The sequence below is a fragment of the Manihot esculenta genome, chromosome 14 (assembly GCF_001659605.2).
Source record: "Manihot esculenta cultivar AM560-2 chromosome 14, M.esculenta_v8, whole genome shotgun sequence".
NCBI lineage: Eukaryota > Viridiplantae > Streptophyta > Magnoliopsida > Malpighiales > Euphorbiaceae > Manihot > Manihot esculenta.
The window spans coordinates 8,257,627-8,397,241 of record NC_035174.2 but is presented as its reverse complement, the minus strand read 5'-3'; the positions used below and the strand labels follow the sequence as shown (position 1 = coordinate 8,397,241).

At 35.6% G+C, this 139,615-nt stretch overlaps 17 protein-coding genes across 37 annotated transcripts; 13 read left to right on the top strand and 4 right to left on the bottom strand.

Moving 5' to 3' along the window:
• The first annotated feature begins 3,187 nt into the window (after positions 1-3,187).
• On the top strand, positions 3,188-4,084 carry LOC110630784. The gene has a single exon (XM_021778365.2). It carries the CDS (start codon positions 3,328-3,330, stop codon positions 3,874-3,876), a length of 549 nt encoding a protein of 182 aa, XP_021634057.1. The 5' UTR covers positions 3,188-3,327; the 3' UTR covers positions 3,877-4,084.
• A 6,152-nt stretch (positions 4,085-10,236) lies between these two features.
• On the top strand, positions 10,237-15,174 carry LOC110600472 (ubiquitin receptor RAD23c). 2 transcript variants are annotated; one of them, XM_043950754.1, is made up of 12 exons: positions 10,237-10,471; positions 11,321-11,482; positions 11,985-12,038; positions 12,245-12,306; positions 12,414-12,635; positions 12,737-12,914; positions 13,585-13,737; positions 13,836-13,904; positions 13,994-14,041; positions 14,122-14,231; positions 14,314-14,392; positions 14,742-15,174. In XM_043950754.1, the coding sequence occupies exons 1-12, from the start codon at positions 10,406-10,408 to the stop codon at positions 14,856-14,858; spliced, it is 1,320 nt and encodes a 439-aa protein (XP_043806689.1). In that variant the 5' UTR covers positions 10,237-10,405; the 3' UTR covers positions 14,859-15,174. The 2 variants fall into 2 exon arrangements, with proteins under 2 accessions (XP_043806689.1, XP_043806690.1); XM_043950755.1 differs by lacking the exon at positions 12,414-12,635.
• Positions 15,175-54,666: 39,492 nt separating this feature from the next.
• Positions 54,667-58,461, top strand: LOC110600455 (protein NRT1/ PTR FAMILY 3.1). Of its 3 annotated transcripts, none has more exons than XM_021737312.2 (4): positions 54,667-54,826; positions 54,930-55,147; positions 55,323-55,879; positions 57,410-58,461. In XM_021737312.2, exons 1-4 carry the CDS (start codon positions 54,745-54,747, stop codon positions 58,305-58,307), a joined length of 1,755 nt encoding a protein of 584 aa, XP_021593004.1. In that variant the 5' UTR covers positions 54,667-54,744; the 3' UTR covers positions 58,308-58,461. The 3 variants fall into 3 exon arrangements, with proteins under 3 accessions (XP_021593004.1, XP_021593007.1, XP_021593005.1); XM_021737315.2 differs by having other exon boundaries at positions 54,682-54,826; positions 54,907-55,147; XM_021737313.2 differs by having other exon boundaries at positions 54,693-54,826; positions 55,050-55,147.
• A 271-nt stretch (positions 58,462-58,732) lies between these two features.
• On the top strand, positions 58,733-60,838 carry LOC110599974 (ACD11 homolog protein). The gene is made up of 4 exons (XM_021736625.2): positions 58,733-59,554; positions 59,716-59,888; positions 59,998-60,143; positions 60,553-60,838. The coding sequence occupies exons 1-4, from the start codon at positions 59,231-59,233 to the stop codon at positions 60,657-60,659; spliced, it is 750 nt and encodes a 249-aa protein (XP_021592317.1). The 5' UTR covers positions 58,733-59,230; the 3' UTR covers positions 60,660-60,838.
• A 212-nt stretch (positions 60,839-61,050) lies between these two features.
• LOC110599973 (dihydrolipoyllysine-residue acetyltransferase component 4 of pyruvate dehydrogenase complex, chloroplastic) lies at positions 61,051-65,378 on the bottom strand. Its single transcript, XM_021736624.2, has 6 exons — positions 64,265-65,378; positions 63,792-63,983; positions 63,578-63,665; positions 63,418-63,488; positions 62,117-62,200; positions 61,051-61,415 (listed from the first exon to the last, which is right to left on the bottom strand). Exons 1-6 carry the CDS (start codon positions 65,159-65,161, stop codon positions 61,311-61,313), a joined length of 1,437 nt encoding a protein of 478 aa, XP_021592316.2. The 5' UTR covers positions 65,162-65,378; the 3' UTR covers positions 61,051-61,310.
• Positions 65,379-79,749: 14,371 nt separating this feature from the next.
• Positions 79,750-84,274, top strand: LOC110600458. 3 transcript variants are annotated; one of them, XM_021737320.2, is made up of 7 exons: positions 79,754-80,245; positions 81,381-81,443; positions 81,749-81,831; positions 81,941-82,063; positions 82,162-82,989; positions 83,124-83,340; positions 83,436-84,274. In XM_021737320.2, exons 3-7 carry the CDS (start codon positions 81,829-81,831, stop codon positions 83,963-83,965), a joined length of 1,701 nt encoding a protein of 566 aa, XP_021593012.1. In that variant the 5' UTR covers positions 79,754-80,245; positions 81,381-81,443; positions 81,749-81,828; the 3' UTR covers positions 83,966-84,274. The 3 variants fall into 3 exon arrangements, with proteins under 3 accessions (XP_021593011.1, XP_021593012.1, XP_021593013.1); XM_021737319.2 differs by lacking the exon at positions 81,381-81,443 and having other exon boundaries at positions 79,750-80,245; XM_021737321.2 differs by lacking the exon at positions 81,381-81,443 and having other exon boundaries at positions 80,077-80,214.
• A 154-nt stretch (positions 84,275-84,428) lies between these two features.
• LOC110600459 lies at positions 84,429-86,751 on the top strand. 4 transcript variants are annotated; one of them, XM_043950449.1, is made up of 4 exons: positions 84,429-85,166; positions 85,309-85,429; positions 85,548-85,629; positions 86,379-86,751. In XM_043950449.1, the coding sequence occupies exons 2-4, from the start codon at positions 85,313-85,315 to the stop codon at positions 86,537-86,539; spliced, it is 360 nt and encodes a 119-aa protein (XP_043806384.1). In that variant the 5' UTR covers positions 84,429-85,166; positions 85,309-85,312; the 3' UTR covers positions 86,540-86,751. The 4 variants fall into 4 exon arrangements, with proteins under 4 accessions (XP_043806384.1, XP_021593017.1, XP_021593019.1 ...); XM_021737325.2 differs by having other exon boundaries at positions 85,309-85,456; XM_021737327.2 differs by having other exon boundaries at positions 84,429-85,204.
• Positions 86,752-86,891: 140 nt separating this feature from the next.
• Positions 86,892-88,013, top strand: LOC110600471. Its single transcript, XM_021737340.2, has 3 exons — positions 86,892-87,312; positions 87,441-87,522; positions 87,611-88,013. The coding sequence occupies exons 1-3, from the start codon at positions 87,283-87,285 to the stop codon at positions 87,793-87,795; spliced, it is 297 nt and encodes a 98-aa protein (XP_021593032.1). The 5' UTR covers positions 86,892-87,282; the 3' UTR covers positions 87,796-88,013.
• A 1,133-nt stretch (positions 88,014-89,146) lies between these two features.
• LOC110599761 (serine/threonine-protein kinase prpf4B) lies at positions 89,147-98,582 on the top strand. Of its 7 annotated transcripts, none has more exons than XR_002485607.2 (16): positions 89,147-89,712; positions 90,307-91,646; positions 91,767-91,945; positions 92,455-92,651; positions 92,778-92,846; positions 93,031-93,103; positions 93,794-93,950; positions 94,037-94,328; positions 94,411-94,525; positions 94,628-94,791; positions 95,056-95,130; positions 95,208-95,618; positions 96,024-96,088; positions 96,555-96,597; positions 96,715-96,750; positions 96,923-98,582. XR_002485607.2 is itself a non-coding variant. In XM_021736332.2 (12 exons), the coding sequence occupies exons 1-12, from the start codon at positions 89,398-89,400 to the stop codon at positions 95,394-95,396; spliced, it is 3,165 nt and encodes a 1,054-aa protein (XP_021592024.1). In that variant the 5' UTR covers positions 89,147-89,397; the 3' UTR covers positions 95,397-95,763. The 7 variants fall into 7 exon arrangements, 1 of the variants encoding a protein (XP_021592024.1); XR_002485608.2 differs by having other exon boundaries at positions 96,024-96,096; XR_002485604.2 differs by having other exon boundaries at positions 96,715-98,582.
• A 3,020-nt stretch (positions 98,583-101,602) lies between these two features.
• LOC110631369 lies at positions 101,603-104,038 on the top strand. The gene is made up of 5 exons (XM_021779176.2): positions 101,603-102,111; positions 102,195-102,298; positions 102,384-102,555; positions 102,850-102,969; positions 103,220-104,038. The coding sequence occupies exons 1-5, from the start codon at positions 101,926-101,928 to the stop codon at positions 103,892-103,894; spliced, it is 1,257 nt and encodes a 418-aa protein (XP_021634868.1). The 5' UTR covers positions 101,603-101,925; the 3' UTR covers positions 103,895-104,038.
• A 240-nt stretch (positions 104,039-104,278) lies between these two features.
• LOC110631372 (homologous-pairing protein 2 homolog) lies at positions 104,279-108,334 on the bottom strand. 2 transcript variants are annotated; one of them, XM_021779179.2, is made up of 6 exons: positions 108,219-108,334; positions 108,043-108,068; positions 107,289-107,556; positions 106,976-107,046; positions 104,804-104,992; positions 104,279-104,719 (listed from the first exon to the last, which is right to left on the bottom strand). In XM_021779179.2, the coding sequence occupies exons 1-6, from the start codon at positions 108,244-108,246 to the stop codon at positions 104,621-104,623; spliced, it is 681 nt and encodes a 226-aa protein (XP_021634871.1). In that variant the 5' UTR covers positions 108,247-108,334; the 3' UTR covers positions 104,279-104,620. The 2 variants fall into 2 exon arrangements, with proteins under 2 accessions (XP_021634871.1, XP_021634870.1); XM_021779178.2 differs by having other exon boundaries at positions 104,279-104,992.
• A 221-nt stretch (positions 108,335-108,555) lies between these two features.
• Positions 108,556-111,495, top strand: LOC110631371. Its single transcript, XM_021779177.2, has 5 exons — positions 108,556-108,924; positions 109,449-109,542; positions 110,350-110,387; positions 110,466-110,601; positions 110,953-111,495. Exons 1-5 carry the CDS (start codon positions 108,556-108,558, stop codon positions 111,366-111,368), a joined length of 1,053 nt encoding a protein of 350 aa, XP_021634869.1. The 3' UTR covers positions 111,369-111,495.
• A 39-nt stretch (positions 111,496-111,534) lies between these two features.
• LOC110631373 (30S ribosomal protein 3-1, chloroplastic) lies at positions 111,535-112,501 on the bottom strand. Its single transcript, XM_021779181.2, has 2 exons — positions 112,030-112,501; positions 111,535-111,949 (listed from the first exon to the last, which is right to left on the bottom strand). The coding sequence occupies exons 1-2, from the start codon at positions 112,312-112,314 to the stop codon at positions 111,665-111,667; spliced, it is 570 nt and encodes a 189-aa protein (XP_021634873.1). The 5' UTR covers positions 112,315-112,501; the 3' UTR covers positions 111,535-111,664.
• Positions 112,502-113,370: 869 nt separating this feature from the next.
• Positions 113,371-125,729, top strand: LOC110630871 (aluminum-activated malate transporter 9). Of its 2 annotated transcripts, XM_021778499.2 has the most exons (7): positions 113,371-114,023; positions 114,147-114,534; positions 114,643-114,780; positions 123,244-123,513; positions 123,605-123,741; positions 123,820-123,966; positions 124,824-125,729. In XM_021778499.2, the coding sequence occupies exons 2-7, from the start codon at positions 114,213-114,215 to the stop codon at positions 125,469-125,471; spliced, it is 1,662 nt and encodes a 553-aa protein (XP_021634191.1). In that variant the 5' UTR covers positions 113,371-114,023; positions 114,147-114,212; the 3' UTR covers positions 125,472-125,729. The 2 variants fall into 2 exon arrangements, with proteins under 2 accessions (XP_021634191.1, XP_043806704.1); XM_043950769.1 differs by lacking the exon at positions 113,371-114,023 and having other exon boundaries at positions 114,034-114,534.
• On the bottom strand, positions 120,287-122,527 carry LOC122721184. Its single transcript, XM_043950770.1, has 3 exons — positions 122,487-122,527; positions 121,768-121,849; positions 120,287-121,435 (listed from the first exon to the last, which is right to left on the bottom strand). The coding sequence occupies exon 3, from the start codon at positions 121,429-121,431 to the stop codon at positions 120,289-120,291; it is 1,143 nt and encodes a 380-aa protein (XP_043806705.1). The 5' UTR covers positions 121,432-121,435; positions 121,768-121,849; positions 122,487-122,527; the 3' UTR covers positions 120,287-120,288.
• Positions 125,730-128,120: 2,391 nt separating the features above from the next.
• On the top strand, positions 128,121-131,206 carry LOC110630681 (aluminum-activated malate transporter 4). Of its 4 annotated transcripts, none has more exons than XM_021778219.2 (7): positions 128,121-128,370; positions 128,672-129,048; positions 129,137-129,274; positions 129,380-129,643; positions 129,728-129,864; positions 129,964-130,110; positions 130,424-131,206. In XM_021778219.2, exons 2-7 carry the CDS (start codon positions 128,679-128,681, stop codon positions 131,039-131,041), a joined length of 1,674 nt encoding a protein of 557 aa, XP_021633911.1. In that variant the 5' UTR covers positions 128,121-128,370; positions 128,672-128,678; the 3' UTR covers positions 131,042-131,206. The 4 variants fall into 4 exon arrangements, with proteins under 4 accessions (XP_021633911.1, XP_021633910.1, XP_021633909.1 ...); XM_021778218.2 differs by having other exon boundaries at positions 128,667-129,048; XM_021778217.2 differs by having other exon boundaries at positions 128,121-128,438.
• A 1,035-nt stretch (positions 131,207-132,241) lies between these two features.
• On the top strand, positions 132,242-138,864 carry LOC110599796 (serine/threonine-protein phosphatase 2A 65 kDa regulatory subunit A beta isoform). Of its 2 annotated transcripts, none has more exons than XM_021736365.2 (13): positions 132,242-132,393; positions 133,146-133,553; positions 134,204-134,450; positions 134,769-134,881; positions 135,027-135,106; positions 135,250-135,391; positions 135,498-135,578; positions 136,188-136,292; positions 136,805-136,987; positions 137,592-137,684; positions 138,101-138,240; positions 138,325-138,391; positions 138,527-138,864. In XM_021736365.2, exons 2-13 carry the CDS (start codon positions 133,161-133,163, stop codon positions 138,644-138,646), a joined length of 1,764 nt encoding a protein of 587 aa, XP_021592057.1. In that variant the 5' UTR covers positions 132,242-132,393; positions 133,146-133,160; the 3' UTR covers positions 138,647-138,864. The 2 variants fall into 2 exon arrangements, with proteins under 2 accessions (XP_021592057.1, XP_021592056.1); XM_021736364.2 differs by having other exon boundaries at positions 138,092-138,240.
• Positions 138,865-139,615: the final 751 nt, after the last annotated feature.

The following is a 139,615-nucleotide window of genomic DNA, read 5'->3' as shown; positions in this document are numbered from 1 at the left end:
GGACATGGTGTTGTAGGCCTGACCCTAAATCGGGGTGAAAGAAATTCAGCGGTCATCACATGGATTTATGTTAAAAAAATTTTAAATTTGAGTATTTAATATATTGAATTTAAATTAATTTTTTTAGAATGGAGAACAAAAATTAAAATGGTAAAATATGAAATCTCTTATATTTACTCAAAGATACTTATTACTAGTTTAAACTGTAAAGTTAAATTTAAATTAAATTAAAATTAAAATTTATATTTTGATCTAATTTTAACTGTAATTGTTTTAATTTAAATTAATAAAATCAAAACTAAAAATGAAACCCGGACTCATTCCACTGATAAAAATAAAGTAAAATTATGAATTATGATCTGAAATCAGATAGAAATAACATGTGAACGCCTACTTCCATTATTGCTGGTTTGCATCCTAAAATCAATCGTTTAGTTTTGCGACAATATCCGTTTTTCACAATTTTTATACAACTTTAGATGGGATCCTTCCATCTTGTCTTGCCTGAATTTATTTTTATTATAAAAATATTTATATTTAAAATTTAAATATATTAATATAAAATCCTATTTCATTTTCAAGAATATATATACTCAAAATTAAATTTTTAGCTAAAATTTCTCAAATTTTTTATTAATTAGTTTTTTTGACAAAAATAATATTATAATAACTATCATCATTCTTCAACCATCTCAATAATTTTTTTTAAAATTTCCTTCCTTTTTATTATTTTCTCTCTTCAGTCGGTATAATTAGAGTTTTTTCAAAGTGTCAACCATTTTGATTGTTCTTTCCTGATATTTTTTTCTTATTTTTTTCTCATGCAATAGAATTGCATTTACAAGGTCTATAGAAAAAAATTATAGGAAATCTGTTAAAAACATGAAAAGTATAAATAAATTAAATTAAAATTAAAAAAAAACAATTAAATACGACAAACTAACTAGCAAACCAATCAGACAAAAGTTAATAACCAAATTACCAAACAGACGAAATCAAGCAACTAAATCGATAAGCCACACTGTATCAGCCCAACGCCACAATCGTTGAAAGAGACTCGCAAATGAAAAGCTTGAATCGAAAATGATAGAATAAAGAGGAGCAAACGAAACACATAAAAAAAGAACCAAAATTTCACAGTATGCACCACCACACCTCAACAGCATCATCCATAGACGCATTTGTAATAGTAATCAAAACAAAACCCAAAATGAAGATAGCACCACAGTAACGGAACAACACATAAAATTTAATATTTTTTAATTTAGTATTCTTAAAATAAGTATAATTTAAAGTTAATAAAAACTTATATTTTTTAATATATATAAAAAATAAAATAAATAAAAATTATAAATCGAAGATAGTATTAATTTTAACATTCGAATGCTTAGTGAAATAAGAAAATTCTTCAATATAATAACATATGAAGGCCAAAAGTATTTATATAATAAAAAACAATCATTTCTATTTTAATTAACTTATAAAATGAGTTAAATTAAATATTTATCGAGTCAAAAATAATTATTTTATTAATAATTTCATTTATTTATGATTTCAATAAATTTATATTTAATATAATAAATTTAAAATTAAATAATTTTTAATCAGTTGCGAATCTATAATACAAAAGTGCAAAATTTAATAAATTGAATAAAAACAAGCTTCAGCTAAAAAATTTAGGCTTAAATTTAATTTATTTAAAAAAGTCAAACTAAATTTTCATAAAATTATTATTGAATACTTCATTTAGTTTAAAACCCTAACTAAAACCAACTAACTATACGGAAAATATTGGTGTTTGATGGATTAGTTGTGTTTTTCTTCTTTTTTTTTTGGTTCTGCCATAAATATATGTAGGTATGCAGCATAGCATATGCAACAAGGACACTTCATCAAAAAAGAAAGCTATGAATTTCCTTCATTTTGAGGAGATAAGCAAGTTTTCTTTTGTCAATAAGATTGGCCATCCATCCTCCCCCAACGCCCATGCCCCAACCACCAATCAAATTAATGCCTTTCTTCTTCCCACTATGTGCATGAAAATTTCAATTTATGTCATGTCTTCTAATATAATAATGATCTTTCTAATTTTTTTTTATTAAAAAAACTATTTGAAAAATGAAAAATGAACATGCAATATTAATAATTGAGGGTGGAATATTATTTTCTTATTAAAAGATAGAAATATCTATATCAAATAAGAAACTATGCTCCACAAGAATATTATGCAAAGATAATATCCATTCATATATGACAAGATTTGGTGGAGTTATGAAAGGTTTTAAATGTGCTGTGCATTGCACAAATGTGATTATTAATTATATATTATTATCGATGTATATTTATTTTTTAGTATTATAATAATATATAAATTAATTATTATAATTTTATTTTACTTTTAAAAATATATTTAAATATTTAATAAAAATTTATATTTTTAATATAGGTATAATTTAAAAATTAAATAAAATAAATACAAATTATAAACGGAAGAAAATAGTATACATAAATATTTTATTATTATAATTTTAGTGCCTGTCACCATCTTCATCATCAGTACCATTAGTCTATACAAAGTTTCCAAAACAACAAATGTAGCTTCTTGCCTTTGTCCACCGCCTGTTACTTTTCCTTTACCCATTCTTTCTCCTAAGTTACATGGAAAAGTCCAAGTCACTACCTTAGTAAAATCCAGATTTATTCTACATAATCCAAATTTATTATATACCTTTTATTTTACTAAAATACCCTTCACAATTGCCCCTAATTATTTCCCTACAAAGGAAAGATACAGCATCCAATCACCCTTCGCCAACAAACCAAAGCAAGTTGCAAGAGCACAACTACCATTTGCAGTCCTCACGTATCCTAGCCGAGCCGAGCCGAGCTAAAGAAAGAGATGGCTAAAGATACTTGAAGAGATAGAAAAGCCAAAGGCCGTGATTGACTAGGCTTGCGGGTCCCATTCAGACCGGACTTCAAGACAGATTTCAAAACAATTAATAAAATTGTGAAAATAGAAACCCGTCCCCGAGGCCACCAAAAGAAGAAAACAAACTAATAAAGGCCAGACGTCCGTGATGGCCTAAGTATTTTTTTTGGTCCACGCGCCTGCACGTCGCATCATTGCTCACTCTCTTCCTATCTCTTTCTCGCTCTATATTTTCTCTCTCTATTGTCACTTGTATATAAGCTTCGCATAACCTTGCCACCCCACACCACAACCGCAAGTCGTATTATACCCTAGCCCGACTCACTGCAACAAAAGCAAAACCCTAACCCTAATTTATTTCTGAGTGTGTATCAAGGTTCCGCTGTTTCATCGTTATGGAAGAGCTTAGCAACAAGAAGCGAGCCAGGGAGGAGGAGGCCGAGTTAGATTTCCCGGAGGTGAAGAAAATAAGAGATGATTTGTTGGGTATACTTGATGAGTCGGATCCTGACCCGACAATCCAGGATCTGGACTCTGTCATGAAAAGTTTTCAAGAGGAGATATCTGCCTCCTCTTCCCCAGTCGTTGTAGACCTTACGTCAGATTCCGGTGATTCCCAGCCGGATCTGGGGTACCTTTTAGGAGCTTCTGATGATGAGCTTGGGTTACCTCCTTCATCAACAGCTTCTTCTGGGGAGGAGACTAAAAATGAAGTTACGGAGTTAGTCCGAGTGGACTCAGCTGAGTCATCTGGAAATGATGGATTCTGGGGGTTTGAGGATCAAATCCCGAGTTACGACTCGTTTGAATTGGGACTCGTTGAAAACTACAACACAGAGTACGCGGCGTTTGATGACTCATTGTTCGAGTATTCAAATGTATGTTTTGTTTCATCCGATTTTCCGGATTATTCTTGGCGGCTGGGATCCACGCCGGCTGAGTGAAGGCTTCTAACGGAAGAACTTCCTGCTAACGGTAATGAGACGATGCCGTTACCGTCCTTCACGCTTATTTTTGTAAAATTTTTTTTCTATAATTTTCAGAGGTAAAAAGAAATATATTTAGTGGTAGGATTGAAATGAAGATGCCGGGACTGAGCGAGAAATTGGTTCGTTTTTTGATGCTTGGATTATACAAGACACTGTTCACGGATCTGTTCTTGCTAGCTATGGTTCATATGGGAGATAATGCTAATTATACGATTTTTTCAAAAAAATTGCACCTGAAGCCAGAGAAGGCCCCAAATCTATGGTGCCACATCATGCTTTGTAATTTTTATGATATAGGAAACTAATTAATACGTAATATTACAAAATCTAAACAATAAAATTTCTTTTTAATAATCACGGGACATGGATTGACGTTTCTTTTCATTTGCGAATTTGCGATGCAGCAAGGGTGCATTAATTTTGTAGAAGTTCGTGGCCAAGTTCAAGCTTTAGCCCAACAAATGTTAAAATCTGTGTTAATGATAAGTTTCCGTTTATTTATTCGTAAAACATTTTAAATATATAAGATATTTTTTATAAAATAAATATAGTTTTTTTTTTCGTAAAAAATAAATAGAATATAAATTATATTACTCCGATTTTAGGGAAGATGACTCTATACGGCAGAGGTCAATCGTAGACATAAACATGAAATTAACTATAGAGTATTATATCTACTCAGAAAAACAAAAGCAATCGAGAATTAGGACCGTTAGATCTTAAGTATTAAAGCAAAGAGATTTTTTAGCTGGGTAGACTTGAACTGGTAGGCTAATACCAGAGCCACATCTCTCTCTCGTCAGATTGATTTTAAGGATTGAAAGTTTCAATGATTTTTTTTGAAAAAAAAAATCCGAAAAGCATAGATTGCCATTAAAACAAGGCAAGACTTGACTAAAGAGTGAAAGTGAGATGAATTGAACTCAAAAGCCCAAATAATAAAAGACCAACTCAATACAAGAATCATTAGAGATCTGTGGGTAACTTGATTCGGAAAACTGAGACCTGGTGGACTCAGTAGAGTAACATGCAATCGCTGTCTATCCCTCTGCCGGAGCTGGTCACAAGTAGACACTACTTCAATGCTATGCAATGCTGGTAATTTATTCAACATAAGGCATACATAGTAGAAAAACATACAGAAAACTGAAGACATTATTGGATCATCATCTCAATTGACAAAGCATCAACTAGGAGGAAAGTAACAAAATTAGAGACTCTCTCTCTTAGTTGTGTAGAGAGATTTCCTATGTTCTCTATTTCTTTGCTTGCAACGCGAAGGGCCTTTGTTATGCTAGAATTGCAGTTTCCCTGCCCCAACCGGCCAAGGGTAGCTCCAATTATTTCACTCCAAAGTGGGTTTTTGTGTAAATAGTTTTAGTTGTGGTTTTGTTGGCAGGATGTAGTTTTTGTGAGGGAGGCTCTATTTTCCTTGCCTTGGTTGTTGCATGATTTTTTTTTCTTATGTTTTGTAGGTGGAGGACCAATTTAAGTGTCTTCTTCAGCCGAAAGGGAGTAGCGATAAACCGTTCGCTCCTCTCTCTCACTGATTTCTTTTTTTTTTTTTTTTTTTTTAATATTAGATTCTCCTTCTTTGGCTTAAGGAGCGGAGGCTTTTGATTGCGGAAGTTTTTCTTGTCTTTTTATTGTGCCCGTTTTCATCACTCAACCTTTTTCAGTTTTGTATTCGATTTTCTTGCTTAGTGCTACCCTATGTGATTTTTCCTTATAGTTATCAGAGACTAACTAGGAATTTTTTTTCTCTACCCCTCAAATTATAGTTTGTGACTTTCTTAGGCTACTGTTAGGGAAGAGACCAATTCTTTTTCATTGGTGAAGGCAATAGAGCTTTTAAGCTAGAGGTTGATACTCCTGATATTATTGCTGGGTTTGAGTTTAGATCAAACAGGTTATTAAGTCTTAGAGTTTCTCTGGTGTATGGGCTGTCTTTTTATTTTTTGGGCTTTAAGACTCTTTGTTGTTTTATTTTTAAGACTTTGAGCTTTTGATTGTAATATATTGAGCTAATTTGACCCTTTTTAATGAACCCAAACCTAACTTTGAGAAAAAAAAATATATAAAAAAAAAGGATAAAGTACGGATCCAAAGTCATCACAGAGTGAAACAGGTAATGTCCCATGAGGGTCGACCAAGAACTATTGGTGGTTGAGGACCTTATCAAATATCTCTTACATCGGAAATTTCAACATCCCTTCAACCAATAGATACAATCAATAGTAGCTTGAAACAACTAAGAGCAGCAGAAAACTCGATCAATTTATTTGAGAGTTCACTCATAGATATGGTTTTTGTGACAAGTGTATTAGAGAAAAAGAAAGGCCTACTAATTGTGATCAGTGTGTTAAATTGAAACTTTTTTCTCTTATTTAGAAAAATCGAATTTAAGTTTTTTTTTAATCAACTAGCTTATTTAAAAATGACAAAAATTTAAAATTTAAAATATATAATTATAAGGATGCAAAATGTAAATTAATTCATTTTTCTCTCCTTAGTTAATAAAAATGAAAATATTTTTATGTTTGTTTCATAAAGGGCGAGGCTAACCTAGTTAAAATGGGTGGCTCAAGAATTGGGCAATAATCATTTTAATGTTCAAAGTGATGGGTACTTCGTATTGTGGGCTTGATGGTCATTTCAATAATCACCCTTGAGCCCAACCAACTTGTCACAACTTCCAGCTATGGGCTAATAGCAATGCACTTGGGCTAAGATCATAAAATATAACGTTTCAAAATTAGAATTACAAATATATATTATTTTATAAAAGTAATTATTAAAATTATTAAAATTAAATTATAAAAGTTTAGTACTTAAATAGCTAATAAAAATTTATACTCATTTAATTTTTAAATAATTAAATATTTAATTAAAGTATTGATCAGTGATTGACAAACTATTCACATATTTAGTAATAAATGGCTTATACACACACATATTTATTATTAAAATTAACTTATCAAAATTTAACATTATTTGCATTTGTGTTTGTGTTTGATTATTTTTTTTATTGTCATTTAAAAATAAAGTTATTGAGAATTAATTAAAATAATTAATTAATGTTTTCTAAAATAAATTCAAAATTTCATGCTAAAATGCCAATTTCAATTTGTATTCAAAATCAAATCCACATATTATTCAACTTCTCAAATATTAGTTTTTTATGGCTTTTTTATTTTATTTTATTCCAAAGGCCTAAATTTTCTAATTTATTATTAAAATTCATTTTATAGAATACTACTATCATACTTTAAATTCATTTTATAGAATACTTACGATAAAGGGAAATATAATTCATTTTATACTACTACCATACTTTAAATTTAAAAGAAACAAATTATGAAAAAATATTTTTAATTTTATAATGCTATTGTCAACAAAATTTAAACATGACTTAATATAATCGGTATTAAAAGTTTTATAATATAATAAATTATATATTGATATTATATTAAAAACTAAACATTTATTGAAAAAATATAAAATTACAAACTAAAGGGAATTTATTTGACATTGAAAAATCAATATTAATAAAAAAATGTTTAGCACATTTTAAAACTGAATTTAAAAAATAACTTATTTTCTCTATATATTCATATTATTAGTTACATTATAATTATAGTGCCTTGAATATTATTATTATAAACTTAGCATTATTCCAACAAAAAGCATTATATTTATAAATTTTTTGTTGTTTTTATTTTGGAAATGAAAGTAGGATGTGAACAATATCAATTTTTAATTTTTACCATAAAAAAAAGCTTATGCTAGCAAGGTTCATCGGATAAATATACACAGAGATGAGAGAATTAAATTTATATATAATCCAAGAAATCAGAACAACAACTCAAGTCAACTAAAAAGTAATGCACAAACTAAATCAATCAAAAATTCACTTAATCCAGCCAGCCACATAAAGTACCGCATGGAGAGAACCACCGATCATCACCTTTATCAAAAAACTGGTAATTATCGGCAACAAAATCAATCAACTCAAACAATTAAGGACAACAAATAATAAAATATTACGAAGATAATAAAGAATTATCAAAACTTTAAAAAACACCATATATACCTAAATTGAAATCTTAGGAGATAACACATATTTTATACAATTTAAAACAAAATCAAAAGGTACAGAAAGATGATATTATAAAGCCTATAGCGACATCAATCAATGGAAATACAGTTTTGTAAACGTAACAAACAGATTCAGAATATCAGAATCACAACAATAAGAAGTCTCTCAGACAGTAAAAAATGAGCTATCAATCCTTAATAATAAGTCCGATGAAGCCTTTTAACAAGAAAGCAGATATCGGACTATGACAACATACTCAGATCACAACGATAAAAATTCTCTCAAACTACAAAACAGCACGACCGATAAAAAAAAATCCACCAACGAAAGAAAAAAACAAAATGAAACCACAAAACACAAAAAAGTATTAACTCTTTAAATATCATAGCGAAAATATCTTAAAAGTCAATAAAATATATATTTATAATTAAATACGTAATATGCTATGGTAGAAAATATAAAATATTGCATATCATAATAAATTGTATGTTTAAACTACATATAATTTGTTTAAATTAATATAGAATTTTCAAAGGGTTAAATTTATTTAAAATAAAAATTTATGAACCCCTATTTTGAATAAAATTTTCAATAATACAATACATTTAATTCTATTTAACAATACTAATTGTATATTAGTTATTAGCCGTTTTAATTATGTATAACCGCTCAATTATACTTATAGATTAATATAAATAACAAGTAATTTTTTATAATCAACTTTTTATATTTTCTAAAAAATATAAATTTTGTTCGTTTGATAATGTGGCATTTTTTATTTTTACTACTTTTTAAAAATTATTTATGAAAAAAAATTAAAAATTGAAAACTATAAATATTTTTTTATTACATGTTCTATTAAATTATTATCTTTCTTTATAACTTTTATTAAATTGTCATAAAATTTTTTTAAATATCATCTCATTAATTAAATTCATATATTTAAATATATATTTATTTAATTAATTTGTAAAAATACATTTTTATTTTATTGTTATAAGAAAATTTTAATATTTAATTATTGTGATATAATTAATTTTTAATTTTAATTAAAATTTAAAAAATATTAATTAGTTATTATTTCAATTTTATAAAAATACTTACTAATTAGTCTCTCTATATTAAAGATATTTTAATTTTTTTTTTAAAAAAATTACTATTTAGTTTTTATGATATGAAAAATTCATTAATTAATTTATATATTTTAAATAATATATTAAAATATCTATGAGGTATTAAAAATATATTAATTAGTTATTTTTTTAATTTTAATTATTAAATATTTTACTATTTAGTTATTATAATAAAAAAAATTATTAATTGGTTATTTAATTTTATAAAAATATATACTAATTAATTCATTCAGATTGAGAATATTTAAATTTTTTTATAATATTTAATTGTTAAAATTAATAAAAAATTAATTAATAATTTTTAAAAATTTTAAAGATATTTTAATGTATTTTTTTAAAATTAATAGATTAATTAATAATTTTTTTATACCATATAAATTAAATAATAATTTTTTATTTTTATAATATTTAATTACTAAAATTATTAAAAAAAATTAATTGATAAACTTTTTTTTAATTTTAAAAACGTTTCAATATATTTTTTAAAATTAAAATACTAATTAATAAATTTTATTATATTATAAAAATCAAATAATAGTTTTTTATTATAATATTATGTACTATATAAACATAATTTTTTATTTATTTTTATATATAATCATTATTTTACTATTAAATATTATATTTTAAAAAAAATATTTTATTTCTTATTTTTATATAAAAATTTATACTTATTTTTATATAAATAAATTTAAAAATTTATTTTTAAAAAATAAAAAATAAAAAATAAAAAAATATTTTTTTTAAATTTTTGAGAAAATAAAAAAATTCTACAATGATAGCAAATAAACCTTAAATATTATACTAAATATCTTTTAAATTATTTTCCAACGTATCCAATTAAACCTTGCAAGGCACACTTGGATAAATTTGGGACCGAAACGAAGTTTAACAGCTACTGATCCAATCTTTATAGAAAACGGCCTCAAAGAACCTCTCTGGCATCAATGAACAAAGATATGCCACGTATGCACTCTGGCCAACATTGCAACATGGCAAATCATGGTCCGTTGGATCTGATAAAAATTGTCTACTCCCGCTGGAAAAGAAACAACAAAACCGCACCAAACTTACCACATTGACAAAAATACCCCCAGATATTCTTTCCTTGTTGGCTTGTGCTTGGTATATGAACGCCGGAGATATATATTTATTAAAACCCTTGGGGATCGAGCGATAAAAAAAGGCGATTGAAATCGAGAGAGTACGTCACAGAGATCGGATATTAGACAAGGAAGAAGAAGAAGAGAGAATGAGGATTTCCGTTAAGACTTTGAAGGGCACTACCTTCGACCTCGAAGTGAAACCTGAAGACACCGTATGCTTCTTTCATTAGTTTTTTCCGTAATCTGTTTGCACTACTGTATAATTCTTGTTCATTAGGGTTTCACACTTTCTTAATTGCTTTTCCTTGATCAATTTTTGCAATTCAATTGGGAAGGATTGGATGAATTAAGTGAATTATTGGGATCGAAATGAGATTCGTTAGTGTTTGCTATAACTACCATTACCACGTGTTTGAGTTCGTAGGGTTTTAATTAGTTAGTTTAGTTGGCTGCTTAGTAAATTGGTTTATATCTGGACCTTTAGGGAAATCAGGCCGGATTAGGGTTTTGGAGTGTTTTTGGTTTTGCCAGTTTGTGCTCGTGTAGTTGAAATTTGAATGGAAAATACGATGTATCATCTGTTCCCTGCTCTTTTTAATTCTTTCGGAGTAAAATAATTACTCGGTTAGTTTTAAATTTCCTGCCAATAAAAACGTGGAAAGTCCAATTTTATGTTACTTGGGGGATTATGTCATGTTGGGGGCAAATAATGTGCTGTTGTAGTGCTGTAACACATGTTGATTTATAGTCCTGTGTATTATCTGCACCTCAGTTGTTGCAATATATACATTCGTTGAATTATGGTGTTCATGCGTCATGATACTAAATACTTCTTTCTATCGGCACAAATTGTTTAGTGTGCAATTATTCTTTTGAGTACAGATTAGTAAAGTATTAAGGTGCAACAGTTTAGAGGTTGTTTCGATTATATAGTTGGTATAATATTTCATATTTCTTCCCTATGTTGTATATCATCGTGAATGTGTTATTTTCCTCCTTTTTCCTTGTGTTTTATTCTTTAATTTAGTTTCTTACAAGAATTGACGTATATTTTTGCACAGATTGCTGATGTCAAAAAGAGCATAGAAACTACCCAAGGTGTGGATGTTTATCCTGCTGGACAACAGATGCTTATTTATCAGGGGAAAGTCCTTAAAGATAACACTACAATTGATGAAAATAAGGTTGCCGAAAACAGTTTTGTTGTGATCATGTTAACGAAGGTAGGATCTGCTTTCAGGTATCAGGGAGTTATTTTTCTCTTTATTTTAGATTTATTTATCTTCTGGGAACTTATGTATCCATATATTTTTATATTTTGTTTGCCAGTATGCAGTATATTGTTTGATTGGGTTTAAGCAATGTTGTTGAAAATGATATAATGATACTTCACAGTGTTGTGATCTTCCAGCAGTCTTTCTTACAGCCATAGTTTGTTTTTAGTTAATTAGGTTGAAGTAGCACTGTATCTGTGACTTTCCCACTCTCTTCTATTTATGCACTACAATGCTACCTTTTAACATTTCATTACATCCTCTAGACTGTAAGAATATTTATTTCATGTATGCTAATGTGAAATGAGGTATTTTTATTTGAGTTCCTGTATTGACTTCTAAATAAGCTCCTATTCTTTTTAGTCACTATGACACAGAGACATGCATGTAATTTGGTAACTGCAGTTTACTGGTTTCTTTGGTTTTGATCTTGATGCTTTGGAAATGCCAGAATAAGAGCTCAGCTGGGGAGGGTTCAACTGCATCGACTGCTTCTACAACTAAGGTAACACTATGATAGTTGTATTTAATGCCTTTGCAACGTAGCACCAAAAGGGGATTGAAGTTTAGTGACTACTTTTGTTTTATATATTTCTTTCTTTCTGTGCACTGGTCTAGGTTTACAATTATTTATTGGATAATATGTTGCTTTCTTCTTTTTTATACATGGTCTTCTTGTTGATAACATTATGGCTTGCAACTGTTATGTAGGCACGTCAGACGAGCACCCCAGTGTCAACAGCACCTCAAGCTCCTGTACCAACCTTTGCACCGTAAGTTTTCAGGGCATTGTTCCGTGACAAATTATTTATTTCATAAGATATAATTTGCATTCTCCTCTTATCTGATCTGACTTTGTGTGTATATTTCAATTTCACAGGCCTGCCCCTGCCCCTGCCCCTGCCCCTGCCCCTGCCCCTGCCCCTGCCCCTGCCCCTGCCCCTGCCCCTGCCCCTGCCCCTGCCCCTGCCCCTGCCCCTGCCCCTGCCCCTGCCCCTGCCCCTGCCCCTGCCCCTGCCCCTGCTCCTGCCCCTTCCCCTGCTCCTGCTCTTGCTCCTGCTCCTGCTCCTGCTCCTGCTCCAGTTTTATCTGCTAATGCTGTGTACCTTCCCTTTTATATTTCTATCCATAAGATCACTACCATTTTTACTGCTGCTTCTTATGGTTTTGCTTTCTGAACTTATAAATTATTTGCTGAACCAGGTCAGAGACCGATGTTTATGGTCAAGCAGCATCAAATTTGGTTGCGGGAAGTAACTTGGAGGGAGCTATCCAACAAATTCTTGATATAGGTGGAGGGACTTGGGATAGAGATACTGTAGTTCGTGCTCTTCGTGCTGCTTACAACAATCCTGAGAGAGCTGTTGAATACTTATATTCTGTAAGTACATTCTCTTTATAGCTGTTTTCTAGTTTTTAAGTTTCTGGAAAGATTCTGGTCTGGTAATTTTTTTGGTCTGAGATACAATTATATTAGGAGGGAAATACACGTGCACACACAGCTTTGTGAACATGCAGTTTGCTCTCTATCTCTTGAGAGCCTAAGAGGTACTGAGTTAAGCTGTTGCCAGACTTAATGTCGTGCTGGATATCACATTTGGATTTTTATCTTAAACCGTGACAGATGGCTGACTCTAATGCTTTATTTGAAATGCTATTATGATCATGTTATTATTAATAGGTTATACTCATTGCTAGGGAGGGCCTGCATTGGATCTTGGATTGCTTTCTTCTGGCATAATATTTGCATTGGTTTCAATAACCAATTTTGTTTTATAAGCATCAAAATATTTGTTATTCTTTAAAAGAGTGATTGATTATGATATTAACATTAATTTTATGTGTTGCCTCTTTTATGCTTCTGCCACAACTGTTTTCTTTTTGCATGTTTTTGCATGGATGTCCAATACATAATAGTTATTTGACCACAAACATTCGTGTCCAAGATGTTGATATTATTTGTACTTATCTTGGTTTTCTTTGTTAACCTCCTGTTTTTGTGTGGTTTCTTGGGATTTGTAATTTTCATGGTTTGGTGATTGCAATGGTAGGGTATTCCTGAGCAAGCTGAAGTTCCACCTGTGACTCGTGTCCCTGTGAGTGGGCAACCTGCAAATCCTCCAGCCCAACCGCAGCAGCCAGTGCAGCCTTCACCTGTTCCATCTGCTGGACCCAATGCTAATCCTCTAGATCTTTTTCCACAGGTAGTTGATATGCGTTATTACATCATCAATTGGAAATAACCGTCTTGATCAAGCTGCTGCACCTTCCTCTTTCTTATTTTTAATCTCCTTGTTTTTAGGGCGTTCCCAACGTGGGATCAGGCGCTGCTGGTGCTGGAACTCTTGATTTTTTACGGAACAGTCAACAGGTGTCATATCCTCCTGTTTGTTTATGTTTATTTTGTGATTGATTTACTCCCAAGGATACTGAAATCTTATTTTGTGTTGTTCCTTGTAGTTCCAAGCATTGAGAGCAATGGTACAGGCTAACCCACAGATACTGCAGGTTATAAACCTTTACCCTTTCCCTCACAACCATCCCTATATTTCTCGTGGAACATCTTGTTTACAATTTCTATTTTACAGCCCATGCTTCAAGAGTTGGGGAAACAAAATCCTCATTTAGTGAGGCTTATTCAAGAGCATCAGGCTGACTTTCTTCGCCTTATCAATGAACCTGTTGAAGGTGGAGAAGGGTAAGACTCAAAGTTTGATTGTGTTGTTGAACTAAATAAGTGTGCATGTGTTTTGTGCTCATTTGTTAACAATATGCTGTAGGAACATCTTGGGGCAGCTGCAAGCAGCAATGCCACAGACGGTAACAGTTACACCTGAGGAACGTGAAGCAATAGAACGTGTAAGTTTTCCTAATCCTATTAATATCATTTCATTGGGGCTTGTAAACCATCTTTCAAAATAAATTATGTGAAGACCATATTACTTCTGAGCTGCATCTTGACCTCAATTGTTTCAGGTTGTGGTCTAGAGGGGAAATTATTTTTTCATATTGCTTTTACTTATGTTAAATTAATTGTTCACTTTGAGATTATTGCATCATAAAATGAGTCGCTGGTTGGTTATTGGCGACAATCATATTGCTACTATCATCATCGTAGATTCTTGTCCTGTCATACTTGTATCCATCATGGTGTTTATTGACGGCCATTTGTTTTTCCTTTGTTGTTTCCTTCGACATTGATGCTCAGCTTGAAGCGATGGGGTTTGATCGGGCACTTGTATTAGAGGTGTTCTTTGCCTGCAACAAGAATGAGGAGCTGGCTGCTAACTACCTTCTAGATCACATGCATGAGTTTGAGGATTGATTTTATTCGAAATAATCTGAACGCCAGGAAAAGGAAAAATCTCTCTGCTCTCTCTGTCTCTCTCTCTCTCTCCTCTCGCTCCTACCTTTTACATTCTCCTCATCTTCATTTTATGATTAAGTTTGGAGTCTGGAGTTTTATAATTGTGAAGTTCTTAGACAAGAAACAAGATGTAACATTCCTCCCTCCAGTTTCTCTCCCTTTTAGGATCTTTAAATACTTCACATACATGATTGTCACGGTAATTTGTTTTGGATGTGTATAACTTTGCTTGGACTGTTGATAAATTAATCAAATTCCCTGAGGTTTTACAGAATTATGGGGTATGAAATTGGTTTCTGGAAAATCAATCCTTTCTACCGACCTAATAAAGGAAAGGCGATTCCTTTCTAGCAATAGAATCATGCTATTCTATTCGGGAACGCAATGGGAAAATAGTTTGCTTCCCAAAGTCCTGCACCAGCGATGATTCTCGTTAACTTGTCACTTGCAATTCTGGGGATATATTCCTACGGCTTATCCCGAGTAGACTATGCTTGTGGGAGCTTTTGTGTTGCGTTCAAATTTCTTAACAAACGAGTACAGAACTCACATCAGTTAGAAAAATGAAGGGAAAAGAAAATGGGTGTATTATTTTTTGTTTTCCTCTCAAAAAGATGGGTGCACTCGGCTAGCGTCTGCCTTGCTTGCCACAAGGTTTTGATTATAAAAATTTAATTGAAATTGAATAAATTTGTTTTAATTCAATTACATTGCAATTATTTTTATAGAAAATTTTAAATTATAATTGACTGAAAAATTTAAAATGAATGAATATCTAAAGGAAGTGTTGAATGCGCCAATAGTACAATATGTATGATCAATTTATAAATAAGAACTATTGTTTTAGTAAATAAGAAAAAGTTCACATGAAAGAGAGGAGAGTGTAATGTTAATATTTAGGGTATTATAAAAGGCTATTGCTTTACATTTTCCTTTTTCAGAATGATGGACGTTTCTATTCTCTATATTTATCAATTTGCCATAGTCAGAGGAATCAATTTGCCATAGTCAAGTTCTATTCTCTATATTTATCACAAATAAAAGTGAATATTTTTATAATAAATTATTATAAGAAAATGTTTTAGTTAACTCCAAATTTATCGTTATTAACTCGTCTTCACAATTGTGCAAAGGTTCTTATTTGCAACAAGCTTTCTACATCATAAACAAACTCTTTTTAAGAGTTTTGAAGGGGATGAGACATTACACATTCAGTTACAACCATTATGGCCTTGATAAGCTCGGTAATTGCTCCAGATGGATGTTGCTATAAGTAACCTTCTTCCATAATGCCCTGCAGTTGCTTGAGGAGAGCTGCGTCCTGTGTCCTTGGCACTTGGAATTGGACCTTAAGGCTTCATTTGAAATAGATTTTTTTACAAATAAATGAATAAATTCTTACAAATAATTCATGAACTTACACTATGTATATATATGAATACATATTCAAAGACTTTGTCTCAATGGGTTCAAGATTTTTTTTTCCCCATTTGATTAGCTCTATTATTAAAGAGAAGTAATTTCAAAACAACGGAGCTAAGAAAACCTAGAGCTAGCCAAGATGCTGCCGCTTGAATAAAAACAAATCAATGTCAAGGGAATGGATGCTTACAGAGTTTTTTTTTTTTTTTTTTTTCCCCAAGATAGAATGTATTAAGATTTTATGAGGGCAAAGAAGAGATTACAAAGTGGACATGTGTCAAAGGATTACAATGAAATGAATTATCAAGCAAGCTCTTTTTACCTAAGTATGAACTTTCAAGTCTCCTCTCTTAATGACATACTTACAGAGTTTATTGTAACAGAACGACTGCAGTGCTCCATTAGAGATATCTAATATCAACCAACAGAGAGACCTTCCACAAAGCCAAATAGCTCGAGGACATTTTGACATGCATCATACTATTCTAAAAGTCCACTACTTGTAATTGAAGCATCTATATGAATGATAACAAATTAGGTTATTTTCAGGTATTCAATCTAATCAAATTTTAATAAAATAAATTTAAATATTATATAATTAAATTAGATATTTAAAATAAATTCAGGATAAATTTTATTAATTTTATAATGAGTTAAATAATAAAAATACTTTCTCTATTTCATAATTTTTGTCCATCTTTTTTTTTTAATTATTTTAAAATTATTTTTTATTTTGCTTTTTAGACTATAAATAATATATAAATTAACTATTATAATCTTATTTAATTTTATTTTATTTTCAAGAAATTTCTTAAAATTTAAATGTATTTAAAATAGATATAATTGAAAAGTTAATAAAAATATATATTTTTTAATATATATAAAAAAATATAATAAATAAAAATAAATATATTTAAAATAGATATAATTGAAAAGTTAATAAAAAATATATTTTTTAATATATATAAAAAAATATAATAAATAAAAATTATAAGACGAAAAATAATAATTAAATCTCTCACTCAATCATCTTCACATTCAATTTATTATGTATATGTATATCTTATTGCTGAAAGTATATTATTTCCTTTTTGGAGAAGACAACTTGTCCATATCATTATAGATAATAATTAAAGGATTCACAAGACCTCCATGCCTTGCAGGCACACACACATAATTGAAAGCGACGTCGCTTAGCAATCATTTCAGCAAATACTATCAAACTCTAAACTGAACCATGCATGATATTCAATGCTCATTCACAAATAATTATTAGACCACAAAAATACTTGCTTATTGATAATCTTTAAATTTGGATAAGGTCTAATTCACCCCAAAAGCTAACTCAAGAGGAGAATTGTCTATGACCCATATAAGAGGCACAGTACACCTTACTCTGATACCATGTTAAATTTGGATCAGGTCTAACTCATCCCAAAAGCTAACTCAAGGGGAGGAGTGTCTATGGCCCATATAAGAGGCACGTTACCTCTTTACACAGCCGACCTGAGATTCAACAATAATGAAAGAATGGAATCAATTTCAATTTATTAAAGCATTTTCAGAGATACTACTGGTGTCAGAATTTTAAAAAATTCATATAAATTAGAGAACCTTGAATAGATTAGATAAGTTATTCTAACATGCTTTTTAAGATTTTTAATTTTTGAAGTTTATATTCTAGAATTTCTTTTAATTTGAATATTCTACCACCGACAGATGCTGCCCACTTATTTCTTTTCTCTTCTGAATCAATTATTATGTAATTAGAAATTCATACCCACAACATCACTTACAAACAATAATTTTTTTCCTTGATCATTAGTGAGTACACGTGTTGCCATAGTTTGCGTTCCCATTCAGCTCTGATCGGAGATCAATAATGTTCTACCTTTTATTTTTTTTCTTTTCTTAATTGTTACTTATAATTAGTTGAAACGTCATTTGAAAAAACGAAAACTTTGATCATTAGTTTAATTACAGTGATATTGTCGTTTTCTGCTTAATTTCTTTCCTTCCACATTAGCGAAGATACAACACTGTCCAATCTTTGCCTTTTGCTGTCATAGCATCATCACCACTCTTCCAGGATCAGTTTTCTTGGCTTGTGCCTCATGGGATATCTGAGGATTCCATGGCAACAGTCCATTGGCACCGTGAAGGGATATTTCTCTTATGTAGTTTAAATTGGTAAAAAAAAGGGTCTAAAAATGTATAAACCATATTATAAACTGAATAATTATAACATGTGAATTTGTGAATTGGAGCAAAATCCGTTTCGGCCACCAGCATACTGCATGCTAATTGTCAGGCCAATCGATCGGAGGGCAATCCTGCTTTTGTGTATTGTGTTGTGCTTCTATCTAACCATTATTTATTGTCTGGACCATTTCTTGTCCTGTAGATTACTTGAAGAATTTGGCATATGATGTTAGGATTCATACAACTGCAAGGACCACTGTTTCTTTGTCCGCCATCAATTCTTACCACTGTAATTATTATCGTCTGGCTTGGATTGTGTTAAACATTTTTATGTGTCCATGGTTATATGAATGGTTTCTGGAAATTGGCAATTTTTATTTGGCTTTTTAGGGAGAGTATTTCTACTTATTATAATAATTGTTTTTCATATTAATTATAATTAATTAAAAAAATTATCATTAATAAAATATAAAAAAATATTAAATTGCGTACTAAAATAAAACAGTTATAGTTTAATTAAAATGACTAGTTACATATTAATTATCATGCATAACTTCAAAACCAGGCTTGGTTTCAAATGATCATTGACAAACCATTTTAACAAATTTTTTTAAAAATTATGTTCCCCCAAATTTAGAAATATAGATATAAATTTCCTTATGGAAATCAAATCCACCTAGTGGAGGTTGGATACTTAAACTCGGATGCTAAGATTCTTTCAAACTTGTAAAATCAAAGCATCACATCTAACAAGATTGCGTTCTCATTCTGACAAGATTTTGCAATAGATTTAGTTAGGGTTATTTCAGGCCTGCACTGCACCTCCTTATCAGATTATCACGTAGAAAATCACAATACGAAAAGGGTTCGCTAAAGGCTACAGGCCCTTCAATGAGACACAGTACTACGTACTACCACCACCCACGTTCTCCACAATGAAAAACGACCTCAAAAAGATCAGAACAATCAAAGAAAAAAAAAAAAATTCATGGTTGGTCATATCTCATTGCTTCATGATCAGAAGTGACAGAGAGCGGACCACCTTGTCCCTTCCAAGGCCCCAGGCTACGGCCACCAGCCCACTTGCTCCATATGAATTATCGTCTCTGTATATATATTGACTGCAAAAAGGGACACTGAGTCGCAGTCGGATTGACCTGATCTAATCATGGAAGCCTTAGAGAGATACAAGGAAACGTGGGTGCATTATCAACCATAGAATATAATTAATGGGCTTCGATGGTAGTACTTACTATAGAGGGTGACAAAATTACGAGTGCATAAGTTTGAATCCTCCATGAAAATCCGGTATCTGTAAATGGGGAAGGTTTTGGGTTCAATACTCCATAATTGGTTACATCATCTATGGCGTCAAAAGTCTGTAAAGTGGGCAAAGGGATAAGCAAAATAAGCATGCACCAGCTTTCTACATGTCGTTTTGTGTTTGATCGTATATTTGGATAGATGGTATATGGCCATATTTGCTCCGTTTGCCAGCCAACAATGTTCTGTCCCCATCATCCCCAATTGCCTATCCGCTAATTACATAATAGCTTTATTTTGTAGCCACTATTAAATTAATATTTAATATTTTAATCTTAGTGAATTATATATGAAAAATTAAGTCTTTTGATTTTTAACTGATTTATATTAAAACAGTTATCAATATCGAATTGGGTTAGTACTTGGAATATATAGAAGTAGTAATTTCTTAAGTAGAAAATTAGTTTTTTTTTTTTAAAGTTTGTAGGAAGTGGATCCATATAATCCCTCTTGAGGCTTATCTATCGTGTATTCTTCAAAAGATTTTTAAAAAATATTACTGTTTAAAACTTTAGTCTAAAAAGAGTCTTCTAGAACGAGTCTTGAGGGCTTGTTTAGCCGTAAAGAGACTCAATCAAACTTTTGGCTCTTTAATAATTTCTAAGCTAATATCAATTATGAAAATAGAATTTAAATAAAATTTTATATAATTATACTTAATTTTTATTTTAAATATGAAAATTTATAAAATTGAAATCTTGTAAATTTTTTGATTTCAAGATAGGAGACAGGGTTTTTCCTAGTTAATTACAAATTATAAAAAAATTTGAGAGTTGAGATGTACCATGCTAAGATCCCAAAGAAAATTTAAAAGATTTCTTATCATATATAACTTTCTTTCTTTTTTATAGATATTATATTTATAGAATTTTTTATTATTATTTTTGAGAAGTGATGTTGACAACATCAAGAAGCATACCCTTCCCAATCTTTTTCTTTATTTGGTTTGTGAAACGATGGAAATAGAATTTAAATAAAATAGTCCGTACTTTTAGAATACTATGTAGCACGAATTTTTTACTCTTAATTAATATAAGTTCCCATAAACTTTCACCGACCAAAAACAGAACGATGATTATAATACATTATAAAATCATTTTACAGCAATTTCTCAATGATATATTTATTTAATTAATATACTGTAACGATCCGAAAATTGAACCGCTACCGGTGCTAGAGTTCAGATCGACACATAAGATCGCCGAAACCCGTAATAAACCTACTATATATGTATACCTGATAAAATCACATATATGATCACACGATATGACAAAAACATAAACATTCATGAACCAAGACTTGACCTGTGCATATATCAAACTGAAAACATAGACCCATACTAGAACTCTCATCAAATGCTCTAGTATGGTAAACATCACATGTCTCAAGTTTAGTTCAAGCATAACTCATAACTAAAACTTTTATATAAGGATCATGTAAACATGGATTACAAGGACAAAGTTAGGGCAAAGCACAATTCTACTACCATAAAAATAACACATGTCCACATCTATACTATTACAAAGGACTATACTAGCAATTGAGCCGACTTCCCAGAGCTAACTCTAATCCTGCAAACCTGGGGTTAGAGGAAAGGGATAAGCTATAAGAGTCTAGTGAGCAAAACATAAAAACAGTTTAATAAACATATTTACATCAAGATAGATTTGTCACCAGTAACTCTCTACAAATTCAAAAAGTGCCCAGTCCACAACGGGTGCTTCTTAGGACTTCTTCTTAAATATAACATAACATAATAAATCCATAATGCCAGGGGCGTAGAATGGGTCTCGATCTGAACTTTCTCTTACATATTGCCAGGGGCATAGAATGGGTCTCGACCTGGACTTCCGTATATATTATAACATATCATACTCGAGGGCATGGGTCATCCAACATCCATCCACAACCACAGAAAATTATGCAATGCGTCATTTTAGTGAAATCTAATGCAAACAACCTAGTACATATACATGGCAATTGTGATGCATGAACATGCTTAAAAGGCTTGATTACTTAAAACAATATATTAGTTCAGTTCTACTCACCTCTGGCTGACGCTCGCCTAACACTGACGCAGTTATTTCACTGTAGACCTCTACGGTCTCCCAAGTCTGATTCTACACAGATAGACTCAAATGAGGGACCAAACATAACCTTTATAAGACCCTAAATAACTCTCCAAAAACCCCTATAACATACCAAAAATGCATATAAAGCAAACAGGGAAAGGCTGGGCAGAAGACTTTCGGCGGTAGCTTCGACGGCCAAAGGTCCCTCACAAATCCGAAAGTCAACAACTTTCGGGGGCAGGTTCAGCGGCCTAAACTCCACACAGATCTGAAAGTCAATGACTTTCGGGGGCAGGTTCAGCGGCCTAAACCCCATACAGATCCGAAGGTTGGAACCTTCAGAGGCGGGTTAGGAGGCCAAAAGGTTGCTTCCACAAGCAGGTTTGGCGGCCGAACCTGGGTTCTCTAGCAAGACAGAACCCGATTCTGCCCTATGCACACAGCCACTAAACACTCCGATCCTCACACCCAACAACTCATAATCATTCATACTCACTCAACATGTAGAAGGGACATAAAAACTAATTTAATCCCCATCATGCAACACAAGAGGAACATTCATTATCAACCTAACCCAACCCTAAAACTTTAGATTTAATCATTTCATGCATTAACTGCAACGACCTGAAAATCGGACTGCTATCGGCACTAGGATTCAGATCGACTTAAGGTTGCCGGAATCCGTAGCAAGCCTACTATACATCCTGTGTACCTGATAAAATCCCATACATGATCATACATTTTCATAAAAAAATTTTCATTTCATATACCAAGCTCAACCTGTGCATGCATCATAAACTGTATACATAAAACCCACACTAGAACCCTCATCAAATGTTCTAGTATGGTCAACATCACATGCATCAAGCTTGGTTCAGCATAACTCATCATTAAAACTTTTACATAAAAGTTATCATGTTTACACTGATTTACAAAAAATATAAACTAGGGCAGAGCAAAAATCTAATCCATTACATAGTACATGTCCACTACTATTCTGTTACATAAACTTATACCAGCCTCTAGCCGACTTTCTGAGCTATTCTTGACCCTGCAAACCTGGGGTTAGGGAAAAGGGATAAGCTACAAGAGCCTAGTGAGCAGAACATAAAACCAGTTTAATAAACATATGCTCATATGGAATGCGTCACAATACAAACAATTCACAACAAGATGGACTTGTCACCAGTAACCCTCTATATATCCAATGTGCCCAGCCCTCGATGGAGCTCCTCAGGACTTCCTCTTAAACATAACATAACATATCCATAAATGCCAGGGGCATAGAATGGGCAAGCCCTAGTCTTTCTCTTACATCGTGCCAGGGGTGTAGAATAGGCAAGCCCTGGTCTTTCCGTATCATATCATATCATAACATCTCAAGGGCTAGTGGGTCATCCAACATCCATCCACATCAACAATAAATTATGCAATGCATCATATTTGTGAATTCTAATGCAAAACAACCTACTACATATACATGGCATTCGTGATGTATGATTATGCTGAAAAGCTTAATTATTTTAAAACAATAGATTGGTTTAGTTCTACTCACCTCTAGCTGACGCTTGACTACAATTGTAGCAGCTGACTTACTGCTGGCCTCTACGGTCTCTCGGGTCCGATCCTACACAGGTGGACTCAAGTGAGGGATCAAACATAACTCTAAACAACTCCCCAAAAACCCCTTAAAACATCACAAAACATGCATACAAAACAAGCAAAGGAAGGCTGGGCAGAGGACTTTCGGCGGCAGGTTCGGTGGCCGAAGGTCCTTTACAGATCCGAAAGTCGAGGTCCTTCGGGGGCAAGTTCGGCGGCTGAAAGTTCTCCACAGATCCGAAAGTCAGGGACTTTCAGGGGCGGGTTCAGCGGCCGAAACTCCCTTACAGGTCCGAAAGTGTATACTTTCGGGGGCATGTTAGGCGGCCAAAAAGGCTGCCTCCCATGCAGGTTCGGCGGTCGAATCCTGCTTCGGCGGCCGAACCTGGATTCTCCAGAATGGCAGAACCCGATTCTGCCCTATGCATTTCAGCTCCAAAACTCTCAAATCCTCACACCTAACTTCCCACAACATGCATAAGGGGTATAAAAACTAGGCTAAACCCCAACAAACAACAACAAAACACAAGAGGGAGCATACATTCATCAGAACCCAACTCAAAGCCTATAACCTTAGATCTAGCCATACCATGCTTTTTAACTATTAACCCTTTTTAAAACTTACTTAAAACATATAAAAATGTAAGGATCTACATTTACCTCTTAGAGATCTAAGGTAGATGCGACCCAAGCTTAGAGTTGAGGAGAAACGGTCTCCCAACCTTTAAAATCTTTGATCCAAGCTTAAAACTTCAAAAATAAAAGAAAACTCATGAAAAATTGAAGGATTTGAAGGAAAAATATAAAATCATCAAAGGAAGGGTAAGAACTCACCTTTGCCCGAAAATGGATAAAGAAACTCCCCCATTTTCGGATTGGAGGCCTCTTATAGGTGGTTGGCCAAATCACCTTCGGGGGCCGAAAGAGAGCTCCCGCGGCAGCATCATGTTTGGCTGCCGAACATAAGGTTCGGCGGCTGAACCTGGGCTTGTCCCTCAAAACATTTTTCTTTCATTATAAAACTTTAACTCAAAACCAATCGATAAAATCATGAAAAACATTGTGTAAAAATATATTTTACCCTTCTAAGAGGTTCTGACATCTGAGATTCCGGATTCCAACGGGGATTCCATCGGAAAGTTGAAATTCCGACACCGGAGTCTAGCCGGGTATTACATTCTTCTCCTCTTAAGAACATTTGTCCCCGAATGTTCAAACAACACACAAGCAAACATAACATCAAGAAAGCACATAAAAAACATAAAACACTTACTTCAAAAGAGATAGGGGTATTGTTGGAGCATGGACTCTCGGGTCTCCCAGGTGCACTCTTCTATGTTTTGGTGATTCCAAAGGACTTTCACCATCGCGATTTCCTTATTCCTCAACTTTCTTATCTATGTGTCTACGATCCGAACTGGCTGCTCAACATAGGTGAGATCTCCTAGGATCTCTATATCAGGTTCATTAAGAACCTTGCTCGGATCTGACACGAACTTTCATAACATGGAAACGTGGAAAACCGGATGGATTCTCTCCATAGAAGCAGGCAAATCTAGCTTGTAAGATACATTCCCAACCATTTGCAAAATTTCGAAGGGTCCGATGTACCTTGGAGCTAGTTTACCCTTTTTCCCAAAGCGAATCACCCCTTTCATAGGAGACACCTTGAGCAACACCATATCTCCCTCCTGGAAAACAACATGCTTCCTACGGACGTCTGCATAGCTCTTTTGCCTACTCACTGCCGTTCTGATTCTTTCTCTGATAATAGGCACTACCCTGCTGGTGATCTCAACTAACTCTGGCCCTGCCAAGGCCCTTTCTCCCACTTCTTCCCAGCAGACAGGTGACCTGCACTTCCTCCCATATAAAGCTTCATAAAGAGCCATCCCTATGCTAGCATGATAACTGTTATTGTAGGCAAACTCCACCAGTGGTAGATGTTGCCTCCAAGAACCGCCAAATCTAGCACACACATTTTCAACATGTCTTCTATCATTTGGATGGTCCTCTCTGACTGTCCGTCAGTCTATGGATGGAAAGCAGTGCTAAAGTCCAACCTTGTGCCTGTAACGACCCAAAAATCAGACCGCTACCGGCGCTAGGATCTAGATCGACTTAAGGCCGCCGGGACCCGTAGTAAGCCTAACATACATCCTGTATACCTGTTTAATCCCATACATGATCAACATATACATAAAAATTTTAAACTTTCTCATTCATTTACCAAACTTAACCTGTGCATGCACAACTCATAACCATAAATATCAAACCCCACACTGGAGCCCTCAACAAATGCTCCAATGGGGTAACATATCATACATAAAGCCTGGTTTACATAAACATTGATAAAACATTTTATAGATCATGTACAAAGGGATTAACCAACATACTAGGGTCAAGCACAATTCTAAACCTCATTAAACATCATTACATTATCTTACATTACTGTACTATACTTTACATTACATCATTTTCATGTCCACATCTAGCTATTACATAAAACAAGACTTCTTATTCTTGCTGACCTCCTGATTCTATCCCGAACCTGCAACCTGAGGAATTAAGGGAATGGGGTGAGCTACTAGAGCCCAATGAGCAGAATAATAAAACATTATATTTAACATTCATACTTTCATGAAATGCATCACATCACAAACAAATCACATCAAGGATGAACTTGTCACCTATAGCCCTCTAATTAATCCGATCATGCCAGGGGTGTAGTGCAGGCCACACCTGGTCTTTCTCTTACACATAACATATCATACATATCCATTCATGCTGGGGGCATAGTGCAGGCCACACCCGGACTTTCTCTTACATTGTGCCAGGGGCGTAGTGCAGGCCACACCTGGACTTCCATATCACATCACATCATATCTCATCATAGTGAGTGCTAAAGGATCATCCAACATTCATCCACATCAATAACATAATATGCAATGCAACATATTCGTGAATTCTAATGCAAACAACCTAATATATCATATGGCATTCGTGATGCATGAACATGCTCAATTTTATTTATTTGCTTTGGAAATAAAGGTCCATTCTACTCACCTCAGGCTAGCTCTGACAAGACACTAAAGCAGCTATCTCACTGCTGGGGTCCTCGGTTCCTCGGGTCCTAACCTACACAGGTGGACTCAAATGAGGGGCCAAACATACATGAATATGACTCTAAAATACTCCCAAAAAACCCCCCTAAAACACCTTAAAACACTCATAGAAAACATGCAAAGGAAGGCTGAACAGGGCACTTTCGGCGGCAGGTTCGGCGGCCGAAAGTCCCTCCAGAGCCGAAACTCAGCCACTTTCGGCGGCACCTTCGGCGGCCGAAAGTCCCTTCCAGAGACGAAAATCATGCATGTTCGGCGGCCGAATCTCCTCTCCAGAGCCGAAAGTCCACTTTTGGGGGTAGGGTTCGGCAGCCAAAGGCTGGCCTCCACAGGCAGGTTCGGCGGCCGAAAGTCCTTCGGCTGCCGAACCTGAGTTCTTCCAAAGGGCAGAACTCAGCCTCCACATGCACATTTTGTCTCCCAAACCATTCAAACATGCATTTACCTATTCTACAACATGCATACACAAGCAAATCAGCATTTAGGGGTCTCAAACTATCCTAAACCCCAACACAAACACAAAAGGCAACTCAAACAACATACATTACTCATAAACTCAACATTAACCCTAACATGAAATCAACTAACTTACACATGCATTTCTACCCCAAAAACTTTCATAAAACTAGTTTAAAACATGAAATGAGCTAAGGATCTACTCTTACCTCTTGGAGATCGAGAGGGGAGGCGATCTAGACTTGGAGATGGGAGAAATCTAGCTCCTTGGGTCTCCAAGCTCCAAAACTTGATCTTAGCTCTAAAACTCTTCAAAACCAAGTTAGAACTCGTTAAAACTTGAAAGGTTGAGGGAAAATCATCAAAATCAACCATGGGAGATCATGGACTCACCGTTGGCCGAAAATAGGGGAGAAAGCTCGCCCATTTCGGCCATTTCGGCCATGGAGCCCTCTTATAGGGGCTGGCCAGACCACCTTCGGAAGCCTAAAGTGCCTCCAAAACTCATGCATGTTCGGCGGCCGAACATGAGCCACATTCGGAAGCCTAACGTGCCCCCCCTAAACTATCCCACGTTCGGCGGCCGAACTTGAGGTTCGGCGGCCGAACCTGGAAATGCCTCCATGGTCTTTTTCATTTAAAACCCAATTTCTTTCTTACTTAAAACTATAAAATACATTAAAACATTTTATGAAAACATGATTTTACCCTTCTAGAGGTTTCCGACAATCGAGATTCCACCGGACGGTAGGAATTCTGATACCAGAGTCTAGCCGGGTATTACAGTGCCCATTGCGTTCTGCAGACTCCGTCAAAACCTGGAGGTAAACTGGGTTCTCCTATCTGACACTATTGAAACTGGAACCCCATACAGCCTGATAATCTCTTCAACATATACTTGTGCCAGTTTTTCCACAGAGTAGCCACTCCTGACAAGGAGAAAGTGAGCAGACTTGGTCAATCTGTCCACTATTACCCATATAGAGTCTAATCTGTTGGACGTTGCTGGTAATCCCACCACGAAATCCATAGCTACGTTTTTCCATTTCCACTCTGGAATCGGTAGTGGGTTGAGCATCCCAGCTGGCTTCTGATGTTCCAGCTTCACCCTCTAACAGATCTCATAAGCTGACATAAACTGCGCCACTTCCCTCTTCATAGCTGGCCACCAATAAACTCTCTTCAGGTCCTGGTACATTTTGGTGGCCCCATGGTGAACATTGTACCTTGCATTATGAGCTTCTCTCATAATATCTCCCTTCAAACTAACGTCATCTGGTACACATAATCTATTTTCGTAACGGAGGATCCCTTTGTTGTCAAATCTAAACTCCTCATTCTTGCCTGATTGAACAGTCCTGGCAATTTTCACCAACTCGAGGTCCTCATGCTGTTTCTGAGCCATTTGCTCCAGAAACACGGATGTTGTAACACCCGGCGAAGATCTGGCATCGAAATTCCAACTTTCCGGCGGAATCTCCGTTGAAATCCGGAATCTCGAGGTCGGAATCTTTTAGAAGGGTGAAAATAAAGGTTTTCTAAAATGTTCTTTATATGTTTTTGAGGTTTTAAGAAAGAAAGAATTGAGTTTTGAAAGAAAAGAGTTTGAGGGAAAAACTCAGGTTCAGCCGCCGAACCTCATGTTCGGCCGCCGAACATGGTGGGGTTTCGGAAGCTCTTTTGGCCCCCGAAGGTGGTCTAGCCAGCCCCCTATAAAAGGCCCCCTGTCCGAAAATAGGCGAGTTTTCTCTCTCCATTTCTGGGCAAGGTAAGTCTCCGCCACCCCTTGATGATCTTATTTTTGAAGTTTTTAAGCTTAAATCGAATTTTTGAAGCTTTGGAGACCATTTGACTCATCTCCACGTTGGGGTTGCTGTCACTCCTAGATCTCCAAGAGGTAAGCCTTGATCCTTGCCTCTCTCATGTTTTTAATTAAGTTTTGTGAAGGTTTAAAGGGTTATAATGTGTAACGACCCGGAAACCGGACCGCTACCGGCGCTAGGATCCAGATCGACTTAAGGTCGCCGGGACCCGTAGCAAGCCTAACATATATCCTGTATACCTGTTAAATCTCATACATGATCATACATATACATAAAAACTTTAAACTTTTTCTTTCATCACCAAGCTTAATCTGTGCATGCACATAACCATAAACATAAAACCCCACACTGAAGCCCTCATCAAATGCTCCAATGGGTAACATGTCATACATTAAGCTTGGTTTAGCATAAAAACATCATTAAAACATTTCATTAAAAAGATCATGTACCCAAAAGGGATTAACCATACACTAGGGCCAAGCACAATTCTATTCTCAATACAATTCTTTACATTACATAACATTACAGCATTTTACAATACATGTCCACTACTAACTATTACATACACTGTGTGATAGAGCATATTTTAGTCCATTTTATCATTATGTTCTTGATGTTTATTTACATCTTTTCTGCTTAATTTTGTGGTTTTAATTATGTTTTGCAGATATTAGGTGTAAAGAGACAATCTGGAGAAAATGCTCTTAAAACTGCCAAAAAGTGCCAAATAAGGAAAGTTTCCAAATAAGGAAAGTTTTCAGAAAAGGAAAGTTTTCAAATGAGGAAAGTGCAGAAGCAAAAGCAAACAAGGAAAGCTCAGTCAGAAGATTATTTGAAATTCAAATCGCAGATCTTTCTTTCCTTGTTCAAAAATGTGCACACACTGTGCAGTCATATCTTCCTATTTAGGCAGCAAGATCTTAAAGAGATGCTCTTCCTCTTCTGCGTTCAACATTCGAATTTCAAAAGAGGCTCCACCTAAAAAGGAATGTATGGACAGCATATCTTCCCTTTTGAAGACCAAAATTCGTGCATCCTTCCTATTCAGAAACAATCTGCGCGCTTTCCTCTTCTGAGAGCCATCTGCGCGCCACCTTCCTTTTCTGCAACAACTTGGGCAACAAGTTGAGCATGGGCAGCACCTTGGGCAGCCTCTACACTAATTAGGAAGCAAGGTCAGCATCTAAACTTATTTAGGAAGCACAATCTGTGCCTCCTTCCCTTTCGGAGACCAAACCGTGCGCACCAACTTCCTTCCGCAAAGCATTCGCGCGCAGCCTTCCTTTTGAAGCCGAAAAACGTGATTCTTTCCTTTTCAGACATAACTTGGGCAGAAAATACCTCTTGGGCAGTAAGTATGACCTAGGGCAACACTTTTCAACTATAAAAAGCCACATAAGGAGCCTCTACAGGGCCCTTAAGCTCCCCTTGGGAGACACCTACGAAATTCACATCTCTTCTTCTACCTTTCTTCTTTTCTTTTATTTTTGGTTTTGTTTCAGCCATGAGAGGCTGAAATCTTTTATTCTAGTTGAAGATTAGGTGATACTTTGGTTGTTTTATGGATTGGAAGACTTGATCAAACATTGTTTAACTTTTGGTTGTTCAATATTTATGCAATTTCATGCTTGATTTCAATATTGCTTTGTTGTTTAGATCTATGTTGATTCTTGATTGCAAAGTAATAATATGTTAGTTTGGATGATTTAAGTCCGTAATTGCTTAGATTATCCTTACATAAGAACACTTGGGATAAAACCCAAGGAAATTGTATGATCTAGCGTTATCTCCATACGTTTGGATAGCTAGGATTGGATCTCTCTATTTCTTAATGCAATTGACAATTGTTTTGATGCCTAAGGCCCAAGGACGTTCCTTGGCAATTTGTTAATTAGTAATTAATTAGAGGACGTTCCCTAATTGGTTTAATCATAAGGAGAGATAATGGTGGTGAGAAGCGTCTTCCATCTCCATAACTAATCTATTGAATCAACCCAAAGGAAACTAAGTGTCAATGATCAATCCCAACAACTAAAGTGGATCCAATTCTTCAACTAGATCTTTCTTATTATTTATTTCTCTTTATTTTTATTATTTGCCTTATTTTTATTGCTTTCAGTTTTAGATTAATTAAATCAATCTCAAAACCCCCCCATTTTACTTACAGTTTAGTTGGTTTCAGTTTTATCTCGTTTTAGTTTATTTTGCTTTCCGTTTATTTCTCTTTCAGTTTTATCTCGTTTCAGTTTATCTCGTTTTCAGTTTTCTTCTTTTGCAGTTTATTTTTATTTCAGTTTATTTTATTGGTCTTGATAAGGAAAATAGGTAAGTCTTCAATTCCCTGTGGATTCGATCCTTTCACCACTATCTGCAGTTGTAAATTGTTGATAACCAGAAAGGTTATTTTTGACCGGCTTCGACAACCGCAAGTCACTATGCCTCTACTCTTGCCGACCTCCTGGTCTATCTCGTACCTGCAAACCTGGGGTTAAGGGAATGGGGTGAGCTACTAGAGCCCAGTGAGCAGAATAGTAAAACATATATTAAAATCCATGCTTTTATGAAATGCATCACATCACAAACAAATCACATCAAGGATGGACTTGTCACCAATAGCCCTCTACATAACATTCCAATAGTGTCAGGGCGTAGAATGGGCCACTGGTCTTTTCCTTAACATAGCATAACATAACATTCCAATGTGCCAGGGGCGTAGAATGGGCCTCGACCTGGACTTTCTCTCAACATCGTGCCAAGGGCGTAGAATAGGCCTCGACCTGGTCTTATACATCATACCATATCATATCATACCATTTTATACGAGGGCTAATGGATCATCCAACCCCCATCCACATCATCATTATATTATGCAATGCAACATATTCGTGAATTCTAATGCAACAACCTAGTATATCACATGGCATTTGTGATGCATGAACATGCTCAAATTTATTTATTTGCTTTGAAATATAAAGATCCATTCTACTCACCTCAGGCTGACTTAGAAGCAGCTATCTCACTGCTGGGATCCTCGGTTCCTCGGGTCCGTACCTACACAGGTGGACTCAAATGAGGGACCAAACATAGGTTAACATGACTCTAAACAACTCCCCAAAAACCCCCCTAAAAAACCTTAAAACAATCATAGAAAACATGCAAAGGAAGGCTGAACAGGGCACTTTCGGCGGCAGGTTCGGCGGCCGAAAGTCCCTCCAGAGCCGAAAGTCATGCACCTTCGGCGGCCGAAACTCCCCTCCAGAGCCGAAAGTCCAACTTTCGAGGGTAGGGTTCGGCAGCCAAAACATGCCACCACAGGCAGGTTCAGCGGCCGAACATGGCTTCGGCTGCCGAACCTGAGTTCTTCTAGAAATGGCAGAACTCAGCCTTCTATGCATAAATGCCTCCCAAACTTTTCAAACTCACACTAACTCATGCAAAAACATGCATACACACTTTCATAAACATATAGGGGTCTCAAACTAGCTTGAACCCCACCAACAACACATCTAGCAACACATACAACATACATTACCCATAGAACTCACATAAACCCTAACATCATGCATATACTCTAATCATGCAATAAACCTTCTTACAACCCCTCAAAACTTTCATAAAACATACAAGAAGGGTAGGATCTAAGCTTACCTCTTGAAGATCGAGAGGAGATGCGATCCTTAACTTGGAGATGGGAGAAATCTAGCTCCTTGGGTCTCCAAGCTCCAAAACTTGATCTTTAGCTCAAAACTTCAAATACCAAGTTAAAACTTGTTAAAACTTGAAAGATTTGAAGAAAATCATCAAAACTAACCATGGGAGGGGCATGGACTCACCTCTGCCCGAAAATGGGGAAGAAAACTCGCTCATTTTTGGACATGGGGCCTTTTATAGGTGGCTGGCCAGACCACCTTCGGAGGCCAAAGGTGCTCCCTAAAGTGCACCATGTTCGGTGGCCGAACTTGGACTTCCTCCCTTGGTCTTTTTCATTCAAAACTCAGTTTCTTTCTTACTTAAAACCATAAAATACATGAAAACATTTTATAAAAAACATGATTTTACCCTTCTAGAGAGTTCCGACATCCGAGATTCCACTGGACGGTAGGAATTCCGATACCGGAGTCTAGCCGGGTATTACATAATGCATGTTTAAGGGGTTGCTGTCACTCCTAGTTTCGGCTGCCGAACCTGCCAGGGGAGGCAGCCTTTGGCCTCCTAAACTGCCCCCGAAAGCATGGACTTTCGGCTCTGGAGGGGAGTTTCGGCCGCCGAACTTGCCCTTGAAAGTTAGTGACTTTCGGGTCTGTGAAGACTTTCGGCCGCCGAACCTTGCCTCCGAAAGTGCCTGGCTTTTGGATCTGTAGGGACTTTCGGCCGCCGAACCTGCCGCCGAAAGTCCTCTGCCCAGCCTTCCTTTGCCTGTTCTCGATGCATGTTTTGCAATGTTTTAGGGGGATTTTTTGGGGAGATGTTTAGAGTCCTTATAGAGTATGTTTGGTCCCTCATTTGAGTCCACCTGTGTAGAATCGGACCTGAGAGACCGAAGAGACCAGCATTGAGTTAGCTGCTTCAGAGTTAGTTAAGCATCAACCAGAGGTGAGTAGAACTGAACTATTATTTAAAGTAACTAAATTTTTCAGCATGTTCATGCATCACGAATGCTATGTTATATAATAGGTTGTTTACATTAGAGTTCACGAATATGATGCATTGCATAAATTGCTGTTATTGTGGATGGATATTGGATGACCCACTAGCCCTTGATATGACATGATATGATATGATGTGATATGATATGGAAGTCCAGGTCGAGGCCCATTCTATGCCCCTGGCACGATATAAGACAAAGTCCAGGTCGAGGCCCATTCTATGCCCCTGGCAAAATTGGATATGTTATGTTATGATATGCTTAAGAGAAAGTCCAAGTCGAGGCCCATTCTACGCCCCTGGCACAGTTGGATATGTAGAAGGTTACCGGTGACAAGTCCATCCTTGATGTGAATTGTTTGTGATGTGATGCATTTCATGGAAGCATTTGTTTATTAAACTGTTTTTTTATGGTTCTGCTCACTAGGTTTTTGTAGCTTACCCCTTTCCCCTAACCCCTAGGTTTGCAGGTCAGAGATAGCACAAGAAGTCACCAAGGTTGATGGTATATGCTATGTAATAGATTAGTAGTGGACATGTATCATGTAATGGATTAGAATTGTGCTTTGCCCTAGTTTATGTTGTAAATCCCTGTTGTACATGATCTTTATGTAAAAATTTTTAATGATGAGTTATGTTGGAACCAAACTTGAGGCATGTGATGTTTACCATGCTAGAGTATTTGATGAGGACTCTAGTGTGGGTTTTATGTATACAGTTATGATGCATGCACAAGTCAGGTTTTGGTTCGTGAAATGTTTAAATTTTATGTAAATGTATGATCATGTATGGGATTTTATCAGGTACACAGATTGCATGGTAGGCTTGCTACGGGTTCCGGTGAATTTAAGTCGACCTGAATCCTAGCGCCGGTAGCGGTCTGGTTTTCGGATCGTTACAGAGTGGTATCAGAGCCCTAGGTTCATATGGTCGGACCTAGAGAGTGTCGGGCTCATGGATGTTTTAGAAGGGCAAGCACAATAGGAAAAATCATGTCCACTAGGATAGGATGTAGAGTCCTGTCTTGATGATGATGTGTAATGCCATGCCTATATGCATGTGCATTGATGATATGTTATGTATGTGATGCGGACACATGAACCATATGATACTAATGCTATGTGTTGTATGTTATTTTTCAGAAGTAAGATGTGAGGCACTCATCGATATGCACGATTGACTGGAGTTCCGCCTGAGAATGAGGGCATGGATGCCCTTTCCCCTGCTCTGCCAAGGGCAAGGTCAAGTAGATCAAGCAGAGAAGGAACATCAAGGGACCCTAGAAGGTATTTTGATGTGAACAGGAGGAGAACAGATCAGGGTAGAATATCAGCAGATATGAGGGAAACCGTGGATGATGACCAAAGAAGGAATGAAAGTCTGGGTATGAGTATGTCTGAAGAGGGTGTGGGAGAGCCACAAGAAGGCGCTCCGGTATCGGGTTATGCTTATCCACCCCAATACCAACCCTATCCACAGGGACCAGGGTATCTGATGGGAGGTACATCGAATTTCTCCAGTTATAATCCATACCCTTCCTTCATGCCCTATCCTCCCACTACCCACCATATCCACCCTACCCTATGTTTCCACCCTCACCTTTTTGCCAAAATCCAACCAACCCTAACCCAGGGAATGTTGCACCTCCTCCTCCACCAGCAGAACCAATAGTCCCTGAAGCCCAAGCATCCAAACCTAGCTCATCAGTTGGGAGTAAAATGAAGATGACCAACTATCTGAAGTTGGATGCTCCCAAGTTCAAAACAGGTGATGAGCAGTGAAAATGATAACAGACGAGCTGGGAGCAAGTGACAGTAGAGCCATTCAGATGGCGGGGTTCACATTAAAATGCAAGAAAGCAAAGGAGTGGTTTAAAAACTATGTGGACCCAAGGTTGGATAGCCTATCCTGGGAAGAGTTTGCCAATGAGTTTGCTGGGTAGGCTTTTCCGGACAGTTCAAGGGAGCTTAAAGTGATAGAGTTCGAGCAGCTGAGGCAGACTGAAGACATGAGTGTTGATGAGTACACGGACAAATTCCTGGAGTTACTGCAGTTTGTGGGTCAGGCCTATGATACTGATCAGAAGAAAGCCAGGAGGTATACCATGAGACTCCACCCAAGGTATTCCTCCCTGATCCTAGCAGCAGAAAGGGAGAGCTTCCACACCATAGTGGATGCAGCCAGAAAGATGGAGGCTAGTGCCATCATCCAAGGAACAGTGAAACAGTAGGTGACACAGTCCTCGGGTCCCAAGACCCCGGGTTCAGGAAATATTGATCTCTCCACTCTGAGTGCAGCTGCCACAAAGGGTAAAAAGTGGGACAAAGTCAAGTCCAAGACTAAGAAGAATAAGTTATGGAATCGGTTAAAGTCTGGTATGGAAATGTGTGGTGGTTCGAGCTCTGGTTCAGACAGTTCAGGATGCATGAGGTGTGGAAAGCCGCACAAAGGGGTTTGTCTGTTTGGGACTATAGCCTACTTCAGATGCGGACAGGAGGGGCACATGGCATGTGAGTGTCCCAATGCAGCTATGATAGCACAGTCCCAGCAGACGGCTTCAGGCATTGTGGCTCAACCAGCAGCTCCAGCCATGACTCAGGGCAGTGGTCAAGGCAGAGGGAGAGGGTCAGCTCTTCTTTCGCAGGTTCCCGCGGAGAAGGTCTGTCAGCTCCAGCTCAGATCTTCAATATGACTCAGCAGGAGGCTAACACGTCAAACACCGTAGTGTCAGGTAATCTCATTATTGGATGTTCTGATATGTATGCTCTTATGGACCCCGGTGCTTCTCATTGTTTTGTTGCTCCGAGAGCCGTAGACAGAGTGGGTTTGATAGCTTCTGGGTTAGAGTGTCCCCTTTGGGTCAGTGGACCCAAGTGTGATCCATCCGTAGCAGAGTCAGTCTGCAGGTTCAGTCCAGTTGTTGTTGAGGGTAGATGCCTTCCAGCCGACCTTGTGGTTCTAGATGTAATACCCGGCTAGACTCCGGTATCGGAATTCCTACCGTCCGGTGGAATCTCGGATGTCGGAGACCTCTAGAAGGGTAAAACCATGTTTTCATGAAATGTTTTAATGTATTTGATGATTTTAAGTAAAGAGGAAATGAGTTTTTGAATGAAAACAACCTTGGAGGAAAACTCAGGTTCGGCCGCCGAAACTCAAAGTTCGGCCGCCGAACATGTATGCATTTCGGGTGTGCCTTAGGCCCCCGAAGGCATAAGTGAAGGAAGTCCAGGTTCGGCCGCCGAACCTCAAGTTCGGCCGCCGAACATGGCATGCATGCGGAGGCACGTTCGGCCCCCGAACGTGGCCTGGCCAGCCACTATAAAAGGGTCCCTTAACCGAAAACGGGTGAGCTTTTCTCCCCATTGTCGGCCAAGGTGAGCTCTCCGCCGTTCCTCACCAATCTTTGAGTTTTTCCTTCAAATCTTTCACGATTTTCACAAGTTTTCATCTTGTTTTGAAGATTTTCAAGTGTTGAGCAAGTTTTGGAGCTTTGAGGTTCAAGAACCCAAATCTCTTCCATCTCCGAGTTTAGGTCGTCTCTCTCTCTATCTTCAAGAGCTAAGAGCCGATCTTAAGCTCATTGCATGTTTTAAGTAAGTTTTATGTAAGATCTATGAGGTAGAATGCATGTGTAGGGTTTTATGAGTTTATGGGTTTATGTTGGTTTATGGACAATGTATGTTGGATTTGTGTTGTTTGATGTGTTGTAGATGGGGTTTAAGATAGTTTGAAGCCCCTAGGAGCTTGTATGCTTGTGTATGTGTGGTGTAGAATAGGTTTATGCATGTTGGAATGGGAAGGAGAGGTTTTTGTGCAAAGGGAACCAAGTTTCTGCCCTTTGGCAGAAACCAGGTTCGGCAGCCGAAGGACTTTCGGCCGCCGAACCTGCCTGGGAGGCAGGCCTTTCGGCTGCCGAAGTTGCCCCCGAAAAGAGACTTTCGTCTCTGTCTGGGACTTTCGGCCGCCGAAGGTGCCGCCGAACCTGCCCTGTTCAGCCTTCCTTTGCATGTTTTGCATGATTGTTTTAAGAGTGTTTTAGGGGGATTTTTGAGGGATGTTTTTAGAGTTATGTTTTAGTTGTTTGGTCCCTCATTTGAGTCCACCTGTGTAGGTTCGGACCCGAGGAACCGAGGACCTCAGCAGTGAGTCAGCTGCTTCTGTCAGTGTCAGAGCTAGCCAGAGGTGAGTAGAATAAACTCTTATGTTTTAAATAAATGAAAGTTTTAACATAAATCATCCATCATAAATGCCATGTGATATTATAGGTTGTTTGCATTAGAATTCACGAATATGTTGCATTGCATATCTTGATGTTGTGGTGGATGGATGTTGGATGACCCATTGGTCCTCAGTATGATGAGATATGACATGTTATGTAAGACCAGGTGTGGCCTGCACTACGCCCCTGGCACTATGTAAGAGAAAGACCGGACGTGGCCTGCACTACGCCCCCGGCACCATGGATTACGTATGTTATGTTTTATGGAAGAGAAAGACCAGGTGTGGCCTGCACTACGCCCCTGGCATAGTTGGACTGTGTAGAGGACCCTTGGTGACAAGTCCATCCTTGATGTGATATGGTTGTGATGTGATGCATTACATGATAGCATGTGTTTTAAATTGTTGTTACTATTCTGCTCACTGGGCTCTTGTAGCTCACCCCTTTCCCCCTTAACCCCAGATATGCAGGCACAGGGTAGACCAGGAGGTCCGCAAGAGTATTGAAGTCGGTTGTATGTAATAGATAGAATGTGGACATGATGAAATTGTAAAGTTATGAATAGTTATGTAATGTAATGATATTGAGGATTAGAGGTTGTGCTTGACCTATGTGTAAGGTATCCCTTTTAATGCATGATCCTAAATCTTTTTATGATGTTTATGTAAACCAACTCAACATATGTTGTATCGCCCTTTAGGGCTTTGATGAGATCCCACAGAGGGATTATGTTTATGATTATGTTCAGTGCATGCACAGGTTGAGTTTGGTGTATGAATGAAAGAAAAGTTTTAATTTTTACGTATATTGTTGATCATGTATGGGATTAAACAGGTTTTCAAGTTGTATGTCAGGCTTGCTATGGGTCCCGGCGGCCTTAAGCCGATCTGGATCCTAGCGCCGGTAGCGGCCCGATTTTCGGGTCGTTACACTAGACTTGACTGATTTTGACGTCATTCTAGGGATGGATTAGCTATCTGCTCATGGTGCTACCTTAGACTGCAGAGACAAGGTAGTCAGGTTCCAAGGACAGGATGGGTCAGAGGTTGTCTTCAGGGGAGACAAGAGGGGTATGCCTAGAGGTTTGATATCAGCCTTACAGGCTCGTAGGTTGCTCAAGAGGGGTTATCAGGGGTACCTAGCTCATGTTAGAGAGCTTGACAGTCAGATTAGGGAACTAGCCTCAGTGCCCGTAGTCAGAGAGTTCCTAGATATTTTTCCAGACGAGCTGTCAGGTTTACCACCTGCTAGAGAGATAGAGTTTGAAATTGAAGTGATGTCTGGAACCAGACCCATCTCTATTCCTCCCTACAGGATGGCACCTGCAGAGTTAAAGGAGCTGAAGGAGCAGTTGCAAGAGTTGGTAGATAAGGGTTTCATCCGACCTAGTACCTCACCTTAGGGTGCTCTGGTCCTGTTTGTGAAAAAGAAGGATGGATCCCTCAGACTTTGTATCGACTACAGACAGTTGAACAAGGTCACTACCAAGAATAAATATCCGTTACCCAGGATTGATGATCTATTCGACCAGGTAGCAGGAGCAAGTTGTTTCTCCAAGATAGATCTGAGATCCGGGTACTACCAACTGAGGGTCAGAGAAGAGGATGTGCCAAAGACAGTTTTCAAGACCAGATATGGGCATTATGAGTTCCTAGTGATGCCGTTCGGGCTGACAAATGCCCCTGCAGCATTCATGGACCTCATGAACAAAGTTTTTAATCAGTTTCTGGATCACTTCGTTATTGTCTTCATTGACGATATCTTAGTGTATTCCAGAAATGCAGATGAGCAAGCACATCATCTGATAGATCCAATAGCAGAAGCATAAGGGATCTTATTCATCCGTTCTCGCTCATCAGATGTCATAGGACATTGATTCTTGCTGAGATGAATACCATGAAACATGGGCAAGAATCCTCTTTTGGAATCTTGCATGCTGAACCTTTTCAGCACCTTGTCAATATAAGTACTTTGACTCAAACCGATTATCTTCTTAGATCTATCCCTATAAATCTTAATACCAAGGATATATGCGGCCTCACCTAAGTCCTTCATTGAAAAAGAATTCCCTAACCAAGTATTAACCTTTTGCAAGGTGGGGATATCATTTCCAATGAGTAATATGTCATCCACATATAGGACTAGAAACACAACTGCACTCCTACTAACCATCTTGTAAACACAAGGTTCATCTTCATTCTTAATGAATCCAAAGTCCTTGACTGTCTCATCAAAATGAAGATTCCAGCTCCGAGAAGCTTGCTTCAATCCATAAATGGATCTCTGAAGCTTGCAAATCTTTCCAGAATTCTTAGGGATTACAAAACCCTCAGGTTGTGTCATGTACACATTCTCGAGCAAGTTTCCATTAAGGAAAGCTGTTTTGACATCCATTTGCCATATTTCGTAATCATAGTACGCAGCAATGGCAATGAGAATTCTAACCGACTTAAGCATTGCTACTGGCGAAAAGGTCTCATCATAGTCTATACCATAAGTTTGCTTGAAACCTTTTGCAACAAGCCTTGCTTTGTAGGTATGCACATTTCCATCCATGTCAGTTTTCTTCTTGAAAACCCATTTGCAACCAATGGTCTTAACACCCTCAGGGGGATCAATTAATGACCAAACTTGATTGTCATACATGGATTGCATTTCAGGTTTCATGGCAAAAAGCCATTTCTCAGAATCTGAACCTGCCACAGCCTCTTGATAGGTAGTAGGCTCATCTTGGTCAATGAGCAAAAGATCACGACTATCAGTCATGAAAAATCCATATCTCTCAGGCTGATGGCGTGTCCTATCAGATCTGCGTGCTTGTGTCACCCTTTCAGTCTCCACAACTGTTTGTGGTACTGGAAGTGGTTCTACTGGCGGTTTAATGCTCTCTTGTGGTGCTTGAGTTTCCTCAAGTCGCACTGTACTCTCACTGAATCTCTGAAAGATGAATTCCTTTTCTAAAAAAGTACCATTTCGAGCAACAAACACTTTGTTCTCTGAGGGAATATATAAATAGTATCATTTGGTTTCCTTAGGATACCCCACAAAATTGCACTTGATAGATTTTGGAGCTAACTTATCTGAAACTGGGCATTTCACATAAGCCTCACAACCCCAAATCTTAAGGAAAGACAAATTGGGCATCTTGCCTGTCCATAACTCATATGGTGTCTTTTCAACCGCTTTCGATGGTACTCGGTTTAAAATAAATGCAGTTGTTTCCAAGGCATAACCCCAAAATGATAAAGGGAGATTTGTTTGACTCATCATAGATCGAACCATATCTAATAAAGTTTGATTTCTCCTTTCAGAAACACCATTCCATTGTGGAGTTCCTGGAGGAGTTAATTGTGAAACAATTCCACAGTTTCTAAGATGTTCATCAAACTCTTGGCTCAAATATTCACCACCTCGATCAGATCAAAGCATTTTAATAGTTCTACCAAGTTGATTTTTGTAACGACCCCAAAAAAGACCGTCACCGGCGCTAGGATTCAGGTCGGCTTAAGGCCGCCAGAACCCGTAGCAAGCCTGCTATACTCTCTGTGTACCTGTAACCCTCATACATGATCATACATTTTCTGTGAAAATAAAACTCTTTGCTGAACCAAGGCTTAACCTGTGCATGCACTATCTCTGTACTCTGTACTCATGTACTCTGTACTCTGTATCCCTGACTAGAGCTTGCTCTAGATGGGTAACTCATACCTGTTAAGCCTGGTTTTCACATGCAGGAAAACATATAGACATATACAGATCATGTACAATACATACATCACTAGGTCTAGGTCAAGCAACAACTATTACATCTCTTTAATATTACATGTCCACTCTAAGCTATTACAAATTTCTTTACTCTTCCTGTAATCTGCTGGACTGTCCCTGTACACTGTACACTGAACCTGCAAAACTGGGGTTAAGGGAGTGGGATGAGCTCTATAGCCCAGTGAGTAGAACAGTAAAACATCTTAGTAAAATATGATCTCATGGAATGCGCCATAACACAGACAAGCCACATCAAGAGTAAACCTGTCACCACATAGTCCCAGTAACTCTGTGCCAGGGCGTAGAATCGAGCACCTGGTCTTCCTGTCATATATGTATATGTGTATATAACACCTGTGAACTTACCATTGCCAGGGCGTAGTCAAAGGCTCCTGGACTTTGCTATATACCTGCCAGGGCGTAGTCAAAGGCTCCTGGTCTTTGCTATACGTGCCAGGGCGTCGTCAAAGGCTCCTGGTCTTCCTGTCTGTGACTATTGGATCATTCAGCATTTACTCACATCATCAATAACAATGCAATGCAACATATTCGTGAATACTAATGCAATCAACCTATGGCATAAACATGATGCATGAGATATGCTAAAAGCAGTTTGTGATTCAATTAAAAGTCATAAGTTTAGTTCCACTCACCTCTGGCTCTGGACTGACTGACTCTGCAGGTTCTGAATCTCTGGAGCAGTACTCACTGCTGCTCTCTCTGGTTCCTCTGGTCTGTACCTATACAGATGGACTCAAATGAGGGACCAAACTAACTTATCAATACTTCTATTACACTCCCCAAGAATCCCCTGAAACTCACTTAACTAGCCATGCAAAGCATGCAAAAGAAAAGCTGGACAGAACACTTTCGGCGGCAGGTTCGGCGGCCGAATGTCCTCTCCAGAGACGAAACTCAAGCACCTTCGGCGGCCGAATCTCTATGTTCGGCGGCCGAACCCTTTCGGGGGCAAGTTTCGGAGGCCACAAGGCACTCCAGAGACGAAAGTCTCTACCCTTCGGCGGCACCTTCGGCGGCCGAATCCCCCAAACAGAGCCGAACATGCACAACTCGCGGGGGCAAGCTATGGCAGCCTAAGCCACCATGCAAGAGGTTCGGCGGCCGAATGAACCTTCGGCTGCCGAACCTGAGTTCATCCAGAACTCAGTGTCAACGACAAACCATCTCCTTCTTTCCTTCAACGTCTGAAACCATGCAAACTTCACCTCCTCAACATACATATACTCATGTATATGATCACAGGGGTCCAAGACTAGCTAATAACCCCAAACAACAAATCTAACATAACACATAAACATGTATACATGCATAAAACATCAAAACAACCATTAAAAACCTAAGCATGCATCTCCTTCCTCAAATCCCCCTAAAACCTTCAGAAAACATATTCAAGAACATCACTTACCTCCTGTAGTACGAAACTACACACTCTGAACAAGGGAAAACGGATCACCCCCTCTCACACTCTCAAACTCTCTCAAACTCACTTTTTGCTTCACAACCGTTCTCAACTTGGTGAATGAGCAAACTCCTGCATGAGCTGCTCTAAACACTTGCAGAAGAGTCAGCAAAAACGTGGCTAATTCATGGCAAGAATCTGAGGCCAACATCTGTCAAAAGCCATGACTCAGCTTGGCTGGCCAACTCATCGTCGGCTGCCCAATCACGTGCAAGACCATGCAACATTCGGGGGCCGAACTTCCCTTCGGAAGCCAAACACTTTCGGCGGCCGAACTTACTTTCGGCGGCCGAACTTGGCTCACCTGCCTTAGGTCAATTCACCTCACTACTCACTTCCCGTCATCTTAAAACATCTCATATAACACATAATAGCACTTGACCATCTAACATTCCACCGGTAAACAGGAATGCCGACGCCGGACTCAAGCCGGGTATTACATTCTCCCCTCCTTAAGAACATTCGTCCTCGGATGTTCCTAAAACACACAATTAACACACGAAACAGAGAAAACTCACCTCAAAATAAATGTGGATACTGCTGGAGCATAGACTCTCGTGTCTCCCATGTGCACTCTTCTAGATTATGGTGGTTCCATAAAACTTTCACCATCGGAATCACTTTGTTCCTTAGCTGTCTGATCTGCGTGTCCAGAATCCGCACTGGCTGCTCTATATAGGTGAGATCTGTATGAATCTCCACCTCAGGCTCACTCAGAACCTGATTCGGATCTGACACAAACTATCGTAGCATAGAAACATGAAATACCGGGTGAATCCTCTCCATAGAAGCAGGTAAATCCAGCTTATACGACACATTTCCGATCCTCTGCAATATCTCAAAGGGTCCAATGTACCGTGGAGCTAATTTACCCTTCTTCCCAAAACGAACCACTCCTTTCATTGGAGACACTTTCAGCAATACCCAATTACCCTCTTGAAATTCTAACTGTTTTCTGCGCACATCTGCATAACTTTTCTGTCTACTCTGAGCTGTTCTGATTCTCTCTCTGATTATGGGCACCATTCTACTGGTAATGTCTACTAATTCTGGCCCTGCAAGAGCCTTCTCTCCTACCTCTTCCCAACAAACAGGGGATCTGCATTTCCTCCCATATAAAGCTTCATAAGGAGCCATCCCAATGCTAGCATGATGACTGTTATTGTAGGCAAACTCCACCAAAGGTAGATGCTGCCTCCAAGAACCGCCAAAGTCTAACACACATAAGCGAAGCATATCCTCTATGGTCTGGATGGTCCTTTCTGACTGTCCATCAGTCTGTGGGTGGAAAGCAGTACTAAAATCTAATCTCGTGCCCAACGCACTTTGCAGACTCTGCCAAAAGCGAGAAGTGAACTGAGGTCCTCTGTCTGAAACTATAGACACTGGAACTCCATGTAACCTCACTATCTCATCCAGATAGACCTGTGCCAACTTATCCACAGAATAGTTACTCCGTACTGGAAGAAAATGAGCAGATTTCGTGAGTCTGTCCACAATCACCCATATCGAGTCTATCCTGTTGGACGCTACTGGTAAACCCACTACAAAATCCATGGCTATGTTCTCCCATTTCCACTCTGGAATCGGTAATGGGTTAAGCATTCCTGCTGGTTTCTGATGCTCTAATTTCACCCGCTGACAAACCTCACAGGCTGTCACGAACTGCGCCACTTCTTTCTTCATGGCTGGCCACCAATAGACCCTTTTCAGGTCCTGATACATCTTGGTAGCTCCTGGGTGAACACTATACCTCGCATTATGAGCTTCCCTCATAATGTCTTCCTTCACACTGCCCCTATCTGGTACACAAAGTCGACTTCCATAGCGAAGGATCCCTTTATTGTCAAATCTGAACTCTGCACTATTGCCTGACTGAACAGTCCTGGCAATTTTCATCAACTCAGGATCCTCGTGCTGTCTCTGAGCTATCTGCTCCAGAAACACAGGTGTCACTCTCATTTGTGCTATCAACGCACCTGTACCAGACAACTCTAGCTGTAATCCCTCGTCAAAGAGCTTATAAAGCTCCATCACAACTAGTCTCCGCTCTGCTGCTATATGGGACAAACTGCCTAGTGACTTCCGGCTTAGGGCGTCTGCGACAACATTCGCCTTACCCGGATGATACTGGATCTTACAATCATAATCACTGAGCAATTCAACCCACCTTCTTTGCCGCAAATTCAGCTCTCTCTGACTTAAGATGTACTGTAAACTCTTGTGATCAGTGAAGATCTCGCATTTAACTCCGTAGAGGTAATGCCGCCACATCTTAAGTGCAAAGATAACTGCTGCCATCTCTAGGTCATGGGTAGGGTAATTTAACTCGTGCTTCTTCAACTGTCTAGAAGCATAAGCTATTACTCTATCACTCTGCATCAATACACAACCCAATCCCACTCGAGATGCATCACAGAACACTGTGAAGTCCTCATTACTCACAGGCAGAGCTAACACTGGTGCTGTTGTCAATCTCCTCTTGAGCTCCTCAAAGCTCTCTTCACACTGGTCTGACCAGATAAACTTCTGGTTCTTCTGAGTCAATTTGGTCATAGGAGCTGCTATCTTTGAGAAGTTCTGAACGAACCTCCTGTAGTAACCTGCCAGTCCCAGAAAGCTTTTAATCTCAGTCACTGTCGTGGGTCTGGGCCAGTTAGCTACAGCCTCTATCTTCTTGGGATCTACCTCAATACCCTCTGCTGATACTACATGTCCCAAGAAGGTAATGCTCCGTAACCAAAACTCACACTTTGAGAACTTGGCATATAAACCATGCTCTCTCAGTGTCTGCAAAACTATCCTCAGATGCTGGGCATGCTCCTCTGCATCTCTGGAATACACTAAGATATCATCGATAAACACAATGACAAAGTGATCCAGAAACTCACTAAATACCCTGTTCATGAGATCCATAAATGCTGCAGGGGCATTAGTCAACCCGAACGGCATCACTAAGAACTCATAATGCCCATACCTGGTCCGGAAAGCTGTCTTAGGCACATCTGCCTCTCTGACTCTCAACTGATGATACCCAGATCTCAGATCTATTTTCGAGAAACAACCTGCTCCAGCTAGCTGGTCAAATAGATCATCAATCCGAGGTAAGGGATACCTATTCTTGATAGTGACCTTGTTCAACTGTCTGTAGTCGATACAAAGTCTAAGGGATCCATCCTTCTTTCTGACAAAGAGCACTGGAGCACCCCAAGGTGAGGTACTAGGGCGGATGAAACCCTTATCTACCAAGTCCTGCACCTGTGCTTTCAACTCTGTTAACTCAGCTGGCGCCATCCTGTAGGGAGGAATAGAGATAGGTCTAGTACCTGGCAATAATTCAATTTCAAACCCTATCTCCCTATCAGGTGGTAGTCCTGGCAAATCGTCTGGGAACACATCGAGAAACTCTCGGACTACTGGTACTGTGGCTGGTTCCCTAACCTGACTGTCTAGCTCTCTCACATGAGCTAGAAACCCCTGACAACCCCTCCTAAGCAAACGACGAGCCTGAAGGGCTGAAATCATACCTCTGGGTGTACCTCTCCTGTCTCCTCTGAAGACACACTCTGACCCATCCTGATCTCTGAGACTCACTAACTTCTCTCGACAGTCCAACGTAGCACTATATGCAGATAGCCAATCCATCCCTAGAATGACATCAAAATCTGTCAAGTCTAGAACCACAAGGTCAGCTGGAAGGCATCTACCCTCTATAAACACTGGACTGAAACGACAGACTGACACTGCCACTGATGGGTCACATCTAGGTCCACTGACCCAGAGAGGATACTCTAACTCAGAACTGATCAAACCCAATCGCTCTATGGCTCTCGAAGCAATAAAGGAATGAGAAGCACCGGGGTCCATCAAAGCATACACATCTGAACACCCAATGATGAGATTACCTGACACCACTGTGTTCGACGTGTTAGCCTCCTCCTGTGTCACTGTGAAAATCCGTGCTGGGGCTACCGGATTTCCACCTCGGGAACCTGCTGCGGACGTAGAGGCTACCCCTCTACCTCTGCCTCTGCCACTAGTCTGAGGCATGACTGGAGCTACTGGCCGTACAACTGGCTGTACCACACTGCCTGAACTCATCTGCTGGGATGGTGCAAAAGTCATCTGCGGACAATCCCGAGCAATATGCCCTTCCTGTCCACATCGAAAACAAGCTGTAGATCCCAACCGACAAACTCCTCCATGTGGTTTTCCGCATCGTCTGCAGACTGGAGCTGTGCCAGAGCTTGAGCCACTACCTATTCCCAGACCTGACTTGACTTTATTCCAGAACCCTTTCCTTGTTCCTCTCGCTCTATTTCCATAGCTTCCCTCCTTTCCTCTGATCTTCCTCCCCTAACTACTCCTCTTCTGCTCTCGTCTACAGACCTTCTAGGGTCTATTGACATACCTTCCCTGCTCGATCTCTGAGACCTTGCCCTTGGCAATGCAGGAGGACGAGCAGCTGGTCTCTCATTCTCTGGTGGGACTCCAGTCAATCGAGCTGATCGACGAGTTCCTCGCATCTTACTCTGGAAACACAACATATAACATACCACTTTAGCACATAAACATCACATATCAATCATACACAACAATACTCATAGCATATCATAGCAGATAGGACTCAAGACCCTATCCTAGTGGACATGATATTTCCTATTGTGCTTGACCACTTCTACCTGTCTGAGCCCAACACTGTCTCTATAGGTCCGATCATGTGAACCTAAGGCTCTGATACCAATCTGTAACGACCCCAAAAAAGACCGTCACCGGCGCTAGGATTCAGGTCGGCTTAAGGCCGCCAGAACCCGTAGCAAGCCTGCTATACTCTCTGTGTACCTGTAACCCTCATACATGATCATACATTTTCTGTGAAAATAAAACTCTTTGCTGAACCAAGGCTTAACCTGTGCATGCACTATCTCTGTACTCTGTACTCATGTACTCTGTACTCTGTATCCCTGACTAGAGCTTGCTCTAGATGGGTAACTCATACCTGTTAAGCCTGGTTTTCACATGCAGGAAAACATATAGACATATACAGATCATGTACAATACATACATCACTAGGTCTAGGTCAAGCAACAACTATTACATCTCTTTAATATTACATGTCCACTCTAAGCTATTACAAATTTCTTTACTCTTTCTGTAATCTGCTGGACTGTCCCTGTACACTGTACACTGAACCTACAAAACTGGGGTTAAGGGAGTGGGATGAGCTCTATAGCCCAGTGAGTAGAACAGTAAAACATCTTAGTAAAATATGATCTCATGGAATGCGCCATAACACAGACAAGCCACATCAAGAGTAAACCTGTCACCACATAGTCCCAGTAACTCTGTGCCAGGGCGTAGAATCGAGCACCTGGTCTTCCTGTCATATATGTATATGTGTATATAACACCTGTGAACTTACCATTGCCAGGGCGTAGTCAAAGGCTCCTGGACTTTGCTATATACCTGCCAGGGCGTAGTCAAAGGCTCCTGGTCTTTGCTATACGTGCCAGGGCGTCGTCAAAGGCTCCTGGTCTTCCTGTCTGTGACTATTGGATCATTCAGCATTTACTCACATCATCAATAACAATGCAATGCAACATATTCGTGAATACTAATGCAATCAACCTATGGCATAAACATGATGCATGAGATATGCTAAAAGCAGTTTGTGATTCAATTAAAAGTCATAAGTTTAGTTCCACTCACCTCTGGCTCTGGACTGACTGACTCTGCAGGTTCTGAATCTCTGGAGCAGTACTCACTGCTGCTCTCTCTGGTTCCTCTGGTCTGTACCTATACAGATGGACTCAAATGAGGGACCAAACTAACTTATCAATACTTCTATTACACTCCCCAAGAATCCCCTGAAACTCACTTAACTAGCCATGCAAAGCATGCAAAAGAAAAGCTGGACAGAACACTTTCGGCGGCAGGTTCGGCGGCCGAATGTCCTCTCCAGAGACGAAACTCAAGCACCTTCGGCGGCCGAATCTCTATGTTCGGCGGCCGAACCCTTTCGGGGGCAAGTTTCGGAGGCCACAAGGCACTCCAGAGACGAAAGTCTCTACCCTTCGGCGGCACCTTCGGCGGCCGAATCCCCCAAACAGAGCCGAACATGCACAACTCGCGGGGGCAAGCTATGGCAGCCTAAGCCACCATGCAAGAGGTTCGGCGGCCGAATGAACCTTCGGCTGCCGAACCTGAGTTCATCCAGAACTCAGTGTCAACGACAAACCATCTCCTTCTTTCCTTCAACGTCTGAAACCATGCAAACTTCACCTCCTCAACATACATATACTCATGTATATGATCACAGGGGTCCAAGACTAGCTAATAACCCCAAACAACAAATCTAACATAACACATAAACATGTATACATGCATAAAACATCAAAACAACCATTAAAAACCTAAGCATGCATCTCCTTCCTCAAATCCCCCTAAAACCTTCAGAAAACATATTCAAGAACATCACTTACCTCCTGTAGTACGAAACTACACACTCTGAACAAGGGAAAACGGATCACCCCCTCTCACACTCTCAAACTCTCTCAAACTCACTTTTTGCTTCACAACCGTTCTCAACTTGGTGAATGAGCAAACTCCTGCATGAGCTGCTCTAAACACTTGCAGAAGAGTCAGCAAAAACGTGGCTAATTCATGGCAAGAATCTGAGGCCAACATCTGTCAAAAGCCATGACTCAGCTTGGCTGGCCAACTCATCGTCGGCTGCCCAATCACGTGCAAGACCATGCAACATTCGGGGGCCGAACTTCCCTTCGGAAGCCAAACACTTTCGGCGGCCGAACTTACTTTCGGCGGCCGAACTTGGCTCACCTGCCTTAGGTCAGTTCACCTCACTACTCACTTCCCGTCATCTTAAAACATCTCATATAACACATAATAGCACTTGACCATCTAACATTCCACCGGTAAACAGGAATGCCGACGCCGGACTCAAGCCGGGTATTACAATTTTGTACTTCATTTTGAAAAGTTCTAAACATTTCAAAAGATTCATGCTTATGTTTCATTAGGTAGACATAACCATACCTACTGAAATCATCAATGAATGTAATGAAGTACTGATAACCTCCCCTAGCACTAATGCTTAGTGGGCCACATACATCTGTATGTATTAAGCCCAATAAGTCTGAAACCCTTTGACCTTGTCTAGTAAAAGGGTCCTTTGTCATCTTACCAAGTAAACAAGATTCACAATTTTCAAATGATTCAAAATCAAATGAATCTAATAAACCATCCTTATGGAGCTTAGATATGCGATTCTCATTTATATGGCTAAGACGACAGTGCCATAAATATGTTGGGTTTAACTTATTTGGCTTAGTTTTCTTAGAAGTTATGTTATAGATATTGTTGTCTCTAGAATCATCTAGATCAAGGACATAAAGGCCATCATATGAATTTGCAATACAATAAAGCAAATCATCTTTATTAATGGAGCATTTCTTATTCTTAATAAGAAATGAAAAACCTTCATCGTCCAAAACAGAAACTGAAATAATATTCCTACTCAAAGTAGGAACATAAAAGCAATTGTTCAAAACTAGCAAAAGCGCATTGGGCAACACAAGTTCATATGTCCCTACAGCTATGGCAGCAACTCTTGCTCCATTGCCTACACGTAGGTCCACATCGCCCTTTTTCAGTTTTCTACTCCTTTTGAGACCCTTCACATTTGTACAAATGTGAGAGCCACATCCGGTATCTAATACCCATGAAGTAGAAATAGATAAATTAATATCTATAACATAAATACCTGAAGTCGTAGTCTCACTACTCTTCTTCTTCTTGCACTCATCCAAGTAGAGTTTGCAATTTCTCTTCCAATGCCCTGGTTCCTTGCAATGGAAGCAGATTCCTTCCTTAGGAACTATTTCCTTAGGAACTTTTGCCTTGAATTGCCATTTAGGCTTGCCTCGTCCCTTAGGCCCATTAACTTTCAGTTTATCCTTCTTAAGGATGGATCGCAGTGATAAGGTGGAATTGTTATTAACAGCCATAATTATCTACAAAATATGCAAACATAATCAATTTAGTAAATTAATATTGAGGTGATAATAATCTCCCACTAAAATATAACCCTCAAAATAATAATAATATTTTAGTGGGCTAAGATCCATATTTCATCTAATTCTAAGTCAGCTTTGGCATGACGCTTAGAATTAAGTTATTTAGGTAGGTAACCCCTTACCAATTACATCTAATATAACTCTTAGATTATGAGGTATTGACATCATATGTCAAATGCATGTTATACCCCATCTAATGCCTTAGGCTCAAAACCGTTTTGATAGTCTAATTAAGCTCAACCAAAATTAAATAAATGAGTGACCATTACTCATCCTATCTTACTAGGATAAGCTAATGCACTTTGCTTTGCCAAAACCTGCATTTTGGTGATCTTAGTCTTGATAGGTATTTAATATATGGGTGGCATTAAAACTTAAAATTTTAGAGTAAGGGTTCAATTTTAATTTTAATTATTTTATCTTGCATATATATATATATATTATAGCATCCAATATGCATACATATATATATAGACTATTATGTATAATATCTCATACTAATGTATAACAAAATAATAAAAATTAAAATAAAATTATTTTACATAGTCATTTAAATCTGATTTAAAGACTAAAATAAAATAATTTATTTTCTTATAATTATTTTGTCTTGCATATATATATTATAGCATTCTATATGCATACATATATATATATAGACAATAATGTATAGTATCTCATACTAACATATGACAATAAAATATAGTCATTTAAATCTAATTTAAAGAATAAAAGAAAATAATGAAATATAGTCATTTAAATCTGATTTAAAAACTAAAAGAAAATAATTTATTTTCTCAAATTTATTTATTATTATTATTATTTTTAATTCTAGGGGCAGAATTGTAAATAGGGGATCTTCTTCCTCAGGAAGAGGCTCTGGCCGCACCATCCGTCGCGCGACTCACCGGCGGGCGAACCACCGGTGCGCGGCCCACGGGCGCGCGAGGCGCGCCACGCCAGTGCGCGACCCACTGGGGATCGCGGCCCTCCGGGGCGCGCGGCCCTCCAAGTGCGCGCCCATTGGTCACGCAATCTGCAGCTGTGCACGGCGTTCCAACCGCTGCAGATCATTTTCCAGATTTCTATAAAATCCATTTTAATTAATTAATTAATTAACTATTTAATTAATTAATTAATTAATTGTTGTTGTTTTAGTTTAACAATTAAAACTTAAAACAATGAATCAAAATAATTTTGATTTTAAATTCAAAAATTTTAATTTAATTTTTCTAACAAAAATTAAAGTTATCTAAATGATCCAATCATTTATCCACAATTATCATACCATTCTAATAAATATATATCGCATATATAATATCAATCATGGCATAATTAATTTAAACGAAAAGCACAGATAGGCTCTGATACCACTGTTGGGAAATTCTGAGATTATTGCAACCCAGTTGCGCAGCGGAAAAATAAAATCTCTGTTGATTTCCTTTCTCAGAATCCGAGTGTTTCGTTTAATTTACAAAAGGATTGGAGACTAATCTGTTAATCTCGTTGAGAAGATACAATGTTGGACTGATGGTGCTGCCTTTTCAAATGAACACCCTCTATGGTATCCACACGAATGTCTTCTATCCTTCTAGAGTGCTAGTTCTCTCAAAGATGGATAGATTATGTGCTCCACAATCTGCAATCTTTTAGACTGAGTTTTCCCAAAAAACATCCCCTCCACAATTCGTAGAAGGGGTATTTATATGTTTCAGTCTTTTGTTTTCACACAAATCCTTTTCCTAAAAGAAGTTGTGTTTTTCTCACAACTTCTTTTCCTAAAAGGAGTTGTATTTTGCCTACAACTCCTTTTCCTAAAAGGAATTGTGTTCATAACCAACTATCACAATCTCGCAGATACTCAAATATCTTATGTGATAGAGTCCTTTATCTATAACACTTACAGATAGACTGCAGATCTTTTAAATATTATTATCTCATAATAATAAATAATTAATAATAATAACATTTTATTATTATTAATTATATTAATAATAATAATAACATTTTATTATTATTAATTATTAATAATAATAACACTTTATTATTATTAATTATATTAATAGGCTTTGGGCCCATTAATATGACATAGCACATCAACAACGTTCTTTTGTGTGTGACCCAATAGACTCACATTAATTGGCAATAGGCCCATAAGTCATAAGTGGCCTCTAGCAAGATATTATGACTACCCAACTAATATGAGGATCAATAGTCTGATAAAGTCTAACAAATAGAACATGAATTAATCCCTTTGTCACACGATATCTAGTTTGAACATAAGTCATGGTCAATGTCAAACTTATAATGTTCAAACTTATGATTTCTCGATCTCTAAGTAGACTGATAAATTCAAATGATATTGATCACACTATCAATTCATTTGAGCACGGTCATGCATTTCTCAATCTCACTTATCGAGGGGCCCAGAAGATATCTCTCTCATAGAGAGGGACAAATCATATCTTGATTGTTCATTATCCTCTACATAATTTTTATTATGCTCAATCATAACTTTTATGATTGTCCGATTAAAGACAACGTTTGGTTATGTCAAAACATAATAGTCCTTATGTTGGAAACTATGACAATCTCAAGTCAAAGGATTAAAACATAACTATTTTGAAATTCACTTATGACAATGACCCATGTAGTGATCTCAATGCGGGTCCATCCAATACTTTGTTCTCCAACAAGTATTTATGATTATTGAATTATATCAACATATACATAATCATCTCATGATTATCAATCAATAACCATACCAGTTATATTTTATTATTATCAATATAATAATAAGTAACCAATGATGATAATCATTATTATGTAACATGCAAACAAATAATAATGATAAAAACATCTTTTATTAATAACCAAAATGACATACAAAAAGGTCCAAGATAATGGTCTAGGGCATATACACTAACAGTTAGAGGGGTCAACTATCGTGTTGGAAGTCGGCATCTTACTCTGGTTTCATCAAGTCACACAGGCTCATCAGACTTATGTAAGGGTGAGTTTTTTCCGATCACTGAAATCGGCTGGGCCTGTATTCAATGTCTCGTTGTAGTTTGAGTTTTGAAGAGATATGTCCGTTCACTCTAGGTTTTGAAGAGGTCGGTCAAGATTTGTATTTGTCTTCAAAGTAGCCTCCACATTTAATTTCCATTTGTAGTTTAGGTTTTGAAGTGGTCAGCTTGTTCACTTTGAACACGAGCGAGGTCAAGGGATATTAATGGTTTGATCTACATACTCCATAAACCGAGCCTTCTCTTGCCTAGTCGGACCGAATGGAATAGTTTACATATCTTTTATGGTCCTATTCTTTGTATATTATCAATATAGAGCAAGTTAAATGCAAATATTATCATTATGGAGAAGAGTCCAGACTCCAGCGGCTTCATCTATCCATCACCAGAACATTAGCATCTTACATCACTTTTTTTTTTGTCCTTTTTTTTGGCTTTTGAAGTGGATCACATAGATGTCTCTCACTGCAATAATACAAAACCGAAGAAAATTGAGGATGAAACTTAAAAACCTTTGTTGTCTTTACCTGTCACACATCACTGGCCTATATATAGGTTTCCTAAGATGCCAGTTTAACACAAAGAAATGCAAATGGAGAAAATGGAGGAGAAGGGTGTCCATGCCAAAAGGCAGAAGGGCGGAATGGTGACAATGCCTTTCATATTTGGTAAGATCTTGTGTTCCTTAAGAATATATCGAAAAGTTCTTGCTTTGCTTTGTGCATGCATGGTGATTTCTTGACGGTAGCTTTGGCTTTTGTTTTGCTGAAGCTAATGAGGCGTGCGAGAAGCTGGCGGTGGTGGGTTTTAATACCAATATGATTAGCTACTTAACAACCCAGCTTCATATGCCATTAACTAAAGCAGCAAATACCCTCACCAATTTTTCAGGCACTGCAAGCCTCACACCTCTCATCGGTGCCTTCTGCGCTGATGCTTTTGCTGGCCGGTTCTGGACTATAACAGTCGCGTCCATATTATACCAAATAGTAAACACTTCTCTCTCTCTCTCTCTCTCTCTCCAAATCTCTTTCTCTTCCCTTGCGCGATTACGTAAGATGAAAAGTGAAAATTAGTGATGAGAATTTATGAACTTTGATGAGTCCCTTTCTTTTTCCTTTCAAGAAATTCACCATTTCGTTTGATTATGCGACTATATATCAGGGCATGACAAGCTTAACACTCTCGGCCATACTTCCAAATCTTAGGCCACCGCCATGCAAAGGAGATTATTGCAAAGAAGCAAACACAGGACAACTAGCTGTCCTATATGCATCTCTACTACTGACAGCTTTAGGATCTGGGGGGATCCGACCCTGCGTGGTTGCATTCGGGGCAGACCAGTTTGATGAAACGGATCCTAAGCAATCAACAAAGACATGGAAATACTTCAACTGGTACTATTTCGTGATGGGGGTGTCTATACTGCTGGCTGTTACAATGCTTGTGTATGTACAAGACAACGTTGGATGGGGATTGGGCCTTGGAATCCCAAGTATAGCTATGTTTCTATCAATTATTGCATTTATTGTTGGATACCCTCTTTACCGGAACTTGGATCCAGCTGGGAGTCCATTTACCAGGCTGTTACAAGTGTCGGTAGCTGCATTTAGGAAGAGGAAGCTGCCTATGGTGTCGGATCCTATGTTACTGTACCAAAACGAAGAACTGGATGCTCCAATTTCCATTGGAGGAAAGCTGCTTCACACTAAACACATGAAGTAATTTTAACTCTCTCTCTCTCACATACACTTGTGCATAAAGCTGTGTGATTGATTACATGTGCATAGAGTTGTCCTTTTCTTGCACTTCCATACATATGGTGTCATAGGACGGCTTGGTAGTGCTAATCTCCTTCGGTCGGTCCTTCAACATAACATGTTCTGGATCGCTAATTCGCTTAGCCTTAGCTTTTTCTCTTTTTTTTTTTTTTTTTTCTAAAAAACAAACTTTAAAGGACGGAGTTTCAAAGGGATTTACTGATAATTACTATAATCATTTTGATTTAGGATTTGATTTCTGCAAAACAACAAAAGCCTTTGAGGTCATCCCCAGCTCACTTGTTCGTGTTTTTCAACATATTATGCCCTTGCGGTGCCCACCCTAAAATACATATTATGCCCTTCATAGCGTAGTCACTGGTTTTTTGTTGAGGCCCACTTAAGCAATAAGGCCTTAGCCTCTTCTGGGAAAGTTTATTTCGCCCTGTTTAATTGCAGAAAATAAATCATATTTAAAAATTATTTTTTTAACATTTTTTATAATTTATATTTTACTTCTTAATTTTAATTTAAAAAATATTAATAAATTCGTATATAAAAGATTTAATAAGAATTTTAAATTGTAAAAAATAATTTATTTTTTTAACTAAAAAGTTTTTTTTAAATGATTTAATTTTTTTATTAAAAAAATATTTTTCTTAGTTAAATTTTTTTAGAATATTTAAAAATATGAAAAATATTTTCTGTAAAATAAACAGAATTTTAATAATAAAAAACTATTATTCATCATTATTAATTACAGTAAATTTAAATCAAACAAAACATTACTTGTGCAACAGCTAAGTATTAATTATTAATTATAATAAATTTTATATAAAATTCATTATAATTAATTATTATATAAAAAAAATTTAAAGGTTTGATACTTCACACACTCCTCCCTATAAATATTTCTGATTATATATTAAAAAAATTTATTTGGTATTTTTTTTTAATTTAAAATGAAAATTGGGAATGTAAAATCTGAGAAATATTACTCAATATTTAAAATGGTTGAAAGGGAATAAATAAATGATGAAAACAATGGGAAAGGTTTCAAACTTTACTTAGAAATTGAGGAAATTAAGAAGAGGAAAATAAAGGGAAGAGAATGAGAAGAAGGGAAGGCATTGGTGAAAGAAAAAGAGATATATGTTAGAGTTAGAAATTTGTGCATAAATTTTAAATTGATAGTAAGAATATCTTTAATTTAAGATTTTTTTTTTCAAAGAAAAAGTTTAAAAGAAATTTTTAATATTTTAAGCTAAAGTAACGAATTTTTTAAGTAATAAATAATATTTTTTTCATCGAACAAAAATAATTCTATTAATTATTTTCACATATATTTCTCTTATTTGAACCTGGAAGTCCAGCTGCTTTATTATCCGAGAAATAATTTTCTCTTAGATCCCCTCCCCCTCGTATGCAAATTAATATAACATACATACGTGAAGTCGAGTTTATTTTTGCTAACATATTACAAAAATGCAGGTTGCTTGACAAGGCAGCCATTGTGACAGAAGAAGACCAACTGAAAGCAGGCCAAACACCCAATTTATGGAGACTAAACACAGTACACAGAGTAGAAGAACTGAAATCTGTTATAAGAATGGGACCTATTTGGGCAGCTGGAATTCTCCTAATCACAGCCTATGCCCAACAAAGCACATTTTCCCTCCAACAAGCCAAGTCCATGGACAGGCATCTCTCAAAATCCTTTCAAATCCCTGCTGGTTCCATGTCTGTCTTCACCATGACCTCCATGCTCACAACAATAGCCATATATGATCGTTTCTTCGTTCCTTTTGCTCGTAGATTCACAGGGCTTGAACGCGGCATAACATTCTTGCACCGGATGGGTATTGGTTTTGTCATATCTATATTAGCTACTCTAGTTGCGGGCTTCGTGGAAATCAAGCGAAAACATGTAGCTGCAGCTAATGGCCTGTTGAATTCTCATGAATCTATTCCCATCTCAGTGTTCTGGCTCGTCCCACAATATTCTCTTCATGGGATAGCAGAAGCTTTCATGTCTATTGGGCATTTAGAATTCTTCTATGATCAAGCACCAGAAAGCATGAGAAGCACAGCTATGGCACTATTTTGGACAGCGATTTCATTTGGGAATTATGTGAGCACCCTTCTGGTTACCTTAGTGCACAAGTTTAGTGCTGGCCCTGATGGATCAAACTGGCTTCCTGATAACAATTTGAACAAGGGGAAACTCGAGTATTTTTACTGGTTGATCACATTGATGCAAGCCATTAATCTTGTTTACTATTTAATTTGCGCCAAGATGTATACTTTCAAGCCCATTCAGATCCACACTAAAGAAGTCAGCGACTCTAAAGATGATGGGGTGGCAGTGGAGCTTACGAACAAGGTTTAACCCAGCTCCAACTTGACATAGTTTGTACACAATTAGAGTAGAATCTGATACTATGAATAAATCTACATATAGTATGTGAAAAAAGAGTTGTAGAATCAATTAATCAACCCCTTCCTATGTAAATTTTATTTTTAAAAAGTTATTATTTAGTCTATATTATATAAAAAAAATTATTAGCTAATCTTTTAATTTTAAAATATATTCTTTTATATTTTAAAAAATCGTTACGCTTTTAATTTTGCCATTTAAATATTTTAAATTATAAAATATTTAATATAATTTTTATAAATAATAAGTTTTTTATATTATATAAAATAAATAATAAAACACACCACTATCAAAATTAACAAAATTTAAATTAATAAATTTTTTAAAATTTTATAAATATTTTAATATATTTTTTAAAAATAAATGAATTTGAGTTTCTACATAATGAAGTACAGCAACTAAATAATAGATTTTCTCTTATTTTTATGATATGGGCCTGGACTAGAATGGGCCGTTGAGGTGAGTCCAACCCAGAAGTTGCAGATGAGAGCGTAATTTACCAAAGAACCCTCAGAGGAGCGGGAAAGTAGCAGGAAAACCTCCGTGGAAGGATTTCAGTTAGTGTGTGCGTGTAACTATAAAATTAAAAGCCACCTGAAGAACAAAAAGAATCAAGAATGTGGCGTTGTTCGTTAGGCAGACCGCAATTCTAGCGAAACCTTTTCCAATTAACCTCACAACTCCACGATTTTATTTTTATTCCTTTCCAATGATAGAAAAACACTTGGAATTTTGACAAAAGAAGCACTACCCAAGAATCCACGCCTGGAGCTTTCCTCCTCATGTTCCCATTCAATTTTCCATTTCAATTTCCTTTTTACCTTTTCAATTTTCTTTCGATTTGATGATTCCATTTATCAAATTTGAAATCCACAATGAGGAGGTATTTCTTAAATTCCAATCCAACCCCAGCCCTGCAAGAACCGCCGCCGCCACCACCACCACAACTCGTTCTTCAAGATTCCTCCATCACAGCAGCTGCTGAACCAAACGCCAGTGGACAAACGCCGTTGTCCGCTATTGTAGATGCCTTTGAGGACCTAGCCAAGCTTTTAAAATCTATTACGGATCAAGATAATGATGTCGATCGGGGAGAGCTTCAATTGGATGTGTTCTGTGATTCGTGCTCCCCGGTTTCTGTTCTCTTCAGCTGCCTCGGTCTCGCTTTCAAATTCGCCGAGTCTGAGTATGTCGCAAAGGTCCATTCTTTCTCTTCTTATAGCGATTCCTATTCATTTCCCTAATTAGCATACTTCTTTTAATTTATAGAATCCATCAACATAAGAATAAGATGCACGGAACCTTTCATCAGAGTGAAAAATTGTGCCCTAACTTGATTCTATGATTTGGTGCATTTCAGGTTGCCAGTCTTGTGGATGCATCCAAGAGACACAAAACTTTACAAAGTGTGCTTGATTTGGATGTTGCAAATGGCACAGTGCGAACAGCAGGCAGTCATTCTCGTAATTTACGCAGAGTCAGGCAGGGTCTTGATCTCATCAGAGCTTTATTTGAGCAGTTTGTGTCAACCGAGTATGGTCCTGACTTATCTCTAATACATAATCCGACAATTCTTAAATTACATATAAACAACAACTCAACAAATCTTGCGATTTAATCTTTTGAAATTTGATCCTTCCAGTGATGAATCTCTGAAGGATGCAGCTACAACAGCTTATTCACAAGTTTGTGCGCCATTCCACACATGGGCAGTCAGGGCAGCCGTTTATGCCGGAATGTACACTCTCCCTTCAAGAGACCAACTCTTGCTGAATCTCAGTGAAACTAGTAAGTTTTAGTCCATCCGTGCATAAAAAAAGGGTTTGGCTTGTGCATTGTAGAAGACATCATTTCAGTGATTTTTCTGCTTTGAACCGTGCAACTATACTTTCTAATAGAGATTTGCCACCCAGATTGTATATAAGTCCCCTATATATTGCACAAAGCTTAGAAAACTTCCACTTGATTGCACAAGGTATATAAATAGTATGAAGTTTTTTAGCTGGTGGGCCACAATATATCGAGGAAAAAAAGCATGAATATGGGTCAATATTGGGCAATTGGGTTCCTTTCAATAAACATCAGACAACAATGCCAAAGCAGTACCAAACTGGCCCCCTAAGTTGTCAACGTTCAAGTTTGAATTTAATTTCCTGTAATGCAAGTCATAACTTATTATTCTCAATGATATTTTCAGATCAGACTGCAGAGAAGAAAATGAGAAGGTACATCAATGCCTCACTTCCAGTTATAGAGTACATCGATAAGCTTTACATTTCCAGGAATATCAGCTTGGATTGGTGACTTCTAACTGCCTGAAAAGTCTGTCAACGCATTGATTTGTTATAATTGAATAGCAGCTGCATTTTCTCTGGCAGCAACTTGTAATAGCCTGTAGTTCCATTAGTACATCTTTCTGCCTGTTACCACAACTTTCCTGATCCATCACCTGCTAATGATTACATTCATCGGATTTCACACAATTATCAATTGTCTAATCAATACCCCATTCCTTTTTCCTCTGAAGATGAAAAATATTTGGTGATTTAATGAACACTGTCTCCCAAAAAAAAACTCTTTGTTTTAAGGTTCGTTTGAGGTGCTGGCAAATCATGTTTTATTGACTTTGAAATTAACTCTCTCCCAGTAACAAAAGTTCTAATTTTAAACAAAAAAATTTAACAAGATTCTGTCAAAAGCTAAAATTTTGAACTATCATTATTCCCTCCTTTTAAAAATCTAGTCAACAGTAATCAGTGATGTCAATGAAATCCTTACAAAATTAAAACAAATTTAAAAGAAAAAATACAACAAGGGCATAAAATCACAAAAGAGGACTGCAAAACCGGACTCATCAGCCGAGCGCTTTGTCTAATAGGCACCAGCATCTTGACACCAACCAGATAGTAGTAGGCAACTCAAAATCAGCAGAACTGTGGAATGAAAACCCTTTCATTATAATGTCAGGCTTTCTGGGTTCTCAACAATCTTTGCGAAAGTTTGAAGGAAGGCAGCCAAGTCGGCACCATAGACAATTCGGTGGTCAGCTGTTACATTCACCTGGGAAAAAGAAATTCAAACACACTTCGATTAAGTTCTCCTAGGCAAAATGCAAAACTTCCAAATTCCAATCCATACATATGCCCAAAAAAACATATGCCCCAGTTGATGGGAAATTTTGCATATACTGAATAAATATTACGAATATTTCATCATAAAATATTGCAGCAAGAATTATTCAGTGGCAGTCTATTCATTGCTGGGTTTCTCCATATCTGAATACAGAAGCTGAGGCCAAATATGACTATAAGGCAATGCTTCTGCTTTCCATTGTCGAGATTTGTATACAAGATCTATTTGCTCTATGTTCCTCCCCTTGAAAAAGATCAACAACTTGGGAAAACGAACAGCTATTGTAATAATATATACAACATGCAGCATCACTACGACAATACAGAGGCAAGATTTTACAGAAAATTTAAAGATTTGCCTTTTGTCTCAAGTGTGCAAATTTCTTTGACATTATAATTCTCCACGAACCATGGGAAAGTGATTTCACTTTATGGTTCTTTTCGAATTTAAATAGCTCAATGTGATCAATATTTGGAAATTTGAGTCCAATATTGGCATGAGAATATAACATGTGCAATAAATCACTACTTAAAAGCAAGGAATTAAAGCTGTTATCAAGTTTTCTTATGCTGGTCTATAACATTGTAATACATCCTTTATTAAAGAAAGGGCATCAAAATCAAACTCACCAGCATTTTATTTTTCACACTAAAGAATCCATCTGCATCAGCCACCACAGTTGGTTTTGATGCTCCAACAGCCATTATAGCCCCCTGAATAATGTCAAAGTTTGAGCAAATAATAAAATAGCAATAAGTAGTTTCTGTTAACTAAAAAATAAACAGCTGTGAGTATAATACATTAGCTATACAAAAGAACCACAATGAGTAGATTCCATTGACTACAGATATGCGAAGCAAGCAACTAACAAATTTCCTATATGTTTCAAGTCCATGTTACAAGAAGATAGGGTGGCATTAAAAGTGGCTCCTTTTGGGAAGAGCAGGAGATGAATTCTATTATTTGGGAGGGAAGGATAGGGGCAGAAATTTAAACAGTATGAACAGAACTGTCCCGGGAAAATACTAACAAAGATTCAAGATGGAGAAAGATAACCTCTAAAGAACTTTCATAGGCTAAATTGAAGTTACAGACTTCCATGTGGAGTACATATAAAGTAGCTTATAAGAAAGGGCTGATTTTGCTTCCCAGTTGAGATGAGCAATGAATCTACTTGTTTTTGACATGATTCTTGGTCAGGGGATTCACACAATAAGAAAATTTCAGGCAATTGTTTTTGTATGGATTGGGATCTGGCAATGCCAAGCCTTACTTCTAAATCTCACGATTAGGGCATACAGGTATACACGAATTCAAATGAAGGCCCTAAATCAGTCCTCTAAATATTAGAATGAGGGGAGGGTGGAGGACGCTTAGAGCAAGTATCATTATTGAAAGCCTTTTCCTTGAAAGCTGTTTGAGAAGTGTAATTTCCTTTATACATATCCTTTCTACTTGAGAAACTTCAGGGAATGAACTTCAACCATTTGATACTATGATGAGAAGAAGGAAATGCTAGTAAATTGACTTTCGCAAGAAAGAAGTGGAATTGGTAACAAGTAACTTCTTCCTCGCATTTAGGTAAGAACTCTTTGGTAATTGGTACAGTTGCTATCGGCAATTTAATTAATAATTACATTTTGGAGAGCAGCTACTAAACACACCATTGGCTATGTTCTGTCAATTAGTTGGAGAAGAAAATTTGCAAGCTTTTGAAAATACAGCACCATGCTTTGATACTTAAGGAAGGATTTTATACACAGAATTTCTTCTTCCTCTTGTTTTCTGTTTTTCCTTTTCTTAAGCTTACTTTGGCGTACTTGCTTTTGAATCTTTCATTAATGAATTCTTCATTTGATTGATGGGTAAAAAAATGAAAACCGAGAGAGAAGGAGGGGGGGGGGGGGAGCCAAACTATTGTATTGCTCACCTGACCAGGAGGAAGAATAGCATCAAACCTGTCAACTCCAAACATTCCCAAATTGGATAGAGTGAATGTCCCTGCAAACGAGTGTGATTTAACTTGCTTGCACCCAAACATTTTACGCACTAAATTCAACCTCTGGGGAAATGAGAAAGGATATAAAAACCTGAATTATAATCGTGGGGCTGAAGTTGCTTCGTTCTGGCTTTCTCCACCAATTCTTTCCACTTTTGTGATAGTAAGTACAGATCCAACTACACCAATAGATGATATACAAAAATTCTAATTATTATAGGCCAGAAACCAATACAAAATTAAAGGGTTGGGGGGGAAGGATATATGAAGAGGTATGCACACTTAATTACAAAATAATAATTTACCTTATCTGCATCTTGAAGAACAGGGGTAATTAATCCACCATTGATTGCTACTGCCACTGCAACGTTAATGTTACTGTTATAGGTGAAACTTTTCCCATCCTTGCAGCTGGCATTCACGACCGGGTGCTGAACAAGTGCCATTGCTGCAGCTTTTGCCAATAATGCCGTCATTGTCACACCTTTTGGTTTAACCTGATTATGACAAAGAATAGTTTCAAAAACAGAAAATAAACAACATTTTCAAACTTAATGTGCTAAATGAATTAAACAATTTGAAAGTTGAATCTCAAGCAACATTGATAGTTGATACAAGGTTTAGCACATCAAGTTATAGTTACTCTGACTAGTTTGCAAACTCAATGCATTGGCTGTGACTTTCAGCTTGCACTATTCTCTGTGCTCCCAGAAATTAACCAAGTCCAAAAATACTCCACACGATTAGCCAATTGAATCAATCAATTCAAGCTACGTACCTTCTCATATAGTGCATCAAGTGCATCAGTTGTCACTGGATATCCAACTCGAAAAGTGGGTACTGAAAGGCTGTCCACCATATTTTTCGACACCGCCGCTTGCATTGTAGTAAACGGTACAACCGTAGACCCTGGAAGTGGAGGAGCTGATAGAGTAGTAGCAGGTTTAGCAGGAGCAGCAGCCGCTACTGGAGCAGGCTTCGTAGCCACAGGTTTGGTAGGAGTAATACCCGCCGCTGCCTCCACGTCAGCCGGCGTTATCCTGCCGAACGGCCCCGTTCCAGTAACCTTGTCGATATCCACCTTATGCTGCTTCGCCAATTTCTTTGCATACGGCGTCGCCACTATCTTCCTTGACCCGTCCCCAGCAGCAGCAGGTATCGCGGGAGCAGGTACCAGTTGCGAAATTGCAGAAGTAGGAGCAGAAGTAGCAGTAGGAGGAGGGGCAGCAACAGCTGATGAACCAGTACTACCCGTTTTCGACGCGGCTTTTGCTTTCGCTTCAGCAATTTCGTCCTCGGTCTCAGCTAAAATTCCAATAGGAGCGCCGACTGGAGCACTTTCACCCTCAGGCACAACAATTGCAGCGAGAATGCCGTCATAGAAGGTCTCAACATCCATGTCAGCCTTATCGGACTCAACAACGACAACGCTTTCACCTTTGGATAGGACGTCACCTTCTGATTTAATCCAGGAAACAATCTTGCCCTCAGTCATAGTGGAACTGAGAGCCGGCATGAAGATCTCCCGGATCTTCGATTGCACTGTCAACGCATTTCGTCTGTGGTGACGGAGGGATTTGGAAGGAAATGTGGAGGGGAGGGAAGATAGAGAGGAAGCGAAGGAGATAGTTTTGTTGGAGATGGGGATTTTAGAGAGGAAAGGAGAGGAAGCCATGGGAGAGAGAATGAAGGATAGGCGAAAGAGAGGAGAGGAAAGGGGGGTGGGGTGGGGTGGGGGGGAGTGTGTGGGAGAGGAGGGAAAAAGGAGAGAAAATAGAAGAGGGAGAGAAAGCGGGCGGAGAATACGATGAGAGGTTGGTTGGACGGTTTGATCTACCCCACTGTGTTTACATCGCCCACCACCTGCATCATTGTTATTTGCTTAACTGCGTTATAGCTTCTAGGTTGTCTTCTTTGTTATTCCAGGTTTTTTTTTTTTTTTTTTTTTTTAACACCGCCTCAGTAATTTATATCTTCCCCAACACATTTGTATAGATGGAATGAGCCAATGATAAATAATGGAATGGTAACACTATATTTGACTAGAGGAAAAAGAGTTGAAATACATATGGAAAGTTAAAAGTGATTTTTTTTTTTTTTTAAGTAAATATAATGTAAATAAAATTTTTTTTTACTATATAAATAAAATGAGTAAAATGGCCCATAAAACAGGCCTCGTCAACATGGCATAAGCCTAATATTAGAATTTCTAACTCAAGCTCAAAAAGCAGAGCCGCCTAAACTCTAAAAAATAATAAACTCAGCCCCCACAAGCTCCAACCCGAAATTGTAAAACTACTCGAATGACACTGACTCTACCGCCTTCTTCACCGACAACTCATGAGGGTAACGAGCAACTTGAAAGCCAATTCACATAGTTGCACCACCAAACAAGCCAATTTCGCAAGCAACCCAGTATACGTTACACAGTATTCACATATTGCAACCTTTTTCCTTCTTTTATCTCCTCTCTTGTCCTTCCATTGATTATATTTCCCTCGCCTCATTCAAGAAAGCCTTATGTAAGGAGGAAGTGTAAGGGTAAGGAAAATTACAATAGATATTGAACATTGAGTGTTTTATTTTTAAGTAAAATTTCATTAGGTATAAAAAGATTACAAAAACCAACACCTGAAATTTGCCATCAATCCATTATATTAAAAGAGGCCCAAAAGATGTAGCCCATGTGTTCTCTTTGCATTGTTATTGGATTGGGCTACAATTCTGTCTGAATCAAAGCTTTTGGGCAATGCTGCTGGTGTCTTGTTTAAAATGGTTATTGGCATTTTGGACCTAACATTTTTTTTTATGAGATCAACTAGGTTTATACATATATTTATTAATAATAATAAGCAAAGGCCCATACACATTATGTCCTACGCCTGCACTGCGATGAATTGGACTCGAAAGGGGGAATATAAAATATAACTAACGGCTTTATTTTTTACTTACTACACCATGATTAAGTATTAATTTTAACTTAATAAAATCAAATATATGAATATTTTCCTCGTCACTCATCTTTAATTGCAATCAATTCCATATCAATCTTTTTATTATTAATTTATTATAGATTTTTTTTCTCAAATATTATAATTTACTATACGTTAAATATGACTAAACACATTGTAAAATCTCTTATTGAATACCTTTAATTTTAACGTTAGACTTCCCTTTGTTTTAACATTATACAAAAAAGTTAGACTTTAATATTTTTCGCTATTTATTAGCATATTCAATTTGTTTCTCCATTATCCTCTACTGTACAGCTCACAGTTTGACTTTAAAACTCTTTTTAAAGTATATATATATACATGTATTTCTTAAAGGGGAAGAACATGCGTTAGTGGGTGGCAAATGAGAGAAAATTGCACGTCAATTCAACCGTTTAACGTTTCAAACTGGCTAGCTAAGATCGTTTTTTCATAATTTATTGAATTTATTTTTTTTTATAAGTGAACAGTGAGAGAGAAATAATACACAATAAAAAAATAATGAGAAATTTTCTTTTTTTTATAATTGGAAATAGGGAATAAAATATAAAGAGTGGAAAAACAATATAATTATTTTTCTTTAGGTTTTTAAGAAACTTCTTTTAATCTCTGTTTATCTAAATAAGAATAAAAATAATTAATAAAAAATTCTCTTTATCTTAAAAAATATATTTTTTTAATACCATAGAACGCTAATACCTAGAAAAAAGAGTGAATTAACAAAAAGGAACAACTCTGGGAGTAGTAATCCCCGTGAGTTCCATATGAGAAGATCTGCAAGCAATCTTGAAGAAAAAAGACAACCTATGCAACCTCAAAGATGGGTGGACAACAAGCTGACCAAATTTGTCCGCTACCACATTAGCTTTACGTTAGCAATGCTGGAAACGCAGTTGCCGTTGGAGCCCGATCAACTCTCTAGTGAGTAGTCAAGACTAAATCCAAGATTATCTTTTTCTTTACACTTTATCAATTAGGGATAGTAATCGATTTAAATAGAAAAAAATAATTGAATTTAAATAATTTGAGAATTTAGTCCTGTTTTTAAAAGAGTTCAATTCAATTTTAATTTTTATATTTTTCAATTATATTAGCTCAATTTTAAAAATAATTTTTTTGATAAAATAAAGTTGAATCACTATATATTTAATTTAATACACAATATAACATTTCTCAAATATTAGGTTTGATTTTGACCACCTTCAATCATAGATTTTTAACCTATTTACTTTACTTTTAATCTTAATCGACCATCTTAATGAATTTCGGTGCTATATGTTATTTCTTTATAACTACAAACCCTCTCTTTTTTTACCAATTTCCTTAGCGGCCTCTCCCCTTATTCGTTCTTCCGTCAATCATTTGCTCCCTTCATCTTCCAATTTTTTTCCCTTCATTTGCTCTCTTCCTGCTGTCTTTATTAGTCCTATACCCTTTCTCTTTTGTGTTTTGCGACTACCATTTTGTGGAGGGTGCATTTATACTATTGAATATTGCATTCGATTCGAATATAAAGTGTCTTCAATATCGCGATTCTTGGACCATCATAATGGTGCAATCATACTACTTGACACTGAGGGCTACAATCAGTCCGATTATGACGCCTTTTCCATATCCTTACCTTAAGGAGAGAGGGTTGGAATATGAAAAGTTGATTCTGAAGACAAGGTCAGGAAAGTAGTTAGCGAGACAATTTTTCGCATGGCCTTTCAAACGATGTCTTCCCACAATGAGATGGAGTTGCTATTAATAAATTTTTGAAAGTTTTAATGTAATAGAGACTTTTACTCAAGTCCTTTTTATCTCATTATAATTTTTTGAAATGAATATACTTATTTTATCTATTTTATTCGGCAATAAAGAAATATTCTTTTAAATGATGCTTATAAAATATTAGTAGAATAAAATGAATACCCAAAAATGTGGACTTGCGGGTACTCACCTTTGCCCCATATGACGCCATAGGTGTTTTCATAATAAGTGACTTTTATTCATCCTGATTCTTAACTATCAGGTCCATCTTATCGAATTTATCCTTTAAATTATCCTTCGATTAGCCACCCCTTATCCATTGGGGATTAGTATACCCTTTATAATTTTCTTGGCACAGGTGATATAGAGATTGACGCTCGGATGGACTGACGAGAACCGCCCTATATAACACATATTACATATATTAATAACGATACTATGGTAGTTTAGAATTGGGCGACCAAGTATCACATTATATGCAAAGCCTAACTTATTAAAAACATTTAAAATGAGAAAATTAACTGAACTACCTGTATCTACAAGCACCTGCCTTACCTCATACCAATTTACGAGGATCTTAACGACCAGCGGATCATTTTGAAAAAATTCGACCGCTTTATCAGCAGGACCAAGTCTTACCTCTTACTTTATGGTTCTTGATGAACATACAAGACATCCTTTACTACATACTTGTTTTTCCTTTTGCCCTTATTTGATCCCCTCGTAATGACATATACGATTCTGGCTATCTGGAGATATTAGAAATGAAAGATTCCTTTTTTAGAAAGAAAAGAAACAAGAGACCGACTTTAATCAACATAATCAAATTGAGTCCAATGGATTCTCCGCAACGAACCAAATGATGTTGCTGATATTAGATTGATAATGAGGTTGGAATTGAGTCGCGCTGTAATTGGATAGAACCTACAATGAATAAAACGTAAGGTGGTGGTGGGTGCCCATGGCAGTCACTCTGACGCTCAAGTCGGTATCGACGAGTAGAGAGAATGTTATGAATAGCTTAAAGTTTTAGTATTAGAAAATAACGTGCCTTGTCTCTGTGATTCTCCTCATTTTATACTGTAAGATGGTGGAGTTAAATATAGTATTTTCTGATAATCCGACAACGATGTGGTTAGTTGCTTGAAATGGAGTATCGCAAGTAAATGAGTTGGTAATCCCACTGTTACAGACGTAATTGGGATACGCTGGATTATGCTATATAACGGTAAATTTACACTTAGATTTGTCCTGTCGAGGAAGGACAAGTCTTTAATAATGATCTGAGTGTTTAAAATACCCAAACGGACTATTTGTTCTATATATATAATTCTTGTCACATGACCTTATTTTGTAACGACAGCTCATGGTTTATATTAAATGGTTGTTATGTAACATCAATTATTATAATTTTATTTTATATTTAAACTTTTTTTAAAACATTTCTCATTATTTAATAAATTTAATATATTTAAAATTAATATAATTAGAAAAATATTTTTTTAATACACGTGAAATGGTAAAAAATATACGAGATTGAAAGATTATAATGTTTTTATAGGGAAACTTACAATTTAGTCTCTTAGTATTATTATTATTAACAAATCAGTCTTTACATTTTAAAAAATCTATTAAAACGTCCTTAATTTTTATTTTTATTAACAAAATAGTCATTCCATCTATTTTTTCCGTTAAAAATATAACAAAAAATCAAATTACCCATTATTTTCTTCCTCCTCTTCCTTCTTCTTCTTCTTCAATGATTTTTTCTCATTTTCTTCTTTTTATTTAGTTCTTTTTCTTATTCATTTTTTATTCTTTTTCGATTTTTCTTTTTATTATTTTTTTTCAAAAGGAAAAAGAGAAAATTTTCACTTCTTCTTCATCCTTATCTTCTTCTTCTTCTCTTTTTTATTTTTTTTCTTCTTCATTATTATTTTATTCTTATTTTCTTCATGAGAAGGAGGAGTGACTAGTTTTCTTGATGAAAAGAAATGATAAAAATATTTTAATATATTTTAATAAATTTTTAAAAATATAATGACTGATTTATTAATAATAATAATATCTAATAATTAAAAAAAGAGTTTTATTTGAGAGTAAAATTAAATTTTAAATTTTTTTTTATTTTTTATTTATTAAAAAAATAAAAATATTATTTTATTGATATAGAGAAAAATTAATAATATTTTAATAAATTTTTAAAAATATAAAAATTAATTTATTAATAATATCAATATTCAAAACACTGAATCTCTCTTTTATATACAGGGAGAGTTGGGGCGCGTGAGCGCCACGTGATAACTCATTGAATGCGTCATCAGAATCTGGTGGGTGCATTTACCGGATCAATAATTGAATATAAAACAAATAAATAAAAAAATATATATATAATAAAGGGGGTAGATCCGCGTCTTCTCCATCAAGATAACAGATAACGCTAAAGTTGGGGCCGGCTTAGCTGTCATTTGGAGCCATTTCGTATGGGTTGCGTCACCTGTTTTGCCTTTATCGGCAATCTTTCTTTTTCAATGTAATAATTTTCCCGATTCCCTCCGTACTTTAAAAAAATCTACAGTTATTTTAATATAAATTATATATACATATATATATATATATATTTTTTGATGTAATAAATTATTTTTTTTCATATTATCCGTTTTATTCTACTATTATTTAATTATTTTAAAATTAACAATTTTTAAATTAATTATATTTAAACACTAATTTAAAAAACTTATAATCAATGAATTTATATTGTATAATAAAATTAATTTATTAATTTATATATTTATAAAAATATATTGAATAGTTTGTACGTTTTAATTTTGATAATTCCCCAAAAATCTCTCTTCCATTAAATTTTATCACTATTATTATTATTAAATCTGAATCCTTATCCTTTAATACTCTATTCCTCTGTATTGTACATGTCACTGATGACAGTGGTACATATGAAATGAAATTGATACTGTGAAGGAAATGAAATTGTATTATAATTAATAGTTTAATATAATTTATATTTTAAAGCACAGAGCATGTAATTAATTGTTAACTTTAGAAAATAATGTATATTTATTTATATAATTTTAATATTTTTAATGTGAGAAGTAAATATAAATATAATATTTTTTATAATTTAATAATAATATAATCTATTAATTAATAAAAATATCATGAGATAACAGATTAATGATTTCGTATTTATAATAAATATTAGGATCGTGCAATTGGTCGGTTCGGATTTGAACTGAATCGAATTGAAAATACTGAAAGTCGAATTGTAAAGATATTAAAAATTGAAAAAATCGATTATAAAAATAAAATCAAACCGAATCAAACTGATAAAAATCGATTCGATTCGATTATTTCAAATCGAAATTTATAATTTTTTTTAATTTTCTACTTTTTAATTTCAATATTTCTCATAAATTTATCAATAAATATTATCTGAATACATAAAGATAATACTTAAAAAATTTATATAAATTCATGTAAAATTTAAAAATACATATAAAATCAATATTAATAAAAATATGTATAAAATCAATTATTCGATTTGTCGGTTATTTAATACATTTAAATCGAACTGAACTAAAAATTGAATAAATTAAAAAATACTAATCAAACTGAACTGAATATTATAATTAACAGAATTATTAAACTGAAATTAATCGATTTGATTTTTTAGTTCAAACCGATTATGCTCTTCCCTAATAAAAATACTATAAATTATGCTAATTAATAATAAATGAAAACTCACTTTTTCAAAAAGTAGACGAGTCTTAATATCATACCGAACATTATCATATTCAAAATTTCCATTTGAAAAAATAACTCTGTTTTATATTAACTTGATTCTTGTCATATCAATCAATCTCATAATAAAAATTTAATAATTTGATAACAGTATCAAATGATATAAAAATTTAATATAAATAATATTTTAGTTAAATTTTAAAATTATATAAATTATTTAATATATTTTTAAAAATATATAATTAATGAATTAATTTTATTATAGCATAGTAGCATACTGACTCATCATTACTTTTTTTTTCTACTTAAATTGAATTAAAATTATATTTATTTTTCCATCAAAAGTAAGATGGTGAACGAACTAAACGATTCTTAAATTATTTAAAATTAAACTCGATAAAAACTCGATTACTTTTAATTTGATTTCTAAACGAGTCGAGTTCGAATTTAATTTTTATGCACATTTATTAAACGAGTCAAACTTGACATTTGTAATATTCGACTCGTTAAGATTAATGAGCTGACTCGTTAAGATTAATGAGCTGACTCGTTAAGAAACTCATAAACAACTCGTTAAGAGATTCGTGAACAGGTTCGTAACGCTCGTTAAGAGATTCATGAACAAAATCGTTAAGAGACTCATAAACAGACTCGTTAAGGTACTCATGAATAAACTCGTTAAGAAACTCGTGAACAGACTCGTTAAGATGCTCGTCGAGCGAGACTCGTTAAAAACTCAACTCGATTCGATTACACTCCGCCACTTAATCTATTTATTATGTATATCATTAATTTTTATATTTTTATCCCTTAATTATATAACTATATTATTAATTTATATATTTATTTTTCACTATATATCTTTATATGTAGATATTCTTTTTAAACTATTAAATCTCTTAATAAATTATTGTATATATTTTTATATGTATTTATATAATTATTTTTTTACTCAATATTATTTATTTAATTTTATAAATTAAAATTTTTATATAATTTAAATATAAATCAATATAATTCAATAGATAAAATTTGAGTATAATGTATATATATAATTATATAATTTAAATTGATTATACTTATATTAATATATTTACTTTATATAATATTTTATATTTATATTATATGTATATTATTTTTAATACAATAAAATAATTTAATATAAATTATATATTTAAATAAAAATAAATAATGATATATAAATAGTCAATAACAATATATTAATAAATTTTATATAAAAATATCCATAAATACTAACGATAAAATTATACAGATTTAATTAAAATTATGTAATTTAAAAAAAAATTTCTCTATATATTTATATATTTATTATATATATTTCAATTAATTTTTCATATAATATAAATATTTAAATAAATAATTATTAAATTTAATATTATAAACTTCAGTTCAGCTCGTGTAAAAGGAGTCCAAACTACCTTAAATTTTCTATCAAAATTCAAATAATTTCACATTTTGACTGCATCAACCGTGTAATTTATACATATATTTTTAAAAAATACTATTTAATTTATGCGAGGTAGAATATTTTATTAATCAATTATTTAATTTAAAAATATATTAAAAATTTAAAGTTTTAAAAAAGTTTATTAACTAATTTTATTTATTAATTTTAATTATAAATTATTATAAAAAAATTAAAATATTTTCAATATAAAAATTAATTAGTTGATTTTTTATATAGTTTGAAAAATCAATTAATAATTTTTTTATATTATATTGACTAAATAATAAAATATTTAAAATTAATAAAAATTTAATTGATATATTATTTTAAAATTTTATAAATATTTTAATACATTTTTTAAAATCAATTAAATAACTAATGAATTTTTTGAACGGTATAATATTTTTAAAAAATAAAAGAAATCATGTGAACTTTATATTTAAATACAAATAAGTCATTAATCAGTACAATGTTATTTTTTTAATAATAAAACATCATTTTTATAATTTAAATACTAAAATTATTTACTATTTAAAATTACAATAAAGACTAAAAAAATAATATAAATATTTAGAGCATTTCAAATTAAAAAATTAATATTGAAAAAACATTATTGTTGGAAAAAATTTTCATTAAAAGAAACATTTTATTAATTCATAAGCTTCGAAATTTTATTTAGTTAAGACTTTCAAATTGAGTTTATTTAGAATTTAATAAATAAAAAGTCTATGGATTGATTTGGAGTTTCTTATTAAATAATTTTAATATTTACTGTTTTAATTTATTAGCATGTTATACATAATTCAAAATGTATATCAAACATTTAATTAATTGTAATTTTTAAATTATATGGAATTTTAATGAATTGTTTTTTAATTTGATTGAATTACAATTTATTTAATTATTAAAAATTAAAAAATTAATTTCAATTCATTAATTAACATAAAAATAAATAATTAAGGGGGATAAATGGATGTGATAAAATAAGTTTTAATTTCTTAACATCTATTTTATCACTTTTTAAGCTTTTTTATTATTAGGTCAATAAATTTTAAAATATATAAAATATATAAATATTTCAATCGATTAATTTGAAAATAGTGATATTTTTTTAAAAAATTAGAGACATAATCGTAAGTTTCTTAAAAATAAAGTGAATATTCATATTATTTTTCTTTATTTTTAATTAGTTTAATATATAATTAAAAAATGATGCGTGGACGCACGCAATATCTACGACTACGAGCAAAGGTAGTGCAATGATTTTGGTACAAGGGGTCGATGGGGCTACATGAAAAGTGGGTCCACTGTCTATGCAATACGTAAGCAGTTTTGTCGTTTTAGCCGTACCTGGCCACCATTATGGACTTGCTTCGAACAGGAGGAGAGACCGATAGACAAAGCTTTAGCCGGCATTAATTAGACTTTTAAGCACATCAATTCGTTTTGTGAAAAAAAAAAAAACATAGAGATAATGTAGACAATAGCTCAAGAGGCTTACCAAAAAACCAATTACTCGAAATAATTTGGTGTAAACTCAATTTTGCTAAGCAATCAGCTGGCTTGTTATCAGATCTCTTGAATGGCAGTAGTGACCGATAAAAGAATAAAAGGCTTCAGCTAAACCTTCAATGGCGTCTATACTATACATGCTTTGATTTCCCAGAAGACGCTCTTCCTTGCATCTGAAAGTGGCGGATATGACAATGTCCGAGTTATTCGAAAAATGGCAAATCAAATCAGAGATTTCAGGATTCTCAAAGCTTCACCTGATAGAGGAGAAGAGCGAGAAGCTTGTTTACCAATTTCATGGAATACATCAATCACTTTCGCTCGATAATTCCTAGCTATGACTGCTATCAGAGACTTTTTATCCCTCTCCAGCCAAGCAATAGCAAAATTAAAATTTGAAACTCTCTCATGAGGATGAGACCGCCTGACAACAAGAGGATGACGGTGAATGATGCTATCAGGATGAGATTCCGAGGCTTTTATAAGATGCAATTCACTACACCATTTTATTTTTTAATATTGTAATCAATTTTTAATAATCATATAATCTATTAATACGAGTTATAATAATTTTTTAATTAATCATAGAAATTATCTCATTTTAGTTTTATTTTATCTATGTAGAATTCCACATTGCACGTTAAATATAACAAATTTAACTTATAAACGAATTATAATTAGTGACTTATTAATTATTATTATTTTTTTATAAAAAGGAATTCATTAATTTTAAAAAATAAATAAGGAGAATTTGAGATTCGATGGATACAAAATATTCTTTCTAGCCACAATTAGAAATTCAATATGGATAAAAAAATTGCAGATTTATGAGTAAATACAAGATAATTAATATATTTGAGAGAATTGTGTTAAACTTTTCTTTATAATTTTGTGATTTCATTATAAAGAATAAAAGTTTGAGATTATAGGTTTATTGAAAAAGAAAAGTAATAAAAATAAAAATCCAAGGCCAAGAATAAGAGATAACTATTTAATTTTCCTTTCTCTTTTTCCGAGAAAGTTTACAATTTCACTGTTAGTACTGTTTTAGTGGAGTATTAAATAATTTGGATTTTTCTTTTACAAAGATTACTAATAAACCTATAAAATCTTTTAAAATGATTGTCAATATTCGACAGCAAAAATTGTAGATTTTTTTTATCATACCCTTACAGTTTTTTAAACTTTCAGGACTAATATTTTCCTGTCGGCTTTCCTTTGTTCGAAGGTCAATCTTTCCCGTGCCGGTTAATGGATTCATTCTCTTCAGCAAAAGAGATTATTAATACTGATTTTTAACTATGTTTTTTTAATAAACTCAGCTTCAAAGCGAGAATGTCATAGCTAATATGCCGCATATATATAGTTGGATTCCTTTAATTGTTTAGTCTGCATGTGCGTGTAGGTTTTCCTTTTAACCCAGCAAAAGGGATGCTAGTAGCTATAAGAGAGGTCATCTCATAGGTTATTACGCCGACAAAACTTTTCTGCTTGTCTAGTATGCAGCTCTCTGTGGCATTAGAAACAGCTAATTTTAGAGTTTTGACTATAGTAGCGGTAAGTTTCAAAAATGTAAATTCTATTACTAAGATCGACTTTTTACGCAGCAAAAATAGTTGGATGGTTGCCTGCCACGCTTAGTTGAGTTGACAAAGGTGCTATGAATTCCTTGACTGTGTCAGGCTTCGATTCCCACTAAATTTTATCCCCCAATTTGTAAACAAAAAAAAATGTTAGACAGATCGATAATAATACTTCTAATATTTATTTTAATAGTGAGTTTTATTATCAATAAATTTTTTCTTAATTTTAAAGAAAATAATAAATATCAAGAAAATAATTTATATATAATATTTTTTTTACAAAAAATCATTATTCAAATTTGAATATTTTAATTTTGCAATGAAAAAGAAGTCAACAATGTACATTATATTTTGATTCAGCAAAAGGCACATAGCAATTGAAAAATCATGTTACATGTGGGAAAAAAGCGTCGCAATAGTGAAGAAGAACAACTTTAGTGGGAGACAACATCAAAATTTATTTATATTGGACATAAATTTTTAAGAGAAAAGCTTAAGCGTTTGTTTGCCTAAAATAATTTATATTTAAAAAATATTTTTCATAAGAATTATTTTATATTTTTAATTTAAAAAATAAAATATATTAATAGAATTTATATATAAGTTTTAATAAGACTCTTAAATTTTATTTTTTAAAAAGAGAAAATCATTTTCTTAAACTTAATTTTTTTTATTTTTTAAAATTTTTAAATATAAGAAAAAGTGAACAAATATTTTTTAAACAAATTGCTTAAGTGTATTCCAAATGTGCATTGATTTGGGATTCTATTAAACACCAAAGTGACAAAAATACTAAACCTTGACCTGTAATGATTTGTTGTATAATAAAAAAAATACATAAATAATTATAATATCATATATGATTTCAATTAATTTTTAAATAAAAATTATTTTTTATTTCAAATTAAAGAATTGATACAAAAATAATTAATTTAACTCCTCTCTTAATTTTTTTAATATAATTATAGACATATCCAGTATATTAAATTAAAATTAAAATTAAATTATGTTCACTTCAATAAGCAGGGTAAGATAGCTATTAATGAGAGCTCGCCTATACCAAAAATTTTAAGGAAAAAAAGAATAAATGGAAGGAGAGCATTTAAAAAAAAAAGTCATTTAACTTGTTTCAATTTTTATAGATTAGAGTTGAAATTAAAATATTCCCAAATTTATGAAAATAAAATTATCCTAAATCAATCTCTAAAAGTTTAACTGAAATCCAATCAAACACCATTTGATATCGTTAATTGTGAATTATCCACAATCAAATTGGAACCCTATGCTTACGAATGACATTTAAAGGAGCAGTGCCAAGGAATAATAATAATAATAATAATAATAATAATAATAATAATAATAATAATAATAATAATAATAATAATAATAATAATAATGCATTTATATTTATTAAATATAAAAATTTATTGTTGTTTTTTAATATATCATTGTTTGATATATATTAAAAATAGCATTTAACAATTGAAAATAATTTAATAATAAAATAATATAAGTGTGTATATTAATAAGGAAAAAATATTTTTTATTTATGAAATATAATATTATTAACGGCCATTTAAAAAAAAAAAAAAAGAATTAATGGATTCATATTCTATTTTTAAGATTTAATATTTTAATTCTTAAAATTTGATAGTGTTAAAATTAGAGATTTTTCTTCCAAAAAATATTGTTAGGAAAAATAATTGAATTATTATTTTTTAATTTAATATTTTAATTTTTAAAATTTAATTAATATAAATTTATAAATTTATTTCTCACCAAATCGAGTCAACAAAACTCAATTTATAAATCGAATTAATAAAACTCTATTTATAAATTAAAATAATAAACCGAAAATCTCAAATTTAATATTTATAAATAAATAAAAATTTTAATATATTAAAAATTTAAATTTAATAAATATAATAAAAATTAAGAAAAATTATTTTTTTTTATTTTTAATATAAAACATAATTAATAGATTTATGTCACTATTTTTTGAATTCAACACTTTAGTTTATAAATTTTAATTCTGTCAAATTTCAATAAATAAAATCTCAAATTCAATTCCAAATAAAAATAAAAATGTATAAAATTTAAATTATTAAAAGTAAAAAATTAAAATTCAATAGAAATTATTATTTTTGTGATGTCATTCATTATCGATGACTGGTCGCCATTTAAAAACTATATTAAAGCGTCTCTAATATTTTATAGAATTTATTAATTAATTTTTTTATTAATTTTAATCGTTAGATATTATAAAAATATCTAAAATATTTTTAATACGGTGAAAGTAATTAGTAAATTTTTTAATAGTTTAAGAGACCAATTAATAAATTTTTTAAAACTATCAGAATGAAATAGTAAAATGTCTAACAATAAAATTAATAGAAGAGTCACTAGTATATTTTTTAAAATGTTAAGAATATTTTAATATATTTTAAAAATTAATGGGTTAATTAATAAAATTTTTTATATTATAAAAATTAAGTAGTAATTTTTTATTTTATTATTGATAAAAATATTTTTAAAATTATATTTATTTTTTTTGTTAAATTATTGATTTAATTGAATTTTTAATGAAAAAATTTTAAATTTTAAAAAATTAAATGTGCATTGAATTTTAAAAATAAAAAATAAAATCGTTAATTATATTATATTTTAATGATTAAAAATAATTTTTTTATTAATTAAAAAATAAAATTTTTTATTTTAACAATATTAATTATATTTTTTAATCTTGTGAAATAAGAAATAATTATATTTTTGGATTATTTGTTATATTTAATTAATTAAGAAAATATTCACTTGTTAATTATTAAATACAGATTTTATTATTACTAAATATATATGAATGACATAAAAATAATAAATTTATTCTTAATTATGGTAAGTATTGACAGCTGGAAACAAGACTGAGCGAGTCTCCCATTCAAATCGCGGAAATTGCGCGCACCACTTGCCCTTTCTCCTTCTCCCTCGTCTGCTATTCTACTTGTATATTGTCTCCTTCCAAAAATGCCCAGTATACGACACGTGACGGACTATTATTGTAATTCTTTTAATACCGCGAGGGCATATTAGGAATCCAGATTCCCTCCATTGTAAATCTCGCAGTTTCCCACTCATTTCCTTCGTGGCATCCTCGTAGATGCAATCACAACCGTCCATCTCTATCCATATTGCCGATAACGAAACCCTAGTTCTCTTCGATTTTTATAACTTTCAAATCTTTCGTCCGAATAAACCCACAAAAGGAAGAGCCGAAGAGAAAACGGATAGGATAGAGAGACACACCAGAGCCAATTCTCTCAACCATCCCCGCCTATTCTCTTTGTTTTCATATTCATTTCCCAATTTGTTATTTTTAATTTTCGATTAGGGTTCGGAGGTGTTTGCGATTGAATTCATGGAGAGATTCGGGTCGCCGCTGGACACGCAGTCGTTAGGTTACGTTAGCTGGGAGGAAGTGAACGTCTCGACGGATAAAGGAAGGAGAGAGATTCGCTATTATTTGAAGAGGATAGACGGAGGATTAGATCTTGCCATCGTAGGAAAAGAGAAGAGCTTGAGGCACATGTCTTATCACTACGCTGTTAGGAATAGATCGATTTTATCGGCTATGGGACCTTCTTCGAAGCTCAAGTCGAGACGAGAGGTGATTTATTGGCTCAACTCTATTGTTTCAGGTATTAAATAAAAAAATTTCATTTTGGTTTCCTTGTTTCATTCAAAAGCATTGACGAATTTCAGTTTTTCCATTTGAAAACCTTGAAGCTTTGGGGTTCTGGGTTTTTGGTTCTTCGAAGAGTCCTTTTCTAGGCAGATCCAAGCTCTTCCGGTTTGGAACGCATGAAAATTAATTGTGGTTTTGTTTTTGATTCTTCCTGTGAGTCATATCTCCTAAAATTTTCTTTAACAAGGAGTTCATGAATCTGCCCTTTGATATGCTATGCTATTTAGTTCATTACTGGTTCAAAGTTTTGATCTATTGGCTAGCGTTGATTCAGCGAACGAGAAAATTGTAGGGATATTTTTATATTTCGCTCAAAGTTTATTTTGTATTTGGATTTTTGTTTATTTCCCTCTTTTTGGTCCTGCTTCTCTCCCTTGAAATTTGAACATGGGGATGACGAATTATCATAAGTTGGCATCTGATGAATTTTTCGTTTTGAAATCCGCGTTTTCCAAAACTAATTTCGGTCTATTGCAGTATTTGTTTGGGGGACCGGGGACTATAAGTCTGCATAAATCTCAGGTTGGGCTGATTTCATGTGTCACGAGCAGATAAGTGTGGTTCACGGGCGTTTAATAATTTTCTGATTGTTTTTACAAAGAATAAATTCCCCCCAAAATTTGTTTTTCCCCCTTCATCCACACATAATATGTTCTTTTTGATTTTTTTTTTGAGTTTTCCATAGACTGGTCGTTTTTTTTTTTCCGGTTTCATACCATGCTGATTGGGAGCTGGGGTACCGCTCAGCAAAAATTTGAATCCTTTACACGTAAATATTGTGAAAAAATAATAAAATTTCCATCTCTTGAGTCATGAATTACCAGATCATGGTGAATTTTTGCATGTAAAGGGATTTTTCTTCCTAATTTTACGGCCTTCATTTTTTTAGCCTATTAAGATCTAATGATCCTATCTAATCTCCCCTTCCAATTTACATATGGTTATAACACTTGGCTCCTCTTTTAACTTGATCCTGTCTACCTCGCCATTTCTTTTTTACTCCCCTGACAGTGAACTTTGCCCTTGCCATAATCATCTACTGTTTCTGTCGTCATGTTGCTGCGAACTGACTATGATCTGGGCTGCAGGAATTATTATTCAATTTTAAAGAACTGGTTGACAGCAATGGATCCTTGTGCCTCAATTTCTAGGTTAAGATCTTTCATGGCCAAATTTATTGCGATTTACATAAGTGTTTTCTCATCTGTTGTGACCGTGTGTTCTGTTGGCTGTCAAATTGAATCTTAAACCCTCCGATCAAGATACATGTGGAACTTGTTTGCGTCCCTCTTGTATTTCCCTTCCTAGGTTCTTTTCTTTGATGGAATGTTGTTTTTGTGTTGCTCTTTTGGCTGCATTTATCTCCACATACAAATCAATGTCATTTTCATCGATGTATTTATAGGTTTCTTTCCAGGTGTCTTTCTTCTGTGTTAACTGTACTTTGGTTTTCCAGATTCGTTGCCTCTTGAGTCATCCCATTTATCAGGCTCTTTGGATAGTAGTGATGCTTCTGCGTTCAGCGTGGAGAACAACATGGTATGGGTGGCATTATGCACATGTTGCTTTCTTTCTTGTATTATTACCCCTTTGGTTGTTTAATGTGGTCATGACCTGTTATATTAATTGTGACATGTTCTATCTGCAGGACGGACAACTGAGGAAGCTTGGCTATCGTACAAAAGAATTTTTATGGTTAGGTTCTCCATGGACATGTCGGAAAAGGCGAAAGCATTATCATTCTTTTCAACGGAATGGCATCAAAATTTCTGTGAGTGCTTTTGTGTCTATGCGTATGTTTTTTCCCCATCTATATTTTATGTTCTCTTACTCACTGCTTGCATTTTACTGTACCTAAAATCCTTCTAGGTTCATGACTTTGTATATGTCTTGGCGGAGGAGGATAAAAGGCTTGTTGCCTACTTGGAAGACATGTACGAGGATTCTAAAGAGAACAAGATGGTTGTGGTACGATGGTTTCACAAAATAGATGAGGTTGGTATTGCCTTGCCTCGCAATTTTAATGACAGAGAGATTTTCTTTTCTCTTTGTCTTCAAGATCTCAGTATTGAATGCATAGATGGAAGGGCCACTATCCTCAGCCCCCAGCATTTTGAGAAGTTTCTTAACGAGGTGGCACACACTAGGTTGGATCCATTTGTTTGCTGCAAGCAGTTTGATAATGAAGATACCAAGCCCTTTGACATTACTCAAGTCAAGGGATACTGGAAACAAGAAATACTTAGGTATATGTATATGGTTTCCCCTGCGAGGGATCAGGCAAATTCTTTGCAGATTGCTGATGGCCTGAAAGTGGAAGCAAATGTCGATGATGATTCTGGGACCAGACCTAGGAAGAGGCATCGTCATTCAAAAGATGATGTTTATACTGGCAGCAAAGAATCAACAGACATGGTGAGCATCGATGCACAACATAACAGTTCGATTGACCACAAAAGTGGGATAGAGATGTGCAGTCTAATGGGAGGTGAATCTTCTGCTCTTTTGTCTGGGGCAGAAGCCAAGCAAAGTCCCACTCAGCATCTAAAAGTTGGTTCCGAAGTTGAAGTTCTTTCTCAGGATAGTGGGATCAGAGGTTGTTGGTTTAGAGCATTGATAATTAAGATTCACAAAGATAAGATGAAGGTGAGATATCAAGATATTAAAGATGCAGACAACGAAACTAACAATCTAGAGGTGAGTATTTCATCATATCTGTGTTATTAATTTTGCTGCTCAGCATTTTGGAAAAAGAGATGTAGACTGAAAATAATTGAGAATCTGAGATTTACTATTTCTATAATGTATTTACTTGCTTTTTTTTGTTAAAGGAATGGATCTTAGCGACCAAAGGTGCAGTTCCTGATCAATTAGGAATTCGGATTTGTGGGAGGTCTATTGTCCGCCCGTCTCCAAAGTTCAACGAGGGTCAAGTGTCATGGGGTTTAGATGTTGGGACTGCTGTTGATGTTTGGCGGCATGATGTTTGGCAAGAAGGCATTATTATTCACAAAGAATCTGAAGATAGATTTGGTGTCTATTTCCCAGGTATGGTGACTTGAATCTCCTGAAAATAAACTGCGAAACCGTATTTAGTCCCTTGGTGTCTTAGCTTCAGTTTTTAACACTATCTTTTGTTGCAGGAGAAAAGCAAGCATCAGTCTTTGGCCGAGGTGATCTAAGACACTCACAAGAATGGTTGGGAAATGGGTGGATGCTTATTAAGGCCAGGCTAGATGTTGCACACTCTGTATCATCCATCTCAGAAACAAAGCAAGTTGTCAGATCTGATGATAAATTAATTCAAATTGCGATTTCTGATAGCACACAATCAGGAAAAACTAAACCTGGATGTAGTGATTATTCATCAGATTCTGGAAGTGATAGAGGAAGAGAATCAGTTGTTCCAGATCTTTCAAAGGATAGTTTTCTAGCCCAGTTAAGGTGGAATGTACCAAAGAAGAGAAGACGTGGTGCTGGGAGCTCTGTCCAGAGGTGTAACAAAAAAGATGGCAAGAAGAGCTCAACACAAGTTGTTCGCTCCTATGCCTGTGATAGATTAATGCTTTCAATGACTCGCAAAGTTGATCATGAGAATTGCAAGTATATGGGGGATTCTTTGTTTAGTTCTGCCGTTGCACAGTCACTAACAAGCTTGGTTATGTCTAGGTGATAGGTATCAAATTTTCATGCTTTTCAGAGGTATATATGTTCCGTAGTGCATGCATCTTGATGCACTTTTAGCACCTAGGAATGCCATGACATGCAGTGTCCATATTGACATCCAAATCCTCTCACTGCCTATACATTTAACAATTTCCTGTATGGGGGTTTGGAGCAAGTCATATTTCAGGCAGCAATTTTGGATGATTTTTGTTCTTGACCTGCATAATTTGTCCACCTTTAGAATTAGTGCTGGAGGATTTCAGCTTCTTGTAATCTGTGTATCATCGATATGGTAATAAAATTTGCCTTTTCAATATGTCAGTTCAATGATTCTGAGGTTATGCATTTTCAATTGCCAACTGACAAAGCGGGAGACGAGGTATGGTGTGTGATCCTTGTTTTGTATGCTCCCTTTCTAAGAATAAGGAACGAATCTGTCTATACGCCACTTGGGTTCGGATGCGCACTCTAGAAAGGAGGATCCCTAGTAGATTGTGGTCCATTACTTGACATTATTCTCTCTTTTGGGAAAGATTAATTCCGGTTCTGGATACATGGAACTAGCAACACAACACTTCTATATCTTGTTTTGTTTATGTTGTTGGCTATATAATGAAAAATTGTGTTAAAAAGTTCCATCTTCTTTGTCAATGTGTTTCCCATCAATTGCAAAACAAATACAATGAACTTGCTGGGTGGATCTGAAGAAAGCAACAAGTGACTTGTTTGGTTTTGTTGATCCAGTTGGCTAGAATCCAGAGTTGCTGAACAATCAAAATCAATTAGCTACTTGATGCTTAACGGTTATAGTGAACCTGGAAACCTGGGTGTCTCGTTTTATTTTTGGAGCTGAGCTGGAGGGGACAGAGGGCGCAACATGTGTTTGTCACTCCGCTCCACTGGGTCGTTGGACAGCAGCCATGGCTACGCTCCTTGAGACATGACTGATTAATTGAATTTAAAATTTGCACTAACACAAATGTTTGGTCTTATAAGTAAGCTTCATAAAATAATTTCTGAGCAGAAAAATGCGAAAACAGTGGTAGACGTGGGCCTACCTCTGTTAAGGAGGCATCTTTGTCAAGCAAGTGCACAAAGACCTTTTTCACTTTACTATGCCTCCTATATTGTAATACAAAAATGTTTTATCTTCATTCCTAGTTCTTGTTCTCTAACAACTGAAGCATCTGAAAAGATGGGCTTGCTCTGTCAGTACAACATCAGCAGTTCTTAGATCTTTTTCTGTGTCTCTGGCTTTCTCTTTCTTTGTGCAAGATGAGATTTTAACTTTTTACCTCACTTTTTCTCTATATGAATATTTTATTTTGATGTAAAATTCTCACATAACAGAGAGATGGCTTTTGGTAAACGACCTAAGAAGGCGACACCAGCAATTGAATTGAAGAAGCCAAAGAATATGCTTCTTCCTGAAATCAGCCTTGCCTCTGTTGAATCCTTATCAGTCCCTCTTGTTCGTACTCTCTTTATCTTTCTTCATGTATGCTGCTTTTTTGCAGGTTGTTTAGGCTTAAATCTTGTATGAAATTCTTATGGATTATGACCTTTCTCTTGGTGCTTGTTGAGGACAGGTCCAGGAAGTTGTTCTCTCAGCAGATATTCGATGTGCTGAATGTCAAAAGAGAGTAGCTGAAATAATGTCAAGAATGACCGGTAAATATCAATTGTGCTCCGCTCTGATGCTGAGCTTCCATACAACTGTAACTTGTTCTTGTTGTTCTTCACCGCTGCAACAATTATTTTAGCGATAACTTTGGAAGAATTTTGCTTGAGTTAAATTGATGGCTGAACCACTCTTTAGACATGGATAGAGTTTTGAAGAAAAATGGAAAATAACTTTTCCATTTTCTAATAAAAAGTAGGTGGTCCTGGCTGCTTGCCTTCTCTGGTAATCTTTCCTGATTTCTTTTATTTTGACTGGGTCCTCCGATGGTAAAAACTTCAGAGATTACCATGCCTCTTAATGCATGAAGCTGACCATACATTCACAGAAGGTGGTCCAGAAACGTTAGGAGATAAAAGAAAAATAAAGGGGAAGAAGAAGTTTTGAGATTCCAAGTCAGTGTCTTGCGTTCTAAGAACTATCACACTCACTTGAGCTGTTCTGTAAATTTGATTTGATAGTGTAAAAAATGCGCAAATTATCAAAAGCCTTTACTTTCTTTGCTTACACATTTTTTTTTGTTTTCTTCTTCATGTTTTAGACGTTTATGATTGTTTAAATATTCAAGTGGGGTATCTCCCACATGCATATTTATGTGTTTCTTCATTTTCTGGCTAAAATTGGACCCTATTAACAGATATTACTTGAGGTATTTGCAACTTGAAGTTGGCTGTTTCTTAGTCTTCCAGTTGGGAATAGAATGTGCTGTTAAACATCATCTTTCAATCTGGTCTTGCAGGGACGGATTCTGTGTCAGTTAACGTACTGGAGAAGAAGGTGACTGTAACTTGCAGATATCCTGGTGTTAAACTACCATCAAAGCAAGTTGCTGCTGTGTACAGGACTCCTCCCAGCAAAATTACAATATTCAAGCGCATTTTTCGTTCTGCGTGCAGTTGATTACTTGTATAAATCGATATCCTGTGGTTCAGTTCGTGAAAGAAAATGCCCAAACGCTCCAAAGCTCTTGATGGCTACTGACATGGCGGGTCAAGAAATAGTGGCATATCAGTGGCCATTAATTTGATGTTTGAAATTTCTTTATCAACAGACATTAATTTAGAGGTACCAGTTTGAAAAAAATAAAACCACATGTTTTCTTTTTTTTGGTACTTGGAAATCAAAAATGAGAGTGAATAATTGAAATTGTGGGATAAAGTTTCTCTGATTATACCATTCTGGTGAAAGCTTAGATTGAAAAATTATGTAGAATAAAGTTTTTCTTTATCTGAGTGGTTAAACAGCAACATCAATTTTACCTATCTTTAAAGTCTAGATGTGGAACTCTTCTGTCTTGAGGGCAATTAAATCAAAGGCAAGATGATGGTTAGATGACGTAAATTTTGTGTAACATTAGCCTTTGCAAACAAGATATGGATGCTTCATGAGGGGTCATAAAGCAAAACAAAGCATGGGACAAGCTGTGTGGGAAATGAACAAAGCTCAAAAATGAAGTTAAGGATAGTAATCCAAACGTTATAACCAAAACCTCCTTTTAAGCCTAAGCAGAATCAGATTCCTAAATGAAAGTGAAGAATTTCCAGCAGACAATCCAAAAGTAGAAATACAAAGTGGGTGTCTGATTCTTCAAATTCTCAAAAATCTAACATTGCTTTCTCGTTATTCAACCAATCATTGTTCCAATGTCTATTCACGACTTCACACCAGCGAAGGCAAGGAAAACAGCATTTTCATATAGTTTCTCTTCATTTTTCCTTTTCTTTCCCACCTGCCAAACGCACTGAAAAGAAATTAAAGATTAACCCTGAAATTGGTTTGTGGTTGTGATGTTTTCTTGTAGACTTGTTGCATGGTGGTTAGAATTAACCTCGACTGCAACGCTTGCTGCAGGAAAGCAAGGAAAATTATTCTCAACATGAAAGGTAAAAGAAGAAAAATTCCTATCGAAGAGGATCTTATTATCTACACTCTATATAGAAAGTTAAGCAGTTATCTTGTTTCATCTTGTAGAGATAGAGACACACATGATAGCTAAGCAGGAACGCAGGATAGTTTTGTGCGGGAGATTTACACCTGCAGATGTGGCAATAAAGCTGAGAAAGAAGATGAATCGCAGGGTGGAAATATTGGAAATCCAGGAGATGGGTGGTAGTGACAGAATTGAAGAACCAAGGCCAATAATCTCCGCCTCTTAAAATCTGAATAAGCCTGATATTGGTTGACGTCTGGAAGCCACAGCCAGAGGTGATTGTGATTTGTGGCAGGAGAATTGTGGACAAATTAGATGAAAATGATTAAGTTGCGTAGAGATATCATTCTGTACATCGAAATGTGATTCTTTCTTGAAAGTTTCTTCTGCAAAATCTGAACAGCTAATGGAGTAAATGTAAAAGAACGTCCAAGAATCAGCTCAGATCTGCATTAAATCCAACGTAGATAGTAGTTAAATTGCAACGTTGAAATTAATGTTTTGTTCTAATCAGATTTGAAAAATGCCAATATTTATGTAACTTGTATATTGAGTTATATTTCAAAAAGAAACATACCCAACAAATTCTTTTTCTAGGATACATTTCGCATGGGGTTAATCCCTAATTTTTTTTTTTATGATTCAATATTAAAAATGAGATTAATTATTAGCTTTTTTTTTAGTATTAACAAAATGAAAAATTAAAAAAAATGGAGAAATAATATTGCATTAGAGTATACAGTACATAAAATATGTACTGATTAGAGGTGATATGTTAATCTTAATATAAATTTTAATTCAAAAGCCATTACAACCGAATAAGATTTAACTATTGCTTTCAAAAAAAAAAAAACCACTCTTGAAGCTACCGTTGGTTGAGGCTACCACTCTTGAAGTTGATTGGATTGCATTTATTGATTGTGCAGTTTTTGCTAGTGCTGATTTGTTCGGTTTTGCAGCAGTATTTGAGGACTTGGAAAGCTTCTTTTCCATTGCAATTTCGGGTTTCTACGAGGGGGTGGGCAACCTGTTATTGCTGAAACTTTGGCCTTGCGTCAATATTTATCTTATGCTAGAGATTATTTTCTTCAGGCGGGTTGTATTTTTACGGATAACCAATCCTTAACCTTAGCTATTCGCTCTCCTCTGGATGACTTTTCAGAGTTTGGATTAGTTGTTTCTGATTGCAAAGATGTTATGCGGTTTCAGGGTAACATTCATGTTTGTTGGGTCGGGCGTTCAGAAAATAGAGTCGCCCATTTATTAGCTAGAGAGTCTATCCATCATGGTAGATTCAAGATTTGGATTGACATTTCTGATTGTCTCTTGGATTATTATTCTACAAGATAAATAAAGTCTTTTTTGATTAAAAAAAAAAAAAAAAAATTTCTCCTCTAATAAATAACCCCTTAACTTTTTTTTTTTTTTTGGTGAAAGATAAAAATCCTATGTAGGAAACAGAAGTAATTGGGCTATCGTTTGGGCAGCTAAAGATAAATTTGGACTGTGGGCCTCTGGCTCATAGCCGCGTGGCACGTGCGAACACCGGTGTTGTATCCCTTAATAGCCGCCACTGTTTTTCTTTAGGCAGGCAAGCTTCGCTCTAATCGGCGAAGGAGAGGAAATCCACAATCCATCGAAGCAGCAAACTGCACCCTCCTATTGCGCTGCACATCACACATCAAACATCACAGATCACAATTCCCGATTTCTCCCTCCTCCTTTCGCTCTCACAAATTAATTTGCGCCCCCTTTTCTGAAGGAAACGAAAAAACCCATAAACAAAACCCTAACCCTAGATTTGCTCTAGCAGCCGTAGCAACAACGAATGGCAAGCGACAGTGATGCCTCCCGTCATAAGCACCACCGGTCGCCATCTGATGATGAGGCGGAGAAGTCCTCCAAGCGACACAAACACCGACACCGCCGCCATCACCGTTGCCACCGAAGCAAGACGCACGGTGAGGCAAGTAAACATGATCGTGATGAAATTGCTCCTCCTCCTCCAGTGAATCATATTGTGGCTAATAATAATAGGGTTGATGATGACGTGGAGGAAGGTGAGATTTTGGAGGAGGAAGGTTCTGGTGTCAGTGTAAAGGACATGGAATTACGCGAGGACAAAACGGATTCCCAAAATCTGGTGTGTTCTGTCAGTCCATGCGTTTTGTAATTAGTTATCTGAATTTCTTATATGGTTTTTGAGTTTCTGTTTGGTCGCTGAGAAAATTGGAGAACAAATGTGCAATAAGGAACTGAATTTTTATACTTACGTTTTGGACAATTGTGAAAGCTCGCTTTTCTCTAGAATAGCCTCCTTAGACTTCCAGCCATAAACTATAAAAATTTTCAGGTTTTAAATGAAAATCCCCCCTCTATTTTTCAAAATTAGTTTTCTCAGTGGCCAAACGGATGCTTAAGTTTGTGTTGTGATTTATATGGAATGTATGATGATTTGTTGTTTGATGAGAGCTTTTTAGAGTGTGTTCCATACACTTATGTAAGAACCTGCTTGCACTACACACGAACATGAGTGAATTGCAAAAGAAAGAAGTTCCTCCTAGGCGTTTCAATGGAGAACTGGTGGCTTATTGTTGATTTGTAAGAGCTAGTTACACGTCTATTTATATTTCATTCTACATGTTAACTAATTTTTATTGAGTAATTTACTTATTAACTGGTGGTTATGATGCCAATGCAAATTCATGTCCATTAATTGTCTTGCATTGTATTGCAGGGAATTCATGCTGACAATGGTGACAGTGGTTTAACTAATTCTAGCAATGCTAATAAGTTAGACATGGAAGTTAGTTTGCCTGATGATTCCAGGGCTGAGGTTCGACATGAATTGGTTCCTAGAGATGAGCTTGACGTTCATGCCAATGGAGATTTGGGGCATGAATATCATAAATCAGGCAAGAAACAACATGGGGAACCTGGCTCTTCTAAAGGAAGTTACAAGCGAAAGAGTTACCATGATGCTGATACACCTGAGGATAATGAATGCAAATTAGGTGATTGGGGCAAATCATCTTCTGAAAGTGGAGGGAAAAAATACAAGTCTTTGAGAGGTGCAGCTTCTCATGATAGGTACCACTATGAGGTGGGTGCTAGGAGTAGATCACTGTCGCATGATTTTGTTAGGGAGCATTCTCATTCCCACAGCATAATAGAAGAGGATGTTCTTTTGAAGAGAGGGCGACACAATGGAAGGTTTGAGAATGATTCCGATGATGAAAGAATGACTCAACAAGATAGGGATCTACAGCATGGCAGCAAAGATTTGGAGAGGGAGTTCAGTACCAGTTACAGCAGAAGCCTAGGAGGTGGGGACAAGCATAGCAGCAAGGATGCACGTGGCAGAGAGGTGATGAGGGAGAAGGAGATGGACTGGGAATGGAGAAGGGATCAGGAACAAGAGAGGAGCAGGGACAGGGATCAACAAAGAGAAAAAGATCGAGAGAAGATCAGGGACATGGATTTGAGAAGAGAGAAGGAAAGGGAGAGAAGCAGGGACAGGGATGTGAGAAGAGAGAAGGAACAAGAAAGAAGCAGGGAGAAGGCTGTTAGAAGAGAGAAGGGACGAGAGAGGAGCAGGGAAAGGGATGTGAGAAGAGAGAAGGAAAGGGAGAGGAGCAGGGACATGGATGTGAGAAGAGAAAAGGAAAGAGAGAGGAGCAGGGACAGGGAGATGGACAGGGGGAGAAGAGAGAAGCAACAAGAGAGGAAATTGGAAAGGGAGGTGGAGAGGGATAGGAGGAGGGATAATGAATGGGACAGGAGCAGGGACAAGGAGGAGGAGATGGAAAAGCAAAGGCAGAAAGGAAAAGATAAAAGCAAAGATAAAGATGTGACTAGGTCTAGTGATAGACACAGAGATTGGGAAAAGGAGAGGGAGAACAATAGAGATAGGCATAGGGAGAGAGACAGAGTTAGGGACCAAGATTGGGAGAGTGGAAGGGATAGGGACAGGCGAAGTAATAGAGATAGTGATAATTCCAGGGACAGTAAGAGAGATTTGACAAAAGTACTCTCTCATGGTGATACCATAGAAGGGGACAGAGACAAACGCAAAAGGTATTCCAATTAGTGGATGTTTATTTTATTTCATCTTTTGTTTTGGAATATTCTTTTGTACTTTGTGGTGTGCCCTTTCATCTGGATTCCTTATTTACATTTTCTTTTAATTTGCTTTAGAGATGAAGATGAGCAGGATGATTTTGAAGAAAGGATTAATTTAAAACTAGCTGAACAGGAGGAAGATCTTGATAGGGTTAAGGAGGAGAGTAGAAAACGCAGGCAAGCAATTCTTGAAAAATTTAGGAATCAGCAGTCTCTGCAGAAAAATGAGACTCGATTGGAGGATGTGGAAAAAGGTGTGTTTTAAGCTTAATTGTATCTTATGGAAGTTATTGTTGTTGTTGCTTGTGTTTTAAGCTTAATTGTACCTTGTGGAAGTTATTGTTGTTGTTGTAGCAGCTCCCCTTTGTAATTCAGTTTTTGATGATAAATTACTTGATTTAGAAGTGTGATTTTCAGAATGTTGTATAATGTGTGGTTGTTGGACAGTACCTGTAATTTTAGCAACTTTAAAGCTGACATTTGGTTTTACATGTTGCATTTGAACCTACTTATACTAAAGAATGTAGGAATTAGTCCTTACAAAAAGTAAATGAGTCATTTATAGTCTCGATTGCTTCAGCATTGTTGTTATTCTGTTATCTGATATGGAAGCCATGAGGCAAAAAAACATGGCTTATTATTGACTGCTGATTAGGCTTGAGCAGCATTAGGTGACAGCCTGGATTGCTAACTGCTTTTAACATCTATTTATTTTTTGCTTGTGTGCTTTCTGCTTATTTTTTCTTACTACTGAGTGGAGCAGATGCTGAACCTGTACAACTTCCTGTCAAATCACTGCCGGCTCATATTGTTGCCCCAGAAACTCATGAGACTAGGATTGATGGTGATGTCTTTTTAGCTGATCCATCTTTTTCTGTCGGCAAGTTGCCTCCGCGAAATGGAACACAGGATTCTGAGAGGACTTCTGGTGCTGTGGGGCTTGGAGAGGGTACTCCCAAGGTGTGTCTTTTTATCTCAAACTAACTACTAATGATATGGATGAGGCATTTTTTTATTATGAAAATTATGCTGAGATTTACCTTGGAGGTATTCTGTTTACAAAATCTATTTTATCAATTTGGGCAGAGCGAGAGGTCAGAGGAAAACTACTGTGATGACATATTTGGGGAGACACCTGCTGGAATTCGTAAATCGGTAAGATCTATCGTGATTCCTTGCAATTGTCCCATTTGTTTTGAATGTTCCGGATTCAGATATAGCAGTTAAAATAATAACACCCCCCCCCCCCCCCACCCCCAACAAAAAAAAAAAAAGAACTACTCATGTCAAGAGATTATGGGTTATACACTAAATGTTTTGTTCATATAATGTGATGCAGGGCAAAGGAGATGGTTTGCCAATTTTGCGGAGTGGTCTTCATGACAACTGGGATGACCCTGATGGGTATTATGGTAAGTATGTTGGTATATTTCTATTTCTTTATTAATTTGATATTGTTCCATTTTGTTCCTGAAAGCTGGCTAAACTACTCTCGTAAAAGCAGAAAATATATGCAAGTTTCATAATTTAATCTATTGTTTTCTTTCTGACCTTGTTGTTTAGATATTTTATATCTCCTCCAATTATCCATTTGTGTTTCCTTTGTTAATTTGTTTTGTTTGAATTACCTTTTTCTGTTTTCTGAAGAAGCTAGAAAGAGAAGTTGCATGTGTTTGTGATATTGGTCCTTTGATGTTAATTACATTTAATTTTGTGCATGTAATCTTTGTATCAGGCTAAATAAGTACCTGTTTATTTTGATGGACCAACATTTATCATAGAGTAAAAGATGCTTCTTTTCATGCTGATCTTTATCACTCGTCTCCTGATAGATCACCAATTTTGCAAAGGAAAAAGGGTGTTTGAAGTTAGGCCAAGGTGTTCTAACCTTAGAAATGCAAGTATAGAACTTCCACATCATTGTTCAGATGATATTACTGGTTGCTAAAGTTTTATTAATTATTTTTTTATATTTACTGATTATTTTCTTACTTTTAATTGTCCAAGAACAGTATCAGTTGGAGAGCATTGAAGCTATTTCTTGTTTTGGTTGATTCTTTTGCTTCTTTTTTGTTCTCATTTGATTTGCCTTTTTCTGCAAGGCTACCGATTTGGTGAAATACTTGATGGTCGGTATGAAATTGTGGCTGCTCAAGGTAAAGGCGTCTTTTCCACAGTAGTCCGTGCAAAGGATTTGAAGGCTGGTGTTGGTGAACCTGAAGAAGTGGCTATAAAAATCATTCGTAACAATGAAACAATGTGAGTTTCCTGCTTTATTAATAATTCTCTTCTCATTTTTTTCTGTCTACAGCTAATCAGAGGCTGTCTGTACTGTTATAATGTAGGCAAAGAGCTGGTCAGTCAGAGGTTAAGATATTAAATAAACTAGCAGAGCTAGATCAGGAGAACAAGCGCCATTGTGTTCGTTTTCTTTCAAGTTTTAAGTATAGAAATCATCTTTGTTTAGTTTTTGAATCTCTTCATATGAACCTTCGTGAGGTCTTAAAGAAGTTTGGTCGTAATATTGGCCTTAAACTAACAGCTGTGCGAGCATATGCAAAGCAGCTTTTTATTGCACTGAAACATCTTAAGAACTGTGGGGTTCTTCATTGTGATATAAAGCCTGATAACATGCTGGTAAGTCTCCGTTTTTCTACGTGACGCTGTTACTTCAGATAATTATGAATTCTTAACTCTTTATTTGCCCCTTTTCTTACAGGTAAATGAAGCAAAAAATGTGCTGAAGCTTTGTGATTTTGGTAACGCCATGTTTTCTGGTAAAAATGAGATTACACCATACCTTGTGAGCCGCTTTTATCGTGCTCCAGAAGTCAGTAAGTTTTAGCCTTGAATTATTATATGGGTTGTAATTTCCTGCAGTTGGATGAATTGCAAATGTATAAAGGTGACTCACTTTTGGAATACTTTTATTTCAGTTCTTGGATTGCCATATGATCATCCAATGGATATGTGGTCTGTTGGTTGCTGTTTGTACGAACTTTATACTGGGAAAGTTCTTTTTCCTGGTCCTACAAACAATGACATGTTGCGGCTTCAAATGGAACTGAAGGGCCCTTTTCCAAAGAAGATGCTCAAAAAGGTGGCATTATTCATTTCTTTTTGCTTCCCCTGTAATATTTGTCTGAATTTGTTACTGAGAAGTTTGAATTTTGTCTTCTATGTTTGGAGTTAATTTTTTGCCCTAGTTTCCCTGATGGTCCTTTCATAATGTTTTTTCTTGCTCTCTTCCTCTTCTCCCGTCATTGCAACTCTTTAAGATTGGTGACTTGCCTGTGTCTATATTCTCAAATATCTCCATCTTTTCTTGCACTGATGATGTGTTAATTGGACTGCCTTCTTGCAGGGTGCTTTTGTTGACCAGCATTTTGACCCAGATTTGAATTTTCATGCTACAGAGGACGATCCTGTTACTAAAAAGGTAGGCTTTTCCCAATATTTGAATTCTGTATCGTGGTTTTGTTTCATGTGACTGAGATTTGAGTTCTGTTTCCACAGACTATAAAGCGGATGATTCTAAATATAAAGCCAAAAGATATTGGAACAATTGTTACAAGTTCTCCTGGTGAAGATCCAAAGTTGTTAGCCAATTTTAGAGATCTTCTAGATAAAATTTTTGTGTTGGATCCGGAGAAGAGGATGACTGTTCATCAAGCACAATATCACCCGTTCATCACGGGCAAGTGAACCCATGTTGCTGATTTTCTGACACCAGAATTGATGTTGCGCTAGATATTAATACATTATGAGTTCATATTCAGTTATCTAATCATTGGGCATTATGTCTTTGTCCTCTATTTGTCTATGAGCTTTGGACAGTTAAAGCCATCATTGAATTCAGAAAGGGTGATATTTGGTCAGGAGTACTCTTAACTGGCGGTTCTTTCAGGGGAATGTACTGTTTCTATTGTAAGACAACTTGCTAAAGGCGTTTTTCCCCTTCTTGTAACCGTTCATGGATGTTTTATTACGTCTGCCACAATTTTATTTGTACCTTGTACATGGTTGCTGCAATTGAATTATGGTCAATAAGGAAAGAAATATTTGGGATTCCTATAGTCAAGTAATATCATATGTGTGTGTGTGTGTATATATATAATTTTTCATAGCCATTTGCTGAAGCTGGCAAGGTGGATCTGGTTTTCTTCTATCATTGTTGTTATTTTTTTTTTCCTGCAGTTAATGCATAAATTATTTGAGGTTTGGATATGATTGTTTTGGACTTGCAATGCCATATGACCTTTTATGCTCTGCAATCTTTCTATTTGGAAGTTCCTTTTTGTCCTGGGTGATCTAATTCAATTTTTCATTCAGGATATCATCCCTTGCTTTGAGGCAATCCTCCAGTGCTTAAATGCTTAAAAGGCACCCAGGAGAAGGTACCTTGGTTAGTTTACTGGGAGCTTATGATAACAGGCAAAATACATTTTATTTGCAAAATATTTGCACATCAATAGAATTTTACTAGTTAAATTCTGTGTGAATTTCGTTATGTTCTTGAGAATACTTTCTTGGACTGTTCTTTGTTTGTTTGGGTGTGTTTCCTTTCAATGGTTTCTTCATTTGCTATGTGTTGTGCTTTGGAATGGAAATTAGCACCCAGTATAAGCTGAAATGGTAACATTAGCCGAGTTGACCGCCATTTTCTCTGTGCAAATGTGTCTGTGAACAAGGCATGTGCTAAGATTTCTTTAGTAGTTTATATTCATGTTCCTCTGTGGTAGTGATCGTGTAAACAAGTAGTTTGTTTTCAATGCTTTAGTTTATTTTGCCTTATCTTCACATATATATATGCTAATGATTTTCTATACATCTGATCCATGGACTGTCATTTTGGATGCAAAGGCTACTGAGATGTGCTGCTTCAACAATAAAGTCAAAAGCATGTGTAAGTATTTACTTTCTTACTTGATTGCTTCTGCTTTCTCTGAATGCTTATTTAAGCTGAAGTGGATGCCTTCCGTGGAAAATACTTGTGTTGATGTATACTCTTGTTTTGTTTTAGGGCATTGTCTTTGTAGTCCATCCCTTTTCAATTCTTGTAAGTATCTGGAATCTTTTTATGGTTACGAACTTAAATGAGCTTTTTGCTATATGATATATATATATATATTTTGTTAAATGTTACCCAATCTCATGTTGCCATAGTATCATGTGTAATCACTGAGAGGTTTATGGGTCACATCTTTTGTGTCATAATCTGGCACACGCAGTGTGCTTGGTATATTCTATAATTTGCCGGAGTCTAGCTGAATTGTGGAGTTTGAGGCCCCCAAATGCAATTTCTAGGGCTTGGGCTCTGGGTTGGTCAGTTGGACTTGAATCAAAGTGTGCAGGATTTATAAGGTACTAGATTTTAGTGGTATTGTTTTGAAAATAGTTAACATATTTATATGAAGCACAATATTATTGTATTGTATATTTGCATTAGTAATGTAAATATCTTATACCTTTTCTATAGAGCACTAGTATAATATTAAAAGATAAGCTTAATATTAAAGAAAAGGAGTATTTTTGTGCTTGTTGAAGTTATGTATAACTAGTTACGTGTCAATTTTGATTTAAGATAACTAGTGTTGCAGTCATGTGTCATAGCATGAATTTTACGCACAACTATTGATTGTTGGTTGATGGGGCCTGAACAATAACAAATGTGGACCACTGAGCTGAGAACGAGCTGATGCAATTTACAATCTATTTTGTATTGTCTATAATGTGGAATGGTGAACACAAAAGGTAAAGAAACAAATTCTCAAATAAGGGGATGAGGCAAATTCTCTGGAGGAGAAGAAATTCTGGACAATAATGTCACGACCTTAACAAAATGCTTATAAGATGAAGGTATTTATAGTTTATCACTTGGTCATATTAGTAGCTAATTGGGAATACTAAACCAAAAATTATGATACTAAATAAGTTCAAACTGGGAAAATAGTAAAAATAATAGAATTCTTAAATAATAGAAATGTGAACTTCCTAATTCACTATGAAAACTATATCAGCATAATTTCTAAATTGCTTCTTCCTTAACTGCATCATTCTCCCTTGGAAAAAATGTTGACTTTTGAGTTTTATAGTGCAGAAGAATTTATAACTGGATTTGGAGACTAGGAGCTTTATATTCTTATGTGGTAGCAATGAGCTTGAAACAAGGAGTTTCATGCTTCCTTTTGCATTCCTGAAAAAATTTGAATATACAAATTCAATTAAAACTGCATCTGAAAGACCAATTCAATAGGAATGGAGAAATTTGAGAAATCATCAATTTCTATTGCTGGCTTCATGTTATGGTTCGGTACTCTTCAATTTATATTGAACTCTCCATCCCTTGGTTTTGCTTCGTTTGGGATAAAGATTCATTAAGCTTGTCATGCTCATGCTCATCCTCATTTGACTCTGATTTTATTCTTTTCCTAAGAAAAACTTTTGTGGATGCAAAATTTCCTGGACTCTTGACTATTGATGAGCTATTATTACTTGCCAATTCCATGTGTATTCTTATTTATTTGAGAGATTTGAGAGCGCTGCCACTAGGTGCGTAGTTGGATACTTTGTAGTTTTGAGTACAGGGAAAGCTGTTCTCTTCTTCTTCCTCTTCCCGCCTCCCAGCCCCCCTCCTGTGTGTGTGTGTGTGTGTGGAAGGGAGGTGGATACAAGAGGCTTTGTTCAGACAACATTTTGGGAAACAGGTGGCTGTGCGGTGACCGTGGACTTTGTACAGTGGATACTCTTTCCGGCAGCACAGTGGATGTAACTTCTTTTATACTGAAGTTTGTATTCATTATTAAAATGCGACTGATTGTTATGTTTGGTGATTTGATTATTATTATTATTGTTATGTTTTTCAACTTCAAATGAGATTGAATTGGCATCTGATTGTGTTTAGTTTGTATTGTTAAACTAGAAATAGAAAGCGTAGCATAGTTGGCAATTAGACGGTTGTGTTATGTAATACCACTAATGATAAGATTCGTCTGGTAGTAATACTATTTCACTGGGCATTTAGGATGCAAATTATAATAATTAAGATTTAATATTGATTCTTGGAGTTGCGTTGAGGGGGTCATCCGTTTCATGATTAGCATCAAGTAATGAAAGCACCTACCTGTTAAAAAATGTTTTAACATCCGACTTCTGTTAACTAGATATGGAGTTGTGTTGCTGTCTTACGTGTTTCTTAATAATCGTGAAGAAGGAAATATGCGTATATGGATTTGTGTGCGTTACAGAGACCATAATTAAGTCTTGCTTTTCAAGTTTACCATCTTTTTCTTCTCCCTCTTTAGCTTTTGGTGGAACTTACCTCTTTTTTTTTTTCTCCTTTCTTCATGATACTTGTCGCTCCCTATTAGTGGTCATCCCTTCTCCCCCATCCAGGGCAGGGATGACCTTTCCCTTGGCTCGGTGCATGGGGGGTTCATTTCTTACTATCGGATTAAGCTGTAAACAACTTTGTATGGTTTTTATCTGCAAAGTTAAGAGGTTGTTGTGGTCTTATTTAACGCTTAGAAGCAGAGACTTCATTTTATTTGCAACATTTGACCATCCTTTCCTTTTGTCGTATAGTCTTTCTAAGGGGACACTGTACGCTAGTGAGCTCTGTTACCATTTCGCGTATTGTAGGCTGTCATTTGCTTCTCGGAGTTGTCGGATGTTTATTGGCCTTCCATATGATGGATCTATTTAATGGATAATACAAGTTGCTGAAGGCGATAGAATCTCGAGCTTTATGCTAGATTTTAACCGGCAAATCATGCAATCCACCAATCATATATTTTTTTTTAAAAAAAATCTTTATATAATTGGTGAATAAATAAAAACTTAACAAATTTAAATTTGATTTAATTTTCATGCGAGTATTGCACTTTAGCGGTGATGTGGTGGTATTTTTAGAAGTATTCAATATTTTTCCATTTGGGAGGAAAGGATTAGGGGTCTCCTTCTCCACCCTTCCTAAAATTAATAATAATAATAATAATATTTAAATATAGTGAATCATTTCTCCAAAATATTTTTTTTAAATGATTTTTATTGGTATAATATTTCGTTTGTTAACTGATTGCTCAAATTTTCGTTAGTTGCTAAGTATTTATAAAGATCTTGAAGAGGGAGTAATATACTTATATTTTTGTTAATTGACCACTCAAAATTCCTATTAGTATCTAGTAGGTTTTATATTATGTAATTTATTCATTAAGATGGACTTGTATAATTAACCGTAAGACTATTAATTGCCTTGCACAACAAGAAGTAATGCAGATTTTGAAAAAGTATTTTATATTTAATATTCAAATTCGAAATCATTAGTTGAGGGCTAAGAGAGCTCGTCATTCTATAAATTGAAAGGGAGAAAACAGGTTGGAAAAGGAAATCTGAATTTTACAACTGAGATGGTATGAATTTCTTGTGTGTAGGCCCCATAATCTACCTTTCTCTTATGGTGATGGAATATGAATTTTGCAAGAAAAGGAGCTGGAAAGAAATTCATCGTAGCTAGCCTGGGTATTTAAATTTGGATTATAAAAAAAATCAATTATTTGTAAATGTTGATTAGGATTTAGGCTTGTAACATATGCTGGTGGTCCTCCTCGGTGGCTGCTTCCAAGAAAAGATTATAGAAACTAAGAAAAAGAAGCTACTACGTAATTTCCTAACCATTTAGTGTTGACTTGGCGTTGGAAAAGCAGCAGGGTTCACAAGCTTCCTAGTTTTTGCTTCAACTAATAATTTTCTGATGGTGATTGCTTTCTTTTGTTTGAATAAATAAAGCAACGTATAATTTAGTTTAAATATTTTTTTTATAAACAATATAAATTGTCATTATTGAAATTATAAAAGTAATTAAATCATAAATTTTAATTTTATTAATTAAAATTTTAGGTATATTTCGGCCAAAATAAAATCAAGACCAAAAATATGACCTGACCATTTTGTATCAATTGGTCCACCACAATATAAATAAATCAGATCCATTACTATTAGAATGATGCTACATGAATAAAGTAGGGGAAAAAAATTGTAGCTTTTCTTAAATAATTAAAATTTCAGGTGTAGTTTCTTTTTTTATGCATTTATAATATTTTCTCTTGTTTTCATAATTTGTATTTATTTTATTTGTTTATACATATTAAAAAATATAATTTTAAAAAAAAATAAATGCTACATTAATAAAAATCGAGATCCTTTTATATATATATATATATATATATATATATATATCAATCTTATCAAAAGTTATACAACTTACGGATTTTAAATGTAATTTTATAAATAATTTTAAATATTTATATTATTAATTAAATAACGTAATACACAATAATACCAAAAATTTAAATAAATTTTGATATATTTAGTAGAATTTATATTTTGTATCTAAATTTCATTATTTAAATAATGTTTAATTATTCATTTCAGGTTATTCTGTTAAATAGTTTTTACATATTATTAAGTGGAACGTTGATTAATTCAATTTATCTTACTTTGATTTACGAAATTCTATGTATTTTTAAAATTTTAAAATGGTTATAAATATTATTTTAGTAAATATATTTTTTTGCCTTTTAGTTATTTTGAAATTAATTAATTAATTTTTTATTTTTAAAACTCATTGAAACTCAATAGATTTTGTAAAAAATAGTGTTATTTAGTTTTATCAAATTAAAATATAAATATTAATATTTTAAAAATTAAGGAATAAAACTATTAATTTTAGTACAAGAGTAAAAAAATTAATATATAGTAAAATATAATTAAAAATGAAGTGTTTAAGTTTTCATCTTGTTTTCACGTAAATAGTTAGAATTATTTTATTTTAATATGAAATATAACAATTGCTTTCCTTAAACTCATCCTTTTCAGCGCTATAGAATTTCTCGTGAACGGTGCTTCAGGCTCGGGTTTAAATGCGGCAATAAGAAAGCAAGGTTCCTTCTTGCGAAATGACCAAAGGGCTAAACCGCGTGTTGAATTTTTCTCTCTCTGTGATTAGAGAGTCTTACCAACTAAGGATTCCCAAACACGCTAACCAATTCGGTCGTCAAAAGTTACCATTTCGGCGCATAAAAAGAGCAAATAAGCTTCCTCTGCTTGTTTGTTTCCTATCTCTTGAATCTTCTCCTCTTCTCTTCTCTTCTCTTCTGTGAGCCACTGCCTCATCCCGCTAAAATCACTAGCAGAAGCCAAGCCAGGAGGAGGAGCTAAGTAAGCAGCAGCAGGCATGGGAAAGAAGCTTGATGCTATTCTTGGAAGAACCTTCAAGACCTCAAAGTTCATACCACTCGCCCATCTTGCTACCTCTCGCCTTGCAGTTTTCAAGAACCAACACCAAGTCAGGTGCAATCAAGCTCGCTCTGATGTGCTTCAGCTTCTTCAACAGGGCCACCACGAACGTGCTCTTCTTCGTGTAAGATTTTTATTACTAGTATTACTATCTCTCTATATTTTTTTTTTTCCATTTAATTGATTAACTTGGCTTCTATTGAACAGGTTGAGCAAGTGATCAAGGAGCAGCATTTGTTGGACGTGTATGTTATGATGGAAGGATACTGCAATCTCTTGGTTGAAAGGGTCCACCTCATTGTCCAGGAGAGGTTGCTATACTCTTTTATTTGTTTTTCCAATTTCATTTGTCATTTCGTTGGAGTTTTTAAATGTTTTTGGTTTCATAATCTGCAGAGTGTGTCCTGATGAATTGAAGGAGGCAGTGTCAAGTTTGTTTTATGCATCTACCAGATGCGGAGATTTCCCTGAGCTTCAAGAAATTCGCAAAGTTTTTACTTCTTGGTATGGGAAGGAATTTGCTGCTCGTTCTATTGAATTGCGAAATAATTGTGGAGTCAATCCTAAGGTAACGTTCCATCTTAAGAATAACTCAAAAGTTAGAATAAGGAGAAATTTTACAATACAACCCCATAATAAGAGTGTAAATTCGCTCAACAAGAGAAATGCATTCATTTACAAGTTGCTGAGTCGATTATGATAAGTTGCATTATTATTATTTGACAATAGCAAGATATAGAAAATTTATAGCTGTCTCCAGTAGACATGCAAAGATAAAACAATTTACTTTCACAGGACTTTTTGCCATGTTACCTCATTTATATTAATTTATCCATAGTATAATTGTATCGGGTTACTGCAGATGATACAAAAACTGTCAACCAGGCAGCCAAACTTGGATAGCAGGATGAAGCTCCTCAAGGAGATTGCCTCAGAGAACAACATCGTTGTGCAACTTGAGGAAGCCTCTGACACAAATGAGGTATGCAGGTTCAAATCAATAGTAGGAGTAAATGCATCAATTTCATTATGATTAATAACTAAAAGATCCATACATTTCATCATTTTCGCTCAAATTCAAATCAATATTAGGTATGAAAGATCAAGTTGAAAAAAATTTCAGTTTTGGTAAAATTGAAAACTGTCTGAAGGTTTAGATTTGGTGCGTGTGTATGTTTGTCATTTGGCCATTTCATTAACATAACATGGCACTAAACATGTGGAAAATGCAGGAAAAAATGGAAGTCAGCAAGAAGCAGAACCAGCATGAGCACAAAATGTCAACTAATTCAGATAGTTCTAAGCTGGTTTCACCTGAAGAGATGGAAAAAGTTGCCTTGAATGATTCAGTTAAGGCAAAGAAAAACTATAGGGATGTATCTGATGCTGCTCAAGCAGCTTTTGAGTTAGCTGCCGATGCAGCAGCTGCTGCAAGAGCAGCTGTGGAACTCTCTCGATCTGAACCCCATGATCCTGACAATCATAACAGTCCAGGTAATCGAGGAAAAAAAGTAACAGATAAAGATGAGTCCATGAAACTTGAATCTGAACAAAAAAATCACGTATTCCATCATGGAAATGAGGGCAAAAAGTTGGAGGCTAATGATTCAGCAGAACAGAAGGGGTTAACGTCCACTGCAACTTCAAATTCAGGTCCAACAGAAGAAGGTTTGAGGGTATATTCAATGTCTCTAGATGCAGAGCACCTAGTCGAGCAATTGGAGAAGGATATAGTTCTTGATGAGAGTGATGATGAAACTCATGATCTGGGTTCCAATATAAAATCCGGCAAGATCAAAGGAGAGATCAAAGCAGCTGAGAAGAAAATCCCTTCAATCATCCAAGCTGGTCTGCACAGAGAGAAGGGACCAATTTCTGTCAGGACCAGAGGATTGCGTGGCTACTGAAAAAATATAGGCATATTTTTGTGAGTTTTGCTGATGGAATGTCTTTTTTGTTCCCTGCCATTTTTTGAATGTAATTTTTTTAAAATGTTGAAAATTTTGTGAAGTTGAAAGAGTAAATATAAGATGAAGTGTGTTAAACGTGTACATCCACCGTTCGAAGAGGATTCCTAACAGAACACACATACCTCCGATGCTGATGTGAATCTAAAACTCCATAGAATATAGGTATACCATTTTTGTGACCCGCAGATCTACACAAATAAAAAAGAACGGGAGGGGAATATGCTGCCTAGATGCAGCATAGGTAACCGATTCAGATGCTTTCCTCTTTCATCAAATGTGAAAATGACATTAATCATAATTTATCTGAGAACACAACGAAGAAGGGAGAAAAAGTTCACCTGTTCAGACTAAGGGTGGTCACAACATAATAACAAGCTAAGCTTGTTGCAAAAGATTGTACCATTAGTAGAAGTGTGGCTAGAGGATTCAGAAAGCTATTCCAATGCAATCTAAACATCCTGTCCTTTTACAATCCATTTTTAACCTAAATGATTATCCTCATAAAATTTGGAAAGTAAACTGGCGGAGATAAAAAAGCACAACCCTATTTCTAGGACGGAGAATATACAACTTAGTAATGGGTTTATTTCTAGAGAAGTACCAGACAAATTACATGCCTAAATATTTGATTGAGCATTTAACTTGAATCGTTTTCATATAAAATCACTGGCCTCTGGTCCGCTTCTTACTATGCTGTGACAGGTCACTGAATGACTGCAAACTCACACCAACATCTTCATCATATTCAATCCCAAGTTCCTCCTGCAGAAACAAGACAGCTGTTAAAGCAAACTTTGTGCAAGGCCAAATGCAACTGCTCCCACGTTGTGCAACACAATATAGAACCTTAAACTCCTTAAGATCCTTGGGTGAGTTCTCAGTTATAGCATCCCACAGATCCTTGAATATCCTTTTACGCTTTCTCCAATGACTTATTTGCTCTGAGTACACTTTCTCAATTGCCTTTCGCTCTTCTGGCCTCACTAAGGTAACTCCTCCCCGCAATTTTGCCAATTTCTCCTCCATTTCCTTTACCTGAGGTAGAATTTCAAGGAGCTCAGCTTCGTCCATGATTCTTCACAAAAACAGCTTATCTCTTTGTACATTTCACAAAAATGTTCAAAGGATAATTGTAAAGGATAAGGAACAGAAGGTATTGAGGCCTAGGTACAGGCAAAACTTGAGGAATGTGAGGTGCAAATTTAGTAAAAATTTTCATAGAAGACTTCTATGATGTTTCAATTTGCAGATAGTTATACATAAAATACTTCTATGATATTTCAATTTGTAGATGGTAATAATTGAATGCAACAAAGCCAAAATTCATAATGATAAACTACTACACAGAAGAGAACTAGTGCAACAGAAGTTATATGCACTCTAAAGCACAATTAAATCACAAAATACACAAAGCCAACCTCAAACTAGAATAGTTTGGCAAAAGTAAGAGAATACAATATAAGAATGCTACCATCAGGCATAGTTCAATCTGTAGATGGTAACAATTGAAAGCACAAAATCCAAAATCCATAACAAGATATGAATACTACACTTGAGATAACTAGTTCAAGAAAGATTGCATGCATGGCAAAGCACAATTCAATCACAAAATATACAAAGCTCACGTCAAACAAGAAAGCTTGACAGAAGTTGCGGGCATACAAGATAAGAGTGCAAAAAGCTAGTATCTCCACCAAGCATAGTCAAACACACAAATCGTTGTTTCTTCATTTCATCCATGTCCTTTGAATAAGCTCTTTCCTTGTCTGTAATTTCTCACAAAAGAGGCACTTAGCTTTGCTGCTTCTCAAGGTTCTTAAGGGTTCGATGGAAGGGGGAGTGAGGAAACTTCAATTTGAGATTAGAACACCAAAATCATGTGGTGATTACGGTTTAAAATGATGCTGTCATTAATTGGGTGTATCCTTATCAATGTTCCTTTTAAGTAACAGCAGACAAAAAATTATAACAGGTAATAACCATTAGTAATGGCCGTTATCTACATGGGCAGACTGGGACTTTTTCTTTTTTTAATTTAAGGGGTGGAAAGGTATTAGCTTGCTTTGTTTCTAATTTCTACACAGCTCCATCTAAATTCTAAAATTTCCCATCTTACAATTTCAATCTTCACATTGTTTCAATTATTTATCTAAGATCATTAAATATTGAGGCTTATTTAAAGAGAAGGGAAGCGATTGATCTACACTTCTACATCCACATTCTCACAACCCATCAGGATCATACTACAATTAGCTACAATTCATATGCCCATAAAAATGGACTTAATGTCTTTATTTGATTTACTATACTTATTACTTAGTTGTGTATTTTAATTATAGCTTTAAATATCTAGTCACTTTATAAACTGTCAATTTCTCAAAAAATAGCTTGCATAGTGATAGGCCTATTATATTATAGCAACTATGTCCGCGTCTGTTGCTAGCAACTGAGGCTGCTATTTAAATCCATGGTAGTGATCTTACCTTAACAATGTGAGGTTTTTTCCATAGTACTTATTTTATTAACATGGATAACACAATCTGTGGTTAAATCAATCCACCAAGGCATGAAATATTAATCTGATGAAATATAAATGAAAAGATATAAGAAAATAATAGAAAAATATTTACATGGTTTGGCTACTAAGAAACTGCATCCATAGACACAAAACCTCGAGTTATAATTTATTCACTTGTATTGCGTGTAAATATAATACATAAGACTCCATATGTATAATGGAAGATACACTATATATACGACATTTCATAATAAAACCCAACTAAGAAAGAGTAAAATAAAGACAAAAATCTAAAGATCCCTAATGCACAAGGTGAGGAACCGCCAGGTGCCCCAAGTGTGCATCTTAGGAAGGCACCCAGCTAAAGACCACTAAAGAGGCTTCAACTTGACCCTGAGTGAGCCAACTTGGAGCCTGGACATGTTTGGGCTTGCAACTTTGCAACTATGCTTTGAGGCAATGAAATGATGAAATACTTGAAAAGCATCAATATAATTTACCTCATTTCTCAATTTGGCTTCTTTCTCACGTATTTGTTCCAAGGTCAAATTTGACTGCAAACTTTTAATTTCTGCAATCATGTATGTTGATCCTCAAATTAGGTGACTGACAAACTATATTTCTATGACTCTCCTATATCCATGAAACTAAAATCCATAAATGTGTGCCTGTATAACATGTATGCTAATTTAGACAAATTATATTTGCATGTGGAATATAATAGATTCATTTGTTGGAATGTTCATTTCAAACTGTAGAGAGCATAATCATGCTATTCTCAATGGACGAATATAAACTCGATGAAGGAGATACCTCCCTCAACCTCGCTAATTGCTCTATTCTGATCTTCCAACTGCTTCTGCAACTTGGCATTCTCTTCTTTCATATGATTAAGCTCTTCGCTATTTGGGATGTCAAACTGATCTTGCCGAGCAAGGTATATCTTTTGTTTGCCATACTCCTTGAAGGAAATCTTCCCGCTATCTGCAAGCGTGTCTAGTGCTTTTTGTATGGCTGTCTTTTTAAGATTGAACTTTTGCAATGAGTCAGCTACATTTTGAGAATTTAGTGGCCTATTTTGCTGGACAAAGAGAGATATTGAAGAAATGAGAAAGAGCAAATGATAGGATAAAAGATACTCTAAATGTTATGCTGCTATATTAAAAAAGTATTTAAAAGTTTCCACCCAAAAACATATTTAAAGGTAAACTTTTCCTCTTTAACGTACAAGAATTTGAAGTCAAACGATTTCGTCCTAGATTATTTTCTCAAAGAAGAAAATAAAAGGAAACCAAATTGCTAATTGCGATTTTTCCCAATTTCTTTGGGTGTCTCTTAAAGAAAAATTCATGGAAATTATTTCCTGAGCTCCCTATATGTGAGAAACCTAGAATTTAAAAAATGAGTAATATTTCCGTTTTACCAAAAAACAGAAGCAAACTAAAAGAATTTTATAACATATAAATGGTTATAATTTTATCGAAGATTCACACAAGATAGCTAAAAACGAGTACAAAAACCTCAAAGCGAAGATTCAATCAAAATCCCCATAAAGAACTAAGCTTACCTCGTTCACGAAGTTGAGCACGATCGCTGCAAAAATTACAACAAAGAGAAGAGTTAAGAAATCATAGTGAAAGCGCATGAAAAATAAATACTGGAGCATCATAGAACATATAATTAGTCGAATGGCCTTGTAAGACGAGCAAGACAGATAGCGAATGGAGAACTTTATTGAGCTACCTTCGGCGCTATCGGATCTGGGAGCCATTTACCGATCGGAGAACTAGAGAAAATGCGCGGGAAAAATGCTAGTTGCAGTGACGTTTGGCTAAAGATGAGAAGCAAACTTTACTTATACGGAGGGAACTGGTATTGAAACACTGTCACAGCGTGTATCAATTGCGCAAATAAAACGCTGCGTATCCGCAGGAATTGCTGTTAAAAACGCCATCGTTTACTGCGGCCCAATGCGCTATAGAGCACGCTAGCCAACTACCGCTACCTGCGTGTTCAAAGCTTAGCCAATTGCTCTTTAGCTCGTGAGTGGTGACAAGTGAAAACTGAAAACCGGACGAGGATGGCGAACAGCGTAATGGCGACAACGCAAGCTCTTCTCTGCAACAATTGCTACCCCAATTCCTTTTCTCCAGCTACAAAACCCTATAATTCCAAATTATCAGTCTCTCGCCATTACCGATTGTACAAAAATGATGAAAACTGTAAAGCGTGGTCCATTACTAAACCGCTTTTTTCAGATCAGAAGATTGGATCAAAATTGATGAACCTCGTCGTTTGCTACGCAGCTCGCCGTAAACCAACCATTTCAAACGCCACCATCTCCTCCGATGAGGGCAATGATTATAAACTAGGAAAAGTGCTTCAAATAATATTATGGGTACTTGAAGGTGTTTACATTTTGTGGCTCTTTCTACTACCTTATGCCCCTGTGAGTATCTCTTTCTACACAGTTAGCGTTGTATCTTTGGTACAATGGTAGCCACAACAAATAATAAACATAATTTGTACAGCAGAAATAATATTTGGTTGAGTCACAAATGGAATGCTACTCAAAGGTTGCGTTTTGATAGAGCATTAGAAAACCGATACTTTGAATTTGAGTTTGTTGCTCTGCTTACATATATGAAGATTTGAACTTGCATAAGGGAAGTTAAAAACATGCTTCGACCAAATTCAAGAGGGAGCTGTTTCAAATCCATTCCTATCTAGTTTTGATCCGCATTTATGAATTTTGTTTTCATTAACCACCATATCAATCTAACTAAAGAAAATCTATGACGCTTGAACCTCATTCAAGTCCATAACCATACATCCCTTTATTTCAAATGCCCACCTATTCGAACAGATCCTATATTTTTCTTTCTAAGCTGTTGTTTGTTGTTCTTTACTTTCATAATTCATAAATAGAATTTATGAGTTCCATGATAATATCTTATCTGCATGTATTAACAGGGAGATCCTGTGTGGGCTATCAGTAAGGAGACTGTAAATTCTCTAATTGGCCTTTCTCTCAATTTCTTCTTCATCTTGCCGTTGATGAATTCCGGTATGTGTAATGCTGTAGTGCCTGTTTGTCAGCTATATACTATAAGCCTAGTAGCATGTAGATGGTATCTATATGCTGTAATTCCTTTATTTTTAGGGTCTTAGTCTTGTAAACATTGTGTAATCTTTTTTCTGGAGACAAAATAAGAGCCCATTGCAAGCCATAGGTGGAAGTGATGCAGCATTGATATTAGTTTTGCTTGTAATTGCAATAAATTTTCTTGCAGAATATTCTCTGTGTCTGCGGCATATCATGGTGGGTACCACAGCCATTGTTATGGGCTATCTCGTATATCTAAACTAAAGCATTTACCGTACCTCTTGATATGTGTCTATTAGGAAAATTCATGACGTTTGTCATTTTTAATCTTATCTTTTCTTTTGGGGAAGTTGGGGGGATGTCCTCAATCCATTTTTTATCATACTACTCTTCACACTCATTCCCCCTCCCCCCTCTCCCTCTCCATTTTGCCACCTAATCAATAAGATTTAAATTCCTGTTTGTCCTGCATTGGGTCTGATGCTTTTGACAAAGCCAAAAATTGATGTATCATGATCAATGGTTAAACTAGGAGCAACCATCTTCAAAAGGACCGGTAAAAGAATTGTACTTTCCAGCGAATATGATATCCATACAGATGATTTAGATTTCTTGATGATTTCGAGTGTTATTTTACAAGGCATTTCAATACCTGAGATATACTTATTTATTTTAATAGTACAAAGAGTAGGTTTTACTTTTTATGCTTATGAGAGAAAAAGCATTCAAACCTTGATGATTTTGGCAATGAACTTTTTGGCAGAGTAGTTGGCATACATCTTATTGATGCCCCAGTGCTTCACCCGGTAAGAATTGTTGGATCAAGTAAATTTGGTTGATGATCTAAACATCCGTATTGATGTCAGCAATCTTTCTTTCCGCAGGTCTCAGAAGGATTATTCAACTTCGTTATTGGATGGACCTTCATGTTTGCTCCTTTGCTGTTCACAGATTACAAGAGAAATAGATACCAAGGGTCATTAGATGTTCTGTGGGGCCTGCAGATGTTCCTCACAAACAGTATGCTTTCTCTATATCCCTCTTGAATATATAGATTTGCATCAGATTGGTCATTTGTATACTTTTTTCCACATGGGAAATTATATTTGGTTTACACTTGATGAGTTTACTACCATTTATCTTTGTTGGTGATATTCTCATATTCTAATCTGTGGTAAAAAAAGGGGTTACTTCTCTTCCCAAGAGGACCTGATGAACCACTAAATGCATAAAAAGCAAACCTGCAATATCAGATTATAGCTTCTCTGTTTATTTTTGTTTTTATTTTTTATATTTATTGTTAAAGAATATCAGTAGGACTCTGGGCATTCTATGCTAACTAAAGTATCAATATTGCTCATGTGATGCCAGCATTTTTAATACCTTACATGGCTATCCGGCTGAATGAGGCTGATGCCGAGTCAACTCCGAGAAAACACTCTCAACTAGGCACAGTGATGACAAATGGTGCACCAATAGTGGGGCTGATCGGTGGTTTTGCATGTCTTGTTTCCGCATTATGGGCATTTTATGGCAGAATGGATGGTAATTTTGGAAGCATGGCAGACAGATGGGAGTTCTTGTTTAGTTATCTAGGATCAGAGAGGCTGGCTTATGCCTTCATTTGGGATATATGTCTTTACATAATCTTCCAGCCTTGGTTGATAGGTGAAAATTTACAAAACATTCAAGAAAGCAAGGTTGATGTGGTGAATTTTCTTAGATTTATTCCCGTAGTTGGTTTGGTGGCCTATCTTCTCTGTTTGAAGCTTGATGAGGAACTATAGCTGTATGCATTTCTGTAAACATATTCAAATACAGCAAGTTAAGGCTTCGAACCATTTTATACATTATCTCCACAAAAATGAAAATTTTGTATCAGTGTCTTTACTAGGAAGTAAATTGGATTTTGCATCTCCATTTGTTTATTAGAAAGAAACAGAGATGTGCATGTTCCATGAACATAATTCATTACTCAAGTATATTAGGACCAGAGTTTCAAAAGGATATCCTTAAGCAAATTAGCCAACTCAACACTAAAAACTAACAATTAACTGTAAAATAAACCAATATGTCTGGTCCATTATGTGGTAAGATTGCCACCACTTTGTTGCCACAAATTGATGATATCAGTGGCTTGATTGAGAAGTATAATCATCTTCTTCTGGGATATCCATGGTTTGCTCTCTAGAGTGGTCTTGAGCTCTTCCCATGCATCCTTTCTTGGCCAAAAGTAGTATGGACTCAAGGGAACAGTACCATGTCCAGGAATTACCTGATCAAGAGCCAGCCCAATGTTCTTCTCCATCCATATGAACTTCAACACCAGCCTTGGCTTCTCAACTTGCTTCACCGACACTTCAACTTTCTGCAACAATCAAGAAACTTGCTAAAACAAGCTATACAGACACAGAGGACTAGCAACTAAAGAAATAGAGAGATTTGGACCTCAGTTTCTTGGATGGGGATTGGTTCTTCTTTCACTTCCGTGGGTTCTTCTGCTTCATTGATTGTTTCAGCTGCCGGAGCTTCTAGGGCTGCAAAACCAATTAGTCTTTGGTTTCTGGAAATGAGTTTGATTTTTGAGTCAATTATGGCTGAAGAGTGAAATAGATTTGGATTGGGATTAATGAAAATGCTAGTTTTAATTCTCTTGCAAGTGAGGGTCTGGCAAGGAAATGGGGATTGAGCGAAAACACTGCTAAAACCAGATTGAATTGCCAAGGATAACATCTTCGAGTTTTCGAGGGGGAAATTTCTGAGGATAGAGTGAGCGAGAGTTACGATGTCTGAAACAAGACCATTAGACCACGATGCTGTCTCTCTCTTCACCGACGAGAAAGGGCCTGTTGTCGGAGAAGGGATTTGGGATTTTAGTTAAAAACAAGAAGTCTAAGAAGATGGGCTGGCTGCTGGCTTGGCTTGCATTAAGACCAAATTTTCTATGACATTTTAAGCAACAAGAAACAAATTCTAGCAGAGAGCCCAACCCATGTATTTTCTGCACTCAATAAATTAAATGTTAATTTTTTTATTGGGCTAGGAAAATTATTGAATTTTTTAAATGTTAATATCATTAATATAAAAGGTTTGTTTATATATACACCTCACCGTAGTACAAATTTTTCATTTATAAAATTAACTCAAAGTTTATGGTACGATTATTGAAATCTAATGTGCAATGGTATTTTTGTGTAGTTAAGTGAATTGACTGTATATATATATACACCATTATTTTTAGAAAATATTTATTATATTTAATAAATTAAACTTATTAATATCTAGAGCTCTAGGCATTTGTTATTTTAATCTTTTAAAATAAATACTAACATAACTTTCTGACTTACAAAAAAAAAAAAAAAAATATCTTTCTAACCCTCCATTTTCTAACTTCTATCTCTTTTCTTTCTCTCATATTTACAAAATCATTTTTTCTCTGTTTACTTCTTTTCTATTCAATTTTTATAAAATCTTAATATCAAGTGAGGGTAATATAATATATATATTTATGAAATTAATTTATAAGTCAATTTGAAATTAAAAGTTCTTCAATCTAGCTCATTTATTTATAAGCACATTTATAACGACTAAAAAACTATTAAACAAATATATTAGCTTAAAATTTTTTAAGAAGGGATGTCCTTCATAGGAATATTTTGAGATCCATTTAATACAATTTACTTGGCCGCTGAATTAAGTTAAAAATAGTATCACATTGCTGGTGAAATGTGCTGGGAAGTTTCCAAGCAAGGCCGCAAGTTCTCCGATGGATTCTTTACATGAATGCGAAATTTCCTAGAAAGGATCATTTGCTCTATTCCTCGACGCAATTCTCTGGAAGTCTATCAATTTAATTTCTTCCATGATTTATGAACATGTGGGAAACTGTCACTATCTTCAATGCGCAGAAGAGTACGAATAAATCGCAGAGATATTTGACACATATTTGCTAAAACGGTTCTAACACAAGAACATGGAACTTCTGGCTCTGGGTGGTAAAGTAAAAAATTACATTTCAAAATTGGATGAACTTAACAACTGAGAAGCAGAGATTAATTGGTAGATGTTGACAGTGATACGGAGCCTTGAAGAGCTTCGGAACAACAAACAGGAAGCATGAGCCGGCATTGGCTACCCAAGTTTCCTATTTATGTGCAGGATGCAGGAAAGCAATGAGGAGGAGGAATTCTCATTGGCCATTGGCTTTAAAAGATCATAAGGCCACTGAATTTCCAAGAAAGATAAATCTATAAATATTAAGCAAGTGTCACTATTGTGGTTTTGGATAAAGGGTTCAATTGTGTGGGCTTAGTTTGACACGCATGGTCGGTGATAGTGATACTTATTGTACCATGTTATGGAATCGCATGCCTGTTGGGCTTATGCATGGGAAGTTTCACTGAGGCTCTGGTTCTGCCTGCAAGCCTAGTCTCCATAAAGCTGTAAGTTTCATTTTCACTGCCATGGCGACCACTGATGTCTGTCAACTTTTATGTGTTTATGATAAATCAAACTGAAAAATTCTGTACAAAGTATTAATTATACATCATGAAATTTTCTGCTAGAAAGAGGTTTCCAGTGAAAAAGCAGGGAGAAGTTAAACAAGGTAGTGAGTGGTGACAGGTGAAATTATGGAGTCAAGTGGGCATAAAGAGACTCAGTTTCTCTTGGGCAGCTTCAGAGGAGAAGTTGATATTGATTTGACAAGTAACTCCACCTTCCTTGGTTCGTTAAGGAGCAAAATCAAGAATTCATTGAATGAGCTGAAAGATTTTGCTGAGAAAGCATGGGAAATGGGTCGGTCTGATCCCCGGAAAATCATATTCGCAATCAAAATGGGACTGGCACTGGCGACTGTATCGCTGCTTATATTCTGGAAAGACCTTTATGATATTTCTCAGTACTCCATCTGGGCAATTCTAACTGTCATTGTTATGTTCGAATACAGCATAGGTATCCTTATGAAGAATCTTACAACTTTGTAACATCTGATATTTGTACACTCACCTCTCTCACTCTCTTGTTGATTTTGAGTTAATTGTTATCTACCACTGTTTGCAGGAGCCACCTTCATAAAAGGATTTAATAGGCTATTGGGCACATTGTGCGCTGGAATGCTTGCCTTTTGCTTTGCTGAGCTATCTTTGTTGGTTGGTAGATGGGAGGAAGTTGTAATTGTTATCAGCATTTTTATTATAGGTATGTTCCTCTACTGATTTCTTTGCTACATGATTGACTTGCAGGTAAATTTTCTTGTCACACCCAAACCCAAAACTGTAAAGATGGATATGACCAGGAAAACTGACAGAACCTCCCCTGATATTTATAATATAAAAACTGGTAACCTGCTATAATTCCAAAACATTAAGCATAAAAGAGAAAAACTGATAGTTGGACCTGTCAATTCATAAAATATTTACAAAATACATTTTCCACTAGGCTGTACAATCTATAAAGACAAAAAAAAAAAACTTAGGATTAGTCCGGCCTCCTCTAGACTCTGAGTGGACGATATGGAAGGAAGGACAAACTAGAAGATGAGGGCTGCCGAGTAGATCACCAAAAAGGAACTGTAATATTAAAAGAAATATAAGGGTGAGTACAACTACTCAGTGAGCGGAGAAATAAATAACAAAGGGAAAAGATAAGTTTAGGTACGTAATAGTACCAAATATTTAGCTAAAATAAGTCAGCTGAATAAATATAATTTAATTCCATCAATATAACATAAACTGTGAAAAATAGAATCCGCATACACTCATAATATGTTCCCTGCAGATAATGCTGGCATCTCAGGTATAGTAAAATAATAACAGGCTGAGAGCAATGCTGGCATCTTAGGCTCTATAATGACAAATTTGGCCCAAGAGCAAATAAAATAGTGGTCATACACATGTGCAGAGCTACCCCCAAAGGGTGACCACCTGACATACGCCCCAAAAGCTGTCTGTATATCAAGCGCTGTCCCAAAGACAGTATAAATATATATCATGCTGAAAATAAATCATCTGTCATCAAGGTGTTATCTGTTCGGTGCATATATAGAGTGTAATCGGCTATTTATTCAGCTGTGCTTTAAATTCAATTTCCATTTATTCAAGAAATATAACTTAATTTTATCCTTTCCCATTTTAAATAAACAAAGTAACATATACACATATAAATATATTTAAGAAAAATATCAATGTTATAGATTTATCCACTCACCAGAATATTTGGGACAAAAGACCTAGGTCGCAGGAGGACCCCTATTATCTATCCGGGAAGCTGGATCCTCTCCTAGAATTAAAAAGAAAATAAAATACTATATCAAATAATAAAAATGCTCTAAAACAATAATATAAAACGTAAAATACGAAATTTTAAAATATTTTTATATATATTTTTAAGAAAATTTGGGCAGTATCTCGGCATAGCTAGACCTCCCAAAAATACCCAAACTCAACAAAAATACTCCATAAGCTGTAAATATTATTTAAATCAACCTAAGAAAATCATTAATCCAAAAATAAATATAAAACCCCATTGATTGGATCTAACTAAAACATAACCCATTTTTATTCTCAAATCACTAAAATCACTATTAAAAGGTAAAGAAAATAAATTATATCGTAAAAATTGAATAAAAGGGATAAAACTCACATACCCAATTTTGGAACCTCTAGAAGAAATTATTGAATTTCTTAGCAGGATATAGGTTTAAAACAGGATCTGGGTTGATTGGGTTGAGAAGGAGGAGATTTGGATTTAAAAGAGGAATTTTTTTTTTTTTTTTATATATATTTGCAGAGCTTTTGCTCTTTTGCTGGAGGAGGAAGACGGGTTTCTGGTTTCGGGAATGTTTCGGGACATTCCCGAAACCAGTGCTTTAATGCTCAATTTTCAAATTACTAGGCCTGGGCCTGGGCCTTATAATTCTCTCCTCCTAAAAGAAATTTCGTCCTCGAAATTTTACATACCTGGTGAAGGGAATAAATGTGGGAATTGAATTCGCATATTCTCTTCTTTTTCCCAGGTAGCTTCTTTAGCAGAATGATTACTCCATCGAACTTTAACTAAGGGTATTATCTTGCTCCTTAAAACCTTCTCTTCTCTGGCAATGATCTCTACTGGCTCTTCTTCATATGTTAAATCTTCCCTCAACTCAATAGGCTGTTTTTGGAGGATGTGGGAAGGATCACTTCTGTATCTTCTTAACATAGATACATGAAAGACATCATGAATCTGAGATAGCTCTGGAGGTAGTGCTAAACGATAAGCAACTGGTCCAATTCGCTCTAAAATCTCATATGGTCCAATGAATCGCGGACTCAATTTTCCACGTTTGCCAAAACGTACAACCCCTTTCCAAGGAGAGATCTTCAGAAATACCTTGTCGCCAACAGTATATTCAATATCCCTTCTCTTCAAATCTGCATAACTCTTTTGTCTGTCTTGTGCTGCTTTTAATCTACTTCTGATCATCTGAATTTTATCTGTAGTGTGTTGTACTAATTCTGGACCTTCTAATTGTCTTTCCCCTACCGCATTCCAATACAATGGCGTTCTGCATCTTCTCCCATACAAAGCTTCGTAAGGAGCCATGCCGATACTCGAATGATAACTATTGTTATAAGAGAACTCCATTAAATGCACATACCTATCCCAACTTCCTTTAAACTCCATCACACAAGCTCTCAGCATATCCTCCAAGGTCTGAATAGTTCTTTCTGATTGACCATCAGTTTGAGGGTGGAAAGAAGTGCTAAACTTCAACTTAGTGCCTAAAGCATTCTGCAAGCTAGGCCAAAAACGAGAAGTGAATCGTGGATCTCTATCTGAAACAATAGAAACTGGAGCACCATGAAGTCTTACAATCTCATTGACATAGATCTCTGCTAACTTGTCTAAAGAATAATCCATCCTGACAGGCAAAAAGTGTGCTGACTTGGTTAATCTATCAACTATCACCCATACTGCATTATGTCCATGCGAAGTACGAGGTAACCCAGAAACAAAATCCATAGTAATGTGTTCCCACTTCCATTCCGGAATAGGGAGCGGTTGCAACTTTCCTGTTGGATGTTGATGTTCTGCTTTAATCTGTTGGCAAACTAAGCATGTGGACACAAAGTCAGCTATTTCTTTCTTCATACCTGACCACCAATAGTTTTCTCTAAGATCTCTGTACATTTTTGTACTGCCTGGATGCATAGAGTAAGCAGAACAATGGGCCTCCTCCATAATCTCTCTCTTCAAGCTTTCCACTTTGGGTACACATAGTCTATCACCAAACATTAAAGTTCCATCCTCCCTTAAAGAAAAATCGGTACGGATGCCATCTCTTACTTCATTTCTGATCTTACTCAACTGCTCATCTTGATTTTGGGCTTCTCTGACTCTTTCTATCAACACTGGTCGAACTTTGAGAGTTGCTAACAATGCTCCTGCATCATCCACTGCTAGTTCTATCCTTAAGGATCTGATCTCTACTAACAAAGGAAGCCGAACTGTTTTGAGATAAGCCAAATTACTAAAGGACTTGCGACTAAGGGCATCAGCTACCACATTAGCTTTGCCTGGATGATATTCAATGGTACAGTCGTAGTCCTTAAGTAACTCAATCCACCGTCTCTGCCTTAAATTCAACTCCTTCTGTGTGAGAAGATACTTCAAACTCTTGTGATCTGTAAAAATCTGGCAAGTCACGCCATAAAGATAATGCCTCCATGTCTTTAATGCAAACACAACTGCAGCTAATTCCAGATCATGGGTGGGATAAGTTAATTCATGTGGTCTAAGCTGTCTAGAAGCATAAGCTATCACCTTCCCATGTTGCATGAGTACACAGCCTAAACCCTTGTGAGAAGCATCACTATACACCACAAATCCATCTGTACCTGAGGGTAAGGTAAGAACTGGAGCTGATGTGAGACACGTTTTAAGCTTCTCAAAACTCTTTTGACATTCATCTGTCCATTCAAACTTTGCATTCTTTCGAAGGAGTTTAGTCAATGGTGCTGCAATGATGGAGAAATCCTGAACAAAGCGACGATAATACCCTGCTAAGCCCAGAAAACTTCTAACCTCTGTCACATTAGTTGGAGGATCCCAATTGACTACTGCTTCAATCTTCTTAGGATCAACCAAAACTCCATCTGCTGAGATAACATGTCCCAAGAAAACCACCCGATCAAGCCAGAACTCACATTTGCTCAATTTAGCATATAGTTGTTTATCTCTCAAAATCTGCAGTACTATCCGTAAATGCTTCTCATGCTCTTCCTTGCTACGGGAATATACTAAGATGTCATCAATAAACACAATAACAAAGCTATCCAAGTAGGGCTTGAACACCCTATTCATGAGATCCATAAAAGCAGCGGGTGCATTAGTTAACCCGAAAGGCATGACGAGAAACTCATAATGCCCGTAACGAGTTCTGAAGGCTGTCTTGGATATTTCAGACTCCTTGATCTTCAATTGATGATAACCAGACCGCAAATCAATCTTAGAGAATACTGTAGCACCTTGGAGCTGATCAAAAAGATCATCAATCCGGGGTAAAGGATACTTGTTTCGCACAGTGACTCGATTCAATTGTCTGTAGTCAATACACAACCTTAAGGAACCATCCTTCTTCTTCACAAATAGCACAGGGGCTCCCCAAGGTGAAGCACTGGGTCTTATGAAACCTTTATCAAGTAGCTCCTGCAATTGTGCTTTTAACTCCTTCAATTCTACTGGGGCCATTCTGTATGGTGCCATAGAAATAGGAGCTGTACCTGGATTTAAATCAATAGAGAATTCAATCTCTCTATCTGGAGGCAACCCAGGAAGCTCTTCAGGAAATACATCAGGAAACTCGCTTACTACTGGTATATCTTCCAATTTAGGTCCCTCTAGGTTACTGTCCACCACATAGGCTAAGTATGCTTGACAACCCTTCCGAAGCATCTTCCTAGTAGTCATGGCAGAAATCACATAAGAAGGAAGTAAACGCCTCTCCCCAAAGAAAGTGAACTTACACCCTTCTGGACTATTAAATACCACTGATTTCTCAAAGCAATCTATTGTGGCATGATGACGGGATAACCAGTCCATACCTAGGATGACATCCAGATCTTGTAGACACAAAGGAATTAGATCCACTAACAACTCATGGTCGCCCAACTTAACAACACAATCCCTATACACATGTTCACATACTACAGAATCCCCAACTGGAGTACTCACAGCTAATCCACAATCTAAAGGTTTTAATTCTCTATCAGCATGCTTAGAGAAGGATTGAGATACGAAAGAGTGAGTGGAACCAGGATCTATAAGAATGTGTGCATCTTTATCGAAAATAGTTAACATACCAGTCACCACCTCTGGAGATGCTCGTGCCTCCTGCTGTGTCATAGCAAACACTCTGGCCTGAGTGCGAGGTCTACCAGGCTGCATCATTGGTCTAGGCTGAGAAGATGAAGTAGCTCCACTGGCTCTGCTTGTGCCAGGCCCAACTTGTGCTGTAGGTACACCCTGTGATGGTGTCACACCATACCTTAGATTCTGAGGCGCCACTGACCCTTGCTGAGAACCACTGTCTCTGGCTATCAGCAATGGACAATCTTTCTTAAAATGCCCCGAAGAACCACATTCAAAACAACCCCGATCAAATTTTCTGCACTCCCCAGTATGATAGTTACCACAGGTGGCACATTGAGGAAAATGTCTCTTCCTTTATTCAAACCCAGAATCATATCCTTGTCCTTGTCCACGTTTCTGTGTCCCAAAGGAACTACCCACTGGTTGTGCTACTGAACTCTGACTGGATTGTGGTCGAGCAACCTGTTGCTCTGTGTTAACAAAGGAACCTCTACCACTACCACTGTATCCAGCTTGGGGCTGAAATGAACTGCTCCCTCTCTTAGCTGGTCTTTCTCTGAACCCCTGTGAGCCCTGCAAATGCTTTCTACTCATCTTCTGTTCATACTCTTTCTCTTCTTGCTTAACTTTTTCAACATTCAAAGCTGCTTCCACCAACTCTCTGAAGTTGTTACCTCTGAACCAGGTCATAGATGATCTGATACTAACATGTAGGCCCTGTCTGAATCTGTCACATTTTGCTTCCTCAGAAGGCAATATATCTGAAACAAAGCAATAAAGATCTTCAAACTTGTCAACATACTCTCTTATTGAGAGGCTTCCCTGAAACAACCTGAAAAAAGCATCCTGTTTTCCTTTCCTGTAACTTTCTGACAAATATTCCTGACGAAATTCATGTATAAATTGATCCCAAGTCAGTCTGACTCCATGTCTGCGACGAATGCCATCAAACCAAGCATCAGCCTTACTCTGAAGCAACCCATGTACATTATCTACCTTCTCTGGATCAGTCAACTTCATTAATTCAAACACTTTTAGCACTTTCTTTAACCATTTATCTGCAATGTCAGCATCAGAGGAACCCTCAAAATCATAAGCTCCCAAACGTCTAGCACGATCCACTATCTCCCACGGATCTCTAGGTTTGGCTGTAACAGCTGCTGTAACTACTTGTGCCACAAAAGCACCCAAGTCTGCATTTATCTGGAAAGGATGGGCTGGTGCTACAGGTGGAACAAAAGGTGGAACTGCAGGTGCAACAGGAGGTGCAACTGCAGGTGCCGAGGAAGGCGATGGTGTAGTCGGATATGCCCTTGATTCAACACCATGAGAAACAGATTCTCCATGTCCTTCTCGGCTCTCAGATAGCTCAAGATCTGCCACCCCTTCAAGAGGCGGAGGTGCAACTGCAGGATCCCTAGGAGGTCTACCAATATCAGCTAATCTAGCTGTACGAACACCACGGCCCCGACTTCTATTACCTACTCTGGGCGGCATTATCCTACAAACGAAAATATGAAAAGAATTATCAGAATATAATTAAAAATACTGACTCGAGGAAAGTCTACAGAATCTATAAACCTAGACTCTGATACCAAAAATTGTCACACCCAAACCCAAAACTGTAAAGATGGATATGACCAGGAAAACTGACAGAACCTCCCCTGATATTTATAATATAAAAACTGGTAACCTGCTATAATTCCAAAACATTAAGCATAAAAGAGAAAAACTGATAGTTGGACCTGTCAATTCATACAATATTTACAAAATACATTTTCCACTAGGCTGTACAATCTATAAAGACAAAAAAAAACTTAGGATTAGTCCGGCCTCCTCTAGACTCTGAGTGGACGATATGGAAGGAAGGACAAACAAGAAGATGAGGGCTGCCGAGTAGATCACCAAAAAGGAACTGTAATATTAAAAGAAATATAAGGGTGAGTACAACTACTCAGTGAGCGGAGAAATAAATAACAAAGGGAAAAGATAAGTTTAGGTACGTAATAGTACCAAATATTTAGCTAACATAAGTCAGCTGAATAAATATAATTTAATTCCATCAATATAACATAAACTGTGAAAAATAGAATCCGCATACACTCATAATATGTTCCCTGCAGATAATGCTGGCATCTCAGGTATAGTAAAATAATAACAGCCTGAGAGCAATGCTGGCATCTTAGGCTCTATAATGACAAATTTGGCCCAAGAGCAAATAAAATAGTGGTCATACACATGTGCAGAGCTACCCCCAAAGGGTGACCACCTGACATACGCCCCAAAAGCTGTCTGTATATCAAGCGCTGTCCCAAAGACAGTATAAATATATATCATGCTGAAAATAAATCACCTGTCATCAAGGTGTTATCTGTTCGGTGCATATATAGAGTGTAATCGGCTATTTATTCAGCTGTGCTTTAAATTCAATTTCCATTTATTCAAGAAATATAAATTAATTTTATCCTTTCCCATTTTAAATAAACAAAGTAACATATACACATATAAATATATTTAAGAAAAATATCAATGTTATAGATTTATCCACTCACCAGAATATTTGGGACAAAAGACCTAGGTCGCAGGAGGACCCCTATTATCTATTCGGGAAGCTGGATCCTCCCCTAGAATTAAAAAGAAAATAAAATAATATATCAAATAATAAAAATGCTCTAAAACAATAATATAAAACGTAAAATACGAAATTTTAAAATATTTTTATATATATTTTTAAGAAAATTTGGGCAGTATCTCGGCATAGCTAGACCTCCCAAAAATACCCAAACTCAACAAAAATACTCCATAAGCTGTAAATATTATTTAAATCAACCTAAGAAAATCATTAATCCAAAAATAAATATAAAACCCCATTGATTGGATCTAACTAAAACATAACCCATTTTTATTCTCAAATCACTAAAATCACTATTAAAAGGTAAAGAAAATAAATTATATCGTAAAAATTGAATAAAAGGGATAAAACTCACATACCCAATTTTGGAACCTCTAGAAGAAATTATTGAATTTCTTAGCAGGATATAGGTTTAAAACAGGATCTGGGTTGATTGGGTTGAGAAGGAGGAGATTTGGATTTAAAAGAGGAATTTTTTTTTTTTTTATATATATTTGCAGAGCTTTTGCTCTTTTGCTGGAGGAGGAAGACGGGTTTCTGGTTTCGGGAATGTTTCGGGACATTCCCGAAACCAGTGCTTTAATGCTCAATTTTCAAATTACTAGGCCTGGGCCTGGGCCTTATATTTCTGCTCTATGTTTCTGACTTTGAAATGTACTTTTTTTCGTGATAATAAGGATTTTTCGCATCCTATCTGAAACTGTATCCGACAATGAAGCCTTACGAATATGGATTTCGAGTGTTCATATTGACATACTGTATCCTTATGGTAGCTGGGAACAGGACTAGGGAATATGCTGAAGCAATTGTGACTAGATTGGTGCTAATTGCACTTGGTGCTAGTGTTTGTTTAGTTGTAAATGTGTGCATATACCCCATTTGGGCTGGTGATGCTTTGCACAGTTTGGTGGTGAAAAATTTCAAGGATGTGGCTAATTCATTAGAAGGTTGGCTTTATTTACTTTGTTAAGTACTTGTGCATTACATGTGAAATTTTTTTTAACTAATTTCTGCATAATTTCCAATTCTGTTCTTCAGGTTGTGTTAATGGGTACTTGAAATGTGTAGAATATGAGAGGATTCCCTCTAGAATCCTCACGTTCCAAGCTTATGATGATCCACTTTACAACGGCTATAAATCAGTCATGGAATCTGCAGGCAAAGAAGATACTCTGGTACTATTATGCTTAGCTCAGTTAAATTACAAAGATAAATGTGATGTTATTAACTTGGATTAATGTTTATCCACGCAGTTAGGATTTGCTATCTGGGAACCGCCTCATGGTCGTTTCAAAACGTTTAAGTATACCTGGAAAAATTATGCAGAAGTATGCGGTGCCCTGAGGCATTGTGCATTCATGGTCATGGCACTTCATGGATGTATTCTCTCAGAAATACAGGTGATTATTGCTGCAAAATTTTCAACATTATTGCATTTCTTGGCCACAATGCGTAGGAAATTACCGGAGATGGATGACAGAAAAATAGGAACATAATTAAAAATTGCATTCACTATAAAATATTAATTTCATTAAGAATTGAAATTTTTACAACAAAATAAAATATCACAAATATAAATATTCTCACCACACGCTATCACCCACTTCTTCTCCTTCACTCTTATTTTTCTCTCACGCTTGAGACTTGCTTTGCTCAACTCTCTCAACTGATGCTCTACTGATGCTTTGCTTCATCCCATTTCAAGCATATTTATAGGCAAATAGTGTGACCATTTTCAAGGTTCTGAACCTTCTGATGAAGCTTACATCAGCTTCATTTACTCCCCTGCCATCCTTGTTGACTTTTGTTTTTCTTTTTAATAATCATTACATACATCATGTAAACTAGTGATGATTTTAACACTCTCCCTCGTCACTAATTACATTTCTTTGTAGTTTGCTCTTGAGACTATATAAATAGCTTTTGAAATCCTTCCATTTTTCCACTGGGTAAACCTTTGGTAAAAATATCATCCACTTATGAACTTTAATTTCATCTTTTAATACTTTCTCTTCTATAAAGTGATAGTGCACCTCGACGTGCTTGGTTCTTACATGAAACACTGGATTTTTAACTAGGCCAACTACGTGAGCTTTATTTACTCCTCTGAAATCCTTATTGATTTTTGTTTCTTTGTTTTTTTAATAATCATTACATTCAATGCATGTAAACTAGTGATAATTTTAATACAATGCTAGCTTATAATAGACACATCCTGTTATAAGGAAGTCTCAACTTTACAAATTTGCGTTTGCAGGCCCCGGCAGAAAGGAGGCAAGTCTTTCAGACTGAGCTCCAGAGAGTTGGAGCAGAAGCTGCCAAGGTTTTGCGCGAGCTTGGAAGCAAAGTAGACAAAATGGAAAAATTAGGCCCTGTAGACATTCTAAAAGAGGTTCATGAAGCAGCCGAACAATTACAAAGAAAGATAGACGAAAAATCATACCTTCTAATCAAATCTGATAATTGGGAAATCACAAGACAGCCTATTGAGAATCTTCTGGATGGAAAGGAGAATGAGCACGTGCAATTGGGATTGAAGTCCTTAAGCGAAACTGTGCTCGACTTAAGGTCACTTGATGTTTGGGCACCGTCCTCACCTAAAAGAGACTCCACAGGAAGCTTGTTCAGGAAACAAGAGCCATGGCCTTCACGTCTTTCTTTTGATGCTGGTGCTGGCAATAGAGAAGAGTGCAGAACATATGAGAGTGCGAGTGCCTTATCCTTGGCAACATTTGCTTCCCTCTTAATTGAATGTGTTGCAAGGCTTCAAAGCCTTGTTGAGGCATTCGAAGAACTGAGTGAGAAATCAGAGTTTGTGGAGCCTATGGTTACAGATTTTGAAATTGCCAAAAGTAAGGCTACATGTTGTGAGAGTCTGTTTAGATGCTTCAGATTCTCAAAATGAGTGTCGTAATTGCTTACTTTGCTTAAAGTGAACGGTTAAATACAGCTTTCTTTTGAAGGTTATTAATCTTGAAATCGAGTTTCAGCTTGGGTTGATAAGCCTATTAGTGAAAGCTGCTGCCATTGCACGAGGATATGGGGATAATAACGTAGTATATTGGTGATTCTAGGTAGTATAGCCTAGTTGTAATATGGCAAATTAATTTACAGTAACATATTAACAAGTGTCCAATAAAATAGTTTTTCTTATGTTTTAAAAGTAATTTTTTTTGCTCAATGAAGATATTTCACGCTCTTGCACTTTAAAGTTTAAAATAATTTTTGTTGCATTTCATAATTTAAACTTTCATGTGCCTGCCACTTAAATGAAAAATTTACTAATAGCACTTATTGACGAGTTATGCCGATGTTAGCGCAACACACTTTAAAGTAATTTTTGTTGCATTTCAGAATTTAAACTTTCATGTGGCTAGTATTTAAATGAAAAATCTACTAATAACACTTATTGACGAGCTATGCTAATATTAGCGCCACACTTTAAAGTGATTTTTGTTACATTCCAAAATTTAAACTTTCATGCGGCTAGTACTTAAATGAAAAATTTACTAATAGCACTTATTGACGAGTTGTGTTGATGTTAGCACCACATTTAGCTTTATATGCTAATACCATAGCCTAGTTTAATATAAGAATATATCATTCAATTTTTTTTATAATTTGTGCATTTAATTTGTTTATTTTGAAATGTTAAAATTTTAAGTTTTTAAATTGCAAATAAAATAAAATTTTAATTATTAATACTAAAAATGTAAAAATGTTAAAGTGCACAAAAAAAATGAGAAAAGGAAGAAAAACGAGGGGGAAGTAAATATTAAAAAATAGGTAAAAAAGATGAAGAAAAATAGAGTAGGATAGTTATGGAGAGAGGGAGGGGGAGGCAAGGAAAATCTCTCTCTTGATCCTTTTATCTAGCTTTTCTCATATCCCCTCTTTATAGGATTTTTTGCTAAATATGGGTAAAAAAATTTTTAAACTTTGCTCTGAAAAATATTTTTCAAATTAAGGTGAATTTAAAGTGTATCACATTTTTAAAATAAAAAATTTTACTATACTTTTAAAGGGCAGTAAATTTTAAATTCGATCTGATCTGAAAAATAATTTTTTTCAAACCAGTGTTTAAGAAAAAACCCTTCTTTATATCTTCTAATTTATGGAAATTTCTTTCTTGCTTTAGTTAGTGATAAAAAAAATTGAGAGAACAAAATAAGAGACTTAATGAGAGTAAAAAGAATTCTAAATAGAAAGAGAAAACATGGAAGAAAATGCAAGTGATGGAGATATAGAGAAAAAGTGACTAACAATGTTAGTTGTATTGACGCGGCATAGTGATATTAACTTTACTTATATCAGCATACTACATTAGCCATTTCTCCCATGTGTCTCTCACTCTCTCTCCCTTTTCCCCTTATTTCTAAATTTTTTTTATGCACTTTTAAAAGTTTTTCAATTATTAGTATTTAGAGTTAGAACTTTATTTTATTTATAATTTACTGATTTATATTTTTAATTTTTACACTTAAATTACAAAATTTAGTTATAAACATTTGATGATGTGATGCTTATATCAGTATGATGATAATGTTAACATAGAATGTCAGCACAACTAACACCATTAGCTCGGGTACTAAAATTCTAAAAAATTAAAAAAATTCAAGAAATTAAATATATTTATTTCTAAAAACATAATTCACCAATTTTACATGTAATAATATAAAGGGTATGGCATATTTTATACACTAATAAGGAATAATGTGATTATTAATTCTTGTTTATCTTTAAAGAGTAAAAAGTACCACTCACAGATTTAATCTGTTGATGAGTATATCTAAATAAATTTAAAAAGTTTTAAATCCTACTCTCCCGAACTTTAAAAAAAAAAAAAAAAAATCCTACTCCCCCAATTCTTAATTTTCATTTCAAAAAAGAATAAACAAAAAGTGATCAAGTCTTCAGTTTGAGTAATAATAATTGAATCTAGTAATGATAATAATAATAATTATTATAATTTCTCCCTAGGGAAAATTTTGAAAATTTTTTCTTAGACTTTCCTTCTGTGGTTCACACAGCAATGAAGGATATGCTAATCCCTCATTGACGATAACTGAGCAAAAAAACTGGGAGAAGAAAATGAAGAGCAAAAGAAATGAACAATTATGAAAGGTTACAGAAGGCGTAGAGGAAGTTAGATCAGAGAGAAGAAAGAAAATATTAGAGACAAGGCATTAATGCTTATTTCCTGTTTTCTCTAATTAAGCCCGTGATCGAGTTAATGTATTTGCAGTCAACTTTCAAAAGTTTTTTTTTTTTTTTTCCTTTTACCAGAACAAACAAAAAAAAGGAAGAAAGAAAAAACCCTTTGAACTCCCCTTCACAGGACTCATTGTGTTTCTTCATCACTAAAAGCACCTTTGGCAAGTAGTATCGTTGGTTGACATTGAGCAATAAGCAAGAATTTATGGCAAACACCTTAACTTCGTGATCCACGTCCTTTTTCTTAGCGAGAACTTGTAAGATTCACGGATTAAAATAATTACGATGAAGAAACTAAAAGGAAAAATTTTGCCATGAGGAAATCACAATATAGTTGGATGCTGAATTAAATTTGTATACTCATTTCTTAATATGATATTTGTCTTGGGAACTATTTGATTAAATTTCAAAAATGGGACTGTAAAGATCAGCAAGAAAATCCATCACCTTGAACTGGAATATTCCGGGTCGGCCTCGGTGGTTAACGTCCATAAGTGGTTGCGTCAATCAAACTCGGGAACTAAGATAGTTAGAACTCAATCCCAGTGTCAGGATTATTCATCAATGATCCTCCGCAGCACAACCGTTAGGTGAGACGCAGGAACGGTCAAGTGATTTTAACACTTCCTACCGGTCGTATAACTACCTTTCAAACCTGGTAACCCTCCAGTCACAGACCCATCAAACTATGTCGTTTACAGTTCCATGTCTGTGTACATTTCATCCCCTGTTTCATTACTAATGGCTGACAATAACAAATACGGGCCTTATATATATGTCGTTGTTATTCTGTCTAATAAATTTCCTTTTACAATTATGTACTAGACGTAGTTGTGGTTCCTAGTTTCATTCCAATTTTAAACTCTGATTGCTTTTCTTTGTCAAGCTAAGCTAAAACATGGCCGCGAAGATTGGATCGTTTCGGCATAGTTTTGCAGAAAGGAGCAAGGAGAGACTGCTTTCAAGAAAAGGGTACTCTGACTTTGGCATAAACAGCTCAGACGGCAATGAAGAGGGAGTCAAATTCAGCTGCTGTCAATCACTTTCTGATTGGATCACCAACATCTGGAATGGGTTACAAGATGGTGCAGTCGAGTTATACAATATGGGTCGTACAGATCCTAGGAAAGTGTTCTTCGCTATGAAGATGGGGCTTTCGCTTGCACTTGTTTCTTTAGTCATTTTCTTTAAAGAACCTCTAAAGAATGTTAACCAGTACTCTATCTGGGCAATCCTCACTGTGGTCGTGGTTTTTGAGTTCAGTGTAGGTGCGTTTCTCTTGTTTTTATTTAATTAAAACAACTGTCTGCAAAACACAAAGAGCTAGTGCCTTATCGAGTGATAATTTTTTTCTAGGCGCAACACTTAACAAAGGATTCAATCGTGCTTTGGGGACACTTTCTGCTGGCGGGCTCGCCCTTGGAATTTCAGAGCTCTGTATGCTGGCAGGAGATTTTGAGGAAGTGTTTGTCATAATCAGTATTTTCATTGCAGGTTGAAATTAATGTAACTTTCATCAGTACTTGCAAGTAATTTGTTTTGGATCAGCGTCAGATCCTTGCTTTCTCTAATTACTAATCTGGGTTTTGCCATGCTTAGGATTTTCTGCAAGTTACATAAAGCTGTATCCTACTATGAAGTCCTACGAATATGGATTTCGAGTTTTTCTTTTGACATACTGCATAGTTATGGTGTCTGGGAAATCAGTTTATGTCGAAAGAGCCTTTTATAGACTGTTGCTTATCGCAATTGGCGCTGGGATATGCCTAGTTGTGAATATCTGTATATTCCCAATATGGGCAGGGGAGGATCTGCATAAATTAGTGGTGAAAAATTTCAAGGGTGTTGCTGCTTCCTTAGAAGGTTTTGATCAACCCTCAATCTCATGTGTTTTATTAGATTAGGAATGGCATATTCAAGCTAACTTTTTCTTCCAAATTTATGTAGGATGCGTCAATGGATACCTGCAATGCGTTGAATATGAGAGAGTCCCTTCAAAAATTCTAACCTACCAGGCTTCTGATGATCCGCTGTACAGTGGCTATAGATCAGCTGTACAATCTAGCAGCCAAGAGGACTCTCTGGTTGTTTATAGCAGAAATTTACGATGCCTGTTCCATTAAGGGACCATAAGATGGGAGGAATTGCTGACTTTTAACTTTATCTTGTTTATGTTTTTGCAGTTAGACTTTGCAATATGGGAGCCTCCTCATGGCCCTTATAGATCTTTCAAATATCCTTGGGAAAACTATGTAAAATTAAGTGGAGCACTAAGGCATTGTGCATTTATGGTCATGGCAATGCACGGCTGCATCCTTTCTGAAATTCAGGTATGCATATACCTTCTAGATACTTTCTTTGCAATTCACTTCTTTAGATGTGAGATAAAATGATACGAGTTCCTTCTCCATTAATAAAAGATTTCGAGTTCAAGTTTTGGTAAGATTTTGAGTTCAAGTTTTGGTTATGGAGTACTTTTAAAATTTATAAGAGAGAGTTTTGTGCTCTTAATGGGATTGTCCTATGCAAATTCTGATTAGTAGAGCCGGTGGACTTTATACCAAAAAAAACTTTCTTTGCAATTAGATTATCTACTATCTCAAATTTGACATGTTCAATAACTCTATGAACTTGTTTTGATAGGCGCCGGCAGAAAAGAGACAAGTTTTTTGTAGTGAGCTTCAGAGAGTTGGTAATGAAGGAGCTAAAGTATTGCGGGAGCTTGGAAACAAAGTTGAAAAGATGGAAAAGTCAAGTCCAGGAGACATACTGCTAAAAGTACATGAAGCAGCAGAAGAGTTGCAAATGAAGATAGACCAAAAATCCTACATTCTGGTTAATCCAGAAAGCTGGGGAACAGACAGGCCAACAAAAGTATTTGAAGATTCTGAGAACTTTAATGAAGTAAAGTACAACGAAAATTGGGATGCTCAAAATTCAAACACGAGCTTTAATTCTTCCATACCAGAATGGATATCAGAGAGTATCCTTAGGCGACCAGTGTCATGGCCATCGTTTAAAGCTGGTTCATTGCCTACTGAACAGGAATCAAGAGTATATGAAAGTGCAAGCTCGTTATCGTTAGCAACATTTGCATCATTGTTGATAGAGTTTGTTGCCAGACTTCAAAACCTTGTGGACGCTTTCCAAGAGCTTAGTGAGAAAGCAAGTTTCAGTGAAGTTACAGATCCATCACAAGAAAAAATGGAGGCAGCTGGATTTTGGACCAGACTGAGAAGGTGTTTTCAGTTTAAGAAATAAGGTTTTGGATGTCGTCAAGTGGGATCTCTCCTGAAACTGTTGATTTGAAGTTGTTCTGAGGCAAAGTGAAAATATAAAACCCATCACCTCAGTATATATAAAATCCAAGAGGCAGAGCTTTAAAACATAGCCTTGATGTTAAAAATAAACTTCTCTTAATCTTAATTGGTTGAAATTGTCCAATACTTCCAAAATTTTTCTAGGCAAGAAAAGACTTGTACGATTTTAGAATTTAATAAATAATAAATTATATATATTATGTCCATGATAAAGCAAATCACCTAAGAATTTATCAATATTTTAATGTAACATGACGACAAATAATTAATATATAAAATTGAAAAAATGACAATATAACGAAAAGATCATTATAATCTTGAAATGTAATTAGTTAAATTTTCTATTTTCACTAGTTAAAATTAAATAATTTATAATAATTAACTGTAGAAAACCTTATAGTTGTTTATTTAAAATATTATGGATAATTTTTTTTTGAAAAAAATTATGGATAAAATTTAAAAGGAATTTATTATGTCATTCAATGCCGAATATAAATCGTCAATGTGTACTGACAGAAAGAACATTTATTATATTTAAAAATAATAAGTGACTAAATTTAAGAATTGCAAAGATTATATTATAAAAGAAATATATAAAGACGGACTAATTGACTTGATGGTAAGTCTCCATATATCACAAAGCTCTAAATTTAGCTCAGAGTGAATATCCTTTTTTTCTGGGTTAATGTTAATGAAAAATAACGTTATTAATATTTATTATCTATATTAAAATTATTATCTTATTATAAAATAAAAAAATTATAAAAAATGATAAGATATATGCAAAAATAAAAAATGAAAAATTAAGTCTATTTTTATTTCATGAAAAATATTTTTTAAAAAATTAATTTTTATATTTTTTATTGTTTGAGATATTTAAAAAATTTAATTAATAAAAAAATTATTTAAAAAAATAAACTATTTTAAAGAAAATATATTTTTTAAATTTTTATTAAGATTTATATATAAATTTATTAATAAATTTTATTTTAAATTAAAATTAATAATAAAAAATAAATCATCAAATTAAAATTTTTTTAACGAGACTAGGATAGTATAATTTTTAATTCAATTTTTAGTCGAAGGCCAATCCATACGGGCCTTGGTTTTCATATAAGTATAAGGTGGGCCTCACTATAAGCTCTTTCTTTCTTTTCTTTTTTTTTTTGATATTCTCGTCACAATCTTAAAAGTATCTGAATAAACTATTGCAAACCATTATTGAAGAGAAAATTCGCAGGTTCTCCCTCTCAGAGCTTCTCAGAGGCAGCCGGCGGGAACGCATTGAGATCGGTCAGAGCACTTGTCACTTCTTGCTTTTATATCTAATTTCCCAATAATACGGTTTTATTTCCCTAATTTCTTATGCTATCGGATTTTTTTTTGAATCCTTAATCCTCTTTTTGATTTCTTGGAAAACCATAGAAAATGCACAAGAAATAATTTTCTTGATATTTGTGATATTCTTCTCGCTTTCATTTCTTGAAATAAGTTGAAAATTTTAACTAGACTCGTCAGAGCTAAAGAGATGCATCTACCGCGCTCGATTGCCTCCCTTTTTTTTTTTGGGAGGGGGGGGGGGGGGATTAGTTACTTATCCGATCAACTCACTTTCCACTCAATTTCATCCATTTCTCAGAATCTCGACGGAGCATACGATTTAGAATCCACGTTTCGTCTATTCCTTTTTGCCTTTATCCGCCTCGGGATTTGAATTTTAGGGTTTGTGATCTATCTCGGCGTCTTTATATACTAGTTGCTTAGAAATTTTGTGACCATAAACGAATTATGGGGTCTTCGGATAAAATGCATGACAACATTTGTTTCTGGTTGTTGGATCTAACTTTGCATTTTTGTTTACCTGCTTTCTAATTAAAAAAAAAACGTTTATTGTTAATTGGATGGAAGATCAATTTGATTGTGTTAAAACATGGTAATGAAATACTGATTTGGCATTTACTTGTGGGTGATCCATTTTGTCATTTCTAGGGATGCTTTTCTACCCTGGTCTCATTATTTCAATCTGTTTTGGCGTTGCGTTACAGGAAATTTGAGATACAATGTCTATGGTTGATGAGCCCCTATATCCAATAGCTGTTCTCATAGACGAGCTAAAAAATGATGACATCCAGCTCCGGCTGAACTCAATCCGTAGACTGTCTACTATTGCTCGTGCTCTTGGGGAGGAGCGAACCCGGAAGGAACTAATCCCATTTCTGAGTGAAAACAATGATGATGATGATGAGGTTCTCCTTGCAATGGCTGAGGAATTGGGAGTGTTCATCCCTTATGTTGGGGGAGTTGAGCATGCCCATGTTTTGCTGCCACCTTTGGAAACACTTTGCACTGTGGAGGAAACATGCGTTCGAGATAAAGCTGTGGAGTCCTTGTGTAGGATTGGGTCCCAGATGAGGGAGAGCGACTTGGTTGATTGGTTCATTCCTCTGGTCAAGGTTGGGAAATTATGTTTTCTGCAGTTACTTTGATGGTGCTGTTTATTTATCTGTTGAATAAGATTTACTAGGAGCTGAATTGAACGATTGTCAACATTTTGGTCCTTGTAGAAACACACTGTGCTCTTTGGTATCTTGAAAATGACCTGCCATGTCACTAGATTGTTAGTATTGTGATTAATTGATTCAATGCCCTATGCTATTTATTACAAATTTCATGTCTGCATCTCCTATATCAGTTGTTTATTTTTTTCTTTTTAATTAAATTTTATAACATTTATATTTATGGTAAGGATAAAAAGCTAGGTGCGATGGAGTATAGTGAAGTGATTATGTGACTCTTCCATTGCACCAATTTGTTGGGCCTGCATAATTTATAGTGATTCTGCAAGTATATCGTTCCAGTCTGCTGCTTTATTGCAGCATTTTCTGCTTGTGTTTTTGCCCCCTATATTACATTTTTGTGCATCTCCATATGTATGAGAAAGGTTGCATGTGTTTATTTGATTTTTTATAGGTGAGAATGTCACTTCCTTTTGTATTTTTTGGGTACTAATGATTAAGTAGATACACTTTTTTGGTCATACTTGCTTGTACTGCCATCATTGCTAATTCTTCGGTTGTTACTTGTTTGAACTTCTTAATATCAGAGACTGGCTGCTGGAGAATGGTTTACAGCTCGAGTTTCTGCATGTGGACTCTTTCATATTGCCTATCCAAGTGCCCCTGATATGTTAAAGACAGAATTGCGTTCGATATACAGCCAGCTCTGTCAAGATGACATGCCAATGGTTAGAAGGTCTGCAGCCTCAAATCTGGGAAAATTTGCTGCAACTGTTGAATCTGCTCATTTGAAGACTGACATCATGTCAATATTTGAGGATCTTACCCAGGATGGTAATTGCACTTATAATATGTGGCTTGTCACTTGCATCTGTTTAGCTTGGGAATACTTTTGAGATAAACACTTTTACATGCCTGACCAGATAATGGAAATAGGATAATTGTGCAACTGAATTACTGAGAAACTTGGATAGAGATCCTGATTTACATGGAGGGTTGTTTGAGTATGTGTAGCAAATGAAATGATATCTTAATTTTTGTACAGTATATTGTAGCTTTGCTTTTTTGCATTTTATTTTATTTTTAGTCTGTTATGAGCTAGCAATGAAGTTTTTTTTTTCTTTAAAAAAAAAAAATTCATACTCACTGCAGATCAGGATTCTGTTCGTTTATTGGCTGTTGAGGGTTGTGCTGCTCTTGGAAAATTGTTGGAGCCCCAGGATTGTGTTGCACATATTCTCCCCGTTATTGTTAACTTCTCCCAGGTATATTAGGGAAGGGAAATAAGTCTTCGAGTTCTATGTAATTTGGTAGTTCTAGTCTGCTTTTAAATTGGTATTCAAAATAGTTTGGACAAATAAGTTCTTGACATGCTTACTGATAAGTTCTTTTTCTTAATTATGTGCAAAGGACAAGTCTTGGCGTGTACGCTACATGGTTGCAAATCAATTATATGAACTTTGTGAAGCTGTGGGGCCTGAGCCTACTAGGTATATCTGATTTGAACCACCACTTTAATATACATGTTTTCTCTATGCTCATCTTAAAATCCACTATTTGTGATTCTGAATTTTTTTATTGAGGCGATTAAAAGTTTTTGATTTATGGTGATTCCTTCTTTTTTTTATTTAAGGACGGAATTAGTTCCTGCATACGTGCGCTTACTTCGTGATAATGAGGCTGAAGTACGCATAGCAGCTGCTGGAAAAGTAACCAAGTTCTGCCGCATTTTAAATCCAGAACTTGCGACTCAGCACATTCTCCCCTGTGTAAAGGTGCATATGTTTGCACAAAATTGAGGATGTTTCTTTTTTTTTTTTAAATCTCTCTCTCCTTTGGTTCACTTTTTGGTGGTTAAAATCTCAATGTTTTTTCCCTCAGGAACTTTCATCAGATTCTTCCCAGCATGTCCGATCTGCTTTGGCTTCAGTTATAATGGGAATGGCTCCTGTCCTGGGGAAGGTAAGAATAGCACATGATAATCTGTGCGAAATCTTGTCTTTGTCATATCAAAGAAAAGGAAATATTTCATCATTGTTCTTTTCATATATGTAAGATGGCTGTGTCATTCATGGTTCTTGATTTGTCAATTTTAATTGGATCCTATGGAACCTTATTAACAAGAACATGATGAACTAACTTAGCTTTAAGGAAATATATTTTTGAACTGGCTGTGTGGTGGATGTGGCATGTATTGCTACCACATGTTCAGGAATAAGATATAGGCTTATAGCCTTATACTTTGTAGCCCTCTGTAAAGAATTATACCCATCCACTTATGTGCTATTGTTTTACTTTTACCAGGTAAGTCATTGTTACATTATCTGCTTAGGCAGCCTCTAGATTGGCACTTGAGTTGAGCAGTAAATTTGGTTTCTTGATTTCGTTAACCTTCTTTCATAGATCCAACTTTTGGCCAGGACCAGATTTAGTTATGTGGTTCATTAGCAATCTGGCTTCCAATATGTGTGTGTGCCTGTGCATGTGATTGTTCCTCCAATTCCAATTACACTGTATGAGTTGACAACTGGTTGCATTGGACTCCTGAAGTTCAGTTTGTTATTAATGCAGGATGCTACGATCGAGCAGCTTCTACCGATTTTTCTATCCCTTTTGAAGGATGAGTTTCCTGATGTGCGCCTCAACATAATCAGCAAGCTTGATCAAGTGAATCAGGTTTGTAACAACTTAAGACAGCTCAGGAATTTCTGCAATCTTAAATACTATGTGGGCCAACTTAGCATTGAACAATCCATACTATTTGCTAACACCTTATCCTCTAACAACCTATTAAGTTTAAAAGGCTCTTCTTTCTTGAAATGGTCTTGGAAAGTAAGAACATTGTATATTCAATATAAGAAGGAAAAAAAATCTATTGCTCTGTGTTTCTCACCGAGTATATTTCTGGCTGGAGTTTCATCTTTAGAATATCTGATCCTTGCAATCCACCACTTTTTTTTTCTCTTTATGGCTTGTTGATTAAGATGTTTGTTCTTACCTGTCTATGAAATATACATTAACTGCCTAGGGGTTTTTGTGGCTGACTACATCATGCGTAACTTTTCTGGATTCCATGGGCTTATTTCATATCATAGTGGATATGCTGACTGTTGCATTGTATAAATGTAAAATGAAAAAAACTATCCTTTTTTCCAGTCAAGTAATGCTGAAATGAGCTTTCCTTGCAGGTTATTGGAATTGATCTACTGTCACAATCATTATTGCCAGCCATTGTTGAGCTTGCTGAGGATAGACATTGGAGGGTTCGGCTTGCGATCATTGAGTACATTCCTTTATTGGCTAGTCAGTTGGGTGTTGGGTTCTTTGATGATAAGCTTGGCGCTCTTTGCATGCAGTGGTTACAAGATAAGGTCTGTTTTTTATCAGCATGTACAACAGAAGTTGTAAAATGCAAGTCTCTTCTTAGTTCTGATTGGTGTCTCACTGGACTCTATGGTTGAGTAATCAATCAACATTTATTCATTTATTTTTCTTTTAGAGAGAGATTCTACTACTAGAAACATACACTTGAATGATGAAAACTATTAGTGTCCTGAACTCCTGATGAAGCAGGAGCAGTGGTGTAGACCCCTTTTGGGGATGATGTATTAAATATAAGCTGAAAGCTGGGTATATAACAGAACTTATCCCTGGTGATTTAGACAAGATTCATGCTCTGCTGGGAATTTGGTATTGAAGATGTACACCTTGGTGAATAAGTTTGTTGGTACCTCGAGATAAATCTCATTTTGTAGGCTGGATAGCTTTTATTTTACTTCAATAAGTTTCTTATTTCTTTAAGATGATTCTCAGTTCTGTAAGTTTGATTTCTTTTGTTTACTTTTTGATTGTTGGTGATTTGTGTCAGTAATGCTCTAGTTACATCCTTGACCGAACTCTCTATCAACTTCATCAAGGACTATTGGTATAAAGTTTATATGTATTGATACCATCTTTTCTGGATATTTAATGCAGGTTTACTCAATTCGTGATGCTGCTGCAAATAATTTAAAGCGGCTTGCTGAAGAATTTGGTCCTGAGTGGGCAATGCAGCACATAATTCCACAGGTTTATTTTCTTACTCTTCTGGCTAGCAATTTTGCATGTTGCCTAAATTCTTGCCTGTCTAGAAGTGTAAGCTTATTTTATGTCCAATTAAGGTGCTTTGTTTGATTTGTTTAGTGCTGGCATCTGTATGTACATGTCTCTACCTAAGGCTGAGTGATGTAGAGGTGGTTTTTGTCAGAATAGTTCTCTCTCGCTCTCTCTCTCTCTTCCTTTCTTCTTCTTCTCCTTTCTCTTTGGCTATTTAGAAACTTGATTGAGTTGCATCATTTGAGATCTTTTTGGAATGCTAGAAAGCTTTTTTCAATGTGCTTCAGGTTTATCTGTATTCCTCATTTCATTTTGCACCATATTTTCCTCTTCCTATTGCTTTGATTTTTCTACCTGCGTATTTTTATCAAAAGTTACAGCTCATGCAGGTCTTGGAGATGATTAACAATCCTCACTATTTGTACCGGATGACTATTTTACGTGCTATCTCACTCCTTGCTCCTGTTATGGGCTCTGAAATTACATGTTCTAAACTGCTGCCAGTGGTTATCAATGCATCAAAAGACAGGTACGTTGCTTGATAGTACTCACTAACCTAAAATAATGTCTTATTGTAACATGGTGTTCTTTTGAACTTGATTTCTTTCTACAGGGTACCCAATATTAAGTTCAATGTAGCAAAGGTGTTGCAATCCCTCATTCCCATAGTTGACCAGTCTGTAAGTGTTTTTTTTTTGGGATGTTTTAAACCTATATTTATGCTATTCTATAAGCATTCATACCACTTGGCCGAAGACGTTATGTTCTTACCCTTTCTAATCGCCCCTTTCTTTGTCCACAAATTGATCTAATAGGTTGTGGAGAAGACCATCCGTCCCTGTTTGGTTGAACTGAGTGAGGATCCAGATGTTGATGTTCGGTTTTTCGCCAACCAAGCCCTCCAGGCAATTGACAATGTGATGATGTCTAGCTAGACTTGACTCCTTTTTACGCACCTAGCCGAGTGTACTACAATTCTATTATATGGCCATTTTGCTGGAGGTGCCCTAATTATGCCCATCAGCTTAGTTCCTTCTCTCTTGATGTTCACAGAGTGAGTGTAATTTTACATCTCGTGTGTCTGACAGACATGTAACTGCCATTTTTGGCTTTTAAATTTTTGTGCTTTAGTCTAGTGTGTTCGTTTTGTGCCTATTCAATTCCCATTATAAGTACTAAAAAAAATTGGCTTTTCATTGAAGAGGATTTCCATATTCAATGGACCCTTTCCACAGTACTGGTTCGAATCCTTCCAGAGGCAGGTTCAGTTGTGTTTTAACTGATCAATCTCGGTTCGGCCTCTATAAAAGCCAGGAAGCGTCAGGCTTTCTAGATTTGTGTATTTTGTATTTTGGGGTTTGATACCCATCTTAAAGAAAATAGATCCAATATCTGACAATCTTAAGAAAATAGATTGGGTTTAATTAACTTTCAAAAGCTAGCTGACCAAGGGAAAACAAAAAGTGCTCAAAGCTTTACAAGGATAGATTACCTCTACCAAAAACAATGTGGGATCAACAAATTGCATATACTTTTAAGTTTGTGTACGAATATCATTATGTATGTATTCGTACACGCAAAGGAAATTTATGAATTATGACATGGAAGGAGGAGATAGCTCCAAGCTGTACAGTGTACTCATCTACAGGCATAACCCAAAACGAAACTTTGCTTTACAAAAAACAAGATGCATACGCCAAAAGATCAAAGCTCAAAATAAATAACCAAACCTTATTGCAAATAGCTTAAAATTTCGATGATTTTTCATGTAATTGTCAATGGCTTATTAAACATAGCTCATCTCTTTTGAGATTTAGGTTTTGTTATTTCTTTTAAGCTTTGATCTTTCAAATCTTGTATCTTATTTTTGTAAAGTAGGTTGCTGGGAGCTCATATCCTCCTTC

Coding starts and splice junctions, on each gene's coding strand:
- LOC110630784 (XM_021778365.2), top strand. CDS start 3,328: ATGGAAGAGCTTAGCAACAAGAAGCGAGCCAGGGAGGAGGAGGCCGAG.
- LOC110600472 (XM_043950754.1), top strand. CDS start 10,406: ATGAGGATTTCCGTTAAGACTTTGAAGGGCACTACCTTCGACCTCGAA. Junction 11,483..11,984: donor TTGTGATCATGTTAACGAAG/GTAGGATCTGCT, acceptor TGGAAATGCCAG/AATAAGAGCTCAGCTGGGGA. Junction 14,042..14,121: donor CTAACCCACAGATACTGCAG/GTTATAAACCTT, acceptor TCTATTTTACAG/CCCATGCTTCAAGAGTTGGG.
- LOC110600455 (XM_021737312.2), top strand. CDS start 54,745: ATGCAAATGGAGAAAATGGAGGAGAAGGGTGTCCATGCCAAAAGGCAG. Junction 55,148..55,322: donor CGTCCATATTATACCAAATA/GTAAACACTTCT, acceptor ACTATATATCAG/GGCATGACAAGCTTAACACT. Junction 55,880..57,409: donor CTTCACACTAAACACATGAA/GTAATTTTAACT, acceptor ACAAAAATGCAG/GTTGCTTGACAAGGCAGCCA.
- LOC110599974 (XM_021736625.2), top strand. CDS start 59,231: ATGAGGAGGTATTTCTTAAATTCCAATCCAACCCCAGCCCTGCAAGAA. Junction 59,555..59,715: donor AGTCTGAGTATGTCGCAAAG/GTCCATTCTTTC, acceptor GGTGCATTTCAG/GTTGCCAGTCTTGTGGATGC. Junction 59,889..59,997: donor GAGCAGTTTGTGTCAACCGA/GTATGGTCCTGA, acceptor TGATCCTTCCAG/TGATGAATCTCTGAAGGATG.
- LOC110599973 (XM_021736624.2), bottom strand. CDS start 65,161: ATGGCTTCCTCTCCTTTCCTCTCTAAAATCCCCATCTCCAACAAAACT. Junction 63,489..63,577: donor GCCCCACGATTATAATTCAG/GTTTTTATATCC, acceptor ACTCGTTTGCAG/GGACATTCACTCTATCCAAT. Junction 62,201..63,417: donor CTATTCTTCCTCCTGGTCAG/GTGAGCAATACA, acceptor GACATTATTCAG/GGGGCTATAATGGCTGTTGG.
- LOC110600458 (XM_021737319.2), top strand. CDS start 79,966: ATGGAGAGATTCGGGTCGCCGCTGGACACGCAGTCGTTAGGTTACGTT. Junction 80,246..81,748: donor GCTCAACTCTATTGTTTCAG/GTATTAAATAAA, acceptor TTGGTTTTCCAG/ATTCGTTGCCTCTTGAGTCA. Junction 82,990..83,123: donor ACGAAACTAACAATCTAGAG/GTGAGTATTTCA, acceptor TTTTTGTTAAAG/GAATGGATCTTAGCGACCAA.
- LOC110600459 (XM_021737325.2), top strand. CDS start 85,313: ATGGCTTTTGGTAAACGACCTAAGAAGGCGACACCAGCAATTGAATTG. Junction 85,457..85,547: donor CTCTCTTTATCTTTCTTCAT/GTATGCTGCTTT, acceptor TGTTGAGGACAG/GTCCAGGAAGTTGTTCTCTC. Junction 85,630..86,378: donor AATAATGTCAAGAATGACCG/GTAAATATCAAT, acceptor CTGGTCTTGCAG/GGACGGATTCTGTGTCAGTT.
- LOC110600471 (XM_021737340.2), top strand. CDS start 87,283: ATGTCTATTCACGACTTCACACCAGCGAAG. Junction 87,313..87,440: donor ACGACTTCACACCAGCGAAG/GCAAGGAAAACA, acceptor GTTTTCTTGTAG/ACTTGTTGCATGGTGGTTAG. Junction 87,523..87,610: donor AATTATTCTCAACATGAAAG/GTAAAAGAAGAA, acceptor TTCATCTTGTAG/AGATAGAGACACACATGATA.
- LOC110599761 (XM_021736332.2), top strand. CDS start 89,398: ATGGCAAGCGACAGTGATGCCTCCCGTCATAAGCACCACCGGTCGCCA. Junction 92,652..92,777: donor TTGGAGAGGGTACTCCCAAG/GTGTGTCTTTTT, acceptor CAATTTGGGCAG/AGCGAGAGGTCAGAGGAAAA. Junction 94,792..95,055: donor CAAAGAAGATGCTCAAAAAG/GTGGCATTATTC, acceptor GCCTTCTTGCAG/GGTGCTTTTGTTGACCAGCA.
- LOC110631369 (XM_021779176.2), top strand. CDS start 101,926: ATGGGAAAGAAGCTTGATGCTATTCTTGGAAGAACCTTCAAGACCTCA. Junction 102,112..102,194: donor ACGAACGTGCTCTTCTTCGT/GTAAGATTTTTA, acceptor TCTATTGAACAG/GTTGAGCAAGTGATCAAGGA. Junction 102,970..103,219: donor AAGCCTCTGACACAAATGAG/GTATGCAGGTTC, acceptor TGGAAAATGCAG/GAAAAAATGGAAGTCAGCAA.
- LOC110631372 (XM_021779178.2), bottom strand. CDS start 108,246: ATGGCTCCCAGATCCGATAGCGCCGAAG. Junction 107,047..107,288: donor AATTAGCGAGGTTGAGGGAG/GTATCTCCTTCA, acceptor ACATGATTGCAG/AAATTAAAAGTTTGCAGTCA. Junction 104,993..106,975: donor AAGCCAAATTGAGAAATGAG/GTAAATTATATT, acceptor ATTCTACCTCAG/GTAAAGGAAATGGAGGAGAA.
- LOC110631371 (XM_021779177.2), top strand. CDS start 108,556: ATGGCGAACAGCGTAATGGCGACAACGCAAGCTCTTCTCTGCAACAAT. Junction 109,543..110,349: donor CTTGCCGTTGATGAATTCCG/GTATGTGTAATG, acceptor TTGGCAGAGTAG/TTGGCATACATCTTATTGAT. Junction 110,388..110,465: donor ATGCCCCAGTGCTTCACCCG/GTAAGAATTGTT, acceptor TTCTTTCCGCAG/GTCTCAGAAGGATTATTCAA.
- LOC110631373 (XM_021779181.2), bottom strand. CDS start 112,314: ATGTTATCCTTGGCAATTCAATCTGGTTTTAGCAGTGTTTTCGCTCAA. Junction 111,950..112,029: donor TCCCCATCCAAGAAACTGAG/GTCCAAATCTCT, acceptor TGATTGTTGCAG/AAAGTTGAAGTGTCGGTGAA.
- LOC110630871 (XM_021778499.2), top strand. CDS start 114,213: ATGGAGTCAAGTGGGCATAAAGAGACTCAGTTTCTCTTGGGCAGCTTC. Junction 114,535..114,642: donor TATGTTCGAATACAGCATAG/GTATCCTTATGA, acceptor CACTGTTTGCAG/GAGCCACCTTCATAAAAGGA. Junction 123,514..123,604: donor TGTGGCTAATTCATTAGAAG/GTTGGCTTTATT, acceptor TCTGTTCTTCAG/GTTGTGTTAATGGGTACTTG.
- LOC122721184 (XM_043950770.1), bottom strand. CDS start 121,431: ATGCCGCCCAGAGTAGGTAATAGAAGTCGGGGCCGTGGTGTTCGTACA.
- LOC110630681 (XM_021778219.2), top strand. CDS start 128,679: ATGGCCGCGAAGATTGGATCGTTTCGGCATAGTTTTGCAGAAAGGAGC. Junction 129,275..129,379: donor AATCAGTATTTTCATTGCAG/GTTGAAATTAAT, acceptor TGCCATGCTTAG/GATTTTCTGCAAGTTACATA. Junction 129,865..129,963: donor GCAGCCAAGAGGACTCTCTG/GTTGTTTATAGC, acceptor ATGTTTTTGCAG/TTAGACTTTGCAATATGGGA.
- LOC110599796 (XM_021736364.2), top strand. CDS start 133,161: ATGTCTATGGTTGATGAGCCCCTATATCCAATAGCTGTTCTCATAGAC. Junction 136,988..137,591: donor TGCAGTGGTTACAAGATAAG/GTCTGTTTTTTA, acceptor TATTTAATGCAG/GTTTACTCAATTCGTGATGC. Junction 138,241..138,324: donor ATCAATGCATCAAAAGACAG/GTACGTTGCTTG, acceptor TTCTTTCTACAG/GGTACCCAATATTAAGTTCA.